General features: G+C 36.0%; 6 protein-coding genes across 24 annotated transcripts in view; 4 read left to right on the forward strand and 2 right to left on the reverse strand.

The window, feature by feature from the left end:
• The first annotated feature begins 7,075 nt into the window (after window positions 1-7,075).
• LOC110375698 (potassium voltage-gated channel subfamily H member 8) lies at window positions 7,076-76,805 on the forward strand. Of its 9 annotated transcripts, XM_021333926.3 has the most exons (17): window positions 7,076-7,387; window positions 9,029-9,214; window positions 50,438-50,551; window positions 63,868-64,098; window positions 65,206-65,343; window positions 69,059-69,315; window positions 69,523-69,757; window positions 69,828-69,991; window positions 70,175-70,391; window positions 70,669-70,848; window positions 71,391-71,590; window positions 72,228-72,477; window positions 72,592-72,713; window positions 72,842-73,128; window positions 73,361-73,562; window positions 73,878-74,027; window positions 74,309-76,805. In XM_021333926.3, exons 3-17 carry the CDS (start codon window positions 50,476-50,478, stop codon window positions 74,795-74,797), a joined length of 3,198 nt encoding a protein of 1,065 aa, XP_021189601.2. In that variant the 5' UTR covers window positions 7,076-7,387; window positions 9,029-9,214; window positions 50,438-50,475; the 3' UTR covers window positions 74,798-76,805. The 9 variants fall into 9 exon arrangements, with proteins under 9 accessions (XP_021189601.2, XP_063892293.1, XP_021189604.2 ...); XM_064036223.1 differs by lacking the exon at window positions 9,029-9,214; XM_021333929.3 differs by lacking the exon at window positions 7,076-7,387 and having other exon boundaries at window positions 8,723-9,214; window positions 74,312-76,805.
• A 23,271-nt stretch (window positions 76,806-100,076) lies between these two features.
• Window positions 100,077-101,960, reverse strand: LOC110375694 (NECAP-like protein CG9132). The gene is made up of 5 exons (XM_021333923.3): window positions 101,781-101,960; window positions 101,504-101,709; window positions 101,236-101,417; window positions 100,880-101,067; window positions 100,077-100,676 (listed from the first exon to the last, which is right to left on the reverse strand). Exons 1-5 carry the CDS (start codon window positions 101,864-101,866, stop codon window positions 100,616-100,618), a joined length of 723 nt encoding a protein of 240 aa, XP_021189598.3. The 5' UTR covers window positions 101,867-101,960; the 3' UTR covers window positions 100,077-100,615.
• Window positions 101,961-105,102: 3,142 nt separating this feature from the next.
• On the forward strand, window positions 105,103-113,981 carry LOC110375717 (peflin). Its single transcript, XM_021333958.3, has 5 exons — window positions 105,103-105,255; window positions 105,417-105,448; window positions 112,589-112,844; window positions 113,106-113,249; window positions 113,527-113,981. The coding sequence occupies exons 2-5, from the start codon at window positions 105,437-105,439 to the stop codon at window positions 113,748-113,750; spliced, it is 636 nt and encodes a 211-aa protein (XP_021189633.3). The 5' UTR covers window positions 105,103-105,255; window positions 105,417-105,436; the 3' UTR covers window positions 113,751-113,981.
• On the forward strand, window positions 106,849-111,010 carry LOC110375715 (leucine-rich repeats and immunoglobulin-like domains protein 3). Its single transcript, XM_021333955.3, has one exon. It carries the CDS (start codon window positions 107,092-107,094, stop codon window positions 109,771-109,773), a length of 2,682 nt encoding a protein of 893 aa, XP_021189630.3. The 5' UTR covers window positions 106,849-107,091; the 3' UTR covers window positions 109,774-111,010.
• Window positions 113,982-113,989: 8 nt separating the features above from the next.
• On the reverse strand, window positions 113,990-117,884 carry LOC110375716 (DNA primase small subunit). The gene is made up of 7 exons (XM_064036072.1): window positions 117,702-117,884; window positions 117,364-117,620; window positions 117,119-117,288; window positions 116,802-117,000; window positions 115,840-116,050; window positions 115,411-115,747; window positions 113,990-115,219 (listed from the first exon to the last, which is right to left on the reverse strand). The coding sequence occupies exons 1-7, from the start codon at window positions 117,702-117,704 to the stop codon at window positions 115,200-115,202; spliced, it is 1,197 nt and encodes a 398-aa protein (XP_063892142.1). The 5' UTR covers window positions 117,705-117,884; the 3' UTR covers window positions 113,990-115,199.
• A 2,464-nt stretch (window positions 117,885-120,348) lies between these two features.
• Milt (milton) overlaps window positions 120,349-144,179 on the forward strand; it is a 33,533-nt gene continuing 9,702 nt past the window's right edge. The window contains exons 1-8 of one of the 11 annotated variants that reach the window (XM_049839469.2): window positions 120,349-120,647; window positions 121,833-121,878; window positions 122,773-122,862; window positions 123,832-123,878; window positions 128,079-128,183; window positions 131,252-131,356; window positions 142,864-142,940; window positions 143,234-143,398. In XM_049839469.2, coding sequence (XP_049695426.2) covers window positions 123,872-123,878; window positions 128,079-128,183; window positions 131,252-131,356; window positions 142,864-142,940; window positions 143,234-143,398 — 459 coding nt within the window. In that variant the 5' untranslated portion in view covers window positions 120,349-120,647; window positions 121,833-121,878; window positions 122,773-122,862; window positions 123,832-123,871. Of the gene's footprint in view, window positions 120,648-121,832; window positions 121,879-122,445; window positions 122,514-122,772; window positions 122,863-123,831; window positions 123,879-125,557; window positions 125,717-128,078; window positions 128,184-131,251; window positions 131,357-133,250; window positions 133,863-135,929; window positions 136,640-138,577; window positions 139,006-140,676; window positions 141,015-142,108; window positions 142,406-142,863; window positions 142,941-143,233; window positions 143,399-144,179 lie in introns of those variants that run through there. The other 10 variants (XM_049839468.2, XM_049839470.2, XM_021333946.3 and 7 more) reach the window with 10 other exon arrangements.

Raw genomic sequence — 144,179 nt, forward strand, 5'->3', positions numbered from 1 at the left:
TTCTTTTCGAATGTGGAAGTAATAATGTAGTACCTAAACATCCAACTCTATTACATTTGATTTGATCCAAAGTAATTGGGTACATCCATTTAATCCATTAATGTTGAAAGTAAGAGTAAAAGAAAGATTTTAGATACTTATCGGAAAATCTGTTCCTATGTCCGTCGTTTTTCTTGTTATCTTAATTAAGCCAATACATCTTGTCTTAATGATTTAAAATGGGTTGTTGCTACGGGGAAACGATGTTGTTATTTGTGATTTTATTTCAGGAGTTTTGTTTCTACTTGATTACTTTGTTTTTTTATTTTTTATTAGAGTTTCTTCCGCCAGCGGTTTCACTCGCTTGCTGAAGGAACTAAGTACTTATCACACCCACAGAAAAAGATCCTAATTATCTTTATCACTGTCAAGGTTCATTAAAATCCGTTCAACCGTTTGCGCTATATAACCTTTTTAATTTTAGTGCGATACCGAAGAAGATTCAAAAGACATTTTCGTAGCATCATCCGATTTCGACCTTCTTGTTTAGGTACTTAGATACATGGATCTGAACTGTGGTCGATAACCGCAATTCGGGTCTTGGTCTCTCATCATTTCGATTAATTATGTAATCACGAACATGACAACGTTTTCCGCAGATCATTTAGAATTACTTACTATCGACAATACTCAGTAGAAACGACAAAATTCATGTTGAATTTTCTATCGTAATTCATCATTTTGATAGTCCGTTGATTCTACAATCATAGGTACCTACCTAAATTAAAAAAATATAATGGTTATTAAACAATTTTGGTTTGTTTTTCTCATTTATCTACGGGTGTTATTGTTAACCTAATTAGCCTAGGTCTATAATCTAATCCTAATAGGCAGGTACATCATAAGTATTTTTGTACTTATTGGTATTTTTTGAAACCATACATACAATGTACAAGCAGTGAACAATTACTTTGGCACACCGTTCCACCCGTTCTCTCATAACGACAGACTGGACACAAAGGTGCATTGTAACACAACAAAAAGAAAAATATTGTGAAAGGTGCAACGGTCCAACGCGCCACACAACAGTTAACGCCTCGCCAGATAAAATGGCTGCTTTTATAATAACTGAAACTGCTTTTTAATATTTCGCTACTCTTGTTCAGTTGTAGAGATAAATTTCTCTTTGAGAACAAAAGGTTGTTGTGCATATTGCACAACCCAATGGTATGACTATTGTTTCACTTTTGTTTTTGGGAAGGCTTCTCGATGTTTTTTAATAGGTAGAAAGACAGATAGTGCTGCAAAAATTGTTACTTTGGAAATGACATGAAGAAGATATGCTGCGCCGAAACTACATTAATTGAACACCCATATACTTAATCATTACAGTGCAGTTGTAGGTAGTGTTACTTTTGTTTGATACATAGATCATCCTTCTGGATCTTTTACAGTCGCATTCTTGTACTTCCTCCAAATTCATTCCATCATTCGGTTCTTCGCATTATGAATAATTTCCGTACTATTTTCTCCATCACTAGTGCTAGATTTAGACTACTAATACGTTTAAACTTATGTAAATAAGTATGTACTTAGAAATATTTTCGTTTTTATGGCGCATACATTCTAGGTTGTTGTGTAGGCACGTTCGTAATGTATTGGGAAATTGGTTTGACTATCGCTATTAACAGCGGCCTTGTCACTTATCACTGTTATCGTAGAACTATTAGATTCCCTAATGTGTAAATTATTGACAAAATCCCACTAACACTTCTAGGAAGGCCGTATTTACAACTGTATAGACAAAAATATTTACATTGATAAAACATATTTTTTGTTCATCCTACTCACTTACCAATTTGATACTAAGTTGATAGTAACATTTAATACTTATTTTTACTAAATATAGAAAATAGAGAACCTATACGGCATAGTTTTCAGCCAGTATTTTAGGTGGGCATTATGTCAGTTCGAGTCTTACCTATGTAAAAGCAAGTCTTCGTTTAAAAGTTGCTTTTATTGTTTAAGGTTTTACGATTTTATTCTAGGACAAAGTTTTTAATTTTATGATCCTACTTCATGGTATAAAATTCCCTCCGATAACAATTTCAGTATTAATTTTTACTCGTTTTTTCTTCAGCCTTGATAAAAGGCTGTATAGAAAAGCACGTTTCATTATTTTATCGTTAAGTCTTTTGTGTTTATCGGTAGCATGACAGAGGCTGCATACGTAGCTCGTAGCATTCGTAGCATCGTAATAAGGCTGCTACGCACGTAGCAAGTACGCCTACGTGAGTCTTTGCGCTTTTTATTGGGCGTGTACTTCGAGTTCCCGTAAACACTTTTACTCGTATGCGTTGTTACTCGCAAAGTATTATGAGGAAGATGATTATGTAAGACAGAACGTTTAGAATGTATAGCTGTAAAAAAGTTATAATATCTCGTGTCTCGTATCTAACTTACAAATTATTTATTATTTCTACCCTGTTTTTTGTAAACACTTCTGTCCTAAAGAAATACAATTTTACAACTCGCTAAATCCACCAAAAGTCTTAAAATAAAATTCGTCTTCAAAACAACTAAACCTACTTTCCGTTGCGTAAATTAAGGCAATGAAATTACCAAAAAACAAAAAAGCTTAGCGAATGTTTTTTATTTAATTCTCGTGAAAAATGTTGAATTAACGAGATATCTTTTTGTTTACTCAAATGTTTTGAACAATAAACGCCAAAGCGACGACGGAGGACTCAGATATTTTTTGTATCCAAATATTTACTTTTGCTAAAACATAGTTCAAATACAAATTGGTATTCTAAAAACGCTCGTCCATTTCCATCAATTAAGTGCCTAACTATGCAAAAACAGTATAATTGAACTTTTCCTGGGAATAAGGCTAGTCGATAACTTTCATAATTACGCAGCGCAAAGAGTAACAAGTTTCATTTGTAATTATGCAAGTTCTCACGTTGAGTTGTGAAACTAATGAACCGACGCAAATGCACCCCAAGCCAATCAGGAAACCGTACACATATGTCTTTGGTTTATTAATTAAAGGAATATGAGTGCCACCCTTGCTCTTTATAAGTCTTCTTTTTATAAAAAAATGGTATAAAGATGTAACCGATATCATTATTAGTATATAGTATCAGCAGAATAAATATTATCTTCTCATGAAAGGTTATCCTTAACATCATCTTCATACATCTCTCGCTCAATAATGATATACATCGACAACCTTTCAGAGATGTTCAATACATTACAGGTACATGAATACTTTTGACCCAATTCGTCGGGCTGTTTCGATGACCCAGAACAAAGAACCGCCGTTCTTGACGTCAAATAAAGTGATGGCTGTTATTTTTAACGGTGAAACGACGCCATAAAATAGAAGAAGAATGCTAGAGGAAGTAATCCTGTGGTTGCTTTTGTTGATGTTCTAACAATGCCGTGATTAATGATGCTAAGGTCTGAAGGCTTCATAATTTCATGTGTGCGGGATTGTCCTGTGACAAAACACACGCCATTGTCAGTCTTATTCCTTTAGAGCAAAGTTTATGACGGTTTTGTGAAAACCGTAGATGTGGTTGCTGTCGCTTTATTTTAGTGTTTTGTAATAAACTTTATCTTGTAGGATTTGAATTTTAGGTTTTAGTCCGGGATTCTGTGAAGGGAATTGATAGATAAACCGCAGGGCGTAGGCCATTTTTGTTACAAAGAAAAGTTCCTTTTGCTATCGAACATTTCATAAACTTTGAGCTGTGAAGTGGAATCAAAATCAAAACGTTTAAAATGTTCGATACTCAAGCAAAATAAAGATTAACTAAACTAAATTGGCACATCATACCCAAAAACCATCCTACCTCTGTTTTCAATTGGCTGTAATAGGCGTATTATATATTTGTATATTATTAAATACATAGCTGCCGCTTGACGTCACGTCGTTCACAAAATAGGACTCCCCAACAATCCGCTGACCAACGTTCTGTTCAATTCATTTTATCGAGTGAGTTCACTCAAACGGTCAGTTCACCCAGTTTGTCATGTTCTATTTTCCGTGACTTCGTGCTTCCGAAACGTGAAAAATCCCGTAATAATACTCTTATCGTCCGCGCATTGGCTCCATTACTGTGTTTTCGTAATGGAAATCGATACGTTTACAATCTTACTGAGAGCCTTTCTCGACATGAGAGCCAATGCAAGCACTTGTGACCTCGGCCTTACCCGGATTTGATACCGCCGGCGCTGAAATCATATTAGAGTTACCATAATTTACGTTTTACTAGGTTAGATACTCGCTGCACGCCAGCGAAGGAATTAGTGTAACTACATTATAATGATACCTTCGGATAGGTACTGCGTACTCGGAACACAATTTGCACATATTTAAATTCAATGTACATGCTCTCATAAAAGCTTGTAGAGAAGCAAACGCGAACACGTTTTTTATACATACGTATACACAGACACGTCTCGCGTTCATATTTACAAACATTTATTACGTTGCATAAAGGGAAGCTTCAGTGAGAGCGTAGAAACTGTTACAGTGCTTGTTATACTATCAATCATGGCGTACACGTTATTATGAGCTCTATTTTTATCTGCATAACGTCAAGAAAATATACACAAGTTGACATGACCCTCGTTTAACAAAAAGTATGTTGAACTACACAGCTTTCATCGACACAGCACTTGGTGGACTGTAAAAAGATATAAAATTACGTCGCCTCGCGAGAATTCTTCCTTGTCCTCAGCAAATCCCGTAAGAGTAATCTCCATACCCTTTTCTCTTTAAAAATTCCACTTATAAAAGTCCGCATAAATCTCATGAGGTTTACTGTCTGAGAAGTTATTGCGAAGTTAAGATAGCTGTGCAAACATGTGAATATTTTGTCATAATATGGATGGTTACACATTAGTTGGCCTCTGGGCTGGGCTGAGGACAAAGGGATCTGTTCTTGCTACCTTTATACAAAAGCCAAACAGCAACCTCAAAGTGGTGGCCTTACGTGATTACGTGAAACAAGTGAGTTACTAACAGCCGCACGAAACACGCGTAGCTCAGCCAGGCCTCGTTTAGAGTTAACGAACATTTTTAGTTACGTAGACGAACGAAACGAGCAAATAAAATTCTAGTTATTTTTAATTGGGACCGGATTTTATGTAAAATCTGGAAAGAGTTTGACGAGGACTATTTGGTTGAGGGCTGTAATTAATTTCTTCTACATCTTGTACCTTGTACATGTAAGTAAAATTTTGTATATACCTACTTTTTAAAATGTGTGGACAGGTCCTCTAAGTGCTGTCCGGTGTCTTTGGGACTTTTAGGTTCTCAAGGCCTTGCAATTCCCAAAAGACTACCCCGTTTATTGCGGTACAAAGCTTTAGATTTTTAAGTTAGTTTTATATACCTATTTAGGTAAAATAATTGTCATGTTCGCATGTATTTAAATTACATGCCTTGGTACCAAAGCGACTCTTACACGTATTGGAATATAACTGACTTACCGTTTCTAAAAGAGCAGTAAACTTTCATTCCCGAAATGAGATAATTATTGTTCTCGCCATCGTTAGGTTAAAACGGAGATTGTACACAAAAGGCCTGTTTACAACGCCATTAACATTTTCGACCTCGAGAATAGGCCAATAGCTTATGATCGTAAAATAATTTTGTTGATAACAGATAAACCAACAGTTAATTATATCCCCCGTCGTAAAATACTAAATATGAACCCATAAAGTTTGTATTAGATACGAGAACAACACATGTCAATATTTTTGCGAAACAAACCATTGGAACCTTGTACTAAAAACTAGTAAATATTTGAGAACCTGCATACTGGTTAAAAGTAAAAATATGTATATACGTTGGATGGGAAATAGAGTTGATAGATACTTAATAACCGATGCTGATCCCTTTTTTGCATTTTTTACTGTGCACTATAAGCTAAAAGTTGTATGTACGCAGTTCATAAATTGTATTTGACATAACGATATTGTATTTTGCTACACAGCTGGTCCCAAAAATGGCTTTCCGAATAAAATTGAAATATCCAATACCAAATTGCCTAACTATTGGTTTGGCACAGAATGGTCCTCGGCATTTCTGTCTGTCAATTAAGTAAATATACCCTTACAGCGAATTTCTGTTCTTTATGAAGCAACTGGCCTACATTTGTTGACATTTCAATTTCCACTCACTCCACAAAGACGGGAGGCAGCCCAATGTCAGCAAATAATAATTATTCACACGCAGTTCGTCTTTCGTACTTAAAAAGTCAGAATTAATTTGCTAACAAGTCGGCCTACCAAATTAATTAGAAGTTTTAAGTAGAAACAGCGTCAACGACGCGCTCTCCTGAATACAAAACAACGCTCGGAACATTATACAATTGTGCAATCATTAGAACAAGTACTTAAAGTCATCAGAAAAAAGCAGTTTCCAGATTTTATTACTAAAATTCTTTCACAGAGTGGTTGTACGCACTTAATGGAAGAGTTGCGACACTAAATGTGTTTTACGACACATAAAACTTTCAGATTGAATTATCCTAATGTATTTAAGGGCGTAATAAAATTATCTTATGGACAATTTAATAATATTGATTTTGACAGTGAAGAGACGGTTGGGTTCTAAATAGTTATAAGTATACGAGTTTTAGGTAACGCCACATTTAGGTACAGCTTTTCAATAAACACATAGTTTTCCGTGACTCACGCTCTTAACACAGACCACTTGGGAAGGGACCCTTTTACAGCTATCCTCAAAGGGATTTCCTAAACAAACAAAATTATATCAGAATAATTCGAAGTAACGAAACAAAACAAATCCGATAACACAGAAAGTAGCTGGCACAAAGAAAAATTGTAAGCTTCCAAATAAACGCTTTATTAGATTTTACTGAATAAGGTATGAGGAGACTTTTTACTGGGAAAAGCCGGCGACTGATGTGGTGACGGACGCCAGCGTGAGGTGCTGACTCCGGAGACGATAATGAGGATGTAAATTGGCGTGTGCGGCGCGGGGGGTGGGCGCGGGTGGCCCGGGCCGCCCAACCTGTGGCGTATCTGTTGCGCGCCGCCGACCGCGCGCCGGCCCGGCCGCAGGCAGTCAGTGTCACCGCGCCGCCGACGCCGCCGCCGACCGCGCCGTCACCCTACACATACACTTTTCCGGTTCAAAACACGTGCATTATCAATCTCCAAGATCTATTCTCGTGCGATTAATCAAAACATCTTGCCAATACTTCTCCCAAAAAATTAGTTATTCTAATTATTATCTTCTTGAAGTTTTCAGTTTTTATTTTCGGTATAAGTTAAACCATTTAAAAGTGTTTTTTAAGTTTATTGTTTTTACCTGGATTTTTATTTCTGGATTCTTAATTTGTGTTGTTAACTGGTCTCCCTGAGCGTAAGTATTAAACAAGTGTAGTAGTAATAAAACTGAGCTTTGTTTACAAACTAAGACAACTCATGAAATATAGAACCACCGAGCTTTCAGAAACCTAGGTATCAACGTTATTTTTGAGCAAGATATTATAGGGATATTTTTTTTATTAAGATAAGATGAAGATAGATTAAATTATTTATTAAAGGGTTTCAATGTTTTTTTTTTTATTTCAGTAGTTTTGATATCGTTTCATGACGTTTATATGAATTGATAATAACTGCTCGCTTAATTCTTGTCCTAACTACTATTTTAAAAAATAGTTTTAAAACCAATCCTGGACTTCATCAAGTCAAATCTTTCATGATTAAATAATCAATAGATAGATTCATTTAATAGATTTCATTGTAAGAAAAATTGTTCCAATGAAGTAGAAAGAGGATTCTAATTGTAATGTCTGAATTTGCATTTTTAAAAATTGAACATTTTTTTGTGTGGTATATCATGTGAATAAGTTCTGAATTCACACTTTAATCAAATGAGCTTTAGTTTGATTATATCGTCTTAGATTTGAATGTTGTTTGATTCGCCGTTATGTATTACGATTACAATTTATGCTCGGTGGCGTTCACTTTTTTCATAAAGTTGAAGTAAGCATAAGAACTTTTAAGTAAAGACCCTTGTCGTATATAGCTTCGTCATAAAAAAAAAGTTTTCAACAAAAATGGTACATTAGGCATGTTTCTGTTTGAATATTTTTGTTCTCAGTTCAATTTGTAAGGAAATCATTATGTCCCTCAGGGTTCCGGATACCGATTCGGGTTCCTTGCCAGTCACTATTTACATTTGCACAATGGGACCCTACCGACGGAACCCATCTTTTGATTTGAGCGCTATGTGCCGTTTTGTGTCACTTTGAATATCTGACAATCTGATTTCTTTTTTTAGAATCAAAAAGCAGATTCAAATATCCTATTGTGTTCTGATTTTATCAGTCATGTTTTTATGAAACGAGAAAAAAAATAGTTGGAATACTTAGTTATCTTTACTGGTTTAGTTGTGCATCTTCAGTGGCTTCCACGTGGATCTTTGCATGTGCCAGATACGAGTGTATTGATGCAAACTGATACTCGTATCTCACTGTATAACAGACGATCCTGCAATCCATCACAAATAAGTAGTTCACTATTTTCTGTTGCATAATATTATAGTGCGAATGTTGTTCCGCGCTATCTTGTGCATGATACTTGAAAAATACTATCAAGTAGCAATAAATGCATCAAATAAAATTATAAGGAAAAGGAAATCAGTGAAAACGTCCCCGATTTATGTAATAAATACAATTATTACTGTAATCAAATTGCTTTCATTGAAATACTTAAAGGCTTCCAGTAAAACCTCTTCGGATTACTCGCGCAAATCTGCAGCAACAACAATCGAATCAATCCTCGGCCATTAGGCTCTGAACTTATCGTAGATACGAAGCATTATCTCTAGCCGATATCTAGATCGATACATGTTCATATTCGTAATTCGGCTTTCAATACCGCACTCTATCACCATCGCCAAACAATTCCAGTTTGATGAATGACATTTTAATCAGCCACTAGTGTATTTTTGTTTAGTTTCATTTTTTAATTGCTCTGTGTTTTACCTACGCTACAGGGACCAGTTAAGAAATAGAGACGTCAGTTGTAAATGTGTGAAAGTTAAGTGTTTGACATTTGGAAGATCATATTGAAGGATCAAGTGCAGTGTAGTGCGTTCGAGAGGAATCAGCTGCAGGGCCCGATGGCCGGCACGGCCCGGCCGCGCTAGATCGATCCCGCCACAGCGGCGCGGGTAACGTCGGTCAGTGCAACCTTCCATACTCCTATGTGCAATCTCTTTGTTGCAGATTTCATGTAACACGCTACTTCAACGCTATCACGATAAAAAATACGATCGTACCGTGAGTAATGCTGACACAAAGCACGTGCACATAATGTGTGCTTATGAATTTCTAATTTTGATCGTGTTGTTCGGCAGTAAGGGAGCAGTTTAGGAAACAACATTTATTGAAAGGATATTGAACTATTGAACGGCAAACGACTGTTCAAGAAATCCAATTTGGACACGTTACGTAAAATTGAATCGGTGCCCATGTTTTTCCGGTGATATGATTGCGTGTATACTGTTCAACAATCAGAAGGTATCTACTATGTATTACAATAGTGAGGTAGACGCTCAGGTACTATATGAAACCGTGCCAAAACTTTTGTCTTCTGTTTCTCTTTAATCAAAACGGTAAATCTATAAATTAACCTATGTTTGTTTGTTAGAACAAAGCAGCGATAGCCGACACGAAAATACTTTCACTGAAATATCGCAATCATAAACCGGCATGGCCTGGGCGGCGGATATTTATTTATTTTAGGCAATACTTACACGGTTCGTAGAAATATTTACGGTTAGAATCCGAACCGGTAAAACGAGTGTTAGCCCCGTAACTTTAGATGTAGGTTTGAAAGATTTAATTGCTGATCGTATTTATAAAACACCCAAAGATAATCTACCCTTTTAGAAAAAAAGTCCGTACCCCGTAGTGACATGGGCAACTGTATTTTTAAAACCAAATTAAAAATGAAAGGTTGGTTCAGTAACGATTCCCAGTATTTTTATTCATTCAACCTTCACGGTTATTTATTTCGAACATTAATAAAATGAAATGGCATGCCAAATGTTTTAAAATAAACGTTTCAACTTATTGATAACACATGAAATAATAAATGATGAACATACACATACATTTTACTTTCACAGACTTGCCAAGAAAAAATAAAGGCTAAAAGCTTGTGAGAGTTGTACTCAACTCAACCCCTAACAGTATGAAATGGATTCAAAGCAATTTGCACAATAATTTGTTGGTTATCCATACATTTTCTGAAAATGAAGGCCTAAATAGATTTATCCAACTCAGATGGGTTTGGTTTACCTACAGATTATAGCATGATAATGAGAAAAAAATGGGTTTCGCAACTCCTTTTGACGCGTGAAGAATATTTTAATACTTTCAGGTAACAATGTTGATGAAATAAGTGGCGATGTTAAGCGCTTATCCACGACATATTGGATAGTCATTTAAGCTATGCTCAAATATTTTTGTGCCGGTATCTGTTGAAAATATTTTCGACAAAGTGTTTAAAGTTTATTAAATAGCTTTAAAAGTAAATCCACTACAGGGGACAATTTGTTTAAACTTTATTACAGATTTTCACTCATTCATTGTACTTTAATACAAGTGCTTCGTTTACGTGCAATCATTTCGGTTAAAGTCCAGTAACGTCCACATTAACGAAATCTCTATTGTTCCGCGTAATCAGCAGATAACCGTTTTCAACCTGCGTGGAATCGAATAGTTATACAGTTATAATATTATTATATGGCAGGAGGTAATAATAGGTAGGCATTTACCTGCCTAATTTAAAGTAATACGTTCTGACGTAGTTTCAGCTATTTCAGAGTATAATTAAAACGCCCCATTGTTGTTAGTTAGGTACCCTCTATAACCTAATTCTATTTACAAAATTAATTAAGTTTACACTATTCGGTAAAGGTTGCAATTAACGCGGCCTCAAATATACATGTTGCTTATCTGAAATGTTACTTATAAATAATGGAATTGTTTTGTAGTTAACTTGATATAAACTGATGAAGGTTGCAAACTGGTTTGTATCCTCTGTCTACCTGTCACGCGGAAAAGAAAAAGAAAATTCTCTGGGGAAATAAGAAAGAGCTTTGCGTAGCTGAACTCCAACTATCCACTCCAACAGTACCTACCTATATATAAGTATAAATACACAACCGTTTATAATGTTTATATACTCACAAAGACTAAAAACTGAGATTTTTAACGCTCGAAATAAGATAATTAAAAACACGACTCAGCCCTAACAAGTAATTAAACAAAGATGCGTCACATGACACAGGCGTTTCAACCAGAATTTGTGTCACCCGTCTGAAAGATGGACGAAAAATTCATGGTTCGTATCTCTCTCCGCGAGCTAAGAATTATCACATAAATTAAGTCTGAAACATTAAATTGTTATGAACAGCTACTGAACGACACTGAAGTAAACACGCCCGAATGTTCCGACATTTTTACACGTAAATATTTAATTTAAATATTAATGTGCATGCTTACATATTAATGCGACGGTAAACCGCGTGCGATGAAATTGTTCATGATTATTTTGTTTCACACTTTTGCAATAACAAACGAATTTATTGGTGCACAATTTGCATTAGTCAATATTTCTACCCAGTACTATTTAAAATAGCTTTCAGAAAGTATAACAGTCATACACTCCAAGTAATAAAAAAGTTATCGTCCATTCTCTCAGAGCGTTTTCTTAACAAATTGTTGCGGAACAAGAGCGCTTCCGAACAACTTCGTAGATATCTTACTATGTCTGTTTCATTACGAGTTGACATCATGTAGCCTCGTTGATAAAAGTAATAATATAAGTACAGATTATCTTCATGAACTTCAGTCAGCTAGAGATAATATTCATGAGCAGTCGAGTAAAACTAATGTTAATTAAATTAGGATTTTATTGCCTGTGCATGTGGCAAGTCTGCAGTTTGGTTTCTTTTCTGTAATATGATCTCTGAAGTATGCGAGGCATCGGATCTTGTACAGTACCGTATTTTTTGTAACATCTTAAATATTTAAACGAATTATGTTGTCAAAATTGGGTAAAAGACTGCAAATAGCATATAAATCTCATTTTTTCTCCATTGCGATCACTTTTTTATAATGAAAAGTTTTGAGAGGCACAACTGATATATTAGAAGGATAAAAGCGTCGGATCTAGGAATTTTCATAACGCGTGTCATTTTACGGCGCGATCGTTCAGAAAATTTATACCTACGAACGAGAGAGGAAAATTGTAACACATGCCGATGATGTTTAAGTAAATAGCGTGACTTGACTGTCTGTTGAAGTTTGAATTATACGGAATTATGCAAATTGTCTCCAGGAATTGTTTGAATGCTGACATAATTCCAATAACGTTAGATACGGAGATGGATATTATATTTGCTTTGCATCAACATATAGGTAGACAGACTTCAAAAGATGATAATGCTACTTTGTACCTATTGTCATATTGCCTCCCATTAATCATGGGTATTTGTATTTTCATGCATTAAGCATTACCTACCTTTCATTTCTTTCATACGAACCTTCCATTCCTCCTTCCTTTTCAAACCCCTTTAAAATTAAAACATTTGTGACTAAGGTAGGAATATTTAATATCTTCTTATTTGCATAGGCAGAGCAATATACAGGTCAGGACTAAAAATTAAGAGAAATAAAGTACCTAAATTTGTTGCTTTATATGTTGCAAACGTGTGGGACGGTAAAAACTTAGCAAGAAAAAATAAAAGTTTTTTTTTACATACAACCGCTTTTATTTTTAATGCTACCCTTTTAGTAGTTAATATTGTAAAAGGAATGAGAAGGGTTCTGGCCGTTTTTCATCAAAACAACGATAAAGCCATTAAAATAAAGGCGATTTTTTACTAATTGACTTTTAAACTTTTATGCTGTGATGCTACAGCATAACACAACAATAGGTTCCTATATTGTATTTTCATGCCATGTGAAAATTCGATTAGTCAAGCAAAGATTCACACATTCAATGAATTTTAGTAAGTTTAGTATAACATAACATTTCAAGAGAAGCGCATAACATGAGGTTTCCATTATTTGAAGTTCTTAACATAATCTCGCTAGTACTAATATTTGGACTGGAAAATCGAAAACGAATATTCTAGAGTGCTCTAAATCTTTGCAAAATCCTGTTTGAAATCCTAGAACTGCGCGCGAAACTTGCAAATTAAATGACCTTTTCAGTTCAGATGCACCCACCGGGGTTTTAACGAACCTGGCAACCCTGAATTGGTAATGTAAAGCCGGGTCTACACTAGTTAATCTTGCTTTGTACAATATTCTCCCTTTGTATCATCAGAGCACTTGACACCACGCTTTTGTGACGGGGTTGTGTATGTGAAGTCATTTGTTATTGATATTTAGGCTGTTGAAAGCGAAACCTCGCAGCCTCGACACAGGCCCGCCGCTAGCTGTTTGTTCGCCCGCGTGCAAAACTGATTATGCCGCCCTACGACTACATACTTTTTGTCAAAAAATATATGGGGGGGAGGGGCGGATCCAGGGACTCCGGAAATTCATATCCATCTTACTTGTCCAACAGAAAAAAATATGTACATGCACCGCTCTGATTGCAGAAAACCCACCTACTTTTGGATAAATAACTATTGCAATACATAACACACATTACACATAACTTTTTATTTACTTGAAATGTTCAGAGTAACCTAAGCAGTCCTGGGTTAGCCTATAAGCACACTAAGCAATTGCTTAGGGCATCAATGCAGTGCAATCGTTACCCAAGTAGCCCCTATGTATTGAAAGATTGTGTTAAACTTAAACTACTTAACGCACTCAAATATCTATAACAATGTTTAACGTCAGTAAAATATGTTATTTAGTGGGTTTCCTGTTGAAAAGTCAACTTATAAGACGCATTTCATATGTAAGGAAGCGCGAGCGGAGCGAGTGCGAAATTTTTTTAGTCTAAGGACACAAAAACAAATAAAAACCACTGTAAATTAACAAAGCAAAGTCAAAAAGTAAAATATGCACAGAAGTGAAGTGCAAAAGCCGCGAGCGAAGCGAGCGCGATTTTTTCCTTAGAGTTTTCATGAAGTAAACATATCATAAAAAGCCATAACGGACGTGCGCGAACAATGTTCTTTCGGAATTGAATGCCTCAACAATTAAACAAAAATAAAATGCGATACCTGACATGGAGCCGCGAGCGCAGCGAGCGCGAATTTTTTTGGGGATGCAAAGGGTGAAACAGTTAAAAATAGGAGACGACCAAAGCTAGGGCGGCTTTTTTCGAAATTTTATTGGTTTATTTTTGCCGCCCCCTAAATAGCATTTGCTCCACGCTACGCCACTGGTTGATCTTAAATCGTTTTTAAGAATCTTTAATTTTGAAAATGTCCTTTCAACAGATGTACCTAACTGAAACCGGCAGTGTTAGTAATATTCTTAGCGCTATTGCTGTGTTCGGAAATATTGAAATAAAATCATTAGTAAAAAGATATTGTATTTTTTAAATATTACGTGATAAGTCGCTAGATTTGCCGCCCCCTAGGATGTGCCGCCCGCGTGCTGTGCACGCGCTGCACGCCCGCTTGCGGCGGGCCTGCCTCGACACTGTATAAAACAGACCTTTTCAGCAAACATGTTTACTGTGAACCTACGCTTTATTTTGTGGCTATTGTCCTGACATAATTATTTGTTTCATATTTTCTCTTTGAAAGGCAAAATATACAAGAGCTTGTACCATTATGCAAATTATTTTTACGGTGGAAATTATTTCGTTGTGAGAGGATGTTATTATGTTACGAGAATTTTTTTCATGATCTAAGCCAGACAATGAGTCAGAAATGCGAAGGCAGTTGGAATATATTAAGTAGAAAATTTAAGTTATGACACATCGCCTCATTGATGTCATCATTGTGCCTGATAGACGATAGGTCATAAGTATTAGCGCCTACATTTAATGTTCCCAACTCCAAATACAGGTGACCTATTAATCACCAAACTTTGCCTACTGCTAATGCCATTCATTGTTTATCTACCTCTAAACCCGAATATTCTCTATTTATACGTATTAAATAGTTATGATGCATATTATCGTTTTGAAATTTCCGTTATCCACAAACTATTAGCAAATTATAATTTCCAACGTTCGGTTCCTATGACGTGGAAAATGCGGTTGAGCGGAATACATTAATTTGTGATTCGTTTTAATTAATTAGAAAGGAATAACGAATTCAAAGCTCTGCATTAACTTTAGGTTGCTTTTAAACAAATGTTCTGTTTTAAATGGCGAATTCAAAGGCGATTTCCATTTATCCAAGTGATTAAACTCGTACTTTCTCAGTAACAGTTTTACAGCCATGGTATACAGCGTTGATAATCAGAAATTAGAGGTCTTTTGTTTGTTTAATCGATACTAATAGTACTCCTATTTCTCCAAAAATAACGAAATCAATTAACGAGTAACGAGGCCCTATTATTTACTAGTAATTGACGCGAGTTTGTTACAAAAAGACTGCTATATAAAGCAGATATTTTCTGTAGCGTTCTTTTAAAATGGCCGTATATTCGTAGATCATATATTATGATTGATGTGTTAATTTATAATAAACTTGTCTTCAAAACGAGGATAGACACTTGACATGATAAAATTACGCTTGCAAACCTGGGAGCAATCTAATTAATGCACCTTCACTTCAGCGTCGGAAACAGCGCGACGTTTGTCAATTTATTAGGAACTCGACTTACGGGACTGTTTGACAATTAATTTATTCTCTAAATTGTAACATTTTAAGGAGATAAATATTTTAGACCAATTTTTTATTGACACTTTCGTAGTTAGCATATTTATAAATAGACAGCCCATGTATAGTTATGGACATTATTCCTGAGCCATTGACGCCATTGCCTATTAAGGTCATCTAATATCTAATTATATGAGAGTAGGAAGGACAACATTGAAGTTATTATTACAGTGTTGTGTCCTTTTACTAGTACATGCTTGAGTGGCCAGGTGCGACGAGATAAGCCGTTAAACCCCCCCTTTTCTCGTCTCATGTACACGCTGGTCGACTTGCTAATGTGTAAAAGGTGTAAAACGTTAGACGAAGGCAGCTTATACTTCTATTTTTACCCGCAAGCCACAATTAGGACGAACGAGAACAGATTACTTTACACGAAACGATTCCTATATTTTCAGAGCACGATTACCTCAGCAGCTGGTTCGGAATAGTTTATAAACACTATTGTACAAATTTAAACCAATTTTTATTGCTTCCCAAAAAGTAAGCCAATTAACTGCGAATGAGTCAAGGCTTGCATTGTTTCCCAGGTCCTGGCAACGTGCCAGGTCTCACCATCGATATAGTTATCGGCATGAATCTTGAGCTCTGACCTACATCTGCGCAGAAGTGATTTATTAGTAAAGAACCAATCCCGAGTGACGGCTATGACGCGTTGCGCTGCGGGCCAATCACCGCTTTAGCCCGCCCCCGCGCCTCACTTCATACCACAAAAGGGACCCAATAAATTACTTCTGCGCAGGTGAAAGTCAGAGCTCAAGATTCGTGCCGATAACTATACTAATTAATAGAAATCTCTCGACAAAAATATAGGTCAACTTATAAAACTTAGTTTAAGTAAGACGCCTTACGTTTCCTTTGAAAGCCTTTAACATCAGTCTGAGAAGAAGTTATTTCTTGAGCTTATACTTGTTTAAAATGAAATGTTTCTTCTTTCCAGACTTTAGATATATGCTGATGGAAAATTCTTTTCGCTCTTTTCTTTGTTCATTAAGGATTTTGACTCTATCATCTATGTGCATGAGTATTATTTAAAACTACTATGATTCATTGATAATAACTTGATATGATACACTTACGGATATGTAGATTGTAGGTATACGGATGTAGAATATGATATGAACAATAATAATCTATCATATTCTGCATCCGGTATTAGCTTTGACCCCATTCAAACAGATTAACTTTGAATTAATGATACTTACTAGATAATAAGACGACACTAATATTAACAGTAACTCATATCTTAGATACTGGCTAAAAATAGCAATTTTAAAAGCAGTGCGTGTCAGTTATCATCATGGTATACTTACTATCGTATGTGAATCAGCCGACCAGAAATTATCCTATCGATAAACAAATGTGCTAAATTTTTAATCCGATTATCATATTAACTGGGATAGATAATTCGATAATAATCGATGATGAAACCTAACCTTCAACATTGGATAAGAAAATCTACATAGTACCATAGATTAGATGTTTTATCAATATGAAAACACGTAGATATTTATTCTTCTGAAGCCATTGTATATATTTATGAGTCTAATAAAAACTTGTAAACCATAGTAAACACGTCTATAAAATGATAATACTCTGGTCAATTTCTTGATATTTCTGCGGTATTCTTAGGAGTAAGTTTAGTAATTGCTCTTTACCTAATACTCCTCGTAGTTGGTCTGACCTCGGCTTTGACATTAAGAGTCTAGATAGCAGATCTCCCGCGGATACGGCTGCGTAAATAAATCTAGATCTATTTTAGTTATAACAAGATGTACAGTTGTGTATTTCTTATTTTTTCCTCAATTTCGGTTGGAGAACTTTATAAAATTATTGGATTTTACTTTAAAAGAAAACAGGATAGCAACAGACATCTAAAGAAACAAAGAATTTGGTCATAAAAAAGGTGTTTTCTTGTTTATGAATAGTTCCTTGTGTTGTTTTTCACTAATAGGTCAAATTACACCACACCTGAAGTGTAGCCTTTGCTCTGATCCGGATCCATCTGTCTATTGCACTGCACAGACCATTTGGAGCCTCGCCAACAATGAGACCACACTTTGTTGTTAATAGTCTATCGTATATCTATCATCAGTGTTAATTTTATTAGTTTATTCACCTGTATCGTTTACATGCCTTCAAAAAGACACATTGCGAGATACGTTTATAGAATTATCATTTGTAAACACAGTTCGTAAGTTATAGTTACCTTGTACCGCCGCGGCCATTCCCGCTAAGTCTGATGAGAGAAGAAACTAGTCTCAATGATTTCCGATCGTAATAAAAGTGTTCTTGTGTTTGTAGCTAAATGCGTTCGCTTTAAAACAGATGAAACTCATTCCAGATTCTTTAAAAATAGGTTATATTTTGCATAGTTGATAATTACACACAAAATGTAAATAACCACAGTGGCTAGTTGGCGGGCAAACCAATGTAAAATCAACATCGACCGGCATAAATTGAAACCGAAATAGTGTGAGAAATAAAAACAAACAGGGACAAAGCGTATTTGTATAAAGCTTGCACTCGTACTGCGTTGTTAGAAAAGCCCGAGAGAAATAACCCTCATTCGAACTCATCCGAGTAGCGTGCATGACGTGCCGTGGACGAAACCAAACAATTTGTCTATAAAAAATATAAAAGTTCGCGCGCAGAATACAAATGTGACACTTCAGGGAGTGTCGTTAACTTTGCTGTCAACAACAACGTGCTGAAGCGTTAAATTTTTCACTTTGTCGGCGACGGCCGCCTCTGGGCAGCTGATGTAGGCCGCTCGGTAAAATTAGCTTAATTACCTTCTAAATACACAGATCTATATGTAGAAAGCTCCGGATAAAGGCCCATACAATGTCTGGCTTCGTATAAACGTACCCAGCTTAATCTGATACGTAACGGACCGCGCAGTACTCCATTCTTATCTGGTATTTTAGTGAGAGTTTTATTATGAAAGTACTTTATCAGAGGGTGAATGTAGCCGATCTGAGCCGATAACTTTACAAGATTTATACTCAGGTACTAAATTTAATGGGTCTGGCATTAATTGAGCTGGTATCAGTTGTACGGTGGTCTATTATTAGGTTTATGTGGGCAGCAAATCCACCTGGAGTGGAGGATAGACGTGTTATAATAAGGTGAGTCAGTGTGTGCGCCTAGCTGTTATCTAGCGGTGCACTCACTCGAGCAGCCCACACGCCACCGAACACGATAAAAGATTTAGGCATGCTCCCATACTCCGCAATATTCGCACCAAACATTTTATTTCGGAGAATCATTTTTCCAACGTTTCGAATATCTACGTGGATTTGTTTCGCATATTAGGATAAAACCACCGTGAAACCGACTTTTCATTTTTTAGGGTTCCGTATCCAAAGGGTAAAACGGGACCCTATTGTTATCGCTCCTCTGTCCGTCCGTCCGTCCGTCCGTCTGTCACCAAGCTGTATCTCATGAACCGTGATAGTTAAGGAGTCAACATTGTCACAGATAATGTGTGTCTGTTGCCGCTAAGCTTATAACAACAAATACTGAAAACTAGAATAAAATAAATATTTTGGGGGGCTCCCATACAACAAACGTGATTTTTTTGCTCATTTTATAAATAATAATATGGAACCCTTCGTGCGTGAGTCTTAATCGCACTTGGCCGGTTTTTTATATGAAATGCAATATCAGTGAAAGGGGAAATACCTAGCTACCTGTGACTATAGAATTTGATACCCATTTACTTTGGTTTAAATTGACCGAATTCTCGGAAATCGGTTTAATCCCCTGAGATCCATGGTAAGTAGGTATAAGGGTCATCTGCGTCCTTCACATTAAATTCAACAATCCACTCGGTTGCCGGAGTCTGTTAAATACTTTCATTGATTTATGTTATAAACATTGGACCAAAATAATTTATTTTGGTTATAGAAAATTTTTTACCGTAAAATTAAGAAGTAAGTTTTAATTCAGCGTGTAAAGTTGAAGCATCATTTTTAATCAGGCTAGAAAATTTTCTATACCATACAACATCCTTGTCGGTCAATGCAAGAGCTAAAGCCTAAAGAATTTTTATCATACAAATTATGGTGAAAAAAAAAGAATCTAAGTATAGAATAAGATTATCTCCTACAATACAAAGTAATCTTTTGGTCCATGGAACCGCTCGAATGAGTCATAAAAGAATACAAATGGTAAGTAGATACAGACATGGTGAGGTCGAATATGGTTAATACAGTATCATCTGTCGCTCTGATACCGACTAAACACTTGATTATTGTAATGTGCGGACCTACTATCACTCATTCCTTTACTGATTTATGAGCTCAAACAAATTATCGAACGACTAAAAGTTTGCAGTTTACTCTTAGGAAGATAAATCAACAGTGAATTAATCTCAATCTGATAGTTTCTGTATCTCTTCCTAGTGGTTATAGACAGACGGTTAGTTTACTGAAATGTTACGGCGAATAAACTTTACGCTGTGGTATTGTCAGTGCTTCGGAAACTTTCAATCGGGGATTTACTCTGTACCGTTTTAATAAGATTAAGCTTTTAATGGTAGTTTTATTGATTTTTTATGTAGTTTCATTCATAATCATATTTTTCAATACATATCTTAAAAAAAACTAGTAAACCTTTTTTTTTAATAGGTACATTAAAAAAGTTGTTACATCCTTCCTAATATTAATAAAATAGAGGTCGTATTCATAAGCTTCACTAAAATATGTGTTGATCCCTTACACGGATTAAACGTATGTTACACAAAATTATCCCTTGCAAAGTTATTAGGGACTAAAACCTTTTCGTTCATGGTACACGTAGAATATGCCTCTAATATAAATAGTAGGACCCTTTAAGAAACCGCCGTAACTAATTCTGATATGGTCCTTGGACTGATTTATTTGTAGACTGATTTTAAAAGCCGATTTTAACCATGTATTTTCATTTAAAAAGATACTTATGGTATTATTAAAAATAATGCATTTCTGTTAAAACAAAACTTTGGGAGCAAAAATCTTGTTACACATATTTAGTCTTCTAAGACATCTGCAGGGTTCTTCGATGGGCTTTAGATTTTGGTCAATATTGAATTTGGTAAAGCCAACCTACCAAAACCCCAAATAGTTTCACACGTTTGCTGCGGTATATCCACCAATAGTTGATACTTAGGTACATACAATTTCGACACGATACATATTTGAGTGTTTCCTATAAAACATATAGTAAGATTAGAAGATGATTGACGCGGAACCAACAGAAGCAATTAGGAGTGTAAAGTCCGTAATACACAGTATGCAAACTCATATTGTTCTCAAATGTATGTCACACCCAGCGTACCGAATATGAACGGCAATTGCACACCAATTATGGAGACATTTCGCAGAGTCTCATACATTACAATACCTGTTAATTGGCAGACAGCCTTCTATAATGAAATACAAGATGCAAGGACATAATGCTTGTTACTTGAAGCTTGGATGGAGTACATTTTGCATACAGGAGCCTTCATTTAGCAAATACAATCTCATGTAGCGTGGCTTGCTTCCTAACCAAGAAGAAACAAGATATGTTGTCCATGGGCTTGTACTTATACTTACTGAAATTCAGTTGACGAAACTTCTGAGTTTGTTCCCTAAGCCTCTCACATATACTCTTGCAATTCCTATAGTTTGAAAAATTCAAGGCATATTCAAAAGCCAATAAAGTTTTAAATTTTCTCTTTACAGGCACGTCTATCGTCCATATTTTAGTCATTCACTTCAATCACCATTTTACTTGCATGTACTTTGTCATATGTGGAGATTATTTTAAAATACCTGTTTCAGTTGGCTCAGCAAAACAAAACCCACCAAAAACATTAAATGTAAAAAAATGCCAAGTCTCTCGATGCAGTCTTTCCATCGTAAAAAGTTTTGAGATCTCATAGAAGCCAAGCCCTATGCAAAATATTTTGTAGTTATAAATCAACATTTAGTAATTGTATCAATAGTTTTCTTTATATTATAATTATAGTGACTTGGCAATGAGCACAAGAAGAAACAAATAAAACGGCATATTTGGATTTAATTTTCTTTTGGTTTATCCGTGTCGTCCCAACCGAATTTCGGCAACGGCAGTCAGTGTTAGTGTACTCTCGATTCATTTACTTTCTTAAGCGATGGCGCGTAAGGTATTCTTAATTATTGTATTGGAGCATGTAGTCGGTAGTGACCATCATGATTCACACATAACAAATAATCTGATCACTGGTCTCGTCAGTAATATTTGCACATAATTCCAGGCAGCAAGCAGCTTTTAATTTGTGCTCATTGCCAAGTCACTATAATTATAATATAAAGAAAACTATTGATACAATTACTAAATGTTGATTTATAACTACAAAATATTTTGCATAGGGCTTGGCTTCTATGAGATCTCAAAACTTTTTACGATGGAAAGACTGCATCGAGAGACTTGGCATTTTTTTACATTTAATGTTTTTGGTGGGATCTCATTTATTTTTTGTAAGTGTATTTCTTTCTTTTTTTTCACGTTCCATTACACTATATTTACAATTACTACTATAACAATATATTAATAGGGCTTAAACTTATATATATATATGTATAATAAATAACTAACTAAATAAATATATATCTACTAACTAACAAACTATAACTAGCTAAACTAAACTAAATAACACGTAAAGTTCTCCGAATATCAATTATCACTACAATATTTTTTAGTTTCGAAATGGTTTTTCATAGACAGATGGCGCTATCAAATGAAATTTATCGAATTATTTTGAAGTACTACTTAGACTGCGCTTTGTAACGAAACCATAGCGCGATTCAGACAGGTACAACGCCATCTATCGAGCGCGCATACAATATTTATCGCGTTTTAGCTTTATTAATTTAATGAATTATGAACTTTATGTATTAATTTGTATTAATGATAGTCTATGTATTACATTTGTATTATTCTTTTCTATTCTATGTATGTATTCATCCAATTGAATAGATACTTAAACAACGAACAAAGTTAACAATGCAGTCAAAATCTATACATAATGTTCTTGCCAAACCGCAAATATAAAATTGTTTTCTATGGCATATTATTTTTTAATGTTTTTATAATTTTTCCTTTATATGTGGCTAATGACCTATCTTGGTGCAAAATTTGAAGTTTCTAAGTCTGCTAGAAGTACCTTAGATTTTTGATGATCTGTCAGTGAATCAGTGAGTCAGTGAGTCAGTGAGTGACAAAATGGTGTAACTTTGATCGACCGTAACTCCTAAACTATTAATTCAATCGGCATGTAATTTCGAACTTAAGCTTGTTCTAATGCCTACTATTATTCACCGAAAACCTAAACTCCTAGCTTTGTCCACGTCGAAGATATAGGAGGGGCGAAACAGCCGCGAATCGCTTCGAGAAAAGATGGTACGGCCGTGCCCGTTTTGCTCGAGACTTGGCTGGGGCACTGCCGTGCCCCCAGATTATTATCCAGTTGTATTATCCTTAATATTGTTGAAGTTTTCCCAAATAACATATATTTGTATCTCTTTGTTCCGTAAGTTTGAGATATATTTCAATTAGTACAATTGCAACAAGTTGGCTCGTACAGAAACATACGTGTAACATTAAATAACAATTTATTACGCAATATTTTGTCCTGTCGCCATTTTCGCTCACCACAACTTACCGAAACTGTGTACGTTTGTGTTATGTTTGGACTGATATAATGTTCTGTGTAATAGAAACTTACTGTTATCAGGAAATTGCAAAAAAGTACTCATGTGGCTCTCGTGTGGACATGACAAAGTTGGAAGAAGGATATTATGAATGCATAGTGGTGTCGTAAACTCAAAGAGTGCGTGATCTGGCTTTAAAGTCCACTAGCGCATCTTCAATGTTCAGTTACTCACGTCTTTGTTGCATGCAAATTGCAATTTGAACGATTAATCTCGAGAAGATTGTATTTTGATATAACTTAAATATTTCTCAATCAGCAGACACTTGATGGTAATTCTTTTGTTTGCTATCCATTCTGTAACCAGTTACAGACAAAACGGTTGCTTGGTACCTACTTAATATGGTGTATCGACATATCAATATCCATGTCCTTTCATCTTCTGCCTATAGGCAAAATAAATCTTCCCAATATTTTGTACCCTATAACTTATTAGATTCTCAACTAACCCTTAACGAGGTTGGGGCTCAAGTTATTATGACCTTTCTTTGGCCAAGATATATGGCAGTAATAAATTACCTCAGATTCGTGCTAGTTCAATGTAAGGGTGATTCAATTACACAAATATCGAATCGTCTTGTTATCGACCTATCTCATAAGTTTCTATCAATAAGATGTAACTTAGATTGTTAGTATCTCTACCCCATCTTGTTCATACTTTAACAGACCCAAATCATAGTTGACTTGGGACATTTTGAACTATATCAAGTAAAATCATAGTTTAGAATTACAATAGTGAAGGCTTACGTATTTGAAATGTAGATGACGAGTCATTTGTTAGGTTTTGCTACATTACTTGCTCCTAACATTGTTTTTGGTGGAGAAGTTAGATAATAATCCGGCGAAACGATGTCGGGACCGACTGTTTTGACAAGTAGCTTCTACTGTTTTATAGCAAGAAAGATGTATCTCCTGACTTTGATCATTGAACAACTACTAGTGATATATGTCACGGATAAAATAAGATATGGTCACTGCAGAACGTTGTAAAATCCAGCCAGCTTTCTGATTGGTTAAAATTAATTCATCCGAAGCTGAATGTCCACATTATTCCAATTTGTAATCTATTGTGAGACAACGATGTGGGTCTCAATCTCAGCAGTAAACTGCGCTTTATTTTTGGATACATATGTTTCAGTCTATAAGCAGACAATAGACCGTCTGTGTTGACACATACAGCATTCTAGAACGGCTGAGTAACCGAGTGAATAGGAGCGCTACGCTCTCAGAAATCTCTGTGCGAGAATATGGACGACTATTTAGAGCAAACTTCTCGAATATCGAACAAGCATCACATGCCAGAATATCGAGCAAGCAAATACTCGACGTTGATATGAAAGATATTCTGCTGTTTGTTCTAGTAAATAACTGCAACTATTGACAGACACGTTCAATCTCAACTGTGCTCTTAAACACGAATCGGATGTGTTTGTATAAAAAACAGCACAATTTTCTCTTCACTTGAAATTATTGTCTTAATCTGTCGAGTATTATGTGTATCTCTATCTCTTTGGCTGTAACGCAGAGGAATATTATATAAGACATGTTTCATATCAATCCTTTTATCCCCTTGTTCAATCTTCAAGACGTGTAAGGTTTCGGATTAATATTGTTCCCTTTCTTACGTTTCCTTTGATTGAAACAGGGAAATTTTCTGACTGCAATACATAAGGGTTTAATAAGATTAAAATCCGTTCAGTACACAAGCCAATTAAGGGCTGTAGACTCCGTTATTGTGAGAACAAAGCCTTGTAACATTTAATAAACATAATCGCAAGCTGTGAACCATATGTGTTAGACGTAAGTAGGTTACATTATGATACATAAGTTAGCAAACCTTATTTTAACTTAGAACTTACCCGAGTACGTCCAGTTACCATTTAGATACTCGCACATAAATTTTTCAGTTATTTTTGTATCAAAAATCTAAATTGTTTTGCACCATTTGTAATTTTTGAAACTGCTACATTGCAATAAGACTTTTCCAATTAGTCATAACTGTGGTCACAACCCTTTAGAGCAGCTTTAAACTTCAAGCAAAGCGCTCGTAATCAATTGATTCAATGCAAACTTTATAATAAATGTTCAAATTAGGTCCATAAATTGTTCACGCGAACCCCAAACAAACACACAAGAACAAAAACAAACTTCATCAATTATAATTTCAATAAGACTTTTTGTATCATCAAGTTACACGCAAAATCGATATTCAAGAACTTGGACGAGAATTAATATGTATTAGAAAACAATCGATTTTTAATACATCGAGATAATCTTGATTCTATACCTGCGAATCATTCCAGACGATCTTTCTTATTATTTTATATTGTCTTTTTCAAGTTAAGCGGAGACAAGTTTACTCCGCTCTTTTGAAATAAGTGAAAACTCAACTCACCTGCCTTATTTTTTTCATATTTTTCGTCAATCAAACATAATGAGGGAACCCTGACTTATCTGTCTGGGCGGTAAAGGCCATCAAGTGCCTTCTGCGCCCTGTGGTTAAAGGTTACTCGAGATAACCCTGAACGTATAACCCTATAATCTATAACACTGCGAATTGTGCCGGAGTATTTGATTTACTAAAGCGGGGACTGTCGGGGACTGTCGGGGACTGGCAGGGACCATCGTTATCCGTTTGTTGGAACTTCAAAGACCAATTACTGTGTGGTTAATTGAGTCACCAAATTGCCCATCTTCGGCATTATCCGTTTACGACATTCAGCCGTTTGGAAGTTACCCATTAGTGGACGCTTATAATCTATGGAATTTGCAACCCCATTATAAGAATCGAGGAAGTGGTCTTCAAATGACAATATTTATTTCTTCAAGCAAAACAGCAAAACCAAGAGAAAGTCTTTTCGCTATCACTTTTTATATCAATGTCGTCGCTTTGATAAATTGAATCTTTGAATCTCAGGTCACTGCACCCGAGTTTCAATTACCACCCATAACGAATCTGATGATTCAAATGCATAGAGAAGCTCAAGAGATATACAGGCCATTCGCCTAGAAACAATGGCTCATATTGCGGTAGGTTTAGAGTATTACCGACCGCCTGAATGGCGTATTCACGGCGCAGCGGGCGAAAGATATTGCAATCCATTAAAGTTGAGCTGCAGCCGAATGGTTTAGAGCTCTAGCTGAAATTTATGAAGCAGATCTCATTTTCAAACAGTTTGTACGAACTTTCACACGCTTTACAGAAATACCTTGACGACAATTGTTAACTGAAAGCAGGTTAAAGGAAAGGTGAAATAAAACAAAAAATTGACAGCTAGAGATATTATTGCACAGGACGACACCCAAATAATATGAGTTACCTAAGTCCAATGATTATTATTATTATCTTGACATTGAGTATATTTTATTCTCAAATTGTGAAATGGATTGCACAATGGTATAGATCCCCAGGACAGGATAAAATAAAAATGTATGACAAATAGTTAATTAAGAAAAATATGCGTTTATATTTGAATTTGAGCGTTAATTTTCTTTTCAGTGATATCCAATTAAAATGCGTGTCTATCAGCTGTCCCTTGAATCTGGAACAAACAGTTAAATTTTGGGAACTGTTTGTGATGTCCGTTAAGATAAACTTACTGACAAAATAAAGACTTTGTCTTCTTGTGATTGTCTTCTTAAAGATTCCTGTTCGAATGCTTAAAGAATATTTCGTGAAAATTGCAAAGAAGAGAAAGTTATGGAAAATAATGTTGTTGTTTTAGATCGAAGACTTCATTTTAATATCAAAGATAGCTCAAGGTGGTTATCTAGATTCACATTATGCTAATGAGGCTTCAGGGTAGGTAAGTGGCACTATAAATTTGCTGAAGGTGGCGTTACATTAAAATAAATTACTATTAAATAATTTATACTAAGATTAGTTCGTTTTCGATTTCAGTAATTTGAGAACCTTTTCCGTCCGATTCCTGATCTTTCAATTCGTTTTATAATAGGAATTATTTTCAATTCCATAGTAGTTTTTTCTTATTCGTAGCGGTAACGATCATGTCTTAAAACAGTTGCGTCAGTAATGATTTTTCTATAACTGGTATTTCTTTGTTATACGAGCATGTCATTCATTTCATGAAAATAAGAAAATTTGTTTATGTATAGACAAAATTCGTCATAGCTTTAAATGATTTATGAGAAACTGCTTAACGGAAGGTCTGAAAGTGGCGTGCGTCTAAATGGACATAAATATTTCACAAGTAAATTGAAACGGAGCCGGGGGAGGTCAACACAGGTCCAGGACGGCGGAGGGGGCGGGGTCTGATGAGTTGTCAGCAAAAAATGGCGTCACTCGCCTCTTATTATTTATTGCTTATTTTTCATTTTCAAAAACGAGCAAGGGAAAAGACAGTCCTCTCAATAAGATCATCATCATCATCAGCCTATCGCAGTCCACTGCTGGACATAGGCCTCTCCAAGTGCACGCCACTGAGATCTATTTTCGGCTTCTCGCATCCAGCTCCTGCCAGCCGTCTTGCGCAAGTCATCACTCCACCGTGCCTGAGGACGTCCTACACTACGTTTGCCGAGGCGTGGTCTCCACTCTAGAACTCGTTTACCCCAACGGTTATCGGTTCTTCGGCTAATATGGCCAGCCCACTGCCACTTCAGCTTGCTGATTCGGTAGGCTATGTCGATGACCTTGGTTCTCTGACGGATTACCTCATTTCTGATGCGATCCCTCAGAGAAACGCCGAGCATAGCTCTTTCCATAGCCCGCTGAGCGACTTTAAACTTGTGGACCAGCCGTACCGTCAGTGTCCACGTTTCGGCTCCGTAGGTCATGACAGGTAGGACGCACTGATTGAAGACTTTTGTCTTTAGGCACTGTGGGATCGACGATGTTAGGACTCGACGTAGCTTCCCAAATGCAGCCCAACCCAACTGAATTCTCCTATTCACCTCGTCCTCAAAGTTGTTTCTACCTAACTGCAATGTCTGCCCGAGGTATACATATTTCCGAACAACTTCGAGAACGGCGCCGTGTATCGCAATCGGTTCCGGTAGAACATGTTCATTGAACATGACCTTGGTTTTGTCCAAGTTCATCCGTAGGCCGATGCGTAGAGAAGATTCAGCCAAGTCGTTCAGCATCTGTTGTAGGTCCTGCAGCGTTTCCGCCATGATGACGATATCGTCAGCAAATCTCAAGTGAGAGATGTGTTCGCCATTGATGTTGATGCCGCGTCCTTTCCAGTTCAGCGTCTTGAACATATCCTCCATTGCATTAGTGAACAGTTTCGGGAAATAACATCCCCTTGTCTCACTCCTCGATGCAACGGTATGGGCCTTGTTTGCTGATTCTGTACTTGGACGGACATTGTAGCGGCTTCGTAGAGACATCTCATCACTTGGATGTATCGCCAATCTACTTGACAACGCTGCAGGGACTCCAGAACAGACCAGATTTCAACCGAGTCAAAGGCCTTCTCATAGTCCACAAATGCTAGACACAGGGGCTGATTATACTCTTCGGTCTTCTGTATAATCTGCCGCACTGTGTGGATGTGGTCTATGGTGCCGTATCCGCTCGAAACCCAGCCTGCTCCGGTGGTTGGAATTCGTCGAGTCTTCGCGCAAGTCGGTTCGTGATCACTCTTGAGAACAGCTTATATACGTGGCTTAGGAGGGAAATGGGTCGATAGTTCTTCAACTGGGTTTTGTCTCCCTTTTGAAGAACAGGACGACAACACTCCTACCCACGCCTCTGGAGTTCTCCCTTCAAAGAGGACGGCATTAAAAGCTTCTGGAGCTCCCCAGTACGGGCTTGCCTCCTGCTTTTAAAAGCTCTGTTGTAATGCCATCCTCGCCAGGGCTTTTCCATTTTGAGCTGTCTCAGAGCGATCTCGATTTCGCCACTGCTGACTTCTGCCAGGTCTTCGGTGAAATGGCGTGTTAATGTGGCTCTAGAATCCTCATTTCCGGGATCAGGTCGAGATGCATGCGATGCGTATAACCGGCCATAGAAATTTTCCACTTCCGAAAGGACTGCCGGCACCGAAGAAACGACTTCTCCACTTGTTGTGGTCAGCTTCGTCAAGTGGCTTCTTCCAAGAGATTGTACGAACACCTTTGACCCCGATTCAGCTCAATTGCTCTTTCAATGTCCAGAGTATTGGAGCACCGGAGGTCGCGTCGTACGTGCTTGTTGATCTCTTGGTTTAGAGCCCGCTGAGCTGACGAAGTGACAGGCGGGTTTTCACGTCGTTTCTTCATAAGCCCTAATGTCTCTTCCGAAAGCTTTGATTTCTTGCCCTTACGCTGCATGTTACAGAATCTCGAACCTTCCTCCCTGAGGATCCGAACCACATATTCGTGGTTCTGGTTAACGTCTGTTGTGGTTTCCACGGCGGCAAATCGGTTCTCCAAATTTGACTGGAACGTTTCAGATCCTGTCATGGTTTGGAGCAGTGTTGTCGGAGCCTGGCCTTCATCAGACGGAAACGTTCAGCCTTGAAGTTGATATTCAGAGAGCCTCGGACAAGTCGGTGATCACTCCGGTATTAAACCTATTGATCACGGAGACGTCTCTGAATATGTGCTTCTTGTTCGTCATGATGAAGTCAATCTCATTTTTAGTCATAGTATCGGGGCTTTGCCACGTCCACTTCCTTTGGGGCTGCTTTTGAAAAGGAGTTCATCAAAAGAGCCCCTCGCGTTCTAGGAAGTTGACGAGCATTTGCCCCCTATGATTCCTGCTTCCAAATCCATGGGATCCTACTGCCGATTCGCCGCAAATCTGTGCTCCCACTTTAGCGTTAAAGTCCCCCATGACAACGGTGTAATGGGTCTTTGTAGTGAAGTGGAGGGCCCTTGATATATCATCAAACATATCCTCCACTTCATCGTCTGAATGTGTCGAGGTCGGTGCGTACACTTGCACTACCTTGAGGCTATACCTGTCGGTGAGCTTTATGATAAGGTACGCTACCCTGTTCGACACACTAGACACCTCCACCACGTTATCAGCTAGGGACTTATTAACCAGAAACCCAACGCCACCTTGGGATTGTTGGTCTCCCTCTCGGAAGTACATTAGGTGACCTGATTCGAGGGTTATGGTGTCCTCCCCCTCTCTTCGAACTTCACATAACCCTAATATGTGCCACCTAATCTTCCCAAGTTCCACCTCGAGTTGCGCCAGATGCGAGTCAAGCCGTAGCGTGCGGCCGTTGTACGTCGCCAGAGTCAGTTTAGTTTGGTGGCCTCCCGTAACCCGGAGATTCTTCGCACCCCCTGTCCCGCCGTAACCACGGTCGCCACCGTGACCGGGAATAACGGGACTGCCGGGAACTAGGGGCCGTGGCTTTATGGTTCTGCACATAGAGGAATTTAGCCTACTGCTATCACGCTGGCCAGACGGGTTGATAGAGGGTTTTTTTTCGAGTTTTCCTTCTCTCGCACGGTGTTCGGTGCATTTTTTACTCCATTAGTCGACTTCTACGACACCCACTGGAAGAAGGGGTAGCGACATGTGTATTCTTAAGCCGTCGCTACACGGCTACTCAATAAGATTACTGTAATAATTTTACTTTTGTAATTCATTAAAGTTGAGTTTTCCTTTTCCTTGATTGACCGTTTGATATAGATTCCGGTCGTCACCTTTAACATTTTAATACGATTGACTGTTGAAATGGAGACGGAACGAATTTCGTTCGGTTCTTTATTTCAATATTGAGGACAAGTTGTCAAGTCCACTTGACGCAACTCAAACAAATGTTGCCGAGAAGGCTGACGGTTATGGAAAAAGTTTGTTGATTATAAATTTTCTACGAAGGTTGCCAAATATTTTATTCGATACAATTTCGAATAAGAAGCCTGTATTTACCAGCGATGACGTAACACAAAATAGTCGTACTTATAGGAATCCTACTAATAGGAAAGCCACAGCTTATCACTAAACACATGCGAAACAACTTATGAAAAGAAACTAGCAGCATTTCATAAAGAATATTTTTCCTTTCTGAAAATAGATACGAAGTAATAAAAGTCGCTATGTAAAGAAATGCATTGCATGTTCATGTTTTAAAAGGAACGTAAAGAAGTCTTAAAGTATTCCAAGAAACTACTTAGTAAGAATTTATTCGAACAAATCAGAACGAACGAGTGTAGAAGCGAGCGAAAGAAGATTAAACATATTTGCATGGTTTGTGATAAAAAATAAAGACTTACTTCGTAGTCATAAGCGGAATATAAATCAGTAAGAGCCACATGATAAGCGATTTTACAAATATTGGTGAAATATCACATGATGCGATAATCCTTGTTAGCTGAAGCAGTAAGTACGACGCTTGAATAAATTGGGACAGCATCGTATGTCGACATGAAGTTTTCTAGGAAAGTGACATTTTACCTATCGACTACATATTTTACTAGCATTGTTATTTGTCAGCAGACAGATGATGTATCAGCTTAGCGACAGAATAAAGGCGCGGCTCCACCGCGGTGCACGGAGAGGCTACGCACTTCGCTTTGTAAGAAAATGTATGTGGTTGTGTCCACTGCAACCCACGGAGAGGCTACGCATGAATTGGCGTCATTGCTCGAATAGGCGGTTACATAGCTCAACGCTGTCAATATGGGTCTACGTTTCCACTGGAGTACACGAATAAGACCCACGACTATGTACAGCTCGGTTATCGCAGAGCAATTGTTGTAAGCAGTTACGTAGCTCAACGCTGTCAGCGTGGGTCTACCCGTGTGCCGTGCCACGCTATACATAGTCGTGGGTCATATTCGTGTACTTCAGTGGAAACGTAGACCCACGTTGTCAAACAAATGAATACACGCAGCTAAAATGCGCCGCGTGTCCGTGCACAGCGTGCACTGCGGTGGAGCCGCGCCTTAATAGACGAAAAATAAAATTTTGGGAATATATTTTTAGAATTATTTGTCTGAAAGCCTTTGAATACCAACTTCACACGTTTTCCTGAAGCTTTCTTTGATTTATCGCTGGACTCTAACACCTGTGAATAAATATTTAAAATACCTGTATGTGGTATTGTTTAGGAAGTATTGTCCGGACAAACAAAATAAAATGAAGGTTATTAATCCCAAGTCTGAGGGTCATAAAACATTGTTGTTATTCGTTGCCCCATTAAAATTAGGATACGATGAGAGCGCTTCCTAAATTAACAGATGACGTTCTTTTTCTTTGAGGAAACAAAGCGACGAGCGCGACTGTACCCACTAATATCCCCTTTGTTAAGAAAATGGAGTCTAGCTGACTAATGCTTATTTGGAGGTAACTAATTATTCCGCCAATGGGATTTATCGACAAGGTCAAGAGCTATTACGTTGTCTCTTTTGTAAATAACTTACGAATAGAATGAAAGGTAAGAAAGATTAGCTACCTTACTGATGGAAGCTTGCATTATCTTTTTACAAATATAAATGTACCTAATGTTTAGTTCTATTATGTCAGCTGTTAGGAGAGGCAAGGTTAGTTGCGTGAATTGTTATTAAAACAATAGCAATAATATATGCATTATGTGTCTACGCCTACGCCACTTATAAATAAGAAAATATTTACAAACTCTGCTTTCACCTTGAAAACGTACATACAAGTTGGAGTTTGTGTGGGCACGCTCACCTATGTTTTGAATTCGAATAATAAGAGCCAATTAAAAGTTTGAACAAATTGGATTATTCCCAAATGCCAAATGTCGGGATTCTTCAAGCGATTGCCTGATTGTTTTCATGACTTTTCCTCGTGAAAAAGGGTCATGAATGACGACACAAGCAAAATGGTACTGAGTCCAAAGAAACTGCTCGGGAAAAAGTTCAAGAAATAACAAGTCATCTACGAACAAGTATTTATTTAGGAGTATAACATAGGTAGTGATCTTTTAAGAGAACACTAAACTAATTAAGGGCACTACAAACTAGACGTCGGACGGTAACTTTGGGAACAATGTTGTTTGCCGAACTAACACTCAAGCAATCAACAACTGCTCCATTTGTTTGATGATGTCCAGGTACTAAAATATGGTCCTTATATTTGCAATGCAAAACGTTCCTTTATCCAAAGTATTAGTTTAGTTGTTGTTTGGGAGTTGCTTTTCTTTAAAGAATTTTATCAAAATGGTCGCAGAGTGCCAAAAGTGAATGTCAAAGTTCGAAAATGCTACTTCAAAGTTCATGGTTAGCTGACCTCTTTTCTAATCAACTGATTTTCAAAATCGGAATCATAAAACAGTCCTATTTAAATTAAGAACAATTGCCTTAACTTGTAACGTTGAACGTCAATTTTGATTTTAAATATGGTAATCGCGAAAGCTACATCTGTTCAAAATAATAAACAGCCCAGTTAAATTTATACAAACCGGTGTTTATTATTAGAGTTATACACAAGCGTGAAAAAATATACAGACGAATTACGAACTCCCTCTTTTCAAGGTCGGGAAAGATTAGAATACAAATATAAAAGCATACAATTGGTTCTATTAAACCTAAGATTGAATGGAAATAAACGCGCCGATGATATTTCAAAATAAACATAGAATTTACAGCCACTTTTTCTGTGTTCGCATTTGAAACAAATGGCAAATTCTGTCAGCCGAATATTTTGAAATAACGAGGCGAGTACCATTCTCTTTCACGTATGAAACAAATGTGGGCAATAACGTTAGCATAAACACAATAGCTATGGAAGAATATATGTGGTTCCGAGAGTATTTGAATTAATTTCTTCCCGATGAACGTATCGATATTTCATGGCTCGTGATTCGCACTTCTATTTATTTCAGTGAAAGGGATATAATATTGTTTTTCCGTGCGTGGTGACAGGAAGGCTCGTATTGAGTTAGCGGGGACAACTGCCGCTGTTTGCTTAATTGTAGGCTATTGTTCTTAGTAAATTGTTCGTTTAGCTACACAGAGTGTGTTGTGAACACGGTTGTGGAGTATTTTGCTGGGAAACTTTTTGTTAGATAAATATTTACGTGTGGTTGTTACCATCAGCCTTTTATCATGGCAGGGCACAGGTCACTTCTCATACAAATAGCTTTAATCCCTATTCTTGCTCCAGGCCTAAATTGCCCAAGATAATTAGATTAAATTTTTGTCCATAAAAACTTCTTATGAATAAAATGTACCATAGTTGGTCCTGAGTATCTTTTAAATTACGGACCGTGCTTTATGTAAGGATAAGAAATGCTGATGCCGTGAAGTGAAAGCTAATAATAATGTATCATGGCATCAAATTAAACTCAGATTTAATCGCTTTAGATATCGAATCTCTTGAGAGCGCTTTAGCATAATCGCTTAATTATGATACGATGTCACTACATAGTCTGTCTACATACTTACATACATACAAGTAACTCTAGTCAAACAATCAATCACATCCACGTGTCAGGCAGCAACTTGTTGATACTTCGCTTCGTACCAAGAAAATCATACATTTTACTTTCTTCGAAAATGCCGGATAGAAAAGTACAATTTCCTTAGAACGCTAACAGATATTAAAAATACCAGGTGCAGTGGAAATGTCAAAGCAATAAATTCACTTAAACCGCAAAGAATCACAATACAAACAAACAACTTTGAGCTCGTAAATCATAAAAAGTCGTATGGGTTTCCTCGCGACTGTTATAGAAAACTTTCAGACTTGATGGAAATACGGCTGTCTTTCAAGGACTCATATTTTAACGGCATAATATATCATTTGCTAAGTGCAAAATGATATATTCGTGTTGAGTAGCAGGAAAGGGAAGGTCTCATTTATTCTCTATCGTGTGTAGAAGGAATATAAAATGAGTACTTGTGCATTCCCTGCAGGTTATTAAAAATAGCGCGCAGTCACTTGCTATTTCTGTTTAGTATCAAGCGTGCTACTTGCAGCAAAGGCATGTTTTCATTCAGCCAGTCACTGGCGCCAGCACTGGTATGCTAGTGGCCCTATACAGTTTTGCGTGCCAGTTAAAATGTAGATTAATTTGTGAAAGGCAAGTTGAACTGAGGTTCTGTGGTTTTCAATTAACTCGTACACTTGTCCATTTTTCACATTTATTTAGTGAAAATATTTTTCCCATATTCAAAGTACTCCAATAATTAATGTTTAGGTTACTAAAAGAAGTCAGGTAATCAAAAACCAAAAATCTACATATCGACGAAAATTCTTATCATTGGTAAAACTGCTATGCCTTACGAAGCTTACTACTCTTAAATAGCTCATAATAAGCAGAACATCCGTAGTCTATCTTACACAACAAAATAACACTTGAAAACAACAACAAAATGAAAAAGAAATGAAACCACGCCACGAACAAAGAAATAACTTAAGAGCTTATTGTTCGCAATAAAAACTTATTTCTAATAAAGGGCGTGGATTTCCAGCTTATCTTTTCCAGCTCTATTGAATGCTGAATAAAGATTTAAATTGATCCCATGTAGCGGCCAGCGGTGGATTGAGATCAAAGAAACAATGGCTGGCGGTGGCACCGGGACGCTCCTGGGCAAAGCTGCCACGGTAAATTATGTACGTACAAACAATACGAAGACTGATCTGCATTTTATTGTTCCCAGTATACACAACCCTACATTTTACTAAATACATATTTCATTCGAAAACGTGTTGGGGTTACACGGTTTATAATTAAAGATTCGCTCACCTTTATTAAAACGGAAGAAAGCCATGAATGATGAACTTTTGTAATCCCGCATAAGTTGTAAGTTTTAAACTTGAGGAAATAGGTCATCAGAAGCTGGCAGGCGCTCCACAGTGCGAGGATTATGTCTCTATAGGTACGTCTGTGAGCTCTCAGCATTGTTGTACGTACTAGGTTTTTCAGACTACTGCAATTGCATCTCGCCTGAATAAACAATACTCTCCCAAAACTAGTTTCCACTTAAATTAAGAAACTTGCGTCAAATACTTTAAAAGCAATTTCCTAAACATCACATTTTCATTCATGAAGATGAATATCGTTGACATTTCGTTCCTTATAACTTTCGGAACACCGACTATAAATAACAAATGTTATGTGGTTATAAAACACGGGTCGTAAATTCACTATCCAATTCCTATATGTAGGTATGATCTGCCTAAAGATATACGAGTATGTTCCTATCTGGGACAGGAGACTTATGTTCAGAAATATGTAACAAAAAAACTATGTTCCTTACGATACTACTTAGGTACTAGAGCTTTGCGGGCTCATTTATTGCCAACTGTACAATATGTAATCGGATCATGTATCGAGCTACAAAGAATCATTATAAAAGTCTTCTGAAAACATTACTAAAATAACAGATAACATTGGTTCTATTATAATACGAAAGATACGAATGGTGACCCTTCAAATCTCCCAATATAGTTTTGTTTTACTAAAGGGACCCGGATTTTTTTGCCACTCACATAGGATTTGAGGCCTTAACCTCGAACTTATTGTTTTTCCTGTGTTAATATTCTTTTTAGTATCTCAACCAACCGTCCATTGTGTATGCTGTCGGTTATTATCTTAAAGTCTTTATTGACACGGGAAAATCGTGTCTTCAAAAAGGACGAGGCTCTATCAATATTCATCAAAACGTGCGTAAACTTAAGTAGAAGACTTTGATCAATATTGATTACACATTATGAAGTTTGGTACAATTTTCTTACATGATACGGCCTTATTGAATTTGTGAGTGTAAGCAACCATTCGAGACGCTGTAACGATATTATCTTATGTTTACTCGCTTTGGCGTTCTGAAACAAGTCGATCGTTTACCTGAATTACCAGTAATACTCTGTTTTTATGACATGAAATACCTGCTCCGAGAAGGAGGAAGGTGGATAATAAAAGTAACTGCGAGTTATCTGGAAACGTTATGTGATGGAAAACTCACAAAGCTTGCATTGAGGGATTAAGAGATTCGGGACGGATCGAGAAGGTAACGTACAAGTTTGAAAGGAATTAGGTACAGAGACATTACATTAGTCTTATTATCCTGTTCGGGGATTTCTTAATCCCATTTCTAGATACATTTTGATTTGTTATTGATATATTCGTCTCATGGATCCGGTCGATGATTGATCAATGACCTGAGATATTTATGGAAGCTTTGCCCAGATATAAAGAACATATTTTATCTATTGTGTAACCATGTTGCTATCTAACTAAAATATATCATCCTATATACAAAAGAGCGTAACAAAATGCTAGGAATCTCAACTCAAACAATCTGAACATTATTAACAAAGCATTCGAGTTCCATTTTGAAAATATTATTCGAATTATGATAGTCCCTAACTAAAATGAAAACATATTCATCATTCAAATGAATTCGTTCCAATTGAGAGTTAGAAATTGTTCCCGACATGTGCAAAGCAAGGCAAAACTATGACTGGATCTGAAAACTTAGAACTGTCCGTACAGTATTTCAGCTGGGTCTCACAGTTAGTACTAGAGGAATTCCTAGCATTAGTTAGAAATGCCAGCGCGAATGTGTATGTATAAGGCTGCACCGACCACTTTAATTGGTAGCGGTATGCCAAAGTTCACGGCTCACTGAATCGAAAACATTGCCTTTAATCAATGCTTAATTAATCAAATTTAACGAAGTTTACACTTGATGCTGTAATGGATATTACTCGTAAATAATTAATATATTGATTACTAATAATCTCGCCTTCGATCACGCCTCATAATTTGCTCTGAGTGGTGATTGACACTGTAATGGACCCACTGATCGACATGAAGGAAATTCCTCATTAAATAAACACTTAAATTGATGCAGAGTTGAAACAGTTACTAAAGTGCTACAAGGTAACTGACAACGTGAAGTTTATGTTAGCACTCAAATATACATACAATTTTAAACACCGTATTTTGGTAAAACAAGGAACTGGAAACCAATGGCAAGCTAATGGCTCCTTACACACACATTCCGGTTCTTTATTAGTAAACAAAGACCATTGATACACTCTCAAATTGGTTTTCTGATAAATATCTGAATATTCTACACAGTTGTGGCGCAATAAACCTGTGAAAGGATTCCCACCAAATAAAGATATGTTCCAAGTTATTCAATTGTTTTCTTTCTCGTGCACGAGTTCCATTCAAATGTATGAGCGGAATTTTCAATATCGGTCCGCCATTGAATCCGTTGTGCTGTTGTTCACCAACACACATTTTATGGAGAATTTGAATTTCATGTGAAATAAATCAGTTTGTTTTTAGCATTGCTTGGATAAGAGTTGCAGCTGGCTTACGGCTTTCTATGAGTTTTGGCAGCTAATTTAATCTACACCTTCTGTCACATATTTCTTTTCCGTCGCTTTGATGTTTAATACTAAAAAGCACAATCAAGGTCATTGACTAGATCTCATCACATAGTTCGTCAGTTTTTCTGACGTCAGAAATGGCCTTACAATATCCCAATAAATTCTCTATAGAAATAAGACTCCTAACTCGTCCAGTGGACTCCTTCATCTTTTATCCAGGGAGGTTGTTCGACAAAAGTACGCAATCAAGTATATATGAGGATAAGGCGAAGTTGAGTGTGCTTGTGAAATAGAACTCCCAAGCCAATAACAACGTTATTAATGCCCTTGAACTTACTGCTTACGAACGTTGCCTTATCTGTAATAATCATATATTCTGTAATATTAGCTCGTGTTCCTCGGGATGGTTATTTACTTTCCATTAAAACATTTTGTTCCCTATTGGGGGATTATTAGCAATTAGTGTAGGAATGAAAGAGAATCTTTGTAATAAATTATCGTCTTTTCTTTTTTATTCATTAATTAAGTGCCTATAACGCGTTTATGTGATGAATTATGATATGAATGTATTTAAATAAATCAAGGTGGGAAATACCTAAGTCCTATTTTTCTACTTGTACTTCTCGAATGCCTGACATCAAAATGCAAAGTTATTTAACGAGAAGTGTACCTACAAGGCAATTGTTTAACAAACTGCATTTTCATACCTGGAGTTAGTTCAGAATTGAGCGGTAGGTATGCTTGCAATTCAAAGTGAACAATTTTCAGTGAATCTCGGAAAAATGCTGGGAATTCTTCACTGCGTACACAAATTCCAAGAACACTATGTGGTTCAAAATTGATTGGTAAAGCTTTTATCAAAAACAGCCCCAGATTTATTGGGTCGTTCGAGTGAAACGTTCAAGGCTCTTAATTTTGCCCTGCCTACCCATACCACATCATTCATGGTTTTATACGTTATTTTTAGAAGTAAAATAAGGGTTTTATGTGGTATTAACATAGAACGTGTTCCTACTGTTAAAATCTACCAAAAATATGGGAGAATGTTACCATGAGTAGCTACGCCTTTGTTCCATGGGTATTTAAACCAAGGGATGTGAAAAACATTAATTTCCAGTTTTGTCGTTGTTTTGAGGTAATTTATGTTTACGATACACTTTAGCTGATTTACCTGTAGCTAGATAATGTAATTTAGTGTGAATCTCAAACAGCTACAGCTAATTAGTTCATTAAGAATAATTAGAGCATCTGGGTTATTACGAAATCATGATTCGCTGTTTTTTCGAGGTTTGACAGATAAAATTTATATTTTAACTGCCAAACTGATCGCCAAAAATTCGACCCGCGATGATAAGCGCTATTATAATAAATCAGAAACGCTTAGATATGTTTAGTATGTACAGTCACTTAAACTTAATTTATGACTGATGAAAATAAAATTTCATTAAGTTGTCGTCTAGTGCAATGTAGGTTAGGTATACGTATTTTAAATTTAATAATTCTTAGTATTAGTCTGCTCCTGAATAATCTTGTTAGATTTTCAAAAGCACGTAGCTCTTATTTGTCTCATTCTAATTTTCGCTCAAGGAATATAATTTTCACTAAACTTGTTTTATAAAGCTTTCATTATTTACTAAAGTTGTTACCATATGATTAGCACGTATTTAGTACCGGTAGGTACTCGGAAGAAATGAATTTAGTGTTGCACTTGATGGTACAGCTTAGGGATCCTGAAATCAAAATAGCAAAATGTATTACGGATTTTTTTAAAATAATTATATACAATCACCAGAGAAGATTTTGAGGAAGGATCAGTCTTTGACATAATTAACCTAATTTTTAAGTCGCTTTCACACTATCAGATTTGTCGCGTGCCTATTCGTCGTACCTAACTACACACGGTTTTTCACGCGCTACACATACTTACCGAGCGACAGTAAACCTGTCGCCCAGTTACGCCCAACATCCGTATATTTCACACTCTAGAAATGCGTGAAATAACAAAAGACTGTCTCACACACGTAAGCCACAGGCTTATTCCTGAGAGCTTCGCCATTTCCTATTTTCCCAGCAGTCATGATACAAACACTGATATAATAATGATGTCAATCGCTAGTTGACGTTTTCCGCACCGGGTGAACATTGTCAATTTGCATACATACATGCGTAATAAGGAGCTTTTGTGCGCTAACGGATCACTCGGGCTGCAATTAGCTCACGGCTATTACCTTACGAACCCGTTTTACTTGGATAATAGTGCATGGCCTGCCTTTATATGTTTATAATATTTATTACGGCAAATATTCATTGAAAAGAAGATACTTAAAACTCTGGGTAGATAATCAACGTACGCAAGTAAATAATCGAAATTAATTTCAACAATTCAATCAACTATCGTAAAAGCTATATTCGCACACATCGCAAGTCACTGATCTTGAAAAGTTCTCGAAATTACACAATGATAAATGCTCTTTGCGTTATTTAGCTACGTCAAAGAATCGAGATTAATTTCACTTTATATTCCATTCACGAATTTCTCAAATGAAATCTTTCCACAATTCTGTTATTTACAATACATTAGTAATACTATGATAACAAAGCTGAATATCAAAAGAGATATTCAAAGCAAGCGGCGTCGTGGGTAACGCCGAGTGTTTATATAAATATGAAGTGGTTTCACCTAAATCACAGAATTCTCAAGACGCCCGCGCTTAGCCAAAGTTTAATTTCGCTCATTATAATATATTGTATACGCTATAACTGACAGAAACATTTACTTCTAGATGTTTACTTGTAATACTTTCGTCGCGACTTTGTATATTTTCGTCACAACATAAATTGTGAAAGTGTTATGTTTTATTCTGGTCGCTCTACCTCGAGTATTTAGCGCACTGAAAAGATTATCGTTAATTAGTTTCTAAAACACTTTAATATTTTGGGTCGACTTTGTAATTTCATTAAGGGTCCAGACTAAAGGTTAATCCGGCGATAATGCTGTTCCCGGCATTTGCTCAAAGAAATACGGTCGGCTACAAATTGTCAGGTGAACACAAATAGGCATTTTCGGGTCCGACTGTAATGCCATTGGAGAATACACAATTGAGTATTCTCGATATTATTATCCTTTGTTTGAAATCGGAGATTAGAGCCCTTTTCGGTTTGTCAAAATAATCAGCTATCTGGGTCTGTTTTGATGGCTCTTGAAATTATCAACATGTATTTCTGATTGAATACATTTTACTTGTTGGTAAACCAACTTTGTAAGACTTCTTTGTTTGCAAATCTGAAAGCTATAAAACACGAGCAGAAATAATCGTCGTACCAACTATTTGTATTCGAGCTGTCATCAAAGAGCCGATATGTTCCCGATAAACGGCGCAATGCTTTTACGCTGTACATGTTTTTTTTTCATAAGTATGTACATATAACTCACTCGTATAACAGGAAACCAAACAAATAATGGAGGAGAAAGTTAAATAATAATTAATGTTTTTTGTTTGGTAACATAAAAAAAACATCGTCGTCCTAAGCAAGCTAAGTAATAAGGAAAGTATTCGAAGAAACAATTTAGTTATCTCACCTTTATCACAGAGGGACTACATTAGTCCACCTCACGTACTATTGAAATAATTTATACCGAAGGGTTCCTAGCAACACTACTGCTAATTAAAACTTAAATTAATTCTTCGTATCTAAGAAGATCAACGCGGGTATATTCCTGTTTGAGATCCAACTTCTTACGCTCTAATATAACCACAGAATAGGTACATCGTACTTTTTATATAAAAATAATGATTAAAGGCTAAAAATGCTGTAATATTTTACTCTAAGTACAGAATTACGTACATAATAAGCCGTTCGTTGGTTACGTCTTTGAATAAATATAAAATCGTAAAAGAAACGGCTAATTAACAAATGAATACTCAAAAGAAAAATTAAAATAACATTTACATTATGCACCGCAGTAGAAAAATTAAAAATATATAAAAATTTGCAAGTTTGAGAATTAAGCACAACCGCGCTATTTTTGTAAAGAACAGTAATTAAGATAAATGGAATGAAAAGATAAAAGCGTTTCGCTAGCGCTTAACGTAAAGCGCTTTATATAAAGTGCTGGTGAGATGATACAGCGTACATTAAAATGTCGCATTCCACAATACATCTAGGTAGTCAAAACATACAAATTGGCACTCGTGGCACGCGACTGTCACAATTTATTACTGTTACACGATTATTCAGATCAGAAACGGTCGTGAATTTGTTTGTTTTCAGTGTAATATCGGAACTACATCAGCTGAATTTATGAAAATATTTATAGCTTTAGCAATTTTCCGTGGATTAAGGGCTCTCTTTGTGTAACAAAAGGTTGCGTTGATTTATTCTGCTTAATACGGCAGTTACGTTTTAAATTCTTTTGTATTGACGATAAATTGCATTACGTTATGGGATTTATAGGATTTATTTTCATCCCAGATCAAAGCGAGATAAGCACTAAAGTATGTATGAAAGATATTTTTTAATATTCATATAATGCCTGTGTTGCTGAATTACTTATACCTATAGTTTTACATATTTTGCCTGCACATTTGGTAATTTATAAAATTAAGATCAATCATAATCATTTTCAATAAGTAAACAAGCTCGTAGCGCAAATGGGTAATCACCCTAACCCACGATAAGTATAACTTATCACGTTCATAAACTCGGATATTCAAATAAATTGTCGCACGAATTTTCACTTATAATACCACAAGAGCTTCAAAATTATCGGGTATTTTGTTTATTTGAGGGAAATGCCAGATAATTTTGAAGCTCGTGTGGTATTCGGGGGATTATTTTTCCGTCCCAAATGTCGGCCACAACCTGTCAGTTTGACGTAGCAACGACCAGAGAAAATATTCAAAAAAAATTATCAGTATAATACCATGTAGGTTGTACCACGTGACGTCGAATGGTGCAATTCTATTGGTCGATATTTGGGTCGGAAAAATAATCACTCGAATTGACAAGTCTTCCCTCGTGTTATAAATGAGTCATAATATTATCATAACTTTGCGTTATTTTTAACAGAAAGCACTCAGTTTTATTACGTCAAACGTAGAGTATATAAATAGAAAAAAATATTTGAATGTCAAACATTTTAACAAACTACAATTTCGACTCCAGCGCGCGATAGATTGGGAAGTGACCATTGACTACAAAATGACAAGCGGAGGTGCCATAACGAAAAATTTACTAGGAAAGTAGCGCGCTAAAATGTGGGAGATTTTCCATAGCCAAAAATCGTAGACAGATGTCAGAAAAAATCCGAACACCTTGTTAATTTACCTACTCATAACTGATTATTTTGGTCACGACCACCGAACGTATTAGGCCTAGAATCAGGTGCCTGACGTACCTGCCTTATGGCATCTCCGCTCACCATTCCTTCCTCCGTGGAAGTGACATACCGTTCAACGAACTATTGGAAGCTTCGGCAAAAGTTTCTCGAATAATGACTGAATAAAAGTAGAAACTAAATTCTACGAAGAGGGAAAGAAATGAAGTCGCAGATGTACTAGTCAGCTGGGGTACGTTTGTCAAAAGACCAGTTGACTGAAATGAGTTTTAAAGTTCGCAGTCCTTCTAACGTTTATTTATTGCTTTTAAATAGAGTTGTTCCTAGAAGTATCAATACATTCTGAGTCGCGTATTCGATAAAAGGTTATTTTATAAAGAGCTTTGGTAAATAAAAACTTTATTCCATTTTTGCAAACGCCTATTTGTAGTTCAAAGTAGTTTACGAAGAATAAGTTCGAGATTTAGCAGCCCTGTCAACTAATTCCGTGTGAATCAAATATCAATTGTAACTACAATAAACTTATCTGTGATTTAATTAACTAGTGAGTCGACGTTGTCGTTTCAGACTACTCAATCTGTTTCAGTCATAACTGAGCGCCTGATATTAATCGCTCAAAAAGCAGTTGTCTGGCATCTTATTCAAATTAGCAGAAGTACAAGGCAGGAGATAAGTAGTTACCGCTGCCTCATTTTATTACATCAATCACAATTCCCTTAACTAAACTAGGTAAATTGCTTTATTTGTACGAAATAATCCTGACGAAAACCACATGCCCAATGTACAGTTTCCTAACATTCTTCGTGTTCGACTGCTTAAATTATTAGATCATAAAGACAAAAATACTAACATACAAGACATTACACGGCGTATTTACGTTAACTTTCCTGGTTTCGATATAAAAATAGATGAGGTACTGAACCCGTTGTGTCGGCGCACCGCGCGCCGCGAATAGTCACAGGATCGGTGACGCGTGAAATAAGAAAATACATATATTCAAATTCATCTTACGATACACCAGTAGATTTCTGACATAAGTAGAAATAGAAATGATAATTCTTTGACTAAAGAACGCTGAGCTTAAAACATTAGCGTAATATTTTCTTGGAAAAAGTTATGAAAATTATATAACCCTTAGTTACTTTGAAGCGCGCGCTTATTCCAACCCTCATTCGCAAAAATAGGCACATTTATTTTTGGGGCCCTTTTCTAAATATTCAGATATAGTACTTACCTTAAGATTTTGCTTAACAAAAGATATGCTTTTATCTACTGTAATGCTAAAGATCCCTAGTTAGGTACTACACAAACTGAAAACCCTTCGACAATAAAGGGCTCGAAGCCACGCAGTCATGAATTGAAACTCAAGTTTAGGTTCCATTGAATAAACTAGCCATTACATTCAGCTTATCTTGAGGAACTTTATCATGCCTAGCCTACAAGTATGTATGTAAGTATAGCAATATAATAAGGTATAGCTAGATAGGTATGTAGGTACAGCTGTGTCTATGTTGGCTCCACTTTAAAGTCACTATCGTGCGCTCTAGTAACAACGTAACGACCATTCCACTGCCGAGTGGCCTAATTAAAACAAACTCATCAGTGTGAAATAACCAACAGTGAACCTCTGAAGATTTAAACAAGCGTGTTTTAGTGCATCGTCCAACCATTTGCCTAAAAGGTTGCAAGCCGAGAGAATGACCACATTAAATGATGCTCAGTAATCTTCTTGATAAGATCATTTATCATACGAAATACAAGTTAGTGTTAACGGCTTCATTTGAGTTAGTAGAAGATATTAATCAATTTCAAGATATGAAAAATTATATCCAGTAAATGGAAAATTATGTCAAAATGCGCTATTTTCAAAAATTTCCTGATTAATGAAACTATCGATTGAAACAGTAACCGTTTCAAATAATTTTCCTTTACTATTTCTCCGTCTATGACAAGTTTTCTAAAGTTCTATGACAACAGTAATTTTACCAAACTTGGATAAGTCTACAAAGTTTAAAAATCAATACTATATTTAAAAAGACTTTTCAGTTACACCATTTGTAAAGCCAGCTTAAGCTTGTTATAAACGTGATCTCCAACATTTATAATAGGATTAAGGGATACGATTCTCTTTTTGTAGTTTCGCGGACAAGTTCCATAGTTATATACTCGTACAAGTTTCCCATTGCTGGAATCAATTTTCCGGGGTAGCTACTTTATCGCGTCGACTTGATGTATTGACAGTTGATCTGAGAGGATTACTTCCACTTTTCTGCTCGATAGATATTTTTGTGACAGAGGTTATACTGTGTTTTCGCCTGATACTTCTACTCTTGGGTTTCTTCGTAGAATGCTCACTTCATATAGCTGTGATCTCTTTTATAAGCTTAAATAATCAGTTATAATGATTGGGCTGGAAGATTCAATGTGGATCTCCAATTATCATGTAAAGGAAGCGGTTCTTTACAAGCATACTGAAATGAAATTTTACTACGGTTTGAATGGAACTCTGATTTGTTATTCATATATTTTAATAGCCTCTCAGCTATCAATCGACTCTCAAGCGTCGGCGGGAAAGCTCTGTCCAGTTCCGATAATTATTGGAAGACTACGCAATTTTATATTTTTAATGAAGCAGAGAAAAATGGCGCTTCTTGTTACATAAATTAACGCTTAAATTTCACGTAAATTTTAATTAAAATCAGTACGAAATTTAATAGCCCTATAATTAATGAATATACTGCCATTATAATATAGCTGTGTAATAATCTAGTAATATCTGCGTTATTACGTAAGTAGTTAAGAGTGTATTTCATTTAATTTCGATAAGGTATTTTGAAGTGTTTACTGACGCATATTGTAAAATACAATAACGCTCGAGAGTAGAGTACATACTGTGTAATACATGTACATATGAAAATATGCGTTATTAATTTTCAGTAATTTTAAGTGCGGCCTAAATAACGATCAATAATTTCAATAAACATAACAATAGCTTTATGTGCCGACCCAACATATCTTGTTTACGTGGACCGAAAGAATATGGATCGCAAAGGGGCATAACGCAACCTCAGAAAACCATTAATTCATATTTACTGCCACAGTATTTATGAAACATAAAAACTTTATGGTGAAGTAGGAAGGCTGCAGTATTCTAACGCGATCACTACGTTTTATAGGTCACCTTAAATGGTGCTTTAATTAGACATATAAGATTTACGGATGGTTAATGACTAGCGAGATATAGAACATACCACGTACGGTCAAATTGCTTGAGAAATAATGGTTGGAAATCATCAATCATAATCAGTGTTCAGGATTCCATTATAAAGTTCAGTTTTCAGTGCAGTGTGTGGAACTTGTTAATATCTCATCCTTCATAATAAAACTCATGCAACAGATCCCTTTAAGAGCGAACGACACGTTTCATACAAACTTATGACACGAATGGGATTTAAGTACGGCATTAAGGGAAATTTAGCTTTCTTCGCGCGTTTCATGTTTGACAGCTTCGTAAATAGATGTAAGCATATATCGTATTTCCTTCTTATGAGTTCGGACGAAGTTTGGTGTAATAAAACCTTTAAATGTATTTGTGATTCAACAAAGTTTGACTGAAGTTAAGCTCCTTTGACGCATTATAATTAAGGAGTAAACTTTATCGAACATTAATATGAATACGTGTTGTAACTGAACTCAGGTATACGACAGTAATTTACAGTCAGTATCATACAGTTATATAATTATTTGTTATTTAAATAATAAGGTGAATAATGTATGTAATATAAATATTATAGTATCAATATCTGATTTCAATAATATCTAAGTTTAGACAACCTTTCATTCGGCAATAGAATTAGAGAAAATATCAAGCTACGAATCAGCGCAAGCAATTAGGGAGACATTCATAAAATATCGGTGCCAAGGAAAATCAATTTTACTTTATAAATCCTTGAATCGGAGTAATTACTTCGTTTTATATACATTAATGTTTATCCAGCTATTTCAATTTATCGCTTATTTTATATATTAATGTTTCAGCGTCCTCGTGAGTATCAGAAAGCTCTTTAGAGTCGAGTAAATAATTGATGATCAAGAATTGTTTAAAAGCGGTTGAGACAAAGTGCTATTAGTAAAATCGGCGATTAACATTGCCTGTCCATTAAAGAGAAGAGTTTAGAACTTGTAAATAATAGCATAATTATCGGCGATTTTATCGTTAGACCTATTTGTTAACAATGCCTTCGTTACTGTAGCCGTGCGGCGGGGTTCAGCCAACAATCGCTTTGTTTTAAAAGCCAATTTATCCCTTCGCAGGTTTATACTAATATGGCAGCATTTTTATAGGTATTCAACACATTTTTATCCGATACTACCTTTGGGTATAACTATCGAGGGGTTATTGTTATCTCAATATCATGACGTAAAATCTCAGTTCCTTTCTTATAGCTGATATTAACATAAAAATCAAAAATTATGTGCAACATGCACATAATTTTTGATTTTCCTTCCGAGAATAAACATAAATTTTACATACGAATTTTATACGAACTGGCATGCACGGAGAAAATAACTTTATCCCACCAAAAATAAACATCAATAACCACGCTCCATATAGCAGGATCGTTTAAAACTCACTTACAGGTCTATCGGATGTTAACCGATCACTTCAGGGTCATCACGCCGACCTTAAATATTTGATAACATAGTAACACGTCTAGCTATTAAGTCGGTACATTTACAACCCAAACATTAATAAGCACTCGTAGATTGCTATCATTTATTTGATTTACCCGTGGTTATTAGGTGGCGGTGTTTATTTGCTCGTCACACAAAGACTGCGATATATCTCGCGTGGGCATCCATCAATTAAATGGCTGACAAGTTGGGGCTAAATTAGGCGGTGGTGACACAGTACTGTCACATCGGGAAGTGTGATCGTGTTCGGACAGCGAGCGTCGTTGTTAGGCGTATGCTGATTTAAAGATCGTTGAACTATCTAAGGGCAACTACACATGAATGGTAGAGTGCCAATACGGAAAATGTTTGTTGCGTGATGATTTATTGTTATTTTGGGATGTTAGAACAAAATAGGATAAAAAAACTTCATTCTCACTCGTTACCAAACATTCATTACCTACATAACATTGCTATTACGCCCTTAATATACCTATTTGGCAAAACCTTTTTATTATTCACAAAGCCGAAGTATTATACCATTTGGATTGAGTAAATTTATACACAGTAGGATCCATTAACACTTCTATTAGCCATTAATTCTGGCCTCAAAGTGAGGAGATGGTAAAATTAATTTGACCCTAATTTACATAATACATGTACATACGATCTCTGGGATATGACAAAATCGTTCTATACACGTTGAAAATTCGCCGGATCTCAATCCGAGAGAGGGGTGATTGTTCTCATTAGGCTTTTGTTCTGCCGCTTTTTGAAATTTGCCTTTAATGAATACTTTGAGTCGAGCTAAGTACGAATGAAAAAGGCACAATTGTGCATTTTTAACAAAAGCTAACGCTCGTAATTACAGTCATTCAGTAAATCGAGGTATCTTGAACTTTGTAATTACGAGAAGGTTTTTTCAACCCGCTTAATATCATCGATAAAAGTCTTTTGTTTACTATATTCTACCAAATATATAATATTCTACCAAAAATATACTCAAATAGGTTCTAAAGATACCTTTAATGTAAGCCCACGACATTAACGGGCCTTTGTGAATAGCAAATGGGCAAAAACCTCCGAATCATCAATCTGGGGAGCAGCAACTGTGGAAAATGGCGCAAGACGTGAAAAATCTCTTCGCTATTGGTCGACTGGATACAAATAGCTTTTATATAGTGGCACGCTTTATAAACCCGCCGAGTACCTGCGAGTCTACGGATAGTAGGACTCCGTATGAATCAATATCACCGCTTAAAAGGGAAAACATAACTCATAACGCAGGCAAAAATTGTTTTCAAAAAGATTTTCTGTTGACACAACATTTTGTATCGGACTTTTAAAACAACACAACGCCAAAACGAATTAATTGGTTGCTACTAGGTACTTAATTGAAACAATTTCAATCAAAAGTTAATCAAGAACTCGTTGCGAACATTTTTTCATATTTGAGGCTCGATACAATTAGAAAGTAAAATATTGGGAATTAGAATTTTAAAATATTGGGGCCAGACTAATTTTAAAAATAAATTAAGTACTTAAACTGTATTTTATTAGTACTAGAACATTAATTTTACATCAAAAGCTTTAGATACCTAGACCATAGCGTTAATGTGTGGTGGTTGGTTGTTACAGGTGGAGGGGGGTAAGCGCGGGGTGCGCGGCGCGGGGGGATGCCCGTGCGCAAGGGGCTTCTCGCGCCCCAGAACACCTTCCTCGATACCATCGCCACTCGCTTCGATGGCACCCGTAAGTACCTTAAAGTTGCCTTCGTCACTAATTATGTACCTTGGTTCGGTAGTCTACGAGAGAAACTTATACCTGCGCTCGCGAAATGCTACTTGGAGCGGTAAGTATTTTTTCATTCCACCATCTCGGAAAGAGTAGTTTTACCCTTTGATATCTGAGCGCAAAAGTCGTTTTTATCCTCTAGAGCGGCAAAGTGATTTGAATTCAGAACATCGTGTGCAATACTCCATTTATGACAATCTTGATAAGACTTTTCAAAGAAATACATATTAAACAAATAGAATACTGCTTAAAATAATTATTCAATTAATTACGTAATTTTTATTATTATTTTTACATACATTTTGAACCTCGTTTCATTTTTACACTGAGTTTTCAAATAAATGAACTTAAATAGGTACTTCTTTTTAATTTGATACTCATATGTGCGCGCCATTTTGTTTTTTTGCATTTAGTAATTTCCTCGATGAGGTGGGATGAAAAGTTACGTGTTGCACTCGAGTGCAAAGATTTTTCACCTTGTGCTCTTTTGATTCCCTCGCTATCGCTCAGGATTCTAATTATTGAAACACTCGCTACGCTCGTGTTTCAATTTTAGAATCCTTCGCTTGCTCGGTCATCAAATTGAGCCCGCGGTTAAAAAGCAACTTTGCACTCTTGTATAACAAATAACTATTAACCCCCGACGCAAAAACGACGGGGTGTTATAAGTTTGACGTGTCTGTGTGTGTGTGTGTGTGTGTGTGTGTGTGTGTGTGTGTGTATGTGGCATCGTAGCTCCCAAACGGATGATCCGATTGTAATGCGGTTTTTTTTGTTTAAAAGGTATGTCAGTCGGGAGTGTTCTTAGCTATGTTTGGTGGAAATCGGTTCAGGTCTTCAAGGTCATCAGCTCGTTTGCTAGATGTGATAGGAATGTTACACGCTCTGTTTACTTGCAAGTATATGTGGGATCTGAAATTTGAAACACTAATGTCTTTTGGAACCACTGAGCTGGTCTGCTGTTAGGGCACGAAGGTAGGAGACGTAACCCTGAACTGCCTTTTAGTAAACCCATCGAGTTTGGGCTCGTTGAATTTGTCTTGACGAGTTCTCTTCATGTTTCTGATTGACGAGAACCTAATGCTGGAAATGGGATGTGGCGGATGAAACCCTGAAATGCCGAAATGAAACGGATAAACCGATTTATATTTTTGCTGAAAATCTAGAATGTCCAAAGGTTAATCTTTATTGTTTTTCAGTTTGTGCAATTCTCCCAAAGCCAGTTTGTCATGAGGATTGTTAAACAGCTTCCTCTGGCCGAGATCGCATATAGCGACCCCATCTTAAGATAAAATAAATTAAATGAAAGAAGGAAAAATTAAGGAGCTCCTTTAAAAAGCATGAAATAAAATTAAATTATAAATTTAAAAAAACCCCCGACCCAAAAAAAAGTATGCAATAATTATGACAAAAGGTTAAAAACGCTAAACCCTATAAAAAGCAAAAAAATAACTTTTAATACTACGTAAACTAAATTTTGACGTGTCGGGGGACCGCTTTTTACCTTCATAAATACTTACATAAATAAAATGATATTACAACATTCGTTTAAAAAAAAAACACGTATCTAAAGTAATGAATTAGAGCGGTCCCCCGACACGACAAAATTTAGTTTACGTAGTATTAAAAGTTATTTTTTTGCTTTTTATAGGGTTTAGCGTTTTATGTTGCTGTGGACAATAGACAATACGGAACTTTCAGTGTCACCGCATTCGATCAATATAAAACATGTTCATTCGGTACATCAGAATCAAATCTTGGAAATCATTGCCTAAAAATTAAGCGAAAGCAGCATAAGTCCGAATAAGTTGTGAACTGTTTGCCGGAGAGCGGTTTTTCGATCTCTGGTTAAGTCTCACTGACCTACAAATAATTGTTAAGCATTTTTCTAAGGTACTACAACTAAGTAGCGATAAAACTTTGCCTTTAAGTTACCTATTGATGTAAGGAAAATGGAACCCACACAAAAAGTTTGATAGAAGCGTATACTGTAGCAAGAAAATAAATTGTCTATAACCGGCCAAAATTCCGGCGGAAATTACTTAGAGAGGACACCTCCACGCCTCATCCGCTCTTCGCAAACAGTTAACACCTTTATAATTTAACAAAACTTCTCTCTTCTTCTACGAAACTCAGTTACATTGTTACATCACTTACACTTCTAACTAAATTTCACACGAAGAGATTTCCGGTACAAAAAGCATTCCGAAAGTTTGAGATGAGCATAATGAAATAAGTCAATTTCTGACTCATCGGTCTATTGGTAGTGATCTGGGCTGAGTGAGAGGTTCTGCGTACAATTACCGGTTAAGACAAAGTATTATCAGGTTTCTGCATTAAATAATCCTGAGCATGCTAAAGTTCGGAACTGTTCTAGACAGCATTATTACCCACACAACGAGACTCCGTAATTACCAAAATGGAAATGTATAACATAACGGTACTTTGAGTCTTGCTAACCCCTCAGAGAATGGAAGCGAGACATGTATAAACGTATTACGTGTCTAATTCCAGTCCGACGGCCGACAGTGCTGGCATAACAATATACATTATTATATCTGGTTGCAGACAGTGCATCTAAATCCACGTTATCTTGTGAAGCCGACGTGTGCGCGAACTACGTAATAATCTAATTAACATTTTCATTCTCGACGCTCAAGTAATGTGGTATAACGCATTTAAACGCAGCCACGTTTAGCGCAGCTCCGGAAATTAATCGATAAATTAATAAACACTGCATCAGACATTTTCATATAAAAAGTCAGGGTTGTCTGCAACGGATGGACGAAAATGTTGCCCTCTTTTCTGTCATGTGATTGGGAAAACTAGGAGACCTTCAGTTATGATCACAGATTTACATTAAATAATCATCCATATTTTCATCAACGCTATAATCAATGTATGGAAATGGTCTATTAAAAGCTCTTTAAATAATCCTTTGTTCAGAGTGAATGAACAATAAGATTTTTGAAACCTTGATTAAGATGTTCCAACTTCCAACATCTCAAAAAACGTTACACGTGAACAAATAATAGACCACTGAGACAGCCCGTTACAGTAAGGGAAAAATCATTTTCACAAATCCCACGCACGCAAATACAACTACAATCTGTGGACTGCACAAATATTTGTTCCGTATTGAAAACGGACCGCGTCTCGTACCGTGGAAGCCAATTGGTAAGCCTGCATCCACTGTGCTATTCATACTTTGTTCCACATTACGATGCTTCTCAATACAAAATAGGTTTTGCACAAAAGACGGTCCAGAATTTTTCGATTATAGCGGTCTGCATTGTATTTTAAAGCCAGTTTGGTATTTTTTTGTCAGAGAAACTTAGGGTTAAAATTTTCAGGATGATAGTAAATTTTAGGTACTTAAAAACTAGCAGTTCTCCGCAATTTTACATGCGACAATACTACTCTATGTTCTGGGCTCTGTACCTACTCGATAAAACTAATACGTATTTTTGGGCTCGAGTCTATTAAAAGTTGTGATATAAATACAGCACAAATACTATTAAGTACAACGATTAAACTTGTAACTATATTCGGTAATATACAACACTACGAACTTAGTGAAATAATAGTTTGCCAAAGTTGTGGAAAGTTTCAGTAGAATAGCACAAACACAATCAATGCTGTAGTTCTAAGTTGGAGCTACGGTTATATTAGTTGCCGAAGTATGTTCTTACTTAATATACGAAGGTGCAACACATGCCTCCGAGTTACAGACGCACTTTAAGTTCATGTTGTTTTGTTCAAGTAACTTATATCTATAGGTTTGAAGTATATTGGTACTAAATAGAACGCTTTAAGATTTATAAGTTGTAATTAGTGTAAGAATAAAGCCTTTATAGTTATCAATATCACGTCTAGAAGTTTTCCATTTTCATTCAAAACTTTCAATTGAATTTATCATAAAAGAAACCTCAACAATAATCGAATTTCTCTAAGGCTTCTTTTTAATAAGCCATTTTGTTATCCTTTATTAATTTCCTCCCTTTAGGGATTGTTTTAGCGTTCTTTTCTCCGAATGAAATCGTTTTTAATTTTAAGTAGAAAATCAAATATGAAAGGATGATCTTTAAGAAAATTCAGTTTGTTTCATAGGCTTCACTATAACTTGAAGTGGGAAAGTTTATCATTTTGGATTGATTACAATTTACATTTATTTTTGATTGGTTGTTTATTTCATTATGAAAATTAAACTAGACAGGTATTTGATTGAAGCCCCTATTGATACAAGTTATTGTCAACTCAAAAGCTTGTTCCTAGGCTCCTCCATAAGTGGACCTTTGTCCATATCATCTATGACATTTACTTTCAAGTCATAGACATCTGACAAGCGAATCCATATCGGAGAAGCAACCCCTACAGTGTCGAATTACCCAGTCGCTCTACACAAACATTTGCTTTACAATGCACTCCTGGGCGATAGGTTTATTCAAACTAACGTATACATACAGCAGTGTAATGGTATTGATTTTACCTGAGTACATAACAGAACATATTATAGGAATGTCTGAACCAAGGAAGATTCACATAGCCGATGGGTTGAGATTACTCAGACTCAGATTTCAATGTGTACCGCAACTTAGCTATGTGTGTTTGTACAATAATTGATGAACCATATCATCTAATTCTACTTGGCTCCCCTATTACACAGGCATCTATTACCTACATAAAGTTAAAGTAATGGAAATTGTTTTTATATTTTACAAAGGAGAGCGTCAACATTTTATTCTGATTTTAGTCATCGAATCGGCTGACATATTGTTGTACTTACATACATATTGTAACTCATCGCAGTTACAAAGAAACATTGTATACTAGGTAAACGTTGAATTAGGTAATACAAGTTGAAAATATACTAAAGTTAAAAAGTACAAATGACTAACAGTCAAGTGATAAATTCGTAAGACGAGGTAACTCCCAGAACTCTTCCCTTCTTCAGGTCATTGCTCTTTACCATCCCACGTTGTTTGCCGAATGTCTTCATAGAAACTGAAAAAATAATTGCAAAACATTTATCCTTCGAAGCTCAACCACGCGACAAAAAATATTAAGTTCAATGATTTTGTTAAACCACAAAATGCGAGGGAATATCGAACTCATTGAATTGCATTTATTTTACACAAACCAAAGAGGAATTTCACTGCATATGAAAAACTGAACATTTCTCTTCGTGTTACTTGAAGCGAGAACAGAAGTCCGTCGTAAAGGCTTGAATGGGTCGCTTTTATTGTAATGGTTGCCGAAACATTGAATGGGTACTTTATGCTCGTGTTTTCTTTTTAATATTGCCAACAGATGTTTCATATTCTTGTAGGAATGTACGTAGACCTCAAGGACCGTATATTTTAAAAAGATACTCATCTCATTTCGAATCTAAATTTAAATCTAGGTAGGTTTCAAATTAAATTCCAGTTGAGGTTAAATAAAGACTGCTTTTGCTCAGTAATTTTACTTTAATTTTAGATATGTATTCACTGTAATTTTGAATACTGATAAAACTGGTTGGTTGCTAACCACCACGTCAGCGAATATCGAGTATCATTTTAATTAATCATAATAGTGTGTATCCTATGATGATTAGTAAATGCGCGTATAGAGCGTATAGTAGATATCTATCAGAACGTAACTTCATCTAAATAGATGAAGTTTGGGATAAATGAAAATGATATCCAACATTATACAAAGCAGAGATTAACCAACAAATTAAGAGCTAAGAAGAAAATTTATTGGCACAAGCCTCATCTACTCCCACATTAAATTTTAATAAAGTTTCTACCTACTTACATTGTTAATGTACCAATTACTTCGTCGGAATATGATGACAGCGCATTCTCATCTTATTATACTAACGATTCGCTCGTTCTACAGAAAACCACAGGAATAACTTCATTATTAACCTTTTCTAAGTTAATTTAACGAGTCTGTCTTTAATACGAACCTCGTCTGCTTTTCTCATTTGAGTTAGCAAATGATGAGTTTAAAGTAAAACTGCACGGGTAAAATACAATTTAATATAGCTCTGCCAGCTTCTAACGTAAGGATAATGAGATTTAAGATACGAACCTTATTTATAAACTCACTGATAGCATGAAACCTTTTTAGATACGCAGTAAGTTTATAAATGAAAAAGAAACTGGGTTTTTAATAAACGATTGGAACCCTAAAATCTCTAGGCTGAAAGAAAAAAAAAGCTATGGAAAAAGGTAAAAGGAGGCATGAAACAGGACCGAGGATCAGCTGCTATTCAGCGGCCAACCATAATCTCACTCCCTGTGCGCCTTTATAGGAATTCTGATGAATGCAGGGGATTAACTTTGCCAAAAGACACGTTCAAAGCGTACCAAGAAAAATGTCACACAAACTCAATTTGTTTCACATAAGGTCTATCTAAATTGCTTTAGTGTACAGTTAGAGTTTTTATCATAATCATTATCAGTCTTTCCATCATCCAAAAGGGCTTTTTTGCTTAAAAATAACCACAAATTTTTGATATGCTCGCTCAAAACGGAGATTGGCTGTTCTTAAATCGAACACGAATATTTCAGCTACTGACTCATCATTACATCGATTTGTTATTCGAATCCATATTCAAGAATTATTGTGTACAATCCTACATCATCGGATTGTCAAACAGTTTACTCATGTGCAAATTACCATTGATTAATTGCGTGTTCTAGTAGGTAATATATTATTGTGTGGTATTACCATGATATGCAAGTAATGCACATGATCTTACTGAAGTAGTTTGATTGCACATTATATCGGGCCGAATTGGCGCCAGTTTCAATTAACTGCCTGTTATTTCTGTTCCGCTCACCGAATCGTCGGCGCATTGACCGAACCGATTCAGTAAAATTAGCCACAGATTCGCAAACGTGCACTACGATGCAGTCATGACCGCGATAAAGTTATTTCTAGTCGCCTATAGTGTGTAGCCACTTCAACCTTTCGAAAAGAAGAACGACATTTTTTTTACACAGGGTTACTTTAAATTATAACTATTTAAAGAGTAATTGCAAACTATCGCCTTAAGATAATTTCACAAACTTAATTCAAATCATATTTCAAAAATAAAAGTATTAATCTTAAGTGTTCTGAAATGTGTGCTCACGTAGGCGTCTGTTTACGCATCTGTATACATTTGACAACTCAATAGCTTGAGGTTATTTGAATTTACTGTTTATCAAAAGCCGACATCTTGAAGGTACAAATAGCTCAATCGATACATCAAACAACGCTTGCCGGAGGGAAGTAACTGGATACCACTTGTTCGATTCAAATCCTCGACATTTATCGGGAGGAGGGAGAGATTGTGTCACGGCTGACACATTGCTGTTCCACCCGGTTGCCTTACGACTGTATGATTCTTTCATTAGGTAATATCTCAAGCACCTGCGACTGAAAGATAAAATTAACCCCCATTTATTTCTCCGCTGTTCACATTTACTCAAGATAAATTTCCATTAGGATGGACTCGAATGGCCACTATATCCTCCTGTCATCATTGAAAGACGTTTTAAACGTAATCTCGTGTCAAACCTTCATCAGAGGCGTACATCCGGCACCTTCTAACATTAAATCATTTTGTAGCGTTGATCCCATTAATTCGTTGAAAGGCAAAGCCGATTACCATTAATTCCATTTAAGTCTATAGATCAGTCATAGCTGTAATTAGGCAGATAGGTTTAATTATTACTCAATTTTGGAGCTGTGCGTATGTGCTTAAAGGTTTAAGCGTAGGTTTTATGTACCTACTTATTTACAGGTTTTAAGGTAACCTTTATTGAAAATAATATGTAATTAAGAGAATGAATTCTTAAATGTACGTAATAAATTATGAAATTAAATAGGATTATTTATCTTAACAATATGATATTTTTTCTTAGTGTCTTTTTAGAGAAGATATCTAAATAAAGATGAGGCTGAACTACCTACCCTTTCATAGAAAGTAAGTTATACGTAACTTTGCATAAAAACTGTCAAAGATATTAAGCGATATCGCCATCACATCGTTGGTATAGAAAATAGTGTACAGAAATTCTGAAAAGAGAAGGTCTAAGTGTGTCCTATTTTTAGATGCTCGCGTGCACCGGAATGAATAGAATCGCGTGTGAGACACTCTGGTCTATGCGGTCCGCTAAGAAATTGCCACCAGCAACGAAAACTGTTTACAACAGACCTGTACAGGTGAAACTAAAACGTTTATATATACATATAATGTCGCTCCAACCATTTCCTTTTCACGGCATAAATATGGATGTAGGTACCAGCTTTTTTTTTATATTACAACATAATTTGTCGTGGAGGACGACAGCGTGTAATATGTTCTCATTGCCCCAGGGACGCTGTCCGACAAACCATACGTATAATAAGATATATGTTCAGCTGTTATCAGACCGTGTTTATCTGCGGATGTGAAATATATCTTAAACAAAGGCTCGCCGTACTGGGAATCAAAATATCTTGTATTCTGCAATACCCAATTAATAACGTCCGTGTAGACCTGTTATTATTCAGGCAATGTTCTCCAATTTCGGGATATACATTTCGTAAAATACGTTCTCGTAATAACGATTTTCGGAAAATCTACTTAGAACATAATTGAAATTACGATGACCGTAAAATACGATAGGGACTGAGAAATTGAAAATGGACGACAATTTTATCGAATATATACTATGATACTGTGGATTATAGTTGTAATGATGTCCTCCTAGCCGATTATCGGCTACGGCGGCTTCTCATGTAAGGAGATTAGCCAACTACGCAGGACATATTATAGTGCACGAGCATTTGCGCAGACACAGGTGCACTCACTATTCCTTAACTCTCATAGCCCGATGGGACGGTGATCCGACACGACCGGAGAGAGATCAGGCGCAGGACCGACATTTACGTGCTCTCCGATGCACGGGTGTATCAATCACCAGCTTCCAGGCTCCGGGCTGCTTTGTGAAAGTCTTCTAAAACCCACAAAGCGATTTCGGCCCGACTCGGGAATCGAACCCGAGACCTCGTGCTCAGCAGCTGCACTTGCGACAGCTAGACCAACGAGGCAGTTATATAGTTGTAATACAATGTCATTGAAATCATTAATTTTAACCGCACACCACAATTTGGGTTTAGTGCTAACGAATACTAATTAAATTACGATCTATTAATTAGTTAATAGTTATATTCATTCATTAATAACATTAAACATATTGTAAACCACTTTTCAAATCCAATGCTATCATTATGTATTTGGTTTTCGATAGATCACATTAATAAACCATTAGCTTAATTCGAATAGTTTTATTTGAGAGCATCATGACTTGACAAAGGGCGCTTTTAATACCGAATTTAAAGTTTGTAACTTACAGAATGTAAATAAAATTGTGGTGAAAAGTCCATAATAAATTAAAGAACAACTAAATTCAGACAAACTTACTTTAAAAGCTAATAGATAAAAGTTCAATAAATCTTCTTGAGCTCCAATATTTGCTGATACTGTGAGAGAATATTGTCGAACTTTCACTAATATTTTCCGACTGTTCATTAAAAACTTTCCACCATTACGCAGGCTTCTCGGCGTTACGTAACAGAAGGGTTCAATTATCATTTTTAAAACATAAGCTCTCTCAATTATATGAGTAATTTATGTTTTCGTTATTAATTAAAAGGAACTGTTGAAAGCTGAGTTAATTTTGACTTTGACGTGGGTTTTTAGACTGTAGAAACAATTTATCAGTGGTAAAAACTTGTTTGTGAGGAGTTGAACGTTGTAGCCACAGCGTCTGCAAGCTGCTCCGCCGAAATATTTCATTGAAAACGTTCGATACTACACAATAAATAGAATCACGAAGTCTTGCCAAATTATAACTTTTAATTTTACGTGGAAAGCGCTAACATTATTGTCTTAGATATTTTACGGTACAAAGAGATTTAGTGTTCATTAGAGATTTAATGAAGCAGTATATTGTAATAAATTCGCATTTGTTAAGATAAATTTCGATCAGGTGAGCTATTATTTCATCATCGTGTGGAAGCCATAACCATATTTATGTTTTATTTTGCTGAGGTTAACTTGGGGGGTATTATTTTCACTATTGGAGTCAGGAATATTGCTCTAACAAACCAATTGAACTTTAGGAATAATATGCAGATACGGCATAACATCTGTCTTGAACATAATTTCCAATGTTACGTTAATTCAAATGTAAATAATTTTCAAAATGATGAAACACAATGCTACTAAACAAAGCATATCAGAGTAATCATCCTTAACGATACGTCATGTTAAACTGACGTGAATCGGCAAACAAATTCCATAATGTGAGCTCCATTAAAGTATACAACATGATACTTTACGTACGTTCACGGTAGAATGAGCTTTCTGACTTCGAACATACAGATACCAGTGTATCTCTAGGTTGATAGAAACGTTAAGGAAACGCTACCAGGGTTGTCACGCAAAACCAATTTTAAAGGAATGCATTCCAAAATTTTCGGAATTGCGTCACCGACGAAGCAAAATGAATCCAATAGGATTTCCTTACAATTATCGTTCTGAATAGTTTGCGAAACTTGAATTGTTTTAGTGAATTTAAGGGTTCATTACTTAGTAGATTATTTGGGAAATATAATGTAATTGTGTCATATTATTTGAGTTATCTTGGAAAATCGTACACGAAGGTGTACGTCTTGTATAGATATCTAATTTTCCAGACACACTTCGCTAGAATTTTCCTTACGCTATGAATTTTGAAATGATTCATTAATTAACGAAAATTAAAAAATATTTAATTTCTTCTGAGATTGATGCAATTAGTCCAATTAGGATTACGAAATTTAATTTATTAAAATCTCTGCTTTTGACTAATGAATCTTGAGCAAAAGTAAAGAATAAAAATTAATTACAAACTATTAGTGCTAGTTAGATTACTCAATTTGCTTTGAAGGATAAACGGGACGCTGTAGTTAGCCAACCATGTTAGAACAAGTTTGTGGGAATGCAATTGCGTCTATGTTGGTGAAATTGCTTGAATATTAAGGCAACTGGAAAGCCAATACTATTCCCATCCGGTTATGCCGTAACATCACCAGCTTAACGAACATCTAAACACTAATACCTTCACATCCATACGTTTCGAAGGTCTACGGTCTACGATCTACGTAGTCTATGTAGACAAACCCGAAAAGTGGAATTTGATCCCCAAATATTCAACCCATGTATATCAACTATTTTCCCTATTCATAGATTAGTTTTGGGGCCCTTTCCATAACTTTGTAATGTCGGATTGGGTTTGCTAGTTTTTCATTAGTTTGCCCGCAAACATTGTGAATGTTTTTGGATCATTTGAATAGAAATGTAATATTCATAATTTTGCAATCCTATGCCTATTTACTTATTATAAATGTCAATAATATATGCAGGTTGTGATTACGCCGTCAATTACAAAGGGCACGTAAAATTTTAAGCCATTAAATACGAGACTGCTCCATTTTCCTTTAGCGAATTTCTCGGCTTAAACACCGTACCCTTGTGACCACTGAGTCTGTATAAAAAATGGAGACGATGAACGCGTCTCATGGGTGCAAACACTTACGTCAAATGCTATGAACAAAGTTCTGGGATTAAACGCTCATAGTCCACTCCGCGCTTTAATGTCGGGGAGGGGCGCTCACCGGCGCCCAGAGCAATCAAAACTTCAACCTAACCTATAGGAACTGCACCTACAGAACTTTTTATTATATTCAATGGACTGCCTCAATTTCACATGCATATTTTTTTTTCTTTATGCGTATAAAATCCGCATGAAATAGCTGTGCGCGGGAAAACGAATTTTTCCTTTCATAAAATAAAAGCTGAACATAAAACTGAAATATAGGGCGCATGTTCGTTATGTCTCACAGTTTACGAGTCAAAATATTTTAATTTATTACGTAGCTAGTCATTTTTTTAACACGTCACAGTTTCTACATTCAATGCACTTAGCTGTTCAGCAGCTTATGTCTTTGTCTCAATCGATATAAGCTTCAGGTATAAACTGAGACGCAAACCACAAACTGACTATGAGGCAGATCGTTTGATCCGCGAGGTCAAGTGCTAGATGGGTGTCAGCTATTTACATACCGACACCTCTCCTTGTCAAAGGGCCCTTCAAACTGTCACTTGTTTTACAAACACCTGTGACGTTGCTATACAGGAGTCGACTGCAAAGCTTTATGACGTCACTGACACGCGTGCCTGTGGGCGCTAGTGCAAATCCTATGCATGTTATGGTTGTGTTAGAAAGTCACACAAATCTGCAGTGTGGTCGTGGGCCGTAGTGGTTGGTGCTAACGTGAGATTAGTTACCACGTGTAGGTATATCCTGTGTGGGCTGCAGTTAGTCGAAGATTAAACGTTAATAATAAATCAATGTTTGAGATAATTGATTAATGGTCCCGGTCCTATTATTGCGGAAATAGTAATATTTCCGGTCGAAATCGGACAATGGTTCTACCTTTAACAAACGAATGTCTGTTGTCAACACACATAACCAGAAGAATACACAGTTAATTCTAAGAACAAATCAAAAGACAAAACTATTTATGTATGAACATTCGGAAATCCATTACAATCAGGTGAGCAAATGGAACGCTACCACCAGCTGGGATAACAAAGCTCTTTTTGAAGTTTAATTACATTAGCAGACATGTTGTTTTAGTGTTCGCTCCGAGCGAATATTAGAAAGCCAATTGTGTTAATCCGGGTTTAAGTACGAAACAGCGGAACGTGTAAACGCTTACCAACAAAGCCAAACCGCCGCGACACACGACGCGCATGATTTTACGTTGCTATGCATTAATATGAGCATTTCAAATGATTTATTGTTCCAAATACGAGCTAGCATTCATGTTTAAGTTAACCTTTATAATCTGGCTATTAATTTCAGCAAAAGCTAACCATTCAACGAGGTAATAATGCCAGTCTCTCGGGCACGCTCCCAATTGAAGGCGATGATTTAGTTTACTGCTTATTAACAGAATATTCTAAGTTTCCATTATATGATCTAAATATTGAGAAGCGTATTAATATTTTATACAAAAGCAATAAAACGAATTTTTAAATATGTAATTACTTTTAATCTTATAATAAGAATAACGCTCAATCATGCTCCGTGTGAGAAGAGACCTGTGCCCAGCAATGGGACGATAAAAAGGCTGTAACTTCTTATAATAAGAAAAGTATAAACTTGACCTTTCCTCATACCTTTATTTACTCTTGTCAACAGACAGCAACTTCGTGCTGGGCAATGCTCAAGTGCCATGCTACCCGATCGTCTACTGTTCGGACGGGTTCTGCGAGCTGACAGGGTGGGCGCGCGCGCACATCATGCAAAAAGGTTGCGCGTGCAAGTTTCTCCATGGCCCCGATACCAGAGATGAACACCGCCACGAGATCGACTCGGCGCTCGAAGCGAAACACGAACTGAAATTAGAACTTATATTTTATAAGAAAAATGGTAAGTTTAGAATAAGCCCCAAAATAATTCATCATAATCACAAATTCTATAGCATAATTCCCGCAAAAAAAAACCGTCTGATCCAAATTTTTCCTTGCTATACTATTTTTTGTCAGCATCCCTTCCTTCTTACTTAAGAGATAAGCTTCCCCAAAGATAATAGCGTTTTTTCCATAAAGTTATTGACATTCACGTTAATCCCCACGGCCTGAGACCATAAGTCATCTGCACTGAACGCCTGTTCGCTTGAATTGACACTTGGTCAGTTGCTAGAACAAAGTTCTGATGGTCGACATCAATAACAGGAATTTCCAAACTCCAAATTCAATTTACACCAACTTTGGATTGGCGGCTATCTCGTGCAAATGACACACACTATTGTTCGTTTTAAATTAGGAATTTGTTCTGAAATGTCCATTTCGAAATAGGAAATGCTTCTAAATTTGAATTTACGAGTACGAAATAAAAGCACAAACTGTAAAAATACTTTCTTTCTACGGATCATGTTTTTGAAGTTTCTTTATTTTATTTATTTTTTTATTTGAAATAAGTGCTATTTACTAAATATGAACTACAATTTCATATGTGTAACGTAGGTTTCTAAATAACTCTTTTCAAATTCTACATTTGTTGCTTTAAATAAGTGAATTAAACAGAAAACGTGTTAATAGAAAACAGCAAACATCAGCAAAACGTTCAAAACATTTACGACATAATTTAAAAAGTACTGAGAGTCATTAAACTGCGAGTTATCCAAAGCAAAACTTTTTAATTCAGTCCTCGATCCTTTGCATTAATGGCTTTGCAAAACGTCGTCCATGCCACAATCGTAAACAAAAACCAATAAGGGGTTTACGATTCCGTTCGACAAAATTAAACTTTTACAAGCACCCAGCTGCTTCTCGTCACCATCTTAACTGCTTTCTGAACGATCCTCCGCTGACACTACATACAACACTAGAACACTTCAATATGAAGCCCGTTTATGGAACATTTAAGTCTCAAATGCCAGTCAACAATTGAAAGCTTCATACATAATCAATGATTCTTAAGACAGTCGTTTGTTCGTTTGCATTTCAATGAAAATTAACATTGATTAACTTACAGGATCTCCCTTTTGGTGTCTGCTCGACATCGTACCAATTAAGAATGAGAAACGAGAAGTGGTTTTATTTCTCGCCTCCTTCAAGGATATCACCAACACCAAGATGGCCGCCATGAACACCAATGAGAACTTCGACAGCGGTGAGTGCCTTTGCAATGATGATACTTGAAGCTCCTTAACAAAGTGCAACCCACAAAATTATAACAAGTACTTTCCAAATAGTGACCTTGACCTTGTTCCGAAGCCTTCTAAATACTTAATGAGATGTTTTCTAGGATGCTGACAGTTGTGCATTTGTATTAATTGATCACTAAGCACGTTGTTCTAGTGCTATAGGTACATCTTAAGGTTGATAGCATTAGATTGAGCTCCCGTAGCTCCCCGTTGCCATAGCGAGTTGCGAGCATCACCGCACGGTAAAGTCCTCTACGAGTATTGTACCCACTGTGTAGACAGTAGACTTATACAATTAGTCTGTAGCTAGACAGGCAATAAGTCTGAGTAGATAGAAATAGATTTAGTCAGTAAACACTCCGTAGCGAATACAATAATACAATTGTTTTTCTTTGTATCTACAAATGCATCACTTAACACGTTTTGAGTTAATGAGGATGTCTTACCGACGACCTGTTAGCAAAGGACCTAGTAGGTGTAAGCTTAATAACAACAGTTTGATTAGTTTTTCTTTTTACTAATATTTTAATACTTTTGCTTGTTTTTAATAATAATAATTAATTAATTAATACATAGTCATTTTATAACGGCAAATGCTTCAAGAGTAGATTAATTTTAAGACTTAATAATAGATCGCTTATTATCGGAACTAAAAATTAAACAAGGCGATTGTCAAAAGCTTTACCGGGTTTACATTTTGGAAGTTCATTATTTGAATTCTGGCAAGGTTTGAGATTAGTTTGTTACTCCAGCTATGGCGGTAGCAATGTTTAATAAAACTTGAAGCATAGGCTGTTTGTTCAAGAATTCAAATACCCTTTGAATACCTTCAAATTGTATATCAAATTAATTGAAACCACCCTGTATTTCGATTTAACTTTTGAGTAACAATATTAATTACTTAAATATTAATTAATGCCCCTTGTTGAATACATTGAAATTGAACATGTCGCCAGTTTGCGTTTTTAAATGATTTTGTTTTATGGTCCATACTTTGCGCAAAACCCACATGTTTTACTTCTTCTCTTTCAACTTTAGCATTTTTTTTTTTCAATGCACAACATACAATATTAGTGACTGTGAATATAGGCGGTTGATAAATGATAAAATACCTACAGAAGAATACATCATTTATCTTAAATAATAATTATTTGTGACAAATAAAAAAGTGAAGTATTTAGAAAAATTACTTCTGATGGCCATGGGAAATTCTGCAATCCTGTTATTTTCTTTAAAAAAGAACATAGGTACACAAATATTTCTTGTATATATGTAAATAATAAATAGGAAGATTATAACCATCGTTTGTGAACTGTCACATTAATCAAAGAATAAAGTTCAAAGGCGAAACGTAACAAGCCCTTATCATATTCCTTGAGTCGCTCTCAAGGAATGAGAAAAAGGAACTCTCGACAATTTTAACTTATTTATACGACTACTTGTGTCGTGAAAAAATGTATCGACGGCTGAGAGTATCATCAAACCGCCTGTATTTTCAGCGAAACCCAAACATTTTTATTACCTTATTAAAAAACTCCTAGATTGCATGAACCACCGAATAACACCTAACATAATACTCTCTTATCACACTTTACGATAAATTGCATCTGTAGTACTTTAAAGCTTACTTTATTTGAGATTTAAGATATTCTTTTTCTTTTTTTTAGCTCTAAATGGCATGAAGCTTTTCTTTTAGTTAGACTTTAGACAAATAAAGCTAATCCTTTTGCTTCGTAGAGACGTTAGAACAAATAAACTCGAATAAATATGAGTAGTGTAGGGGTTAAAACAAAAATAAATGTTTTAAACACATAAGTTGAACGCTCTTGCGTTTTTAGAGGTCGTAATGATAATCCTTTTGGTGAATTTTAGGCGTAAGTTTAGTTAATTTAAAAATAACTAACGCAAAAAAGAAATTAAGTTGAATTTAGATAAGATCTTTCCGACGATTTTACGTTTATCGCGAAAAAATTAGAATTTTCACTTAAAAACCGAATTGCTTGTTATTATCCAGACGATATCAGAAAAAGTAAAAAAAAAATTGTTTGCAATATAGTATGAATAAAAAAACGTACATGTACATATATTGTTAATCGCCCGTCCCGTTAAAATAACAAAGCGTTTCGAAAGTGCACTAAAAGATGACTGAAAGCCTCTTTTTGTGCTTCTCCATAAGTCGAAAATAAAAAGGTTTCATTTCTGTTTAACGTTTTCCAATGTATCTTGTGGCACAAGCAGCACTCAGACCGGTTTCAATCAGCTAAATGTGTTAGTCTACGCCGCGTCCACCTAGGGAATTTTCATTCCAACGAATATTTTTTGATCCCAGAAATCTCGACTCAAAAAGCAAAAACATGCGATGTTATTGATTAAAAATAAAACCTCATTTGGTAAGTAATAGTAGTTCAAATAATATTAAAATAAAAAGTAGGCATAGACATAATCTAAAAAGTTTTGTATTTCACCGCTTGAATCCATTAAAGGAATAGTTGGCCAAAACGGATAACTTTTCTTGTAATTAATTTAGAAACTAAGCTAAACAGCTTTGTAATGACTACAGAATCTAACCGTTTCGTGTAATTACTGAAATGTTTTCAAGTCAGAAGAGTACTTGTCTACAAATTGAGGATTAAGTGATCCGTCCCCGCTGGATGTGCGCTTAAATACCTTTTCGTTTTAAAGGATATTTTAGGTAAAACTTTGTACCTTTTATCGATTATACATTAACGTTAAACTTTTTACTTGGTAGTCATAGAAGTAGGTAGATAGATAGGATCATTGCTCTTGTCATTTTCCAATAAATATGTAATTAATTATAAAAAGGTGAAATAAGTACTTAATTTTCTATGTACTTGCCTATTATTTGTTCAAACGATAACATATAGGTAAGCAGAAAACTTCATCGTTGAAGCTGGTCATAGGTATTTTAGAGGAAAACAACTCTTTAAATAATCACATAAACAAACCATTAGGCCGTTCCTAAAATATTAAAATTTTAAAACCAAATGGATTTGGATCAAAAATTCATTAGCTCTGTACCCTCGCTTACTCGTGCTTTTGAAATTTTACCTTCATTTTGAATTTGTTTCTATCACAATATTTTTAATTTTACTGATGATTATTATCAACATATTGTAGGCTGCTTGGTACTTGCTTACTTTTGTTTCTGGCGACATTCTGTTTTCGATACAAGTACACGAAAGTTCTTAATTAACAGCAAAGTCAATATCTATTATCTATATAATAATAAAGTTTATCTAGCATTCGTTTGCCAGTGGAAATTAATAACAGAATTGACCTAATAAGATTCCAATCAAAGTTCTCGCATAATGAAATGGCCGATAATGTCATACTTCGACATTTTGAACTTTCGTGGTATCAAAGCAGCATTACGGCCCACTGACGATTTTCTTATATAATATCAAGAAAGATATTTCTTGTACTTATTTACTTTGGTGACATATTTTCCTGAAAATTCGCTTTCGCTGAGTTATTTCAGTTCAATTATTTTGAGAGTATACATAAGCTACATTTTAATAATGAGAATATCGAGAAATATCTTTATTACGGCTATATAAGAAAATCTGTGAAGGGGCAATATTTTCTTACATAGGTAGAGATTATTCGTAGCTGGTTCTTAGCCAGTGGGCCAGTGTGTAACAGGGTGGTTTATGCATGCAGGAGCCGCGGTGCGGCCTTCGGCTGGCGTGGTCACTCTAGCGTTATCCCCATTTGTACCCGCAGCGGCACTCTTGGGCGCCCGGTTCCGCGCTGAATCTAGTTGCCTACTTCCAGACCCGAATGGCAATCTTGACCCCGAAGCGCCGTCGCCCGCGAACATGGGCAGGCGACGCTCTAGGGCAGTTCTATACCAGCTTTCAGGACATTATAAACCGGACAAAATGAAGACTAAATTAAAACTCAACAATGTTAGTAAGGTAAACTTTGTTTTATACCAAGAGGCTCTTTTAATTGTCCATTTGTTGTAGGTACTCGGGCACCCGCATCCCAGTCCCTCAGCTTAGGACGGGTCCTGAGTACTTGTGAAAACTTTGTTCATACATAAAATGTAGTGTAGTAAGTGGTAATTGTAATAAAACTGACGACTTTTAAAAGGTGCAATTAAATAATGTAAATTATTTCAGAATCTATTACACTCATCGGACCCTCCGTTGCCTGAATATAAAACGTCAGCATTAAAAAAGTCTAGATTTATAATATCACACTACGGGGTGTTCAAAACATTTTGGGATTGGCTCATTCTAATAGCCACGTTCTATGTGGCTGTAGTGGTTCCCTACAATGCCAGTTTCGTTGATGAAGGACACCCCAGGATAAGCGTAACGAGTGATGTCGTGGTAGAAGCGCTCTTCATTATCGGTAAATCTCTTCATTAACTACTTAATATCTCATAACGGAAAGTTTTACATACCATGTATGCGTTTTGCAGATATAGTGCTCAATTTCCGGACGACATTCGTAAGTAAGAAAGGAGAAGTAGTCTCCGATTCTAAGGCGATAGCCCTTAATTACATCCGGAGCTGGTTTGTGGTGGATCTCCTGGCGGCGCTCCCGTTTGACCTACTTTACGCGTCCGACGTATACAGCGGGGCGGTGAGTTAACACTTCCAACTAATTAATTTAACAGCGTTATTATTCATTTAATGTTAAACTAGTAACGGCCTCAGCCCCGCCACCACATTCCGGAATATGAGCGTTTCGTATTTGACTGTACCTACTATGTGGAGTTCTTTGAAGTAGGTTGTGAGTAATTAAACAGCTACTTTGTTCATACAGGAGTCGACACACGGTAACGTGCATTTAGTAAAATTAACAAGACTGCTGCGCCTCGCCCGGCTGCTACAGAAGATGGATCGATACTCGCAGTACTCCGCTTTGATACTGACGTTACTAATGCTCTCTTTCACTTTGCTGGCTCACTGGCTTGCCTGCATTTGGTTCATTATAGCCGACAAAGAGATTGAAATTCACAAGAACGAAAGTTGGGACCTAGGTAATTTTTTACATGAGTGAATATTTTGCTTTGAATACTTTTCTCAAAAAAGTCTCAAAAGATTACATTTATTTAACTAATATTCTCTGAAAAAATATTAACGTTACGAATGAAATTCGATCATCGCAAAATACACAAAAATAAATGAACTCGATATAAAATCTAGCAATCCGATTTGAACTTGTGCAAACTTGAGCTGCGGGATACATCAATAAGATTCTTCGCGATAAAACTTCTTTATTGCTTCGTTTGGGTAAATTGACTTGTTTAATTCTAGGATGGATAAACAATCTGGCGGAGAGGCTGAAGGTGCCGATCCCAAACATCTCGCACAGTGAGAGTTATGTGACGGCGCTGTACTTCACGTGCTCCTCTCTCACCAGCGTGGGCTTCGGCAACGTGTCGGCCAACACTCTCGCCGAGAAAATCTTCAGCATCATAACTATGCTGATTGGAGGTACGTCGCTTCCCTACATTACAATCTATTTTCACACCGGTACTGCCTTAGCGAGTCTTTTTGCTCCACATTTGCATTTCACTCTATCTTGTTTTCCTTGAATATTACGTTTTTACAACGTTCCTATGTTGACTTGTAAGCAAATGTAAACACTGAAATCAGTTTATACAACTCAAGATGCTCACTAGCAAATCATGCTTTACTAGATCTAAAATTAAACAGCTTCACAGAACACACTGCTTCTTTGATCGATCATCGATAATATCCAAGTTAACATAAAACTGACAAAATCTAATTTCGGAACGGCTTAATGCAATGAAGTGGAACCTAATGTAGATTAGTATCAGGTACTTATTCAAGCGTACTAAAATTCGTTCACAATGGCTCATTATAATTAATGTTTTAATTATGTAACATCGCAGTAACACTGGCAACTTTATGCGGTGCGCAAATAACGAGCTTGAAACCACAGCGTCAACCTCATTGCCACTTCATAAGAGATAACGTGTTCAGGATTAAATTGCACATTTCCACAATTTTAGCACTGATGCACGCCGTAGTATTCGGAAACGTGACGGCTATCATACAGCGAATGTACTCGCGCCGGTCCATGTATCAAAGCAAGTGGCGCGATCTCAAAGACTTTCTAAGCATAAACCAAGTGCCCAAAGAGTTGAAGCAACGGATGCAAGATTACTTCCAGACTATGTGGTCGTTAAACCACGGCATCGATATTCACGAGGTAGGTACAGAAGGTTTTCTTATAATATTCATCTTTCAAAGTACGCCTCAAACGTAACGCTAAACACCCACAAGACACCGCAATTTTACTATGACACATATGCCACAACGTAGAAAGCTTTCGTTTAAAGTCGTTCCGCTCAGCGCGCTCACTCAGATGTTGTTGTGGTGTGCTCCCTTAAACCTAAACATTATTCAAATGTGTCTCCGTGCTGGTAGGTAGGTACAGTTCATCAACTCAAAATTATTGCCAATCCAAAGAGCGGCACCGCTGCCAAATTAAAAGTTTGTCAATTTTCAAACAACTAATGTTTCAAAATCACAAACTAAGAAGAGATCATCACTGCGTTGGAAGTATCTAATGGAGATACGGGGATAAGATAACACTGCTTTGAAGTTCCTCCGAGCCCCAACCGGGCTAAATGGGTTGGAAACGAAATATAATGCGATAAACTTAATCCCCTCAACTCAGTAACATTTTTTTAATATATATTTTTTACTAAGCCCTTTTATTTTTATATAAAATCTCATTTACATGTAAAGAACTGACTTTACGTGTATGCAAATCTAGAAACCGCTTTGAAGTCATATGAGAAAATATTTCCTGGGTCTGGTTATGAAGGCGTATTTATTTTTAGACTCTCAAAGAATTTCCTGAAGAGCTGAGGGGTGACGTGTCGCTACATTTACACCGTGAGATATTATCCCTTCCGATATTCGAATCAGCGTCGCAAGGCTGTCTCAAGTTGCTGTCTCTTCACATTCGAAACAACTTTTGCGCCCCCGGCGAGTATCTCGTCCACAAAGGGGACGCGCTGACGTATATCTACTACATATGCAACGGGTCCATGGAAGTAATGCAAAACGACATGGTCGTCGCTATTCTGGGTGAGTCAATTCAAACACAAATGAACCCATTGTTCGTACCTCCGCACTTTCATCTAACTATTACTGTTAGATTGTGGCAAACGTAAAAATATTCACGAACCGTTTATTTAATAGGCAAAGGAGATTTGGTTGGATGTGATATGAATACCCATTTGCAAGCTTACAACGGTTCTGGCTCAGCCCACCCGCAGGGGAATAATCCTGATGTTGTGGTGAAATCGAGCAGCGATGTTAAGGTAAATTGAATTAATAATTTATCAAATTACTTTAAAAGCTTCTGACATTTTGTCCATGCGAGTTAATCCGGAATATTTTTGTTTTGGTCATCTCATTAATGATATAACTTTTTGCTTTTTATCTACAGGCTTTGACCTACTGTGATCTAAAATGCATCCATATGGGTGGCTTGGCAGAAGCTTTGCGTCTGTACCCTGAGTACCAGCAAGAGTTTATCCACGATATCCAACATGATCTGACTTACAACTTACGAGAAGGCTACGAGGCTGAAGCAGAGTCAGACGGGAACGGTCATCCGTCGCTCACACTGCCTTCAATATCAGAGGATGATGAAAACGCAGCCGAAGACACAGCACTCACTCCCAAAAAACTACCCGGGTCTAACACGAATAGCCCGCGCCATACTAAATTCAGGTTCCATTCCATTTCAAACACTTACGATTAATTCAATAAGGATTACCTGCAAATATAACACTGTGTTCGGATTAAAATATGAAAACGTTTTTTCAATTGAAATTGCTTTTCTGTTATTGTTAATACAAATGGAATTGTTTTCCTGATTCCACATTGTATAATAAAACACGTGTTCTATGCATGAACACTATCGCGTTTTTTTCAACGGTAACATCAACATTTGCATTTCCAGGACGGATGGGCAGCCACGGTTGTCTCACAGAGAATTACGTGAAAGGATAGAAAGGCAGCGTTCTATAGCGACGCCAAAAATTTCGAGAGCTGATTCTTTGGAGGGACTTAATTTAGAAGTGCATAACACAAGGTCATCTGTCGACAGACTTGACACACAGGTGTCGAGCTTGCATCATGACGTGGCCGCGCTAAGCATGGAGGCAAGTCTTACAATGATATCACGTCCCAAATAATCCCACGTCGACCCACTCTTTCATAATCATACCAAAAAATCCTTGATACTACAATGAGTCAGTCTTCGCATAAGGATTTATTATGATCTCACCAAAATAATTATCTTATTTTGTATGAGGTAATGATCAAACGTTATTAAATTTCCAAACCGTCCCAAACTGATCCATCAAAGTATTTTCAAAAGAGGAACTCAAACATTCTTGCAAAATTCCTACACTAAGCTTCAAACTTCTTAGCACAGCTGAAGTTTAATACTTTAAAACTTAAATTGTTCCGATTAGGTTCGCCACGCCATCCAAGCGCTGCAGGAGATGACGGCCCCGACCGGGTGGCACGCAGCACATTCCAATCCTAATCTTCAGTGGAACGCTCCACCTAACCAGCTCGCTCGAAGCTGTAGCCATCCTCCTGACGTATTCTGTTGGGATCAGGTTAGTAACATAACAATATTTTTTTATTTTTATGCCTTTATTTCAGGCAACTAGGGCCCATAAAAATACACATATATCGTACATTACAATACTTATAAACTAATACATAAAAAATCACCATATCAATATATATATATACAATACTATATCTATAAACAACTTAAACATACTATAAATGTATAACAAATATTCTTAAAAACTAATGCACACGATGTTTTAACCTACCTTCACTAAATATTATATTAAATTTTCTTTAACTAATGTGGAAAATTCTTCTTCAGCAGCAAGAGCGACCGCTAACCCCAGAGCGCCCGAAAGCTCACAAGTGTACACAAACTGAGCCATTCCTACACCTCATAACACAGTACATTATGGAGCACCCAGCCACCGTGATGCTGCTGCTCGGCATAGACCCGATGGCGAACCTTGCCCCAGTAATGCCTGGCACCGTCGACTACTACGCAGACACGCGGGGCCGAAGACCCAGCACGCTGGAGCAGATCGTTGAAACTGAAACCGGGAGCCAGACCCCCTCAAGCACAACTAGCGAGAAATACGAGCCGATCAGGAGTCCTACAGAGAGTGTGAGAGACCTCGAAGTTCAAATAGAAAATGAAGTGCAGAAACCTCCTGAGAAAGAACAGAAGAGTGCTAGTTTGAGGCGCAGCAGGTACTCGGCGAGCGACCTATGCGAGGCGTCGGAGCGCCTGCTGGCCACGCGCTCCACGCACCCCAGCACGCGCAGCCTCAAGTTCAACATCAACAGCTAAGTTAATTATTCCATTTCGTGTTAATATATGCTCATTAGTATTTAGACTTCCAATAATAAATGCCATTAGTTTAATTGTAAATTTGGTTACCTTAAATTCTACTTTATAAGTGTATTTTGTTTATTGTTTTAGATAAATCTTACCTACTATTGCAATTTTTATCAGTACTTCTCAATCAACGAAATCTATCTATATCATTACGAATATTTTCTAGTTAGTATGTATAAGTGAAAAGTACATACTTAACGATTGTACATATCAAGTTTATGAGAAGTTTTATTTTTAGCTTAGACTATAAAAAACCCTTTTTCTAGTCACCATTTAGTCTTAATGAAAGAGAGAGACGTTGGGAAGAATTTCTAATTTAACAGTAACATTAAAATGTTAGCAGGCTTTAATGTTCAAAATTATGGCAGTCTGAAGACTTTTGATAAATGGATACCATAATTTACGAATATTACAAAATTACACTCCTGCAGAGATTGGGTCATCACTTGTAATAACAAAAGTATGAAGTGTCAAAAACAGGCAATCCTTGGAGCAAGTTCTTTGTAAAATATTTAAAGACGTGTATGTCTCACACCTATCCATGTATATTTTCTAAGAAACTTTTCTCTATTTATAAAACATTTTCATAAGATGCCGATAATTCGGTATGTTTATGTAAGACAATACTAAACATAATTCATCTTCGTACCAAATCTCCCTCTGATCTCAAAATACATTTTATATCTATTTATAGAAACACGACGTGGTCTTCCTTTGAAGTTATTAGTAACCAGTAAACTAACTCTTTGGTGTGTATCACGAGTTAGATAACTGGGCCTTGTCGAAACTGTCCGTTCGACTTCAACTTTGTGCCAAAATTCTTAAATATTCCCGACTATGTCAAGAGTTTGAATAACAATGTCTATTCTCAAGTACAGCTAATTATTGCTATTTAGTTTATTAAGTACATAGTAGTAAAAAATATTGTCCATAGGACATTTTGAACCCTCTCCAGTGTGACCAAATTAGCGTGTTAAGATTTTTTTTTTGTACTTTTAAGTAGTACTCAAAATCTTTGGCGAATCGCAACTGTGAGATACTTTCCGAAGGCACTGACTTTTAACGCATATTTTAACAAGGTTGACTGATGACATTTTTTACCTGCTTTAAATCGAAGTTATTTTATAACCGCCTTGCTAAATCACTACAAAAGTTGAAATATCTTTGTAAATAACAATTATGTGACAAGACTATTAGACTTTTCCATCCGATATTTTTTTGTTTACAACGATATTCCACGAACTTATCACAGTTATTAACCTTACATTATGATAGACAAACAACAATAAAAATAAGAAAGAAATTTGATATTACAAAGATTACAGCTAATTAATTTGAAATCCAATAACGGTAAATGTTGTATAAATATTGTCTGAAACTGTTTGTAAGCAATATACCTAGTAGTTTTAGATTTACTTAATTTATGTTCCAAGCATATTTCTATATATTTAAGTAGATAGAGATTGTTAGATAAACGTTTTTGCCTCATAATAATTCATTATTGGTATAAACTTTAATGAATTCTGCAACATTTAACTTTTAGGCATTTGTTTTGACTTCGGGTGTAGTGAGAGTAACAGAGTTATTTATGGTCCTACAAGAGTAGGGCCGAAACACTATATATTTATTATTAAATAAATGTAAATTCTAGTAGAGAAAAGGAATTCAGAAATTATCTTTGATAATAATTGTTATAAGAACGGAAACGCTTACTAGAATAATAAATGTGGTGTACGTTGTATAGAACCCATGAATGTGATATGATGTTAAACACGTGCAGTGCCTAAAATCTCATTTATTTATTTATTTAATTCTGTATCTTTTATTAAAATCTAAACTATTTTACTAAACGTTATGATTACGCATACGTTTTTAACATATTTTGTACATATTGAAACTTAATCTTGTAGTACAAAGTATTAGTTACCATAAAGTTTAATAAAGACAATTTGATGTTGAATGATGACTTTTATTTGTAAGACTAGACTTAAATTAATGTAAGAGGAAGAAATAAAATGTGTCACTTATATACTTTCACGCCAGTCTGATCTCGACAATCAATATAGTTAGGTCCTATAATAAACATAAATAAATAAAACGGTCTGGCATTGAATATTCCAGGAAAGATGGAAAATGTCAATAACATAATAATCTCTGCGATCTGAGGCACGTACGAAACATTGAAAAACTGACCTCGTTATAATCTTTTGACGCACTGCTGCTGAAAGGAAAGTCTATAGATCCTGGTCGTTCAATCATGCTGTCATCGCTAAATTGAAATTAAGGATAAAATATCACAGACCATAAACATCGCATCAGAAAATCCTGAAAGGAATCTATTAAATTAACGGACCGGTCATAATGACTGCACCGAACACCCTTCATCCTTCTGAACTCCATTAAAGCTGCTTTTATTCCGCTGCGAATTTTCTGAAACAAAAGGAACCCGTTGAACTTTTGTCCGGGTATCATAGTCTTATAAAACAAAGTAAGAGGACTGCCAAACAATACAGGACGTTCTAGAAACACTCGAGCATTCCTTAATCTCAGGTTCCGAGAAACAGCTCATAGATAATTGCATATGTTTAAAAATCTTATTATTTTCTGGAACTCGTATAAATTTATTGCTAGCAATCTGTTGGTAAGTTGATAATTAAACTAAACACTGGAATTAAATTTAAATAAACGAAGACGTAGTCTGGCTAATAAAATGGAAATTACGCCGATCTCCTTCGCAGCGCTGGTATAAACGTTCCTTGTCGATGAAATAGCATGTTTATCAACATCATACAGGAAATCACTCTTCAAAGGCCGGAGAGAGAGAAAGGAAAAAGTTGATAATCCTTCAATCAGAGTGTACGACATAGTACTCGTAATGAATGAGTGCTTTTACAATTGTACACAATGCCACGATTAAACTACACGACCATACTGGATGAAGTTGTCCGGCACGGGTATGTGGCAATCCAATCATGCAATCAGGTAATGGGTGTAGAATATTGTTTTATTATTTGATGATTTTAAAGCGACCCACGACATTTTCAAAAATTTAAATGATTAATCGTGCTTTAGATATTACATACACAGAATAGCTCTTAATGTAGGCATAGTAGCAACGTCACTAACACCTAATCGTGTCAAAATGCAAAAGTTTGAGCCGCATCTCCCCACCGTCCTACGATCCCTACGTGCGTCGTCATATATTAAGATTTTCATATGATACATCACGTAGCAACCTAGGCCTCACTTCAAAGAAATGATTACTCCCACAAGATTAGGTAAAATATATTTGAAGTAGAAAAGTGTAGGTCAAGTTGTGGGTAGAAATAGTAGTCATAAACTCATATGGTCCATTAAAACATAGAAAATAACTTGTCCATAAACTGCAAAGCTTTGTAAGTTGTAGCCTTCGCGTAATAAAGTAATGATGTAAATGTAGGTCGTGGCTTGTGACGAAGTCAAGCTCGCTTTAATTTGCCCCAGCCTAGCTTGAAGCATTCCCTCAGTTCGCTATACGGCTATCAAACTATTACTGAATTTGTTCTCTCAACAGAATAAAGATTTGAATGGCTGGCTTCACCCTAATGCAGAAAACAAATTACCGTGTTTTGTGGATCTCTTTTGCATAAGGCTTTAGTATAAATAATGTTCTTGTGGGAAGGATTGAATTAATTTATTTTTAAATTAGGGCCCGTTTAGGTACATCATCTGTGGTTAAGCTCGTTGACCTTTTTTTAAGTTAATGACTTCGTCGCAATTAATGCATGCAAAGGAGACCAATAAGCAACAAATGCTTCATGTAAACACATGTTCATATTTTTGCCAAAAATGAGGTTTGTATAAAGCAAAATACTTGAATGCTTTTACGAAAATTGCCAATGGCCGCAGGCCGTGCGGGCTTTGTTGACGTTTTACTGAAATTGATCTATGTAATATCCGTATTTTACTTTATTCGTTTTGATATGTAGGCGTTTTTACTTCACGCAAAATTCATTAATTCAGTAGCACGAAGTATTATATACTTGTTGATATTTTTATATTGTTTGCGCTGGTAGGTAATAAAATATAAAACTTTTTTTTCAAACAAAACTGAATACGAATAACAACAACTCGTCTAAAACAGTCAAAGTTTTACGTTGTTTTTATGAACATCTTTGATATATAGGTTTACTTTTGCTCTAAATATAGGTCAAACCAAGGAAAAATACTAGTAAAGTAAAATAATTATGGAAAATAGATAAACATAACCAGTTTTCAGGAAAACTAAACAACTGAAACTACGTGATAATTTCATGGTTGCGACTCAATATCAAACAGTTTAACCAACCGAGCCTCAAAATGTAGTAACAGCAATATCTGGCATGGCCGTCAATAATAGTGGTCATTAGGCGCGCACGTACGCCAGATGTTTCACGCCGATATCCATCTGATCATTTAATAGGTAATGCTATTACAATAAAGGGATTTTCTTTCCACTATCGAGTATCCTGGGCGCTTTCCGTACTTGTTACGAATCTAAATAAACTATATCTCCGACTGTATCTCACATATTCAATCTCAAACTTAAGCAAAAGTAAAGACATGTTTTATTCATTATAGTAATTGGTTTTAAAAATACTTGAAATGGATTTGTTTTTAATCTAATTTACATAAAAGATTGATTACATATATTTTTTTTGTAGGAAAACACAAACACGACGTAAACACCACAAAATGTTACTTGTGTCAAATGTGTCTTTATGCAAACAAACACAAAGCTTAGATGCAAAATACCCATATATTTTTATGTGCAACCGTTCCATTCCGCGGAGAAACAGCCGCAAATAATAATGCCTTGTTTTTATTCTTAAAACTTTTCTTGTCGTTCTTGTTATTCGTAGCTTCGCAACATTCAACGCTAATCTGACACATTTTGATCGATTCGCAATATAAACCAAGGCTCGAGTAAAGAAATTTTCCAAGATTTCTCGGCTTGTCCAACTTCCTGTTACATTTTCGTTTTCGGACCTCACTTATGATTTATCATTTTCCTCTGGTAACCTAAAACAATGTGGATATTTACTGTTATTTGCTTTTGCCTAATAGCTATTTATTTTATGATTGATACAGGAACGTGTGTACATTTATGTACCTGGAATGTTGTGATATGATATTTACCAACCTTTAAAGAATTTCTATGTAGATAAATCTGGTCATAAGGCATGGCCGTATAACAAGACCTTCGTAAACTCTGTCTATTGTCAACCTAGGCGTAGGTGACAGAGGTATCAAATGAATCTTTATTAACATTTCTGACTAGCGACAGTACAACTCATGTACAACTACATGTTTTACCTTTCATCGTCACTCTTTTGTCTACAATATTGAATTAATGAAAACCATTGTGAAATATTTCTGTCCTGTTAGTTTTGCGTTCTAAACGTCTCTTTGTTTGTGTAGCGACAGAAACAACACAGATTTAATCAGTCGGTTGGCATGTTTATTTGTTTTTTAGTTGTAACATATTTCGGCGCTGAAACTAATCGTATACAAGGTTAGACCCGTGACAAGTAGGCATGATGTTCTACTTATCACGGTTAAAAAGTATGTTGTTACTAAGTCACAGTTTCAACAGAATAAACCCATGCATACACTTTTAGTAGATAACGAGCTGACAACGTTTGTATAAATATATCTAATTAAAATTCTCGCAGTTTTCGTAGGAGCCGTGTCGACGTCACTCGGAGCGTGCGCTCGGGCCTCGCGAGCCGTGAAATGCAATTTGCTGACGCTGCAACGAGCGAACTACGTCACTTATAAACTGGAGCTCTACCCTTGTTTAACTATCCGATATTTTGACTCAAACTACCAACTATACTCCAACATTTTCTGAATATATCATTTTATTTCCAGTATGAAAATACCCATTTCATTCGTCTGGAAATGTAAACACGAAACGAACTGAAAACCCAAAACTTTCATATTCAACTGATCGAAAAACAAGAGTAGCTTCAGTCTCGTTACGGTTGCGTCGTCTTTTTCTGAAACAACTTTTTTCTTTCCTGTAAAGAATCCCATTTACCTCCGTTGCAACTGTCTATTTCCTTTGCAATCAAATTGTATAGATTAGAAAGTATCGGAAAAGCGTGGAGTAAGTAGGTAAACAAGATCGCCTTCACCTTGCTTTTATTTTGTGAGGAGGAAACACGAGATGTGGTTAATGGCAGAATTACTCTTAATTCGTGCCCATTTTATTCCGACCACGTAGAAGTTGGCCACTTAATTATCCCTTGAGTATTAACATGGGTCTATTTATTTGATTGCAACCATTATTGTAAATATTTAAAGCCATGGTTGAATAGGAAACTATTTCGACTACAAACAGCGAATTATTTCGGGTACTGGCTGAGCTGACTAAGGGATTATATGGACTGAGGAAATTATATCACGAAACTGCTGACGTAATTTTGCCAAGATGGAAACGGATGCTGGTTATAATAATCGACGACAAATAACGAGTTTCCGATGGCATTTATGCATAACCCGATTAATATTCAATTTAACGTTGTGAAAGTTCTAATACCCTGTTACAATAAAACTATGTCATGTGAATACGTCTATCAACATATGCCGTATCAGATTGGACCGCTAACACTGAACAAATACGGGAGTAGAACTCCACAAATAGTTTTATTTGCTGTATGATTACTATCGGGCGGGACACATACGCGTCACGGGAGCGTGATTGATTGCCTGACACGCTTGTGGCACTGTAATCTCGTATACGTACGTCATGCACACACATGCAGCATCTCTGTGTTGGTAAGCCTGTGCAAACAGTTATTTTTCAGGCAGGTTTGTATACAAACGTTGGTTTATGATACTGGTTTCGCACAGATTTCACTATGTAGTCCTGTGTGTAGTTGTGTAGATACCGTTTTTATATTTTTTGTATTTTTGGCTAGTCGAACATCGTTCCGATGATCAATATACAACTTCAAAAAGCCCCTCTTCATTTAGAGATAGTTTAGGAAGGCTACAGCGGAGATAGTCTTTTTTAGGCCGTGTTATTGGAAGTTGTTTTCCACGAACATGAGAGCATTTAATAAAAATAACTATGTTTAAAAGATCGTTGATCCGTAACACATTCTCCATGAAAGTGACGTGGGTGTATCTCTAGTAAAGTAAATCAGTGACATTGGTAGTCGCGTCACGTTTTCTATAGCCAATAAAAACAACGATGCTGTAAGCGTTCCACGTTAGTATGCAGATCTGTATTAACAGCTATTGTTTCACTTGGATCCCTTTACGTGACGTATCGGGTGCCGGGGGTGGCCTAATCCGATACATGACGTGGGAGTTTCCTTCTAGCTTAAGTATATCGGTGTGAAGATGCTTTAAATTAAGTTAAGACTAACAGGAGTGCTAACTTTAGTAGAAACAAGAGTTCAAGTGAAACAAAACCCCAAATCGTTTATCTAGTTCAGAAAATACATAAATTATAGTCTACAAATGTTAAAACACACTAGTCTTAATAATTGTGTGCACACGCTCCGTCCCCGGACTAACTACATAACTTCCTGGAAGATGTATTCGAATCCCCTTTGGGGAAGTCTTTACTCTGTGCAACAGTGCTTTCGGGATTACAGGATAGGTACATGTTTATGTAAAGTTAAGCTTTGTTAATACTGAAGCTTACATTAAAACTATTTCCCTGTTTACTGTTAAATTAAACAGGTCAGCTGAAGCTTTTCCCTCTAAAGGATATTGCATCTAAATCCAAGCAATAATGAAAATCACAGCTAAATACAAACGTGATTAACGTGTTCGTGATTGCTGCCGCCATGCTCAGTGCTCACTAGTTATCGATCGACACATGCACGGCCATTTGTTCCGTACGTACGAACATAATACCAGATGATTGAATCAAAATACGACGCTCAGCCCAGCGGCTTACGAGAAAAATCGACAAAATTAATCTAATGTAAAAATTGTAACGCAATTTTAAGAATCGGCAAATAAAATTATGAGCTATTCAGTTTTTCATGTGACGTTGATTTCAAATTGGGAGAAATCGTGATTGACTGTGCCAAGTTAATAACGTCGGATCCTACAATATTTTTGATTGTAAGTACGAATAATTTACCACTTTTCAATAAATGTATTGAATAACTGAAATGAAATTACGACTTGTTTTCTTCTTGAATGATTTTGAAAATCCGTTTCTCGTGTTTTTCTTTTCAAACGTGTGTTCGAAGTTATATTTTGATAATTAATATAATTTAGGTGATCGACAGCTGCGCAAAACACCGCCGACGCCCACACACACATTTATTGTAAATCCTTCAATCACATTTAATTTAAATTCAATCTCGTCTGGGAAAACAGATAAATTCCAAACTATTTGTAGAACTGTGTTAAATATAGTTGGGATTTTAGATTCCAAATTTTCAAACTGAAAATAACATAGGTATAGGTAGATAGTACGTTGTCTATCCGCATTTTCCTTCTCCCCAAGAGAGCTTTTACTTCTGATCTCGTCGGTAGCATTGTTTACAAAGATTATGCAAAATAAATAACACTTGAAACTGATATCCCGAATACCTGTTACGTTATACAAAGTCTCAGAAAGCACTAGACCCTAACAACTTTGTGATTCCCATCAGCCCGCGCTTTATAGCGTCATTCTACGTTACGAGCGCGTGTTATGAGCATGTTTAGTATTTCTTCTGTGAAACTAGAATATTTTTGAACATTAAAAGCTACGTTTTACATATGAACGGACCCCACAAGTTAAAAGCTGCAATAAAGTAGCAAAGTATTGTATTTAATGGAATAATACGAAAATCGCACAACTTTATTTCCAGTTAAAGTTTAACTAGCATAATCAAAAGGTGAAGATACAAACTGATAATCAAAACGACACTACCGATAAGGCAAACTTCTAAACATTTACCCTTGACAACACACGACACAGTCAGAAAATAAGATGAAAAATCCTCGAAAACTTCCACAAGTACAACTAACAACTATCGCCGCCGAACAAGCGCAAAGAATACGTAAGAGCTTAGTGTTATGATACTTATTTGAAGCACCTTTACTCTAGAACGAGCGTTAGGGTGAGTCTACACGGTGCATGTAGCTGGAGCAAGTTAACATGCGCAAGTGACAAGTGACGAGCACGCGGATGGGTATTTTGCTTTGGTACATGCGCGAGTCGCTGGACAGTGCTGGAGCTGTGCCTCAACATGCGCAAGTTACTTGCCCCGTGTAGACGCACCCTTAGCGTTCCAGCTATCATTAGACTTGGCGCGGCAAAAATATTGTATACTCACCCCTGTAAGTGGCAACATTAGTGATGTTACCGCTTCACGCTTCGTCATCATTTATCACGATTGATGCGGAATTGATCCGAACTGAGCTGTGAGGAAAATCAATCAATATAAACCTACGTGGGCACTTGAATGAAAATGTAACGACGGTCACGCTGTTCGATCTTTTGCTTTTTTCTGTGGGTATTAAAAATAAATATTGAAAGGTTCTTTTTATTATTTGGTCGAGTGTTGCAAGACGGATTTTCAGAGAACGACATCTTGAAAGAATTCTTGGGGTTCGTATTCGTGCATGCATTATGGCCAAGTCTAAATATCTTCGGCTTGCGGGCTTGTGTACGAAATATAGCTGTAGAAATGTATATCGGATAACCATGTGTATCTCATAAATGTTTTACATGAAAAAGAAAGAAATTATATCCTAGGGGAAAAAGAAAGAAATTATCCTAGGGCCTGAATACTATGAAATCTTCATATCTAATAGGAAAAATTAATGCAGCACGTACTTTATTGAACTTTTCAAGTAGGAAAATAATGCTGCAAAAATCAAGCTACCTAAATGAACTGCGGAATGGATATCCATTGTTCTCGAGCACAACGTTTTCAGCAAATTTCAATACATATTGCGATTCGTAACCAATGCTTTACCTACGGCTGTTCCGTGCACACAAATTTTGCGACTGCAAAAATGATTTCAAAACGAATAGATGTGGAATATGTGAAACCCAAGTTGAATATGCCGGAGGCTTTAAGCCAATTATTTTTCTAGTAAACAAACCCTCCAGAATTTCCTTCCTCCGGATTACTGAATACGTAGGCATTTGCTACGAGTGTTGTAGTACCTCGTTCTCGTAGCCTGTGCAAAGATGGCCTGGACTCTCCGTAGCCTTGCTACGAAGCTACGCACTTGACCCCTTTTATAGGACATCACAATTATGGCCAGACCATATCTTTCAGAGGTTCCTCACAGCAGCCAACACTTCTCGTTATATGGATGCTATAAACCCTTTGAGATAATCGCACTTCCCTCCCATTCCTTATGGCTGACCAACCAGAGTGATTCATAAGCCACTACATATTTAGCCACCTCAGATAACTTAGGTAAACATATTGCGATTTCTTGCCGCTTTGATATTGTAAGTATTTAAACAAAACATGTTTTAAAATCCTTGTCAAGCACATACGTTATAGAAAAATAATGTAAATTCATTACCCTGTGCAAGCAAAAGGGAACAAAAGCTTTTGTTTATAAAGTTATCCGGTGTAAAATGGACACGGGAAATAAACCAGTGTGACTCCTGTTACCTGCAAAGGACAATACATATTTAGGACGTAGGTTAATTACATGCACGGTACATCCAAATAAAGTTTTGGAGCATTAAATGTCATCTATTTTCAAAGAGGAATGATTAATGTTAAGTGCAATCAAAAATGTTGGAGCCGGAATGGAATATATTTACCTCTCACTGTCAAATAGGTAGCAGTCATCTACCAAACAACAATGAGACCGGGAGGATATCAGGCATAGACAAAACAAAAGATTCACAGTCACAGAAATATGTAGTCACTCTTTACATTAGAAATCACACATCGGCCTGATCTAGGGCATGCAATACCGGTTAACCGGTTTCATTTTTACCGGTAAATCGCCCATTTTTGCGAGTTTTAAATTACCGGTAAAAATAATATGAAACCGGTAATTTACCGGTTTTTACGTTTTTCTGATAAAATATAGCAATTGTTCATTTAACGTCAAATCTTTGTTATGTAGCCTGAATATAATGTAATGTTGCATACTTTACGTATTGTAAGAGTGTTAAAGTTGCTGTTTTTTAGGAAAGTAAACTTGTGTTTCCTTAACTATCTCTAGGTTAGATACAACTCTTCTTTCTCATCTTAATTTATAAAATATAAAAAAATTGTATTCATTCGGTTATTCTGTTTTTCCTCATAGCCGTCTGCTCATACTAGGTACAAATGTAGCTAATGCTTATTTTACCTACTCTATGACCTTACTGAGCAAGGGCTTTTACTTCACCACCATGCGGACAGCTCTGAGGACACGGTGGAGCACACAGTCCAGGTGTGCACTGCCTGGGAAGGGGACCGCCGTGTTGTCGTCGAGGCAATAGGCAGCGACGACCTTTCGCGTCGTTCCCTGGTTCAAATTTTTTTACGGTAATTCTTAGCGTTTATCCCGTATTGTGACGGGGTCGGCTTTCAGTATCTTCCTTCTTCCACTTCGCTCTATCCTCCTGAATAGACATCTTCCTCTTCGAGTTCGCAGATTTTCATGTCATTCATTACGATACTCAACCACCACGGTTTCGGCCTGCCTTTGCGCCTTTGACCGGGTATATTGAGATTGAGTATCACATTCACACTGCCGATGTCCTCAGGTGTCACTCCTTTTTACATGTCCGTACCTTCGCAGCCGTTTCTTCTTGCAAAAACATGTCAGTACCATCCCGGATGGTACGGCCCACGTCACAAAAAACGTTTACCACCTTATACTTTGCATATTTATTTAGTTTTTGCTTTAAGACTACCCAATCTTATTGTTATAATATCACATTTTTTTTTAAATTATAAAAATTACCGTTTTACCGGTTTACCGGTAAAAATATTTTAATTACTGAATTTTTACCGGTAATTTTTGTTTTACCGAAATTGCATGCCCTAGCCTGATCACAGCTAAACCAAACAGATATTTAAATAAATCAACTTTTACGGATTTTATCGCAGTTGCATTAATTTTACCTAAATTTTATTCCCCACGTTTCGGACCCTTTACAGCATTATCATAGAAACTAATAAATCGAACAGCGATAACATTCGTAAAAGTAGTTTTATTTAAATGTTTAATATTCGCGTGCCTAAGTGTCAGAAACCAAACAGATATTGTGAAACACAATATGATATTAAGCTTCACATCTTAATTAAGAACCCTTCGCTACAGACACAAACTGGCTGTATCTAACCATAAAGAGCCATCAAGGTTCCCCTAAAGCTAACTCCATTAGCAACTAATTATCACTCTAGCATAACTTTGACAGATTATCTCGCAAACGCCATCAAAATCATCAGGCCAGTAATGCTCGCGCGATCAATTTCAAAATCGCCAGACGCGACCATTGATTTTGTACAGTCGCGGACATAATGGTTACGCCATGTTCCTACCTTCGCAATTTTTTAGTGTAGGTAATAGATTTGCGAGATTCCAAAATTGAACATGAACCCAAAAGGATTCTCCGAGTGCTCATTAAGCCTTTTAATAAAGGTATAGAGATTTTATTTGATATCCACAGAGGTTTAATCTTAAGAATTTACCAATGATAAATCCATGCGTTTATTCAATATGTTTAACACTGACCTTTGACATTACCTCGACCGATTGCATGCGGCTAAACAATGAACAAATGTCTCTGTTTCAGTTGTCACTGGTTCAACCATTAATGTCGGTGTGTGTACATGTAGGGGCACGCTAGATGGGCTGCAGCGTCCGGTATCTGTCATCTAACACTATCGTAATGCGATCACCAATACACTTCGTCGAGTGTGAAGACTATTATCGATATACTGCGCCATGATCCTTTGTGATAGTGATGGAACTGACCCGATCACCGAATTAGATTGTACGCTACTGAAGTTTTGGTTTAAGTAATATTAATTTAATATTTCCAATTGTCGACGAGCAATTGTCGAAAGGAATGAATTTTGCCGACAACTCACGATATGTTTACCATCCACGATCGGCACATTATTCAACCATTTACTGAAACCAGTTGTAACCAGGATTACGCAAATAAAGGGTCAATTTGGAAAAAGATATATTCCATTCATTTTCCAGTCCATTAACGTACCCGTAAAAGCGGTTGACCCACATACGGACAATATCAATATTTTATTGCCTGTGATATTTGCATGCAAATGTGCAGATTTCGTATGCATCTGTGCACACAACGTTATTGATCACACCTATAATCGCACCTTAACTACGTCTCATCTATGTACGAATAGTTATATTTGCAAAGCTCCTAATTTGATAATAGAGTTTCGGACTAAATAATGCCAACATAAATTTTCATTAGACTCAACTGAAGGATAAGACAAAGATTTATGAGCGTTGTTTGAATAACTAATTGAGTAACAGCGTTGAATTACTTCTTGTTACAGATAAGTAAAAACCATGAACATAGACAATTTCAAATTAGACCTGGATTATGTATCACTTTTTTATTCTATCTCATATTTGATCTCTAAATGGAAAATTAATAACACTTTTTCTGATTTCATAAATAGAATTTTATTTTCGTACTGTCGACTTTGTATATGTACACCTACCTACTTAGGTAAGATTCCATTGTCTCCTTTGTCGTAAAATCGACAAGCGGGATATGTTTATCCAGTGGGTGCCATATAAAACAGTTTATGCCGCCCGCCCTGCTAAAGTGCGAAACCTATTGAAGTCTTGAGCATGATACTTACACTTTGCATGAATAATATCAGCTCTCAACAAACAACTTACGTGTTTTTCTTCACCAGAAGCCTAATTATTAACTATTCTAGGCGAAAAAAAGGCTTTAATAAATTCTCATCACACGTCACTTCTAAAACCTAGTTTCAAACATCAAAATAAAAAAATAACTCGTTGAATTCAACCGAATGAAAAAACATTTTTTTCGCGGTTAAGCCTCTATCGAAAATTGAAAATCATTATTAATTCCACTTCTAAATAAATTCTAAATTGCCTACGAAAAATTGAAGTCAAATATTTTCATTTTGGTATTATTATAACTTATTGACGTAGGTACCAATTCAAACAAAAGCTCTGGTTTTAAAGACTACTTTTAATGAAAAAAAATGTTTGTACCATTTCATAAATAGGGGTTACTTTGTGAAGCCATTGACATGAAAGCTAGAAGGGTTTATAGGTAACTGAACTTGGTTGAAGACACTGACAAGGTGATCCCTCAACCTGCCCCCCACAACTGCTGTCCATAGCATGTTTGTAAATAGCGCAGTGTACACAAGGGGTATGCGACGACAATAGGTGTGTCCAGTAATGGAATCTTGTTAGCTCACCTTCCCGGACCGCACAACATCTTCCGACCTACTTGTAGATAGATGGGTATTTAGATATACATATTATACAGGGGTACTTGTAAGTTACCCCTAAAAAATAATCATGGTTAGTTAAAATTCGATCACGTAGAGAAACACCGAGCATAGCCCTCTCCATAGCTCGTTGAGCGACTTTGAGCTTTGAGATGAGGCCGATAGTGAGAGACCACGTTTCGGTGCCGTAAGTCATCACTGGTAACACACATTGGTTAAAGACTTTCGTCTTGAGGCACTGAGGTATGTCGGACGAAAAGACATTGCGTAGTTTCCCGAACGCTGCCCAGCCGAGTTGGATTCGGCGGTTGACCTCTTTCTCGAAGTTGGACCTACCTAATTGGACTACTTGTCCTAGGTAGATATATGAGTCAACAACTTCGAGTACCGAGCTTCCAACAGAGACTGGGGTGGGCTGAACATGGACATTTGACATAATTTTCGTCTTGTCCATGTTCATTTTCAGGCCCACCCGTTGTGAAACTCGGTCGAGGCCCTCGAGCATCATACTGAGTTCCTCCATCGACTTTGCCATGACTACGATGTCGTCGGCAAACCGAAGGTGAGTGATGTATTCGCCGTTGACGTTGATGCCAAGTCCTTGCCATTCCAGGAGCTTGAAGGCGTCTTCCATTGCGGCGGTAAACAGTTTCGGGGAGATTACGTCCCCCTGTCTTACGCCTCTTCTCAATGGAATCGGCTTCGTGCTATGCTCCTGTACTCGGACCGACATGGTGGCGTTATTATACAAACACTTCAACACCTCGATGTACCGATAGTCAATATGGCATCGTTGGAGTGACTCAAGTACCGCCCATGTTTCCACCGAATCGAAGGCTTTCTCATAGTCCACATTCGAGGAGATCCGTAGACGAACCAAAGTGACCGATATAGCCCACCGGATTAGTAAGTTGAAGTGGCAATGGGCAGGCCATATTGCTCGCAGAGCAGATGGCAGATGGGGCCGAAAAGTGCTGGAGTGGAGACCACGGACTAGCAAGCGCAGCGTAGGACGTCCACCAACGAGGTGGACAGACGACCTTATAAAGGTCGCCGGAAGACGCTGGATGCAGGTCGCTTCCAACAAGTATCTGTGGAGATCAAAGGGGGAGGCCTATGTTCAGCAGTGGACGTCCTATGGCTGAGATGATGATGATGATGAGTTAAAATTTGATCATGGCATACACTAGGCAACAGTTAACCCGTTTCAAGATAATCGAATTTCAAGATCTTTTCTTAAAAAGTCGTCTAGGTACACGTATAAATTTTTATTATTAGTCAAAAGTCTCGTTTCTATAACTATCACCTCATGAGAGGATGCGGTCTACTTACAAGTAACCCTGTATATATATAATTTTCGTTGTATATAAATAGGATAAGTGTTTCAATCTGTATTAATTTTGGTAATCTACTGTAAATTTATATTATAGGTATACCCCGTGATTGTAAGTAAAAAAATGATAACAGTCTGCCATTTCAAGCAAACGAACTGTTCCCAAACTGCTGCTAGAATAATTTGCAAACTAAAAAGACATTTTTCTTTAGAACTGCTTTCATTGTTCAAAGACTAAAACTTTTGTGATGTAGTAGTTGTAAGGTATATATTAGGGTTCTATTATTCAATATATTCAGTGTATTCTCGGATCTCAGTCGTTTCATTCCTCTCTTTAAACACCCAACCTTACATGGCGACCCTGCCTAAAGCTTAAGACGGCACGGGGCCGAGCGCGTGTGCTCCATATACGGTACGGTATTTCAAAACAATCCGTGGAAAGTTACAGTGATCTCTAAAATGAAGAGGACAGCATTGGAATACGGGACGCGTGTAACACGTCTGATCATTACGTTAATTTGTCACGTTATTGTTTGTAAAAATGGGCGGTTCTAGTTCGAAAGAAGAGGTAGTGATTGCCCAAACAGCTGGAGCTGGTAGCAATACAGCACGCACGCAGCAGCTTCAAGAAACCACTAACGTTATCCTCGTGGTTATTTGTACCGTTTTGATGATCGGATTGCTGGCGGTGATATATAAGCTGTATAACCATTGTCATAAGAAAAAGATACAGCGTTGTGTAAATGAAATGACGCTTAAGCGATACTCCAGCATATTACGCAGACAGCAGGCTTATCCAGGTGCAGCACCACAAGCTGACAAGGCCAAGGAATTTGACATATAGCGACGGCGAGCGCTACGTAGCACGGATAGCAGATGGTATCTTCACGATGGCGTATTATTCGACGGTGTAACCAGAAGTGTGTGTGAAAAATCGGTTTAGTGATGTGAGCAGTGAAGTGAACGACCCTATGTCAGTGGAATACTAGTAAGTAGGTAGGAAAATAATGTTTAGTGTTAAGAGCTATATAATGTTAGTACATATTTTTTTTCCATAAAGGTACCATAAATTATGAAATATTATTATTGTGTGCATTCCTTTTGAGTGTTCGTTGAGCGCAGCTTGCGGTATCTTGTTAGCTGATGGCTGAGGAGTTAAGTATCATTTTAAAAGAGTTAAAAGTCGTAGAAATTACTTAATAAAAATTGGTCCCAGCCGTCGACAAGGAAGAATTTTAGAGATAAAAGAGAAGAGGCAGATAATATTTTAGTAAAGTATAATAGGTTTTTAGAAATATCTAAGGAAAACTTAAAATCTCTTGCAAGTTCAGAAGTTGCATTAATTACCAAGATTTGTGGGGAGTTTGATAGATTATTTTTAGAGGTAATTTCCCTTTGTAGCGTAACGGAGACGGACAACCCCTCATTAGAAACCATGGCTGATTCATTTGAGTTAAAGACTGCATTGCAGCTGTTATCCGTCATGGATGATAGTATAGATGGCACAAAACAGCTGATCGAAGGTATCGAATACTATAATTCTGTGCTGGAAAAAGCAACATGTAAAAATAAATTGATTCAGTTTGTTCTAAAGAGCAGGCTATCTCAGCGTGCAAAATTATTATTGTCATCAAAATACGAGACTGTCGATGAGCTCGTAAAGGATATGCGTAAATTGTTACTGCCGCCAAAAAGTTTTATCGCTATTCAAACAAAGTTGCAAAACTGCAAACAAAATAATAAGACGGTTATAGATTATGGTAAAGAAATATCAGACCTCTTTGTAAACTTAACGGTATCTCAAGGTGACGGCGATACCAACAAATATGAGTTACTTAGACCCATGAATGAGAAGTTAGCTATCAAGCGATTTGCTGATGGTTTGAGAGACCGTCGTCTTAGTACTATAATTGCCGCGCGTAACTTTACTTCATTGACAGAGGCAATCCAGGCAGCCCAGGACGAAGAGACGCCTGGTCCAAGCGGATCATCAGAAATAGTAGGTATGTACAGACAGACGCAGCATCCGGTGCGGAGAGCTCATAGGAGTTTTCGCGGACAGCGTAGATTTGGTGCAAGAGGTGCACGAAATCCACGCGAGCATCGCTATCATCAACAACAGGTACCGTATGCTTATAATAATACTTATTACCGTAATACTTATCAAAATCGTTTTCGTGGAGCGCACAGGCCATCGCATAGTAACCGCGGCCGAGGTGTCAGGTCGCAAAGGAATATCAATATCGTAACACAGAATAGTCCGATAGCAACAGCAGACACTTCGAATGCTGAATCATTGAATCATTTTTTTCGTGACTGATGATGTAATTCTTTCTTGTAACGATTTAAATAACGTGTCATTTAATATTTGTAATTATAAGCATAGCTTATTAATAGACACCGGTGCATCTATATCGGGAATAAGTCTAGAGTGTTTAGAGCGTTTACACATTCCTTACCATAAAGAGAGAGTTAGCGTTAGAGGTTTAGGTGGATCTTTGTATTCTAAGGGTTTTGTGTATTTAACTCTTAATTATAACGAATATAACTTTCCTCATAGGTTCACAGTTTTTAAAAAATTACCATGTATGGCGGATGGAATTGTTGGTCAAGATTTTTTATCGCATTATAAAGCTATTTTAAACTTTGAACTCAATACTTTACAATTAGTTTCTAATGACAACCAATATGTAACATTAACATTTGAGAATAATCAGCCAAATCGCAATAGTCACTATCTGATCATACCAGGGCGCAGCGAGTCCACGCATTATATTAATACAGAATTAAACGAGGAGTGTGTAGTAGAAAATCAACAATTATGTGAGGGTGTTTATTTAGCTAGCAGCATAAATAAACCAGTAAACGGAAAAATGCCGATTCGTATTTTGAATACTCGTGACACAGATGTAAAATTAAATTATTTTCCAGTAAGAGCAAGTTATTTAAAAGAATACTTTATTTGTCAATTTAATAAAACTACGGTTCATTCGGAAAGGGTTAAAACTTTATTCTCCTTATTAAACTTAAAGGGATTGAATATTGAGGAACAGAAATCAGTAGAGCAAGTTTGTGCAAAATTTCCTGATATTTTCCATTTACCGGGGGATAAATTATCTACTACTCCCGTATATGAACAAACAATTGATATGAAACCACATACGAGTCCTATTTATACAAAACCTTATCGACTGCCTTATGCTCAAAAACCTGAATTAGAGAAACAAATTAAAAATATGTTAGATGACGGCATAATCGAGCCATCTCGGAGTGCATGGTCAAGTCCATTGCTGTTGGTTCCCAAAAAGTGCGATGCGTCTGGTAATAAAAAGTGGCGTGTCGTAATTGATTATCGTAAGCTAAATAACAATATACAGGACGACAAATTCCCTTTGCCAAACATCACCGAGATACTAGACTCTTTGTCAGGAGCAATGTACTTCACTCACTTAGACCTTTATCAAGGGTTTTTCCAAATTTCATTAAAGGAAAACTGCAGACCTTATACGGCATTTACCACTGGTAATAATCAGTACCAAATGACCAGAATGCCAATGGGGCTTAAATCTAGTCCCAGCAGTTTTAGCAGAATGATGACTATTGCGATGTCTGGCCTTAATTATGATAAATGTTTAATTTATCAAGATGATTTGGTAGTTATGGGTAGAAATTTGAGTATTCATAACCAAAACTTAATGGATGTGTTTTCGAGGCTACGTAAAGTGAATTTAAAATTAAATCCTGCTAAGTGTACATTTTACAAAAAAATTCTGTATTTAGGTCATGTAGTCTCTAGAGGAGGTATATTACCAGATCCAGAAAAAATTAAGGTAGTAGAAAGTTATCCAAGGCCACAGAACATTGATGAATTAAAGCGATTCGTAGCGTTTGCGAATTACTACAGAAAGTTTATAAAGAATTTCGCGGAGTTTGCATTTCCTTTAAATAAGTTGTGTCGCAAAAATGTTAAATTTGACTGGACGAAAGAATGTGAGCATTCCTTCCAAGCGCTAAAATCAGCTTTAATAAGCCCGCCTGTGTTGCAATATCCAAATTTCTCAGATAGCAATGAATTTATATTACAGACCGACGCATCAGGCAAAGCAATCGGATCGGTCCTATGCAACGGAGATGGACGGCCTGTGGCTTATGCCAGTCGTGGGTTAAATAAAGCCGAAATAAATTACCCCACTATTGAAAAGGAACTCTTAGCAATAGTGTGGAGTGTTAAATATTTTCGACCTTATTTATACGGAAGACGGTTTAAGATACAGACCGACCATCGACCTTTAGTTTATTTATTTTCTATGAGGGACCCATCTAGTAGGTTATTAAAATTTAGACTGCAATTAGAAGAATTTAATTTTGAAATTGAATACTTAAAAGGACAATCAAACTCTGTGGCAGATGCACTTTCGCGAATAATAATTACGTCTAGCGATTTAAAATTAATGAATCAGCAAATAGTTACTGTAATGACTAGAGGGCAATTGCGGCGATTGAATATCAATGATAATAAGAGCGATAATAGTAGTCCGTCGGTGGATAATATTGACACACACTCGAGGCCTGATCAACCAAGAGTGGTGGAAATAATTAAAAAACCCAGGAATATTATCGAACTTTCTTTGATAAACCCTAGACAAGCAAACTATTTACTAAAGAAAGGTGTAATTGTGGAAAGGTTTAAATATTTTATGTATGTGCCCAGTAGCTCTATAATTTATTTACAAACAATGTCTCGATCTCCAGTTACGCGAGTCGAATTGGTGAGAGACTTGTTATGTCTATGTAAGAAGTTTTTGATAAATGATATATGCATATTAAGAAATGATAATAATAAAGATTTTATTAGTGGGCTTATAAATGAGATAAAGAGCTACAAAATATGGTCTGGACCACGTATTTGTGTAGTTGGTAATGTTCAAAGGATAGATAATTTAGATAACAGGCGCGTGATATTAAACGACTACCACCTATTGCCCACAAGTGGCCACGCAGGCATTAGGCGGATGACAAATAACATCAAAAAGTATTACTTCTGGCCAAGTTTGGAAAAAGACGTTATTGATTATGTCTCTAAATGTCAGCAATGCAAGAAACAAAAGTATTCTGCAAATGTTAAACAACCGATGCAAGTCACAACGACTGCAAATTCAGCATTGGAAAAGGTATACTTAGACATTGTAGGTCCATTACCACTTGACATGAATGGTTACAAGTACATTTTGACCTTACAGTGCGAGTTATCAAAATTCACAGAGGCGTACCCTTTGTGCAACAAAGATACGGTAAGTGTAGCCCGTGCGTTTGTAGATAATTTTATTTTAAGATATGGCATACCTCGGGAAATAGCGACCGATCGTGGGTCAGAATTTATATCAAGTACTATGAAAGAAGTATGCCAAATCTTAAAAATCAATAAAACTTCATCTACAGCTTACCATCACCAGAGCATTGGCGCGCTAGAAAACAACCATAAGACAATGGGTGCGTATTTAAGGATTCATTGTGAAAATCAGCCAAGTGCGTGGAGTACTTGGTTGCCATATTGGTGCTTCAGTTATAATAATACGGTACATACAGAGACAAAGTATACACCACATGAGCTAGTATTTGGAAAGCGCTGTGTATTACCCACAAACTTAGAAGGACACGTCGTAGATCCTTTATATACGCATGATAATTATGCTCTCGAGCTGAAATATAGACTCCAACTAGCACAAAAGGATGCACATAGTAATATAATTAAAAGTAAATGTAAGAGAAAACATAATTATGATTCTAATATAAACCCAGTGTATTATAAGAAGGGTGATTTGTTATTATTAAGGAATGTATCGGATAACAAAATGGATCCTATATATTTAGGACCTTATGAAGTACTTGATGACTTAGATTGTAATGTGAAAATTCTGAAAAATGGAAAGGAGGACGTTGTGCATAAAAATAGGACTAAACCTTTTAAAACTGATTAATTCTATTTTTGTCACTTGTTACATATTGTCGTATCCTATGTACTTTCATATCATGTGTCATGTGTTATTGTTTATAATGTAATCACTTATATGGTATTGTCAATATAATATTATTTTCAATGTAACCAATTAGTATATAATAATCAACTTAATATACCCTGCGCAGGCATATGTTGTAAGAATATTATCTAAGCATATATTGTAAGCATATTATCTAGGCATATAATCTAGTATAGGTAACTGTAGACTATATCTCTATATATCCCAAAATAATAATCATATTATATTGTTATTATTTTTTATTAAAGGGGAAGGTGTGATGTAGTAGTTGTAAGGTATATATTAGGGTTCTATTATTCAATATATTCAGTGTATTCTCGGATCTCAGTCGTTTCATTCCTCTCTTTAAACACCCAACCTTACACTTTGCCTAGGCACTTAGGCTCAGGATTTCTTTTATTTCTTTGAAAGCATTTAATTATAACAATAGGCGAGCACTTTCTTCATCATAAAGCTTACGAGTCAAAGTTAAAAAAAAAATAAAGTAACAGAGTATAATAGAAATTACCCTATGGGCACCTAGGTCTTATTTACAAGTTCATAAAAAGGGTTGGTATCAGAATGACTGATCACAAAATTCACCACGTCGGTCGTAAAATGACCACATCGATCCTTCGCTTTTGAGTCCACATGTTATAATGTCTAATCCTCTGCCTTTTAATTATTTTACGTTTTTGTCTTTTTTACACGGTTTCTCGAACGAAGACTCGTGGACCGATTTAAAAAAATCTTTACATGAAAGAGTATACTCGCAGTTGGGTCCCGTTGTTGATCAAATTCTGATGATTAAAACCCTAAGAAATCGACGGCATCTCTCGAAAATTGTAGGCAAGCCTCGCAAAACTTTATATTATATGTATCTACCTGATGATGGAAACAAAAGAAAATCAAGGGAAATCTACATCGGTACATAGCAACTACATAACAAGTGTTTGAGCTTATTTAATTCATATTGATGACATCTTTACACCGAAATATGTAATGATTAGGTAGGTACCATATCAGACCTGATAATAAGGCCGAGTGCAGTTTAGGGAATTTTCCTTAGCGCCTTGTGCGCCGCACACTTCGCACACAGTGACGGCCCGACCCTGTTTTTAACCACTATAAATCGTCTAGAATTTAAAATCGATCCTTAATGGATTCTGTTTTGTATTTCCATTTACATGCTTTAGAAAGTTTTACTTAGGCACCTTGTAAATAATTCATGCATAATCGCAGGCTAATAGGTAGCCTAGATAGGGCGAGGTTCAAGACACTTTGACATGACAGAACAAGGTTAACCAGGAGTAGCTAGTGTCGGAGCTAGGGGCGAGAGCGAGTTGGCTGATATGACCGTGTATGAGGTGGGCATCGCAATCATCGAGAGAAGAAATCATCAACTTTTTTTCAAGTAATTTTTTCCAGACAATAGGGTTTGCCTCTTTGTTCTTTCAACATAATCGAAAGCAAAGGAACCTCGCTGATATGATGTGACCCGTGTCTAGTTAAATCCAAGCGAGGCCACTGAGTGCAACTTGGTTTCCCAATTCATCAATTTTAGTCAATTAGGTAGTCAATATTCTGAAGCCGAATGCGGTAATCAGAATTAAGTAGGTAAGTACACTACAAATAGGTGAGTACTCTTTCAGGTACACAGCTTATTTCAACGCCTGTAGGTAGATTATTAAGTGTGAAGCTCGATTAAAATTCGGAGCGCACTTTCGCACCCTATAAGTTATTCTCCGGTAATGGATATTCAATGTCGCATCTCAATTTTCTAGGTGTGTTTCGTTCAGGTCAAAACGATTTGTGCAATATTAATGAGTTTAAACTTAATGCGATGTGAAGTCGTCTAAAATCTACGTATTTACCTACTTATTCTTATTGTCTTAAATATGAGTTTTATAATATAGGACTAGCGACCCGCCCCGGCTTCGCACGGGATAACAGTATTTCCCCAGTATTTAATGGATGTTTTTTAAAGATTTTCAAGCCCTAGCTAGATTTGACATTCTTCTGTTTTTCTCTTCGCCCTATGCTCCTGATCCTAGGAAGTAGTTACACCTATTTAGGTACATACTTAGGTATGCATATGTAAGTATATAAACTCACGGAACAGAATTTATTCCGTGAACCGAAGAAAAGGTGGCGGGGCGGAATAGAGCGCAATCAAGACTATTTGAGATTTTAAAATAAGGGTGCAAGGTTAGAACAAGGGTGCGAACTGAGTAAAACACACAAAAAATAATATACATAGACACGAAATACGAACACTGGAACAATACTTACCCGATTGGCATCTTATCACTAACTGCCTACATTTTATGCACTTGACCCCACTTGACTGTCGAATTGACATTGCAAATTAAGCTGTGTCGCAGTTTTTAGATAATATGGGGAGCGCGGTGGAGCATTCACGAATAACTGCAATGAAGGAATTAATTTCTTGTTCGTTTGTCACAGATGTAGGTCACAGGGTAAATCTCATAGACATTCTTGCAGACCTCTGAGATTCTTGCAGCTATAACAAAAAATTGTGAAATTAAAATAAAATTAAGAGCCTATTGTATATTCTCTTAAAATGGTAAAATAAATTGAAAACGTCATACCTACAATTATCGACCAATTATTAATTACCTCAAAATCTCTGTAAAAAAATCCTATTTGCCAACCCATTCGCTACTACATGAGTACAGCCACAGTCCACAAACCATGGCTTACAATGGAGCAAAAACTACGAACATTGTATATAGGTACCCAGTTCCTGCGCACTTTGCATTACCTAGCCATACTTAAATTAGTTCCGCGCGGTCATCAAACTATTGGATAGCACTGCGACTCTATTCGAATCGAATCGATTTGCATTAAAATAGGTTCACTAACTAACGAACCTTATGAAGGAAATAGGTACAACACTAGCGTTTATCTGCTTATCATAAACAAGAGCACATCAACTACGTGCAACTTACATTTTGCGTGCTTTAAAACATTAGATTCGAAAAAACGGCACTTCAATAGGTCAATTATATTCTTGCATGCAAAAATCACGGTCAGCGACCGACATAGGGGTTTTCACATCAATTCAAACAAACATGAACGGTTAAATTTATATTTCATTCTGTTACTCTGAACCTAAAACAATATTTTTACGATAAAATACCTTATTCGAGATTGAACTGTTGGTTGTGTAAGAAATTAAAGCAAGTAGCTGTCTGGGTCAAGAGTTCAAAGCTCTCATTCATAAGACTGTATATAATACTCACTGGTTACATGATATTTTAATTTACAATCGATAAGTACCTATACTACTTTATACTACTCAATTTCAGAATGTATTTTTAATTACAAAATAAATACTTGCTACATATCGGAATTTAATGTTGAAGACATTTAAGATTGAGCCTAAAACCAATCTTAATTGTTGTTCTTTAGAAAATAAAAAACAAACATAATTTATAGTGATAACTTTTACTTTTACATACTTTTTTATATTTGTACATCTGTCACAAATGCCAAAAATACAGATCTGGGGTTTATATTTTGTAAGAGAAGGTTTAAACATTAATAATATATAGTAATAGCAACTAGCATAGTGTGATATTTGTTTCAAGTTTACAACTATTTACATAGTGTCTATGACATGCACTGTTCAACAACATACGATAACAACAATATTATATAGAGCCAAAAATATTCTACCACATAATCTAAGTAATTATACTTAGTGTTACAACATATACAGATAGTAAAGTACATCAATTAATAGTATTTATTGCGTAAGTTTATATTGTGATCTGGCATCTAATAGTATCAATAACATTTACCCTATAACAATAATGATATTTGAATTAAACTTACTACAGAATGAATACGAGAGCTGTTGATATAATATGCCTACATAATTAAGTAATTTTAAGTATTGTGCAACACACGTGAGTGCCATCCTACAACAGACACCAAATCACAATAGCATAGTAATAAAGTGAGCTTAGAACTGCACCCAGTTCTGTTGATTAGCTGGCGTCACGGGCTGTTGTTGACTTGGAGCACTGGAAACAATAAAACAATCACATTTACCAACCACGTCTGCATTCATGAGAAATACACACAATTGATAATGTCTGCTTGTCAAATAGACATACAATGAACAAAATATCAAACTGTTTTTATTATTTTAGTGAGGGTAGTATAAAATATTACATCACCATGTCCAGCTTCTAGAGATGGATAATATGTTTCAAGGATACTTTACCTGGCAGAATTGAAGTCACCCCATTCAGAATTAGCAGCAGGAGGAGCAACAGCGGCAGATGGTGAAGGAGCATGTTGTGGTGATGGTGGGGGTGGCAGCCGGGAGCCACCTGGTGGGGGCAGTAACAGGCCTCCGCCTCCTGCGCCGACACCGCGGCGGGGCTTACTGCCTTCACTGCCATCCTTCTTCTGCAAAAAAGAAACAATTCAATAACTAACCTCAATAGAATATATCCTTCAAACAGTTTTTCTATCTAACTAGATGAGTCACTACAATTACATTAACAAGTGTGAGTCAGTTGCCCTTTATTGTTCTAATATGATTACTACACATACATGTGTAAACACAATACTCACAGTAATTTTCATGTTGATTTTTATTGTTTCTCCTTCCTTAAAGCCCAAATCTAGATTCTGCTGAGGGGCTTGCTCTCCTTCCTGTTCTTTTCTTAGCCATTTGAAATGGTCTTGCAAAGCGACATTTAGGTCAAACGAATCCGATCGATCACCAAATCCAAGACCAATGTAAGCAGTTCTACCTGAAATTACATTTTTATTTTAAGTTTTACCTTGCTTCTGTCTACAAATTGTTAGTAAAATATTGTAAATTTATAAATGATCTTGCCATTATCATCCTGAATCCTCACGACGAAGTATCGTGAGCTATCAGTAACGGACTCGAGAGCTACCCCCGGATATTTGTCAATGGGGCATTTTGCAAACAGCTCTCCAGAAGTCTTGTCTTCCAGTTTCATAATCAGTTCTTCTGCTTTGGCGACAAGTCGCATACGCCCCGTCCATTGTGGCTCTTGCAAGTTCCAATCAGCTGCCCTAAAAACACCCACCGTTTTATCGTTTTCCTACAAAACAATTACCCGCTAAATAAAAAAAAATACACATACCTATAGCCTCTGTTTGAAGTTTTAGGGGGTATTTTAAACACAAACACTTCATTCTTAACCAGAATAACACTTTCATAAGATTCCATTTTACAATGCAATTCAATTTCTCATGAAAACAATATAAAATTTTGGGATAAGTATTTTGATAGCAGATATTGACATTAATGACGTGACGTGACGTGCACAAGAAATTTTAAGTGCAGAGGCAATGCTACTCATACAGCTTGTTAATATTAAAAGTTTTTTTTAATTATTGCTTTTTTTGCGAAATACGTGACGTGTCAAGATCAATGTAAAAAATGATAAATTGTTTTAATGCAAATATAACTCTTAACCGTCAAATCCGTAGCGGACCCCAATCGGGGTCTGAACATCAATGTCACCGTAAGCTCGGTTTAGACCCCAATTGGGGTCTGCGAATCAGTCATACACTTTCCTAATTATTTACGCTCATATTTATTTTCTTTCCAATCAAACCACATTTGTGAGTACTAAATAAAATAACTAAATAAATTTAAATTATTTTTACGCATTCAAACCTTTCATATTTAGCATCCCGTTAAAAATATACCTTTTTAAAATCCAATCGTAATTACCGGGAATTCTGATCGAACTCGCCATGTTTGTTTACATTAGTTGTTTTTTTTAAATTTGAAGACGCATAGACAAGATGGCGACGGTGATAGAAGTTTTGCATCGAATGATCCGATTCGTTAAAATAAAGAATCGATTTAATAATTTTATATTATAATATTACTAAATTGCACTTTTGTATAGGTACTTACCATAATCTGAAAATAAATTAGGAAAAGTAAAATGACTTAATTTATTTTGAAAAAAATGCTAGAAAATCAGTGGTAGAAAATACGTTGTAGCCGGAATAAAAAAAAATCTTCGGTTTTTAGGGTTTCTGAAGACGGCAAATGAAGACTTATTTATTTCTTCGGGTGTTTTATGTGCAGGATTCCTGTAGACCTGCCAAACTTAATGGCGATTCGTTACTTCCAACTTTTAACTGAGCGGCAAAGCTATTTGACGAGAGCCGTAGTTAGGTGTAGTTATCGCAAAATTTTATGACGATTTCATTGTTTGAAAGGGCAAATAGTTCACTGTTCATCGAAAGCTGGTCCAAGATGGAAAGATGGCCGCCGCCGACTTATTTTAACCGACTTCCCAAAAGCGGAGGTTCTCAATTCGACCGTTTTTTGTATGTTTGTTACGCGATTACTCAGCCATTTATTTATCGATTTTAATGATTCTTTTTTTGTTTGATAGCGTATACTTCCGAGGTGGTCCCGTTATCATCAGGTCAGGATCTGATGATGGAACCTTGAGAAATCGAGGGCGACTTTCGAAAGTTGCAGAAATACATAGGTTGAAATCTTATCACTCAGGTGTTTGCCTGGTAGCACTATTCAACAGTGAAGGTTTTGAGCTGACCTGATGATGGAGACCAGTGAAGGTCGAGGGAACTCGACAACTGAATATTTAAACTTTCTCGTGTTTGTGCTTATATTATTCGTATTTACGAGGCCTCTGCAACAGTGAAGGAGATGGAGACGGGAGAAGTTCGGTTGTCGAGATCCCTCGACCTTCTCTGGTCTCCATCATCAGGTCAGCTCCAAACCTTTACTGTTTCATAGTGTTATCAGACATACATCTGAGTGTCAAGTTATAACCTTATCTATGCTTACAATTTTCGAGAGTTGCCCTCGATTTCTCAAGGTTTCCATCATCAGATCCTGGACCTAATAACAAATATGGGGAATATACCCTTTCGACCAAAAACAAACATCCAAATTGAGAACCACCTCCTTTTTGGGATTCGGTTAAAAATATTTGGTGACTTTAAAATCAATCAATTATTATTATTGTTTCTCATCATCAAATAAGTACATTACTTTGGTAGTTACAAATTGCATTATATTTCAGAACACCAGGCTTACCCTCATCATCATCATCATCATCATCAGCCTATCGCAGTCCACTGCTGGACATAGGCCTCTCCAAGTGCACGCCACTGAGATCGATTGAAGTAGGCTAAATACCTCTATGAGCAGGGGCTCGATTCTCCTAATTTTACTTAAGCGCCATTCGATTGACGTTCGACTCGATTCGACTGAGATCCAATCCCGACTCGATTACGATTGAAGCGTATGTGGCATTCCGCTATTTTTTCTTTGAAATAAACGTTTTTATCCTGTTCTGTCATTCAATAATGAATCATTTTGTCTGCAAATGATTTACGATTGCAAAATAATTGTACAGCAAACTACCGTATAGACCAAAATCATCAAAATAGCAGACCAATCGCACACCAATCAAATACGATTGGTCTTTTATTAGTAGCAGAATGCCCGATATGGTTAAAACTGCTATTACGATCATATTGCGATTCGATTTCTATTCGATTTTGACATTATTAACTTAGGAGAATCGGGGCCCTGGCTTACCCTCCGCCGAAACAAAAATCTTAGAATTGTTCAGAAATAATATAAGAATAAATTAAAATTCCGTAATAGGTAATAAAAATTCAATTAAAGTTAAAAATTATTACGAATGACGCAACACCAAAATAAATAATACATATAAAAATTTAATGCTAAAAACTTTCATAAAACTTAAATATCTTTTTTCTTAACAACAAAAACAAATTGAACCTATAATTCAAAATTAATAAATAAAATTGAAATAAGTTGCTATAAAAAAAAATATATAAAATTGGTATTCGATTATTTATAATAAATATCCGATTTAGGTATCGAATGCACACCGATGATTGAAAAAAAAAATAAAACTCTATTCCAAACTCTACTTGTCTGTGACTTTGATCTTGTAAATATTGTTCATTTTTATTGTGTATTTTATGTGCTGATTTTTTAGTTATTGAACATAAATAAGTGCACGAAATGTATTGCAATGGATTGAAAATGTTATAAATATGACGTTTGTGTTGTGTTTGAGAAAGTGATGCGATTATTTATTGGTAAGTTTTCACCAAATTTGAAATGCCTAACTTTTCGATAGACTTAAAAACACCGTAATTATTATATTTTTCTGAATTAACTGACCCCATTTGACCTTTGCACGTTGTTGTCAAATAAGTGAGCTCTAAAGTTATAGGTAAAATACTTCTAATCAGGCATTACGGACTTAGAATTCATGTGTTGAAAGTTAGTACAAATTTTTGACTTCCATGTCGCGATTCAAAATATCCCGCCGAATCAACGGTATAGTCATATGTCAAAATCTTGTCGAGCAGAGGGGTTAAAGGAAATAAATATGAATTTCTGAACTAAAAACGATACGCTGGCAAGTGACAGCTGTCCTGTCTTGCCAAAATTATGTCACTATGAAGAAATGTCAAATTATCCATCCAACTCTCCCATTATCTGATGAAGAATTGTTAATTACTATCCAGAGTTTATTTATTTGTGAAGTTCTGTGACGATTTGATATATTAAAGTCGAATAAGGTAAATTGTACTGTATTCTATATTAATTTTAAGTATATGCTGTCGCAAAGTAGCGGCCGTTTCTCAAAAAAAGTTGTGTTAATTTACACACCTATCAATAAATTTACTAATCAAGTTGTGATATTTGCAACTTTTCCACTAATGGCAGTCTTTTATTTTAGCGCTCAAGGAAAAGAACACAATGGCCTACAATGTAAGTACCCAGATTTACAAAAAGTAACAATTATAACATTCAAAACTTAAATTCTTTATTAACTTCAACTATGTGTTTATTTACAAGGAGATAAAAACTTTTGATGAAATTCTTTAACATTTAGCAGACTATTTGATTAGATAGGTCTCCCTTGTGGTGACTTTACTACAATGAGTCTTATAATTTTCTGTGCAACTGATTTGGTAATCATAAATTACATGGTCCAACTGCTTCTTCTGAACTCCTCAACCCAGTTGTCTGGATGGAATACTCCTTGGTCAGCCGCTCTGGACAGGACTAGTATAGAGCCACTAAGCAATATAGAAGAAGATTTTTAGAAATTAACTAAATGCATTTAAATGATCGAATGTTTTTGCAACATTGTAACGGGTTAACAATTAATGTTTCAATTTTTCAATTTATGAATAACTATCCATTTTCCCGCTACTGCCCATTGGGATAAAATATATCGGATGTTACTAAGAAAAGTGTAAGTGTTATTTTTTAGTAATTGTCCCTCAGCTGGGCAAAGGCCTTCTCTCACACAGAGAAGGATTAGTCCAATTTTTAACATTGGTGATTTAATTTTCTATGTAGAGTAGCACTGACCAGTGTGGCCTTCTCTGGAAAATTCCCAGTTCTTATGGTATTTATTGTTAGAGCGGGGAGAGCATAACAACATGATAAGAAATAATGAGGGAAGCAAAGTAAGAACTTTCAAAATTTTTACTAACTCTATAACATCATTCACTTGAACAGAAACAACGTAGCAAGTGTCGTGTTGACGCATTGATTAAAATAAATAGTGTGTTGGAATATTTCATAGAAAAAAAAATGGGAAATTTTGGGGAATTGACAACAAAGATGCGGAAACCGAGAAAAAAAAATTGGCATGTCGCGTCGCTGCAGCTGCTGTAGTAACTATTTAGTAATCTGTGCTACTATTCTAAAGCCATAAAAACGCCAAACACGATCTATTTTTTTGCCTGTGCGGACGGACTCTTAGGCCCACACTAGACGCTCAATTAAATTGCGTAACGATATCGAATATTTAGAAATAAGTAATAATAGTGGTACGTACATTTATAACAATTTTTCACAATATTATTGTATATGACTATGGGCCGGCTTAGGCTAAAGGAATAAGGTGCTCCCTATACGATCGATATAATTACACAATATTTATTTACGATTATTTTTAATATTACGACTAAAAAATGCAATAAATTTCTATCGCGAAACATCATTTTTATCGGCAACTTAATTCTATTTTTAACTTTAAATGAAATAAGCAATCATTAAAAGTATTTCAATTTTGTTTATTCGATTCCGAAAATAAAATATAATCGACTAGTAGAAAAACCGGTAACGGATAGTCGATTCTCATCGCGCGTTACGAACATCACATCACTACAAACAATGAAGAAAATAAAATGGCCGTCGAGTGGGTCGCCGTAAATATGTTGAGTTGTTTTTCAAATCGTTCGTTTATAACACAATTACAATGCAAATATTGTCAGAAATGAATGTTGAAAAAGTGTATTTAAGTAAAGACTTTGTGTGTGTTTCATTGGTGTTCTGAATTATGTAAGAACAAAGAGTTCTCGTCGTTTGTTGTATCAATCGGGCAGCTAGACAAATGCATGAAAATGGGACTCTCTCATTTGTTGTTGTTTATAACGATAATCCGTCTGATATGTTTTTCTACAAAAGCAGAAAACATTGAGTGTCCACACAAATGTGATTGCCTGGAGCAGTACGTCGATTGTTCAAAGAAGAATTTCGTGTCTGTGCCAAAAATTCCTAAGTGGGTGGAACGATTGGATCTCAGCTATAATAGGTTGAATGAAAACGTAACGGAGGCTTTTGATAAACTGCTGCATTTACAAGAATTGAAGCTGGATAAAAACTCGTTTCATTTCATTCCAAGCCTGCTACATCATGATCAAATACAGGAACTGAGTTTAAATAGGAATAATATTGGATCGATAGACACGGGTACTTTTCCTGCCAATAGTTCGATCAGAATTCTGAATGTAAACAGTAACCATATAAAATTCATAGAAGAAGGAGCCCTGACCAATCTGACTAATTTAGAAGTTTTGAAGCTGAATAGGAATGAAATCAAATCACTTCCTAATCATTTGTTTATGAATCAAACAAATCTTAGAACTTTAGAACTGAACCATAACAAGTTACATGTGATCAGCCCACTGCTGTTTCAAGGACTGTCTAACCTGACAACACTGAAACTCAGGTTTAATAATATTGACAATATAATGGATGGTGCCTTTTTTGGATTCAAGTCAATGAATTTGTTGCAACTGGACCATAATAGAATAAGGAATATTTCTAAAGGTTGGATGTATGGATTAGAGTCATTGATTACATTATCCTTGTCAAATAATTTGATATCAGAAATTGATTCTGGAAGCTGGGAATTATGTACAAACCTAGAGGTTTTGGATTTGTCACACAATCACTTGTTAGAAGTTGAAGGACGATCATTTCAACATTTAATAAATCTTCGGACTCTCAACCTGGGATATAATAAAATTAGTTCAATTTCTCAAGATGCATTTGGCTACATTTCTCAGCTTCAAACACTACAGTTAAATAACAACAAAATCTCATGGACTGTGGAAGATATGTCTGGACCATTTTCAAAATTGCAAAATTTGATATCTTTTAGCCTGGCTGCTAACCATATAAAATCAATTAATTCAAGAGCTTTTGATGGATTGTCCAATCTTGCTGAGTTAGATCTAAAAGGAAATAACATAACTTCTATCCAACAGCATGCATTTGATTCTATGTCAAAACTAAAGAAACTGCATTTGAACTCATCATCACTTCTGTGTGACTGCAATTTACTATGGATAGTTAAATGGATCAAAGAGAAAGCTGAACAAAAATATGTGACAGCTAACTGTGCATATCCATCTGAAGTCCGAGGAGTATCAGTGACTAAGTTGAAGGAAGACAACTGTGGAGACTCTCCCAAGCCAAAAGTTGTGGAACACCCTAAAACCCATCTTGCCATAAAAGGACGCTCAGCTAATTTAGTGTGCTCTGCCACATCTATTCCTTTTAATAACATGACCTTTTTGTGGAGAAAGAATAATGGAAATGTTAGTAACCCTACAGTATATGAAAATATCACTATTGGACATAATGGCCAACCAAGAGCTACATCGGTTTTGGTAATTCCTAACGTAACTCATGCAGATTCTGGCAAATATCAGTGTGTTGTCAGTAATAACTTTGGAACGACTTACTCTACTAAAGCTAAGGTCAACATTGTCACCTTCCCTCGGTTCACTAAAACCCCCACTAATGTTACAGTGAAGACGGGTGAGACAGTCACACTCAATTGTGCGGCTACAGGTGATCCTCCTCCAGAGATCTCTTGGAAAAAAGATGGAGGAAATGATTTTCCTGCTGCAAGAGAAAGGAGGATGAATGTTATGCCAACTGACCACTTGTTTTTTATAGTGAATGCTAAAACCACAGATATGGGAATATACAGCTGTGCAGCTAAAAATCCAGCAGGGACTATTATTGCTAATGCTACACTTACAGTATTGCAAGAACCATCATTTGTGAGAGTAATGGAAAACAAGGAGGTGACTAGTGGTGATTCTGTAGTTTTACAATGTATGATATCAGGGTCACCAAAGCCTGTTATAAAGTGGCTTAAAGATGGAGCCCCTATCACTCCTACAGAACGACATTTCTTGACTGGTGATGATCAGCTGTTGATAATAATTGGATCAGAGTCTAGTGACGCAGGACGTTATGAATGTGAGATTACTAATGAGTTGGGTACTAAAAAGGACATGACTGAGCTAAGAGTGTTGCCTCCAGTAGCTATTATGGTGAATGAAGAGAATATGGCAGGCATTATAATTATTACCGTTGTGTGTTGTGCTGTAGGGACTTCTATTATTTGGGTGGTGATCATTTATCACACTCGCAGACGCATGGCCAGTGCTGTGCACACATTTCCCGCCGAAAGTATAAAAATGACACATGTAGTGCATAGTGATAGTGATTCCCCACAAATGTTTTCAGACAATATATCAGAGCACTCATCTTGTAAAGATAGTGGGACTGGTGATTCAGCTAAACAAACAAGTTTTGATGGAGTGCCTACTGATAGAAGTGAACCTGTGCATTTTGAGACTGTATGCCAGAGCTATCCTACTGTGCCCGAGGCACATAAACTTCTTCCATCGTCTTTTAAGCCCTCAATACAAGTGTGTGTAAATACATCTGTTACACCAGCTACATATAGTTTTTCTAGTCACAGTGGTAATGTTTAAGTTTGTAAAATATATTTCTATAGTTTAGTTTATAGTAAGTAATAGGTACAATATACCTATGATTCCTGCAGTTTCACTAATTACATTTTACTTTACTATAGCACATTATTATTTTAAAAATAATAATTTTGATCTCTAAATTGAAAAATACTTCACATGTATTTTATTTCATTCAATGTAACAAACCTATGTAAACATGTTAAAAACGATAATGCCTTATAAAATAAAATATGCTTAAATGTCTGTATATCTATACGTGTAATGTATAATAATATACATAATTTAATACCAAACAGATGTTAGTTCAAATCAGGTTCTCCTGGTATTTAGAATCAGAACCTCATGAGAATTCCTGATAATTATAACTAATTACATGAGCTTTACATAACTTTTATGTATGTAAGCATTATTTCCTATCTAATGTAAGTATTATTCTCCCAGTTATACAGATGTATACAATTAAGATGATTGACACATAATAGTGTAGTTAGTGAAATGGCAATAAAGTTAGGCGTCTTTGTAACTTGATTGCTTAGTACAAAATGTAACAAACTTGCCAGTATTGGTTTTGATGTAAAAGACTGAATGTCGTTTAAGTAATAAGTGTATGATTACTGTTATTTTGTAATATTAAATAGGCAATAAATATTTTTAAATTTGTTATTTTATAACAGTTTTCTAGATAGCTATGTCATGTGATTTACCTAGCAGCTTTTTCTATTAAATATTTTATAATAATTGAAATGAATTTGAGTATGTATTGTATATGTGACATTATAATTTTAGATTTTCAACTGCATTTTGAAGAAAACTTAAGTGCACTTAAACTAAATTATACAGACAGATACAGCATCTTTTGCACAGTTTTGAACTACATTGAATATAACTGCCGTGATTTGTGTGTGCTTATTATAGGCAACCTACCTTAAATGTATTACCATTGTAATCCACCTCTGCTGAATTGTATCTAGGAAGTAAAATATTAAAATGTTATTAATTTTAAAGGAAATTACAAACAAACATTTAGTAATGTTAAATTATATATATTGCAAGTAATGTAATTAGCTACTAAAATGTATAAGTTTATAGGTGTAGCATTATAAGAGGGAGTGAGATTATTGGATATTTGTAATGCCTGAAGCATCAAAATATTGTCAGCAGTTAACAGATGTTCTTAATGATAGCAGATATCAATTAATTTTATTGATCACACCTGCAAAATTAATTCATTGAACTTTTGAAATTATTATTAACAAATGAATAAATTAACATTATTAAGATCAAAGATCGATAGACAATGCTCATTTATAAAGACACATGTTCTTACGTACTTAAGAAGTGCAGCATTTTAATTACAATAACCACTTATGTATTACTGTTTATTATTCTGAAGGTAGGCATCAAGTGCATTCAATCAAACTATTGCGACATGCTGTTCTTAGAAGCAAGCTTGAAGTGGCATACTATAAACGATATTTTTAATAGATTTCATGGCCTACTTGGATTAAACTAGTTTTGTATTGCATAAATAAGATTGCTAAATGGTTAGGTGTTAATTTACGCACATCCTATTGTCTGCCTGTTTGGCCTTATGTTTATTTAAGATACTACTTCTTTATTCTATCTACTTAAAACTTGGCACTAAAACTTTTACTATTAAATTGCTGCATTTCTTGCTTAATATTGATAAGTGTAAAAACGTAAATAGTAATTAATGCAGTTTTTTATTGTTTATACTGTGTAAATAAGGTAACTATTTATATACTTTACAGAATAAAATAATCTAAGAAAATTATGCTTTTGCTTTTATGACCACCCTTGCGGCCTAGCCGATTTTTTTCTGAATTTTTCTGGGACCGACGTGAAACGTCGCTTAGTTTATAAATGTAAGAGGAATGTCTCTTTGCCAAATATCCGGATAGCTCGAGCATTATTACTATCCTTCGCCACGTCCCAAGGGAACTACTTCCATCACATGGATACAAGTAACGTAGGTCACTACCATCTCTAATTTCATCTTGATTGGTTCAGCAGTTCTATAATAAAAAGTAGGTAGGTCTGTACTGTTTTCACCAAACCCGATATTGTTGCGAAACTAAATTCGCACATAAAAGAGGGTGTGCCCATCCCCACCCCCACCACTGCATAGCGACTCGCTACTACTACATTTATGATAATATAAGTATTAAAATTATCACTGTAAGGTTCTTCCATATCCATATGATAGGAAGTACTAATCTTCCTAAGATTAGGTCGTGCAACCAAACAACTTCATGAAAGTACAAATAAACTCCCTTGTGGATCGATGAAGTGAGTTTCAGACTCACTGACAATGACAAGAACTCTCCCAAAGTTCCGTTTCCTTTCCGACAATCTTCCAACCCCAGCAGTCAATATTTTAACTACCCCGAACGTCCCTCCCTCCTGAGACCACCCTTTCTTATAACACCCATTCTATCTCCCCTCGGTCATTTTTTCATTGTTCCCTTTTATAAAGCCCGCAAAAGCAGAGTAGTCACAAATATTGCACTTGCGACTTGTTAAATTGGGGAGTTGTAAAAATAACTTTTCAATCAGACAATCCATCTAATTAGGGTAATATACAAAGCGATTCAAAGTTTTCATTTTGGTCAAACAGTAGGAAAAAATCATAATCGATTAGATAGGTATGCAACTCGTAATAAATTATGTTTTCACATAACAAAGCTGACATTTTAAATGAATTGAGATAATAGACTTAAGCACCTAAGTGTCTCGTCCTAGAAATATCACACTCAAGAAATCCATGTCTAATGATGATAAAATTGATTTTCAGCCCGGCTATGGTGCCCCGCAAGGATACGGCCAGCCACCAGCTGGCTACGGAGGCCCCCCTCCCGGTCAACTGGAAATAGGACATGGGCCGTACCCATCGATAGGACCTGGAGGTGGAGTCAGTCCTCAAGTGCAGCAGTGGTTTCGTGCAGTTGACAAAGACCAATCTGGATTTATTACAGCTGCGGAACTGAAATCAGCATTGGTAAATGCTCAGGGACAAACCTTTTCAGAAACCGCCTGCAATTTAATGATAGGTAAGTTACCGCTCCTACCTACTAATTAGCCAGTAGGTACTCATTCTCTCACGGCCAGATACTGGTCAGTGGGTCGTCTTAGGATACTCACTAATAAAAGTGAAGCTGTAACTGTCTCCAGGGTCTCATTTATTTATACAATACCTACTAAATAAAATTTCATCTGAATCGGTTTAGCGATTTTACCTTAGAAACGCAACAATGTCACAGTTAAATGGCCTATTACTATTTGTAATTAATTTGATAACCATCTGTTTACAGGAATGTTCGACAAAGATCGCTCAGGCCACATCAATGTTGAAGAGTTTGAAAAACTATACACCTACATTAACCAGTGGCTTGCGGTGTTCAAGACATATGACACGGATCAATCTGGACACATCGATGAAAAAGAACTTTCTGAAGGTACCTATGTATACTTTACATGATTTAGGAAAACAGGCACAATAGTTGATCAATAATTTTTACGGACGGATTCGACTCCTATGCACATTATAAAAACCTTTACACATTTGAAATGGGTATGGATTTTAGTGGTGGTCATTATAATAAATGTCTCAGCATTCCCATTAAAGTTATTATCTATTCCGGATCTGATTTAGCATAAAAATTTAAAATATGTGTGACCCACACCATGACTTTGAATTGCTGTTTTGTAATTTAAATAATTTATACGTTTCAGCATTGACGAAGATGGGTTTCCGGTTCACACCGGAATTTGTAAGCTTTTTAGTGAAGAGATGCGACTCAAACGAAGGCAAGGTTTCTGTGGATAGCTTCATTGTGCTATGTGTTCAGATCCAGCGTTTTACTGAAGCATTCCGAGCTCGCGACACACAGCAAAACGGAACCGTAACCATCGGATTTGAAGATTTCCTTACTGTTGCTCTTAGCTGCTCTGTTTGAAGAGAAAAGTAAAAGTATTGAGCTGCCGCAATAAGTTTGACTCTCACTAAGTATAGCAGTAATTATAATAATTTATTTTTTATTATTTTCATAAAATTCCATTTACACATAGAACATATCACTCGAAACTGCAATCAATCATTTACTTAGAATTATCTTATAACGATAATATAAGTAAAGTGGATGCGCACATTGCTAGTAAATGTTTATTTATTACATACTTGAAAAATGGTTTGATCAGCTTATTTATAATGCCTATTGCCTATGCAAAAGTATGTAGGTATATCGAATAAAAGAAACTCAGTACCTGCATAAATAATAAGCTTGCCTATAAAAGAGTAGATTTAAATGAATTGACAAAAGATTATTATCGCTATAACTGCTTGCATAACTCTTCTTCTCTGTCGATTCGCTCTTGGCAGAGCGGTCGTGGTCACGTTGAGGCGTCCACATTAGAGGCGGACACAGCTTTTTTTACGATCTCCCGCCATCTCTCTCTGTTAGCAGACTCTCTGGTACAGTCTGACACGCAGCTACCCACTGCGGATTTCACCTGATCGGTCCAGCGCATAGGTGATCGGCCGCGCGATCTGGTGCCCTCCACTTTTCCCTGTACAACTAGCCGCTCTATAGAGTTGTTATCGCGTCTAGAGACATGGCCAAAGTATTGTAGTATGCGCGTCTGTACTATGGTCGATAGGCGCCTTGTGACGCCGAGCTCCTGAAGTATGGACACATTGGTGCGGAACTCTGTCCACGATATGCCGAGCATCTTCCTCCAGCACCACATCTCCAGAGCATCTATCTTCCCCTTTTCCAACTCACGCACTGTCCACGTCTCTGCCGCGTAAAGGAAGATGGGGAATACGAGCGTTCTCATGAGCCTGATTTTGGTGGCTTTGGTTATGTTCCGATTCCTCCACACCTTCTTCAACTTCTCGGCCGCGTTTCTGGTTAGGGCCATACGACGCTTCACTTCATCAATACAACCACCAAACAAGCACATACAAGCTTGCATAAAGATGCTACAATACTATTACAATATCACTGTAAGTGTACGGGTACCGCATCAAAGATAGTGTGTGAAATAAAACTTAAGTTTGTGACCACAAATTATAAGATTTAAATCCCCACCCCACCTCCTGTGAAATTATTTTTGCTACAGCAATAATGAATTTTTGATACATCGACTTTGATGTTTATATTAATGTTATTGATAAAACTGGCTATTGCTTGGTAAGGGGAAATAAATAGATATTTTGATAATTATGATTGTTTTATTTAACTCCTTAGACTGGCACTTAGAGGAAACTGGCTCTCTTAGTTAAATAGCATTTTCGCCACAGCATACTTAGCAAATTGCCGCTTTAGAGGAATTTGAGCAAAGAACTGCAATAACGATGGTTCTACCTGCACAGTGGAACATTCTTGAAACAGGCGATAAACCACTCAGAAATCTAGAGACATATCTGAAACAATCAAAATGAACTTACAGATGAATAAAGAAATATGAAATGTAAACAGAAATTCTTAAATAAGAAGTGTTTCTGAACAAGTACAATGTATTAACCAATGCATTATCGAGACTACCACAATACAGCAAGATGGACTGCTAGCAGTGGTGCATGGTGACAACTACTTAAAAAAAGTGTATACTTACTACCATCTTGCTTTCTCCTAATTGCCTCTGCTTTCTCCAAAGAAAATACAACTTCTTGGAAGTTTTTCACAGCTGCCTTCATATTTGTTTCATGTAAAGCATTGTCTGGGGCGCTGTCATCTAACAAACTGTATATTGAAGGTATTTCATCAAGTTTCATGTTCTTTGCATTGCTTGGTTTGAAGACTACAGATACTTTGCCAGTTTTTGGATGGATACTGAATGGTGATTTCAGCAAGTGGTTGAAACCTTTAGTTACATTGACGTCTAATCTGGGGTAGCAGTACTGTATTTTAATTTCTTCTACTAAGTACCTTATTTTTCTGCTGTTTCCTGCCTGAAAAATATTGGATAATTATTATTACAACAGATATTAATTTTTTGTTTGTTATATTTATCAAACAGTAATTGTTATTTAAATAAACTTACTTCTCTACAGTAATTTTCATAAATGCTTATGAATTTTTTCCATCTCTCAGAAGATGAGTCTGGCATGCTCTCTAAGGCTTTTTGTACTTGTGATCTTAGTGTTTCATCTGGTATCATTTTCAACATCTTCTCTAGGCGATCTGAAGTGCTGAAAAATTCTTGTTCCTCCAGCAGTTTATCAAAGTATTTGTCAATGATACTCAATGCTCTCCTGGAATGTGAAAAAATGCTATGTATATTAATTATTTTTCTTCATGGTTTCTGTTACCTGCCAATGCTGGATATGAAATCCACACTTTCCTTCTTTACTAATATTCATCCTCCAAGCCTTTTTCCCAAACTATGTTGGGGTCGGCTTCCAGTGTAACCGGATTCAGCTGAGTACCAGTGCTTTACAAGAAGCGACTGCCTATCTGACCTCCTCAACCCAGTTACCCGGGCAACCCGATACCCTTTGATTAGACTGGTGTCAGACTTACTGGCTTCTGACTACCCGTAACGACTGCCAAGGATGTTCAATGACAGCCGGGACCTACAGTTTAACGTGCCATCCGAAACACAGTCATTGGTGTCTAAGATATACCTAGAAAGTACATACAAACTTGGAAAAGTTGCATTGGTACTTGCCTGACCTGGAATTGAACCCGCACCCTCATACTCGAGAGGTTGGTTCTTTGCCCACTAGGCCACCACGACTTCCTTACTAATATTATAAATGTAAAAACTATCTGTTTGTTACACAATTGGGCTTTACCAGCTGAACCGATTGTGGCGAAATTTTAAATCGTAATTCATAAATGTATTGAAATGATAAATTGAATACTGCTGGTAGATTTAGGACTCTGGCAATAGGATAGCATACTTTCTATTTCCACTTAATGGGTGTTGTTCCTCCAGCTTGTGGGTTATATTGGCAATTAGTCCTATTACTGTATTAAAAAACCGTTTAAAAAGTATTTTACCTTATACTTGTATGTAGATTATCACCACCCAAATGGACTTTTTTGTTTTGATTGTCACCACCCATGATAAGACACAAGTAATCAGCCACCGCTCCTCGGCCCGGACTGTCCAGTGTCCTCGCTTCATAATCTGACACCCAGCAATGAATACCTCTTCTACCAGAGAACACCCATAATATGCTTTGGAAACCAAAATCCTCTGAAATACCAAAATAATATTCCATTAATATTATTAATCAGATGTAAATAAATAACTTAAATGAAAGCTCCTTGACAGCAAATAAAATGCTTCATTATATTATGCTAGAGAAAATTACCTTTTAAAGTTTTATCAATGCTCTCACAGGCAATGACCATAAATGTCCAACATTTTGCACAAACTTTAGCTTCCTGACAGCATGTTCTCACTTCATCATAGTCTGTAAGATCTATATCAAATACCAGTTCTCTGGATAACACAACTGCGTCATGACGACCTACCGAAGGTCTGTGAATTATTAAACAAAAGTTAAACAACGAAAACATATTTTAGAACTAAAAATAAACACAAAACATTTCTTACTTAGTATTATAAACAGCTCCAATATCCAACTTGTGTGGACACTTCTTCTGCAGAAGAGTTTGTAACTCTTTCTGATCACTAAACGATAGGTAACGCAGGTATACATCATCAGCTAACGTAAAAGATAGTTCCCTGTTCGAGAGAGGCTGCGGTGAACTGCCGCATGTTAGCCATCGGCAAAATATGTTTTGTGGAAAAAGTCTGGTGTAGTATATAGGCAACATCTCTGGCAACATATTCTCATCATAGTGTCCTGCCTAGAAAATAGAAAAGAAGAAAATTAAAACACCCAAACCACTCATGTAAACACGTAATCCTACAGGATCAAAATTATTCACCATTTTTAAGGCTATATGCAACTGTCTATGTACAGATAATTCAAAACACTATTTGGATAAAGAATGTTCGGCTTTTTAGCAAAATATTATTTAAACTTGCTCATTAAAAAAGATTTAAAAAGATTCTAATAAACTTTCGGCTTTCATCAATATACGTCATTGTCAAATTTTGGCGCGAATAGAATCGACAAAACGAAATGTGTCATTCATGTCAATGGCAGAGTTCGAGTTGCCAAGCAAAATTTATAATCGATTTGTCTGACATTTTAATCCATTTTGACCGAAACATCCGACCTCTTTAAATTAATTTTAAGTTTGAGTATTACAGTTTTTGTCACTACAAAGTTGCGGGTAGTCAGTAGAGATAACTTACCACGCACTAAGATATAATGTCATTTGTTGAAGCGACCTCCTACTGAATAAATGTGTGAGAGTCGGGACTCATAAAATCGTATCAGGAATTTTGTAACGGTGCTTGAATACTTTCTTCTAGGATTATAAAGTCATTTCATTTCGCGATAATATTAAACCAATAAAAACAGTAAAAATTTAATCTGTAATAATGGAAATCAACATAAAAAATGCCTTCAAAGAAGCTGTGAAATTTTCCCTCAGTGAGTATTTTGCATTTATGGTGAGCGCACATCCATCGCACCGTGTCGAAAAAAATGAATTTTTGAAATATCACACAATCGATATATTGGCACATTATTTTGCATCTCCCACAATTAAAAAGCGTAAAAGAAAAATAAAAGTTTTTTTCGGTGCGTTCAGCTCTGAATGGAAAAGATACTGCTTTGCTTCTTTTTAAACGAGTATCGCACAGAAGATAAGAAAATATTTTGATACCTACTATTTGATTATAAGAAATAGTATAGAACATAATGTTATTTTACAAATAACTATGGTTATACATAGCTCTTACATATTTTTTATTCTGAGTAGTTCTGTAAGGCGTTCCCTAGACGATCAATATAATTGCGCAATATAACGATAAAACATTGTGCAACAAAATTATATCACAATTTATGTTTTCATGATTTGGTGTGATAATAATATTATATTCCTTTTTTTATTAATTCCAGGTCCATGTATCGAAAAATATCGAATGCTAACCGAAAAGAATCAGGAATTATTCCTACAAACGATGAAGTTTTTCTTGGAGAGACCATTATTCACAACTATTTTATTTTCTGCTTTTTTCATTGTATTTATTATAGCTGTATCAGTATCATTCATTATACTTCTAGGAGTACTCGTAATTGCTATTGTAATATTGCTTTTTGAAGGTAACATTGATAATGAGCTTTTAGTTAAACACACTTTTGATAGCTTAATTTTTATAAGTGATAGTGAACACTTCATTTTTGTTTCAGGTTTTGTTTTCATCGTAGTTTTAGCAGTTCTTAGTATGATTGTGGCATCAGTCACCCTTTTCATTATGATAATATTTGGGATTAAGTACACAATGACAATAATACATAATTTAGACGAAGATTGACATTAATTTGATTGAAAGTCAGTTTCCCTTCAGAATGTAAAGTTTATACGGTACAAAAATAAAATGAAAGTTATAAGGATTATGATATCAGATGAAAATCTTACAAATTAAACATAGTACTGATGAGAACCCAGTTTAATCATGATTTTTTTGAAATAAGTTATTTTTAAATATTTTTTGCATAGATTTGTTATCATTATTATTGTTTTTTTTCATTAACATTAAATTACATTCTGAAATCAGATACGATTATAATATTTAATATGTACAAAAAAGTTTAAAATTATTTCAATTTTTATTATTTAGTGTAGGATATACCTTTTTCCTCAAAAATTTTTTTTAATATGACATTTACAAATTTTTTTTCGCCACCTTTAATCAACTAGTTTTTATATAAAAAATATAGTTTTTTTTAAATATTTATTTTATTTGTAAATATATTTGCCTAAATTGAAAAATATAGTTAAAATATCAATCTGGGGCATGGGAGTGCCCCCGCCAAGACAAGCTAAGCACAAGGACACTGTAATGGCTGATTTACATTGAGTCAGTAACTGACGTCAGTCCACTGACAAGTCAGTGCTGACCCGGCACTGCCATCGTGTAAATTGATTTGAAGTCAGTACAGTACTACTGACGAGACACTGACACTACACTGACTTCGTGTAAATAGCACGCGTCAGTTTTCGGCGCCTACACTGACGTCAGTTACTGACTCAATGTAAATCAGCCTTTAACCTTTTCTCGAAGTGAGTCGTATTTTTTTAAACTGCATACTTTTACAATATCTATGACCAGCAAGTATGACCCCTGAAGTCTGAGGGACTGACAGTTATTGCCCAGAAAGCTCGTTAAGGACACTCACAATTACCTATGTATTTAATTGATCGTCTGAGGGAAACCTAAAAGACTTTGTACATGGTATATTGGACGTGATACCCTGTTCTCGCAAGAGTCCAATAATTTAAAATGCTACGTAGGAACTTAGGATTTCTGCATATTTAAAAATAATATTTTGATTAAACGCACAAAACCAAAGCTGCAAAGTTGTTAACAAGTATATTGTGTGGTTGCCCATTACGCGCGCGGGATGAATTCGAATTTAGCAGACCCAAGGCTTGCAACACTTTCATCTACTGTCGTTTTGTGAATGTGATGAATGAATACGACAATGAAATAAAAAAAACGGAACGAACTGAAAGATAGTGCCGTTCGGGGAACGCGAGGATAGGAATTAAAATTTGTAGTAAAATTATACCAACACAAAGCTTTACAAACAGTTAATTTAGTGAATAATGTTAGTAGTTTAAAGTGGCGCTAGAAATCTACAATTCCGTTCGTTGCTAAACGTGTGTACAGAAGAACTGTTATAAGACTGGACTGATGAATTCTTTGGGGTTTTTGGCTGCAAGGTCACTGTTGCAGCAATGATGTAAATTATGACAGTAAGTTTTAACTGGTTTTTGTTAGCAGTAGCTTTGAAAGATCATTTCATGCCGAAAAATTACGTCACTTCATCTACAGGTTTCAAAATGCAAGGGGATTTGCAGTGTATCGTTTTGTTCTAACGATATGTAGTCTCCAGATTGCATTTATCAATGATATTTCGCACTTTAATTCAAGATTTGTTGCAATATTTAATGTGCTTATAGAAGATTATTGTACTTTGCTATCTGCTCCTTGTGTAAGTACTTCAGTGGAACTGTTACTCATGATTCCAACTATAAAACGCTGAAGTATGACGGCTCTACCATTCACACATTACAGTAATTTTCCTTTTATCTGTGTTTAATGTCAAGGAAAAAAATAAGATTGTGTTATCAATAAAGTTAGGTCACAGACACTTCCTTTATAAAATGAATTATTACAGGCCAATTACAAATCACACAATTCCAGTTATCCCCATTACATACCAACCAGTTTTAGTCACGTTTTTGTTGAAAATGTAAGCAATTTTGTCATGACTTCTGAAATTGTAATTTGTTCACTTAAATAGTTGAAGTCATTTTGGATCTTAACGCAAAGGTATAAAGTTAGTAATGGATTGTATCTGTTTGGCCCTAATAGTTTAACTCTTGTTGAGCCCATGAAATAAACAAAGCAATTGTAGCTATTTCCTATTCTAACATGCAGTATTACAATCCAGTAAGATAAAGTACATCCAGTTTCAGGCTAAAATATATTTTTCATGGATATTTTAGTCAGATTTTACTGATACTTAATTGGAATTATGACATGGAGTACTGTGCTCTACCTATTTTTTCTTTACATACTTCACTGTACAATCTATAATTTAATATTGTACTTTTAATTAATTCTGACTTTGTATTTCAATCATAGACCAATCTAAAAGAACATTCCAACATTCTTCGTGCCATGCCATTTCAAAATTGGTCCACAAAATCAAATATATATTATCAATGAGAATAAACTATAGTATACTATACTATGAGATAAATACAGGTCTGCGGGTGGGAATGATATTTGTGTACAACATTTTAACAATGGTGTTTAAATATTACTGCTTAACAACTGTGTCTTTGTGTCAACATTTTTTCATAACATGCACCAATAAATGTGTGTAACCAGTTTTAAAAATCTTAATTTAAATATCCTTATTTTTCTTTCAGAACAATAATTTCCTACATGCCTGCTGCGGTCATCTGAATTGATTCTGTGAGTAATCATTATGATACAAATGTAGTTTCTTTTACAATTCAAAAGTTATAAAATAATAATAGTATTGAGTCCACCCTAAGAAAACTAATCCCCCTAGGAGAATCATTAATAAAACAAAATATAGCTAATGAGGTCAGCCACTCTACCTATTTATTATTTTTAATTGTGAATTGACTTATTGATTGAATTTATCTTTATTTGTATTTTATTTCCATTAATAATTAATTATTTAGGAATTAAATTAATTTATACATAATATGCATAAAATTTATCTTTTAGTTCAGTTGATAACAAGAAATAATCCCACTTGATACTTGATTAGAAGTAGATTTGAATTCTTAAGCAACAAGAAAGGAAGCTTGATGCCTTTTTATTGTAGTTCTGGGTTTACACCAAATGCCTCAAAAGAAAGCATATTGTTTACATGCAGATAAAGATAGCCTTAACAAAATAAATGCTATTATGTCATGCTTTAGTTGCTTATCTTTATCAATAAGTCTGAAGTCTATTCAACTAAGGACTACTAGCTATAAGATAGTCTTGCAGTCTGCATGGAACTTATCTAAACAAAAGTTATCAGTAGTGTAATCAAAATTAATATTATTTAATTTTCTAAATGTGGTGGGTTTCAGGTAAGAGTCCATACAGGTTACTTTACAGCTGTACCCAGTCATAGATAACAGATAGTTTTATATAATTTAGAATTGTATTATTTAAAGGCACTATTTCACCGTTTTACATCATAAAACTGCAGTTTTTTTTAAGCAACAGTTCAATTTGAAAACTGATTGCAAAAATTATAATAAACAGTTGTTTTAAGAAAATGGATGTTTATGTTCTCTGTGTTCTTGGGTCTAAGCAGTAGTTTATAACAGTGATATGTATTTGTAGGGCAGTTCGTCAAGCTGGCGGCCCTTCAGGATGCGGCTCGTGCGCCCTCGCTAGCACCGCGCGCCGTTCGCCACGTCGCCACAATCACAGGTAATATTTACTTAATTATTGTTGCTTAAATACAGGTCAAAGCATAGATAGAATAAGTCATATATAAGTCTGTGATCGGCGAGTCATCACAGCATCCATTTATCTTATCGGCCATTTCAGGCGGCAAATAAATAGCCGCGGGAACACGACCAAAGATCAAATGAAATAAAATCTTAATTAAGTACAATTAACATAAATCAGCAATTTAAATTTTGCTGAATTCAAACAAAGATTTAAGGATGTAAGTAATAAAATTGTATTGTTTAGCAAAACTTCATGTCTAAAAATATGACTGTACTTAAGTGTTCAGAATTGGTGTGAGTAATCGGTTAATTGAATGGTTAAACATGAAATGAGAACGTGTGTTGTTTTGAGGAGGTTTCTGTTCCTTTTTCCTATTGGGGTTTTAAGTTAAGATTATGAATGGGGTAAAATTATAGTGAAGGCGTGTGATTGGCTGGGTGCCAGATGGTGGCTATTCTGGGCGGGCGGGCGGCGCGCGCGCGTCCAGTCGATCGCCGCGTTTCTACCTCCTAACTGTTCGCGAGGAACTCTCTCATAAGAAGCACATCATAGGATTCTCTAGCCGTTTGTTCGCTATTTGTTTTGAATTCCGTTACAAGTTTCTATTGAATCGTATCGAAGAAAAATAAAATAACACGTGCCTTAAAGTCATCATTTCTCTGTGAATGCACCTTATTATTCGTATTCATTGATTGATTTTATTGATAGACGTTTAATGGTTCTCATATTAAAAAAATAAATGAGACGCGGTTTTAATTCAAACAACTTCAGATAAGAAGAGATAGACATTTGTCTTAACAGACCATAACCAGATTTGTGATTGGCTGTTAATTGTAGAATTAATTAAGATTCATTATGACCTCACAAACTCGTATTGTTCAGTTTTTGTAACAACCAGTTGTGCCGATGATGTAATTATAGTGTTTTTATTTATCCACCTCCAAGGTCTACCGATGACAACCTGAAAGCCCGACCTAATACAAGAATGAAAGGTATTACAAACTTGAAGTTTGTCTTGAATGGCATGCTTTTAAATGTGAACTTTTGCCATAATCAATCATTAACAAGTATTTTTTTTTACACAGCAAGTTCAAAGGCACATAACTTCATGGAATTTAGATACATTCCATAACACTAACAATCCTGATTTGTTCACTATTCATTTTAATATTTTCTAGTTCTTTGAAACTATGTCAGTTTATAGAATTTCAGTGGTCCAATTTTTCAGTTGTCGAATAAGGTTTCTGTAATGGCTTCAAACCAATTAATCGCGTGATTTGGCTTTCATTTTATCTGATAACAGAAGTCTAAAAATCGAAAGTGAAACGAAAGTGAATTTGCAGCATCAAAGAATACGAACCAATTAATCTCTTGTATTGAGTCTTCACATTGTAGCGGTGCTATGAACTGTCAGACTTATGTAATCAATTCTCTATAGAGTTCATCTGGAGTGAGAATTAAATCACAAGGGATTTTTAAACCTAGCTGTTTCGTAGCCAGCCTTTCCATTCAGTTTTGAAGAACAAATGTATCCAGTTGGAAAACTATGAAAGTTATATAGGACCACTATTATGTAATCTTTCACATAACTTTATTTCTCGTTTCAATGTATGGGGTGATTATGATTATGCTATAACAGCAGGCCCTTATTCACACTGTAAGTGGCAAGGTCACAAAATTGCGTCACCTAGTTAGCGGGGCAACCCGTAGCGGAGGTGACCCCGCTATGGTAGCGATGCCAACATATTGACGACATCCTTATTTTTATTGGTTATTCGAATGAGTACGTCGACCGTACCGCCTCCGCCGGTGAACTGTGCGTGTGGCCTCGCAATGCGTCTATTTACAGGGCCTTCCATGTCAATTGTAACTAAATGTTTTATCCCCCTATCGGTCAAAAATAGAAAGCCCCCTAGAATTTCTCCGTACTAGAGAAATTAGGACGAGTTCGCACATCAGAACTGCAAGCAGGTCAAAGTAATGCGGCAAAGATAAACGTGTAACATTGTGTATCTGCTATCTATATCCAAGAAGCATTTTATTTTTGATAAATTCTTCAAACAATTTTGCAGACATTACGTAGATGTGGCAAACTATGTTTATTATAACCTCGTTATCCATAATTTGGTGTAAATTGAATCTATCTATATTGCCATTTTGGTCTGTGCCATCTGCTCAGTCATGATGTCGACACAATTGTTAAAGATCGAGGGTCGTGACGTGAGTGAGATGTGTATTGTTAAACAAGCCGGTGCGAACGTTGATGCAATGATAAATTTGCATGTGATCGGTGCGACATTAGTGTAGTGCGGCGAACCGGTGCCTCAGCAAACAATTTCTAGTCAGCCACCTAGCTTGTACTGTAGACTATGCAGTTACCTTATGGCGCGAGACTTAATAACGGCCAACAAAACAAAGAGATTGTTATAATTTAATAGGAAAATCTTTGTTATAGTTCTAATCGTTGATAAGTCACGTTCGCTGTTTTAATTTTTCTTCAATCATTGTTACTAGTTGTCGGCGATCGGTTCAGCGTTGCTCGTTATCGGATTTATGACGTTGATCGGAGTTATCTCCTATCTGTAGGTAATTACATGGTTGATTGTTTGGGAGCCCGCCACACAGTGCACGTCCGCAGATGTATTGGTGAAAGTGATCTTTCTTGTAGATATACCGGACAGGTGTGCAATGTGATGTGAATATTAAATCTGTACTAGTTAGTGCATCGTATGTGACAAGATAATGACTGAAAAGAGACACCGGCCGAGGCCGAAGCGTCGAGATGAGTTGCACGAGAGGCAACAAGATTTGCTGCTCGCTTGGAGTCATGGTGAGATATCACTTTAGCCTAGATAGAAGAGAGTATTGCGTAACACTGCTTAGGTATAACAGGACATCCGTTAGAGCTGTGTGTTCAGGTCTCCCTGAAGCATTTAGTAATTATACTTATACAGAGGCCATTACAACGCGATTGGCTGTAGCTTTTGTAATAATTACTAACAAAAACTAAACACATTAGTACCTACTCCTCTCGACTTTCTACTAGTTAAGTAAGAGCCTGTCGATTGTCGTCTGTTATGAAGCTAATGAGACTGGCGCAGCAGACTGTTCTGATTGTTCTCAAATATCGATTGTGGGTGGTAGCGCAGGCGTTTTACACCGTACTTACTTACACAGAAACGTCGCTTGTACGGTATACCCGTACCGTTATTTTAATGCTGCAAGTTCTTTTAACCATAATTTAATATAACAAACGAAGCGTCATATTCTTGACGTGAGCAATACCTATTTGGGATATTCCATGTTACATACGTACACGTAATGAGCGACTGGTTTGGGCAAAATAATTACTAAAGTGTTATTAACGTAACGATTGTGTTTGTTTACAAATTAACTAGCACCTTTATTGTGCGTAACCATTTTTTGGATACTTTCCAACGGATACACTAAAATAAAATTTGTATAGGGATTGAGCACACAATACTTATGGCCAAGTAAATTGTTTGAGTGAAATGGTCCGACACGATTTTGTAGCAAGTGGTTTGTACGTCATTTTGTTTCTGGTATACATATACATATCATTATACCCGGGTAAAAAGGCGTTCGTAAAACGTGCATAATGTATCGATACGATAATGCTTTATCAGTTATCAATAAAGTAGTCGGTCATTTTATTTCAATGCTAAGTATAGAACTTTCCACCAATTGGTGTGTAACATTGAAACGCTTATCTTGTGTTTAAAGGATGTTTCGGGTTGCAAAAATCATAACCAGGATCCATATGTTATGGTGTCCATAATCTTGATTCAATGTTATTGTTTTTTTTTCTTCTAAAAATATGCCGATGAATAAATAAAGATTCAAAAGGCCTCAACAACTCTATCTTTAGAATGAATACTGGCTGTATAAACTTTTTTTACAACATCATTTGTTTCTGATGTTACGTAAATTACAACCTTCAGCTGTTTACTTAGCTGTGCATTATTTATTTTATGCACAACCCAAGGAAAAATATAAGTAGGAGGAATTAAAAAGGCGAATATTTGTCCTGAGTATCTTCATATTGTCACATCTACACTTTTTCACATTATTACAGATGGGTTATTATTATTCAGAAGAAACAACACGACACTACACTGATATCATCGCTCTAAATATATTCTTAAGAGGAAAGTTTTTTGTTTCAGAACCAATACAGTATATTTAACGTATTGAAACGATGTCTTATGTATTTAGTCATATGCTTAACGTCATTACATTATTAGGTAACATAAACTTATCTAATATAATATGAGTGCAAGTTTGTTTATTTGTAACATTTTATGATTGAAGTCGGCACTTGTTTAGGTAAAATTTTGCATAAAGCCTTAGTTATTGTAGTTCTATAATGTACTTTTATTATTCCACGAGAATTTCGTTGATATAAAATTTTCCCTGACGGGTAAAATCTGTGGAAAACACAAAATATTTCACAATTCATTCATGGCTGTAATCTTTACTTTCTGTATTCGTCAAAGATTGACTTAAGTTGAAATTAATAGAGTTTCTACGTTGGATTTTTAAATCTAAAAAGGCCTTTAATTTACTCCCGGTGATGCTTCAATAATGCGATGTGTCCATAATCTTTTACACATTTTGTACAAAACCGCAATTACGTTTTTATAGTATAGGATTAGGAGTTAAAACTTTGTTTAATTACTATAACTAAAAAACTTCATACGTTTTGTGAGTTTTTGTTTGTATCTAACCTTATTGTGTGGCTAAATGAGAGACATTAATGAATCTGAAATCATCACTTGCGTTGCTAAATGTTCTTGTCACATTAACACTACATATAACAAGTACGTTGTGCGAAGAGTACAAGAACATTACAGAAGTGCATGGCCCCCAGATCGGTCAGCCGCCGACGCGCCGGCAGATATCGATTCTGTCTGGAAGCACCCTACCCATACTAAATACGGAGAGTATAGGCACTCCCTGCAACATACAAAGCGTCTATACAGTTAAATACTGCAATGCGCTCAACTTTTCCAGTCACGACATTGCGTTGAAACTTGCAGCTTTCCAACTATTCATTATCTTGATCCATACCTGTTCTACTGCCTACCTACTGCTTAGAAAATTGTAAATAAATACGCTACTATAATTGTTGATGCTAGCACATTTCCATTTAATGTTTCTTTTGTCAACAGAGGTGTGCAATAGCGAGGAGGTGCCCGAGGTAGAGATAGTCAGTCTCCTACAGGAACATATACCAAAATATCGCTTGAGAGCAGACAGTCTCACACAATTTGGAGGTACAAATACTTTTATGCGCCTTGCTTGTAGATTTGCACCACCTATTCAATCACTTCAAACTGGCCAAGCTTTCTTTATTTATTGAGCTTTTTGTTTCGATATCATCCAAATCATGATCATTTATGTCCATGTTCATTATCTTATAAAGTAGCTATAGTACATAGCGGTATCATCTAAATAAGAAAAACCTTTAACGTTAAGCGGTAACTTATACAATTTTAATTATTAATAATCGCAAAATTATTATAGAACAGCACAAACAGTTAAAGCTAAACATGTAGCCAAAGTTGTGAACGGGAAAATTTTGCCATTTACGGCCTGATTCACCTAAAATCAATACTTGGGTTTTTCACGGCCACACTCATCATTTTGTGTGTCAAATTAAACTTTATGAGGATCATTTCATGCTGAAACATTTTTTACGTTAAATCTGACTATTTTAAATGTTGTGGACTATTGGGTAAATCAATTTTGAGATTCTTGTACTGGACTAACCTATCTCAAATAGTGCACATTTTCACACGGTAAAAATACTAGGCATAAGAAAAGAGTTGCATATTTAATTTTAAGTAAAAGTTGCTCGATCATAAAAAGAAATATTTGAGTCACTGGATTTTTTTTGTAGTCCAACGAGCTTTGAAGGAGATGTATGTGATACCTACACCACTATGTAATTGGAACGTGTTTTTAAAATTCGAAAGGCGAATATGTGATAAGGCGAAAAATTTGAAGGACAAAAAAATCTGAAACTATTTTTAGAAATCATGAATGTTAAATCAATGAAAACCCGGTGACTTTGAAAAGAAAATGAACTGCTAATAGCATAAAGTAAATAACCACTAGAGAGCGCACTCGCCAATTTCTTCTAAGAACACGACTCACCACTGCGGGCGGGGGGACGCGGCATAATCCGCGGCTACTATTGGTCAGTTCACGGTCGCTACTAAAGGATCGTACTGATCGTAGCCTTATAGTACGCGCAAAATCACTAACTTTTGGCGAGCGTCGGGGCACTGTATGCGCAGTCAAGTGGTTTTATAGTCTTTGGCTAATAGGCATGTGACATTGAACAATGCTTGGATAAAGCGGCTTATGCCAGGGCAGGCCCTATATCACTACCTCACCCAAATAGACGTGACAGGCACAACCAGGCACCGATTTTCACTATGGAATGAGACATTATTAAAGTTTTTTTTCACGGAAAGTTACATTTTACCTAAGTATTAGATTCATATAAGAACGGCAAAAAATTAGAATAGCAGTAGAAATTATGGGATTTACACAATAATGAATCAAAATGATTTGGATTGGAACGAAACTTAGTCCTTTGTGAGTGGTTTTTCAGCCTTTGCGCAGCTATTTCACAACTTTTGGTTATTTCACAACACGAAGGGTGGTGTTCTGATGTAAAAGCCCTTCGTGGTTGCACTGACAAGCATAGTTTCTTACCTCCCGTAGGAAGATTATATTCACAATTTTAAATTAAGATTTATCTTTTAAAAAATACGAGAAAAGCCTTAAGTAAATATTCATCTTTTGAGCTGTCCTAGTTTTGTTTCAGTAGATCTGCGTTCATTTCATCAGGTCAGTGTTCAGTAACTAGGTCGTAGCCTACTTTGTTAGCATTTGATTTTTTTTACGACATTTTCAGTAGGCTGGAGATTTATATTGTTCCATGTGTAATATAAATAATGTAAGTTTTGTTTGCCAAATGGCATTGCAGTGTTATTTTCTGTGATCAAAAACTTGTACATCTAAGATTGTCGGCCTTAGTACTTTAAGCTCAGTGCATTCCAATGAACTAGATCGTTCAGCTTCCAGACCTAATGCACGACGGTGTGCAACGAATCTATTGGAATGGCAAGGTCTCTTGCGAGGCAGGGGCAGAGTAGTTTCACTAAATGTCAGGCCGAACAACAAAATGGAATACGTTTAGAAGTACATAAGTAACTGCCCGGTGAAAGTGAACGGTGATTTAGGAATATTTTCTCAGTATTTCAACCATATTAATATGTGATGCAGTAGGTATATTCTTTATTGGATTTTGGCTGGTTACTGTCGTCACTACAAAATGATACGACAACATAATTTTAGATGATTAATATATATTTTTTTAACGGTCTCTACTGTTTTCTCACGTTCGAATACATATAGTTACATGGTTTACTACATTCTATGGTATATTTTATGGTGGGTCTCGTTCCAACAATGCCAATATTTATAAAATACGTCTTACAAGAAATATGTTTTGAAATGGTAAGAATCCGACGAAGTGGGACTTTATGTGGTGTTCCGTCTTAGTAAGTGTTTGAGTCGCGGCTTCCGGCGCCGGCGCCGTTCCTAAACGCTATAAATAATGGTGTCTCATCGGTCGAGTCATCGCCCGCTGGCCAGTATGCGTCCCCGACCGGTCTGATGCGTGCCATCTGTCAACTTGCTAACGCGTTCGTTGCACATAACACCATACTTATCCGATGCTACATATTTTAATACAAATACCGTTCGAGCCAGCGCTCTACTAATCAACTGCATAATTACATTTCAATCATACTATATACTTACTGCATTATGTTCCCTTGTAACTGTATAACCAGGAAAAACTTTAGTGGCTTCTAAGTCGAACAACGAGTTTATGTCAGTCATATGCTCTTGTGTAACTTCAAAAGTGTAATGCTAATGATATAATTACGCCCGGCCTGTAGTAAGTGGGTGTACTCACAGGTGTAAAATTAAAGCAATGTATTCTTAGTTCATGAGAAGTTCTCGACATTTAGTTAAAAGTCATTGTGATAGGACGCGATCTGAATAGATTTGAATTGGTGGTGGGATAAAGCGGTTGACGGCGGTGTGTACAATGTTCTGTGTGATTCAGCCTTCCCGTGACGTTAGTGTTTGGTCACATCAGTCATCAGTGCTGGGTATCAGTAATTATTTCAATGAGCATATTATAGAACAATTGGCTTAAATTGAACAACGCACATTCCAACCACGAGAGTCTAAGCCCTTTAAAAGTTTACGAAATAATGTTTGCAAATTCTTTGTACTCATATGTGTTGATGGTTTTCAGGCTACGAGAATCAGGATTGGTTCATACCATCTCCGGCGCTGCCGGTGAGCGACAAGGACCTCGCGCTCACGCCTGACCAGATCAGGGAGACACTCAATTACTTCCGTAAGTATGCCTTAAGCTGTCATAACATAAAACTAGGCTTTCATTGTCTTTCAATATTTATTATTAAGATCATGCAGGTGCTCGTTATGCAAGGAAATATGACATCAAGTATTATCGACTTTCAAATGACTAACGAGCAAAAAGATGCATAATTATATCACTGCTTTAATATTGGTGGGACAACATTCACTATATTAAAATTAATACTCGTAAAATTTATATCACATCAAAATGCCAACATGCTATCAAAATTGAATCCGAATATTATTTAGTTATTAATGAAAATGTAAGTTTATTACGAAGAAGATTAAAATTAATAAGCAATTTAACTCTAAGCCCATATAGTTTACTGACAACATTAACGACAGATTTCATAAAACAACTGAACATAAATGCGTTCAATTTGAAAAGCAAACAGTTTTAAGAATAAAGATATAGGCAACTGAATTGAGAATCCCCTCCTTTTTGAGAAATCGGTTAAACATGGAAGTTTATGTTGTCGATTTAAAATAGACCTAAATGTAACAATTGGTTGAAAAGTATAATAAGAAGATAAGAAAAGTATAATAAGTTATTATAAGAAGATAGGTGTTCTTATAAATATGGAAAAGCTTGGTCGCTATTGATTCTCACAGACAGCTACTTGGTCAATCAGTTTACTTTTTTAAATAGGATGATGAGAGAGTGTAAAAAATTCAGGAAAAAAATTTCGGGTGACCACATTTCGTGTGTGAAATTATAAATATATTTTTTTATTGCTCTCATGTGAAGTAAACTTTTACAGAATCCCAAATCCTCAAATTTTTCTTGTCAAATTATAAATTGAAATTTAGTCTACATATAAGGGTTTTATGTTGTTGATCAGGTATATTTTAGTTTATTTATTATGTACTAAAAGTTTTGAAGTTCTTTGGAAAAAATGTTTTTTTTTTTTATAGGAATGCATCATAACAGTGAAAGCTAAGTTATAAATTGTGCATTATTTAAAAAAAAAACGTAGGCTGGGATCTTTAGGTTAGGTAATCTACTTGAAGATGATCTTTATGTCATAATGGATTTCGAGGGTTTAATAATAAGATACTACAAATACCAGGTTTCAATAAACCTGAGAAAAATAAATTTGAAAACCAAAATAATAAATCGTTTATTTGCATTAAACATGGTATACAAAGGTTGAATAAGAATACAGTAGGTACAAGCATGTTTCAAGCATGTTCTGATTTTAGATCAGCTTCTGTTTGATGCCAAATACCTACAAAATATTTAACGTAACGCTCCATAGACCATTTTGTAACTCTTAAACAGCTCAAGGTCTTGCGGAGGATTTCACATCTTTCAGAAATGTAGTGAAATTTTCGGTGAAATGTCTTACTTTTCGTTTGATTGTACAGGTGGATTGATATAATTTTTCAATAAATCAGTATTTATCTTAATGAGTGTAGTTTGTGCTTTTTTATTGTGACTGACTATGAATTAATTGATAGAAGTTTTTTTAGGGTTTATCTTTGAAATAAAATTGTTTCTTAAGTACCTATTTATAATAAAGATAATTGCTATTGTTCATCATACCTTTTTTACATGGTGATTAAAAAAATTGTATGAAGCTACGGTCATCTTTTAAGACTCGTTTTTTTAAGAAGACTTTTCTTAAGTATAAATGCAAATCTGCAATTGGTTGGTTATTGACGGACAGGTCTATCAGTGTTACCAGTTGTACGTTTTTCTAGCATGGAATGAATATTGTCTCTTTTTACACAAAGTGAAAGAAAATCTGTTTATATTTTCACAATATTTTTTCTGGTACCTTACAAAGTTCCTCGAATTTTATAGACAATCTTGTGGTTAGGGTGATATATTATAGAATCGACCGCATTGTTTATGTAGTTGACGTATTTGTCCGCCGTGGTCCGTGCTAGTCATATCTATGGCAGCACTGCGCTTGCGCGAGCATAGAGACGCGCGACCACCAGTGCCGGTCGCGCCGGTAGCCACGCGGCACGCGTGCTCCCTCATCGCCCGCCGCAACGCCGCCGGCCCGATCGATACCGCGACGGCCGAAAAACGTTGTGCGCCGCACGCATCGCGCATCACACGCCCCGACCCGTGCTAAACTTAGAGAGTAGAGGTGCACCGTTGCACCGACCGGTGTAGTAAAGCAGTAAAGCGTTCTATATCACACGTGCCTCATCCTGTCCTCAAAAGAAGTAGTTCTTTATCGCTACACACCTTGAATTCCTTAAGTTTGTGTTGTTATAGACCGTATTTTGTGATAATTATGTAAGAGGGTGAAACATTTCGCTTGTTACCTTACTAGTTTTAATGATACATACTTTTATAAGCATTCTGTTAACACCAATATCATATTTGGCATGCTGTAGAAGGTAAATTAGCAAGTCTCTGCGTCATCGATTGGGGTGGTTTTGGGAGTTGGGGGACACGAGACGCGTCGGCGTCGTCGCGGCGTCGCACCGCGCAACAGCTGTGAGCCAGATCAGTTATCTTGACCGTGAGAGCATATTTATGTTCATTGTTGTGTTGTGTAGTACTATACAAAATTTAAATATAATAGCAACTATATATTTCCCGTATTTAAGCGTTATAAAGCTTTTAAGAAATGCTATTTCAACGCATTCCTTTCCTTTAAATTTCTATTTATCGTACAGCAGTTAAGTAATATTTAAAATTATTACATTCTTAGTTTAATTAAAAGTGTATATGCCAGCATCGGAGGCGTAAGATGTGATATAGGTATTTATTTATATTTATAATAGTAGTGGATATTGATCTATGAACCCTACTCTCGGCAATATTTACGGTTTATTCTCCTTCCATCCCTTATTACTCAGATTGCGATAAAATTATGCTATACATTGCTAATGTATATTATTTACTTAAATATTTATATAATTGAGTAACTGCATACTTATATGTATAAATAATTTGTTTACATTACGTTAAATAAATTATAAAAAAGTAATATAAGAAATTGTATAATTTCTAAATATTAGGAAATTGTTGGTCACCCTACAATTTCTTTTCAAGGATACCTACATAAGATTCTTTACGAAATTATTTCCATTGTTATTACTACGCAAGTCACTCGTTGTAAATGGGTTGGTGTCAAATTATTTATAATGATAAATACATATTCCGTTAAAACTGCTTGATTACTCCCACTTCAATGAAAAAGTAGGCGTTTACTCTCAAATCTGCAGGTTAATAATCCTTAGAGGTATAAGATTCAGTGTCACCCACATATTTATCTATGTGTCTTTTGTGTATAGAAATTGCCGTTTACTTAATCCTACTAAGTAATGACACTCTAAATAACATTGTGAAATAAATCCCCCCACCTCCTCAAATACAAAGGTGGTACATTTTTTTCCGAATTTCCGCAATCCGCAAAGGAAACTATCAATCCATCTTTCGACTGAGAAAATTTCGGACTATTTCAAGTCACAAATATTCCTAAATTCGGCTAGTCATTCTCAAGTTACTCCATTACCAGCAAAGCATTCCAAGTCCGACTGAAACTGGTTTTCCGGCTGAAGCCGAAACTGAATGTTCGGCCGTGGCTACAGTTTCGGCCGGAACCGAAACCGAAACTCACGTGTTCAAGTATAGAACACCTCAAAATAGTAAAATGTTCCCATTATTTTGCATTTCCTAGCACTCAGTAATAAGTTGTGTTGATAAAAAACTATGCGAACGTCGCATGACAGGGTATTGTACATGAAACTTGATTTTTATCGAAAACTAAGTAAACTTAACCGAAACTGAACCTTCGGTCGTACACCAATTTTTATTTGTATAGATGTGACCCATTTTTTCAACATTCCTAACAAGAACTTACCTCGTCCATTTAGTTCCTAGTTTAGGTTCATTGCGTTTTAATACGTGTAGTAAAAAAAAACGTTAGTATTGCCACAATACAGTAAAAAGAATTTTATTAAGTTGTGCGCGCTTAACCGCTGACTAGGAAATATATCGTAACCTGAATCATTATGCGTAACGGACTGCGATTGAACGTTTAATAGGTACGAGTGATTTTCTACCTAAACATGCATCTATTTTTTATACATAAGAGAAATTACAAAAATACATTCATAATATTATTTGAATTTTTAGGGGCCGTCAGTGGATAAAAAGTGATAGTTTCACTAAATTAAAAGACATTTTTTTTTGTCAAATCAGTAAATATAACCCGTCCCTGTAATTTTTAAATCTTCAACAGTCCCTAAATTAAAATTTTAATTATAAATCACGTTCAGTTTCTGTCAATATCCTGTAGAAAAAAATGCCACGAAAAACTCTAAGCAAGTTCTAAGTACTTCCTGTAATTCAAGTCTGTCGTAGTAGTAGAATGACGCCACTCTAGGTACACAATACTTGTTATTATTTAATTTACTTTGATCATTATTATATCTATTTTAATATAATCATGATTATATGTAGGCGAATGACGTAGTTAATATTTACAAGAACGTTGAATATCTAATCCGCGACCTCTCAGAATTACAAAAATAAACCACATTTTCTAAATTATTATTATTATTTTATTTACAGTTCTTATCTATTTAGTATGCAACAAGTTTAAAATTGCGGCATTATAATAACGCTTACCGTAGTAGCTTTGCTTCTAGAAAATTGTTAAATGTAGTTAGTTAAAACGTCTTAAGATTTAAAAATAATTTGTTTAAGCACATTTTTATTAATAATTTGGTCATATCAGTTCAGGGCTTCTTATCTCTGACTCCTTATCAAATAATTCGTTCAGTGAGGAGCGTATAATAAGCGCCGTTAAATTATAATATACATGTGCACGTTGAGTGTTACTTCAGTATGACTTGGACGTGTAGAATACTAATTCAGTTTTAGTTATTGGTATGGCATCGACGGAAGTGGACGTGGCCGGTCGTTGCTGCGCGAATCTGTCTCGATACCGTTCATATGTGTCGTGTTCGCGCAAATAGCGTGCTGCCTCCGTACTGCAGACGCCTGCACTTGATCGTGAAAGTTTATTACCACTGGCCTCAAACACTAGAACCGTTACTAAAAGAAATCGCCTTGTTTTGAGATAAAGGTTGTTTTGTGTGTAATTTCAGTGGTTAGATCGGAATTTACATTGTCATGGTGTGGTTTAATCCAGAAACTTATAGACAGATACATTTTTTGTGTTAGAACTCAGTTATAATCGGTGTTTGCAGTTTAACCATGTGTTTTGTGTGCAGTATGCATAGTGGCGTAGATAATACTCATGCTGAAATCGATGTTTACGAATAGGTACTTAATACCGGTGATAACACCTTTCACTTGGATATGCTTGTTTAGCATGGAGTTGAAGTGTTAGTCGTACCGACGCTTCCCTTAATTATACATCAAAGTTGAATAGACCACGGCATTGTTGATGGTTAGCAATAAAACGCGTCTGACATTGCTCATTGGTATGAGTGTATTCGCGGGTGTGCGCACAGGGCCAAAATTACGTCATGATTCTGTTAACCTACTTTCATTTTACTATAAAGTTTGTAAGGTGATTGTTATAGCAAAATTTTAAGATCAATGTCATTGATAAATAACCACGTAATAAAATGCGTTTAGTAATTTTAGGTCTTTGATCTTTACAATTTGTACAATAAAAAAAATGAATTAGATATAAATACCTCTATTAACTGTTATAAAATTAGTAATCGAGTCAGGTAAAATTTCATAAATTACACAGACCGATTAATCATTCGGTCTGGTAACTTAAACCAGTAACACTCGGTCCATTAGCTAGCACTTATTATTTCGATTGATCATGCAGACTGTTCATGCGTTACATTATGCATTATATGTAATGCTACTTGAATTACTAATAATTGTAATTAGTTCAAAAAGTAAATTCGTGTGTCACTTTCCTGAATGACTAAGCTAAGGAAGAAAATTATCAGATTTATGATCTTCAGCTTTAGGATCGTAAGGTTACCTGACGAAGGTAAACGACCATAAAAATGACCATGACCATGGGAATAGTTAAATAATAAAAAGTTAGTACCTATGTCGATTAATTTAATTGATTGTCATTGTATCGTATTCGCAATTTGGCAAACGCTATTGACTAACACATTAATAAATGTCTGATTAAAATATAAATAGATAGAATGTAGTTTGCAGTAGTGTACCTTATGGTTTGTACTTACGTTCTGTGCAATACTTACTGGTTTAAAGCCTTTCGGAGAGGTTGTTCGACGTCAATGCGAAATCACGTGCCCTGCCCAGCTGGCCTTCACTTCTCAACCAACGCGACTCGATAAACTGGAAAAAGGAGAATGACAAATATATCAACTATGATATCATAAAATAGATTTATTCACGCAATGTACGATCAGGTCACAAAGTTCAAGCTAAATAGACTCGTAAATACAATGCAACCGAGTGTTTTTACTTAAATATTGTTCTCAGAGTTTTTGTTCATTTGACAAGCCAGTAATGTACTTCAAGCTCGTCTTCTTAAGGTTATTTAGGAAATTAGAAGCAACTAACCAATTACACCGTTAATGCGTTTGTTTTTTTAACCTGACCGTGAAAACTCGTTTAACTGAATACTTGCGGGTAATTTACAGGCTACTGAGTTTGAACTGAGATCATCGAAGATTGGCATTCAATATTGTAAATAAATAGGAAGAATGGGAATTGTTTCCTATTGTTCAAATTCTTTCTTAGATGTAATTTATTTCGTCTTTCCATTACACGCCAGTAGCTAAGAAAGCCTAGTTTACCCTATGAATGAAAAGAAAATGGTCTTTATCTCATTAGTCAACATACAGTTTAGTGAGTATTGCATATCACTAACATCAGTATATCTATTATTAATTGGGCTTCCTTTGTTTTTCTAAATATTTACCATCTAAACCACACCCTATTCATTATTACTGCTATTTAATGCGTGGGAGCGTCCACTCCGCCCTCATTTCGGTGTAAGCATAAATCGATAATTTTAACTTCGGAGTAACACCTCATTCACTTAAGCTAGCACTTGGGTTAGACATGAACATGGCGATATGGCGTGAGCATTATAACCGTGCTTCGGGTATTATGAATTTCATAAGAGAGTTAATTTAAGCAGCTCGCTTGGCCACCCGAGCGTGTTGAAGATATCCACCAGCTAGCACTACCCTGTCAGACGTGTTCCATTACATCCTCAAATGAGTGGTTGGCACGATTCTCGTGATTTTACAGGTAGGTATTACGTCAGAATAAATATTGGTTTTAGCAGAGTGTAAAATGGTTTGTCAGTTCAGTTCATTTGTGACTTTACGTCGGAGACATTGTGCATAGGATTCGTATGTGATACAAGTGTACAAGTAGAAAGAATTCGGTCGGCGCTCGGGACTCATCGCCGGCGTGAAGCGGGCGGAGCAGATGGTCGCACGTCGCGCGCGTCACGGCGGAGGGCTGTGCGGGCTCGGGCGCGGGGTGCGCGGGCGGCTCGCGCGCCTCGCCGCCGCCGGGCTTCGATCGCGAGCTCTTCCAGGAGCTGAGCTACCTCCCCGATGCGGAGCTTCGCGAGTGTCTCGGCGAATATCCGGACTTCCTGTACCACGTCGCTCGGGACAAATTTGGCCGACTATACTTTCGCGTGATCAGGACCTTGCTCCTTGATAGAGGTATAGCATCTGTAGATGGGTACGGTTTTCACTGTCGATCATCTCATCACCCGCTACAACCTCCCATGTCGTCTGGCCTTCATCTCGCTTGTCTTCTTATATCTTCAACGCGGTGATTTGCATTGCATATCATCCCCTTAGCTGTGCTTATTGCCATGACATCATTTAATGGACTGCCTGTTAGTTTCCTACTTAATCGTTTCTGCCAAATAGGACTGTAATCCAGCTGACTAACATATGAATAGACACCATAATAACACCTTCACTGTATAAATATTCCTAACTTACTAACCCTTTCCCTCACTGCCTAATATTGGTGTAGCTAAATGTGTTTTTGCCTTTGTACAAACATAATTCTAATTAATACTTTGTCTAAGTAAGTACATGTAAACAATGTGTTCGTGTACCTATGTAGTAACAATTTTTTACAACATTAATTCTTATCCCGTTATATTATGTATGAGCTAACAATTTTATTATGACTTCCATGAGTAACTTTGTGCACAGGGTTGCCAGAAGCCATTAATGTCAATTAGCATTGTAAAAATTTGATAAAATCATCAAATCATTAAAAATAATTTTATATCCATTCATAAAGAATAAAATCTAACAGATTTGATAGCTATAGTTTCGTTAATTATGTAAATATTGGTTAATTTAGCGTTGAATGATATTAATCAATGACACTAGGTTTTTATTTCTAAAGATTTTCATATGACCCTTTCTTAAAAATGGCAACACTACCTACGTCTGGTACTTGAAACGATTGCCACAAAAACTGTGAAAGTCTTTCAGTATCGTGTGAGAGATGTAAGCACGAACACAATCAATATCCGTTGTAATCGAGTTAGGTAAGAGTGGGAAACGCCCGCATACCTGCGACCGCGTCGCATTCAATGGAGCTATTATATCAGTCAGTTCTCATCAGTTTTTAATCTGGAAAGCAGCTTCGCCCATTAAACATTTAGTTGCTCGTTAAATATTATGTTTTATGCAGTTAAACGACCATCACACAACACGACACATAAATTCTTTAACACAACACGCACACCACCACATCATGTATTTGACACTCATGACGTAAAGGGTCATAAACAATGTTTCAGTAGTAATAAATAACAATCTTTGAACATAATACATAATACGTTAGATTCTGCCTTGAAGACATGCCTACATAAAATACTTAAAATATTACCATAAAAATAAAACTCACGTGAGAATCGAAAGCGAATTGATCGGAACAATGTGTTTAGTGAAACATTTAACATTTACAAGTGATACGTAAAAAATTGCGATGTTTATTTGTTTTGTAATCCAGTGTTCCCACAGAGTGGATACAATAGAAAACTATGTTTTGTCTGCCCTCCGCAAGAGCGCCATGGATTCCACACGTCATTGCGTAGTACGCTCGCTCCACAGTCTCTTACTTGATCGGGAACTCCACGCTCGTATTTGTCGCTTTGTCACCAACGTTACTAACTTGTGCTATTTATTGATGTAACATCTATAGCAGTGCTATTCTTCGAACTACGGAGTTCATGTGTAATGTTGCATTTAGTGTGTGAACAATAGGGGGTTCGATGAACGCCGAGAGGCCGAACACACATGATGTACTGCCTGGTTAGTAGATAAATATAAGTAGAACAAGTAATTGTAATAACAATAGGTGATGGTAAATATAGCGCAAAATTTAAATTCAATGATATCTTATCAAAATGATTGAAGCGGGCAAGCGGCAAACGTTATTCGGTGTTTACAGTGCGTGCTTACACGATGTTTTGCGATACTTAGTGGTTTGAGTTCGTTAAGTACTGTGCAATTATTGAATTATTCGCCCATTGTGCCGGTGTATCACTGTGATTGTTTGGTTCAGTACTGGAGACATAATTATGCACGTGAAGTTAAAATTGTAGTAACAATGTTTTTAGTGTGCAAACATTTGTACAAATCGACAACAAGTGGAATTTCGAATACTAAAGATATACCGAATCATTATTCAACTAATACCGGTTTGATATTATTTAATTTTATTAGATGCATAATATTCCGATTGGATACACCACGGAAATAACTTTCAATTTCATCTTGAATTCCACTTATTTTAATTTATGATACCTATGTCTTCCGAATGATACGAGATACCAGGTCACTGAATGATTTGTTGATAAATATTGTTGAACCAGTCTAGCCAATTTTATCGGAAATTCTTTGTGAATAGACAGTAGGATGTTTCCTTGCCGGCTTTGTTGCGTTATAGAATTACGTTTGAAGTGTTTTAATCTCTTAATCACTAGATAACTGTCTAATTCCAATTTCTATGTAGATTATAAAATTATGAGTGCTTCTATATACCTCTTTAGTTGAATCAGGTTATGGTCCTCTATTCTCAAGCTTTATTATGTGTACCTAGGTACTACATTCTCTAGTATACGTACGGACCACATCTAGGTCACCGATTCAATCGATTGGTGTATTAATAGGATAGCTTTGAGATCAATTTAGTCTTCATGCTATTTTAGTGCTTTCAAATATAAAATATTGATCGACGGTGGCCCCTTTGGGAATATGTAGGTATTCTGTGGGTTAAGAGCGAGTTATAAAAGTGCCCAGAAATAGATTGTGAGCAAGAATATAATAAATATTGATGCTTGACCAAGGTTAGCTTGTAATGTAATCTCGATTGAACACCTGAATCACTGCAGATCAATATTGTTAAGCTTCTTTTTCATTAAGACGTTAAATAAAAAAATAAAAAAAAAAACTATGTAACGCAACGAAACTTTGAAAATCTACATAAATAATGCTTGTCGCTTTAATAAAATTAAACAATATTCTAAGCAGCACATATTTTTCTGTGCGACTAATGAAAACCGCAGTCTGCGGGTGATCTTGAAGGCTAACGCTGTGTATGTAAAGTGTTTGCGTGACATGTTTTACCGTATCACGTGCTTTATTTGACTAGTATTCTAGCAAAGTCTGAACTATCAGTGATATTGCGCAGACATCGTCTAGCGTCTGGGAATAGTGCCAATAACTGTTCCTTAGCGAAAAAAGTTCAGTAGGTACAACATTGTTAATTGGGTAAATTAAATGTCTGCTCTTCAGATTAACTTATTTGAACACAAAAGTTATTAGGTACGATAATATGTCTCCATGTGCCGCCGATACAAGCACGAGCTAGTCTATCGATATCTAAGGCTTTAATTAAATCAATGAAAGTAGTTTATCTGGATACGTGTATCTGATCGCGTCTAGTATCAATATTATAATAAGTACCTTGCCCAAGAATGTACTTATCTAACCCAGTCCCAAGTCCGGTTTTCGGCTCGAAGAAGTGTGTATTTTTATGGGAGGTTGTTAACTCGAAAGAACTTCAGAACATTATAACTCGATTGACCAAGTACGTTTGTCAATATTAGTCATCGTTTCATACCACTTTTTTATTGCACTCGCGTGACCAAATGTCAATAAAGCAATCGTAGAAGTATATAATTTAAAAGGTTTCTCTTAAAAGGCTATAAAGCTATCACTACTTTTGCATGCCTTTGTCACGTGTGTGATTTAGTTAGTGATGCTATTTCCTACGAGTATTGTTGGCTAAGCAAAATTATGTTCTAATATGTTTATAAACAAAGGTGTAGTAAAGTCATTTTGCTCTTTGAAGAAAATCACCAATACTATCAATAGATAATATGAAGTACGATAACTTATATCTACACTTAAATCACATAATTATCTGAACACATTCGTATTTTAACATGTATCTATAGTCAACGCTTGCTTTATAGAAATGCTATAAGTATTTACTATAGCATAGACGTTGGTGCTGTTTGCTACATAGTGGTGTTCTTTTTGCAGTTCTATGCAGCAACAGGGTGAGCCAAATGACAAAAACCTACAATGACATCGAAGCGGTAACACGGCTCTTAGAAGAAGTAAGTCTTGCTTTTTACTTTGCACTGTAATTCGACTAAAGAGGTTACCATATTACGTAAATTGGAGTCCAAGGACTTTAATGGGTTAATGTCACAAGTTTTTTCTTCAATGTATTTGTATGTAAAACTTTGTAATATTTCGACCTCTTGGTTTTCGCTTTAATTTTTGGCGCTTTTTCATATGATTTTAGCTCTGTAGAAGACCTTTACGAATACATTTCATTAAGTACAGTCTGTTTAGATTTTCAATTTAACGTCGTATCAGGTTTACTAATAAACTGTAATGTTTACAGAAAGAGAAAGATTTGGAGCTGACGGCTCGCATCGGCAAGGAATTGTTAACTGCCAATGGGCGTTTGGAAGCGCGAGTCACCGCGCTCGAGGGGGAGTTGCGAAGCGCACGGGACCACATCACGCAGCTGAGGCACGACCTCAACGCGAAAGCGGATCTACTACAGGTAAAAACCTCTTAATTATATCATGTTTCCTATTTCCTCAAATAAGAGCTACCTTCAAATCTTAGGGAAATACATCTCGAAGTTTTTTGAAAGAAACTAAAACTTGTTAGAATTATCTATGACCCATCCTATTACTACAACGATTTGCTTATTAACCTTTGAATATAAGCATCATCTTTCTGTTGTCGCACATGTCAAGAATAAATAAACTTTTAATATCCTGAAGATGATATCATCGCGCTAAGGTATTCATGACACCAGGAAAATCAATCTTATAATGTGTGTTCGTGTGAAAATAAAATTCATTTAAGGAAAGACAGCAAGAGCTAAAATCCAAAAACCCGAAAAAAGGTTTCGTATAAAATACCAACAGCCTTACTTATAAAAATCAACTAATCATCTTGTAAGTATTGTTTTAACTAATTACTACTTAAAGCCTTAAGTAGTGATTAAATTATTTTGACTTATAAACGTTGCTTAAGCAAGTCTTAAGAAATGGACAGATAATGACATAAAAACATACTAATTTCTCAACACTACCTGAATGTTGGTAGCTTAAAAAAATATTTGTCATCAAAACGTTGTGTAATGGCAACAATGGCATCCGTAAAATATAAGATTAAAAAGTTGAGCTGTCAATAAACCGGAAATGAAAAATCAGCTGGTAAGAATCCAGCCATTTTGCTAATTAGCGGGTTAAACAAGGGTGTGAGGCTACTTAATTTGACAACTCATTTAAGACATTGCTAAGAAAATAATTTCGTTAAGCTACGTTTATACG

Source organism: Helicoverpa armigera, chromosome 9, assembly GCF_030705265.1.
Source record: "Helicoverpa armigera isolate CAAS_96S chromosome 9, ASM3070526v1, whole genome shotgun sequence".
Lineage (NCBI taxonomy): Eukaryota > Metazoa > Arthropoda > Insecta > Lepidoptera > Noctuidae > Helicoverpa > Helicoverpa armigera.

What these genes read in the sequence shown, in the direction of transcription:
- LOC110375716 (XM_064036072.1), bottom strand. An exon ending in CATTGATAAAACTTTAAAAG is followed by an intron (nt 117,001 to 117,118) that starts GTAATTTTCTCT and finishes TTGGTATTTCAG; the next exon opens with AGGATTTTGGTTTCCAAAGC. An exon ending in AATCTACATACAAGTATAAG is followed by an intron (nt 116,051 to 116,801) that starts GTAAAATACTTT and finishes TTCACATTCCAG; the next exon opens with GAGAGCATTGAGTATCATTG.
- LOC110375715 (XM_021333955.3), top strand. Translation starts at nt 107,092, where the DNA reads ATGAAAATGGGACTCTCTCATTTGTTGTTGTTTATAACGATAATCCGT.
- LOC110375717 (XM_021333958.3), top strand. An exon ending in CGCCTGCAATTTAATGATAG is followed by an intron (nt 112,845 to 113,105) that starts GTAAGTTACCGC and finishes ATCTGTTTACAG; the next exon opens with GAATGTTCGACAAAGATCGC. An exon ending in TGAAAAAGAACTTTCTGAAG is followed by an intron (nt 113,250 to 113,526) that starts GTACCTATGTAT and finishes TATACGTTTCAG; the next exon opens with CATTGACGAAGATGGGTTTC.
- LOC110375694 (XM_021333923.3), bottom strand. Translation starts at nt 101,866, where the DNA reads ATGGAATCTTATGAAAGTGTTATTCTGGTTAAGAATGAAGTGTTTGTG. An exon ending in ACTTCAAACAGAGGCTATAG is followed by an intron (nt 101,710 to 101,780) that starts GTATGTGTATTT and finishes GGGTGTTTTTAG; the next exon opens with GGCAGCTGATTGGAACTTGC. An exon ending in GAGGATTCAGGATGATAATG is followed by an intron (nt 101,418 to 101,503) that starts GCAAGATCATTT and finishes ATGTAATTTCAG; the next exon opens with GTAGAACTGCTTACATTGGT.
- LOC110375698 (XM_021333926.3), top strand. Translation starts at nt 50,476, where the DNA reads ATGCCCGTGCGCAAGGGGCTTCTCGCGCCCCAGAACACCTTCCTCGAT. An exon ending in TATATTTTATAAGAAAAATG is followed by an intron (nt 64,099 to 65,205) that starts GTAAGTTTAGAA and finishes ATTAACTTACAG; the next exon opens with GATCTCCCTTTTGGTGTCTG. An exon ending in CCGACGTATACAGCGGGGCG is followed by an intron (nt 69,992 to 70,174) that starts GTGAGTTAACAC and finishes TTGTTCATACAG; the next exon opens with GAGTCGACACACGGTAACGT.